The sequence below is a fragment of the Takifugu flavidus genome, chromosome 18 (assembly GCF_003711565.1).
Source record: "Takifugu flavidus isolate HTHZ2018 chromosome 18, ASM371156v2, whole genome shotgun sequence".
Taxonomy (NCBI): Eukaryota; Metazoa; Chordata; class Actinopteri; order Tetraodontiformes; family Tetraodontidae; genus Takifugu; species Takifugu flavidus.
In genome coordinates this window covers 12507686-12625528 of record NC_079537.1, presented here as the reverse complement: position 1 = coordinate 12625528, position 117843 = coordinate 12507686, and the positions used below count along the sequence as shown (strand labels likewise).

General features: G+C 54.3%; 11 protein-coding genes, 1 long non-coding RNA gene and 1 pseudogene across 14 annotated transcripts; 7 read left to right on the top strand and 6 right to left on the bottom strand.

Moving 5' to 3' along the window:
- Nucleotides 1-6015: 6015 nt before the first annotated feature.
- Nucleotides 6016-9174, top strand: LOC130515351 (cuticle collagen 1-like; the record flags this gene model as incomplete). The annotated part of the gene is made up of 5 exons (XM_057015514.1): nucleotide 6016; nucleotides 6065-6481; nucleotides 6830-6840; nucleotides 8711-8812; nucleotides 8860-9174. Coding segments are annotated over 5 exons (846 nt in total), but the record flags the coding sequence as incomplete, so codon positions are not given.
- A 1790-nt stretch (nucleotides 9175-10964) lies between these two features.
- On the top strand, nucleotides 10965-31821 carry LOC130515071 (protein shisa-6-like; annotated as a pseudogene).
- Nucleotides 31822-34783: 2962 nt separating this feature from the next.
- LOC130515436 (phosphoinositide-interacting protein-like) lies at nucleotides 34784-38775 on the top strand. Of its 2 annotated transcripts, none has more exons than XM_057015662.1 (2): nucleotides 34784-35192; nucleotides 37734-38775. In XM_057015662.1, the coding sequence occupies exon 2, from the start codon at nucleotides 37742-37744 to the stop codon at nucleotides 38147-38149; it is 408 nt and encodes a 135-aa protein (XP_056871642.1). In that variant the 5' UTR covers nucleotides 34784-35192; nucleotides 37734-37741; the 3' UTR covers nucleotides 38150-38775. The 2 variants fall into 2 exon arrangements, with proteins under 2 accessions (XP_056871642.1, XP_056871641.1); XM_057015661.1 differs by lacking the exon at nucleotides 34784-35192 and adding an exon at nucleotides 36652-37272.
- A 5928-nt stretch (nucleotides 38776-44703) lies between these two features.
- Nucleotides 44704-49855, top strand: foxk2b (forkhead box K2b). The gene is made up of 9 exons (XM_057014604.1): nucleotides 44704-45183; nucleotides 46713-46907; nucleotides 47184-47337; nucleotides 47418-47564; nucleotides 47638-47831; nucleotides 47903-48126; nucleotides 48210-48458; nucleotides 48536-48727; nucleotides 48917-49855. The coding sequence occupies exons 1-9, from the start codon at nucleotides 44891-44893 to the stop codon at nucleotides 49105-49107; spliced, it is 1839 nt and encodes a 612-aa protein (XP_056870584.1). The 5' UTR covers nucleotides 44704-44890; the 3' UTR covers nucleotides 49108-49855.
- An 8576-nt stretch (nucleotides 49856-58431) lies between these two features.
- On the bottom strand, nucleotides 58432-58879 carry LOC130514548 (uncharacterized). Its single transcript, XR_008947019.1, has 2 exons — nucleotides 58740-58879; nucleotides 58432-58635 (listed from the first exon to the last, which is right to left on the bottom strand). It is a non-coding gene; the product is annotated as an uncharacterized LOC130514548 (long non-coding RNA).
- A 101-nt stretch (nucleotides 58880-58980) lies between these two features.
- Nucleotides 58981-65937, top strand: hlfa (HLF transcription factor, PAR bZIP family member a). The gene is made up of 4 exons (XM_057014202.1): nucleotides 58981-59276; nucleotides 59879-60244; nucleotides 63323-63537; nucleotides 63617-65937. The coding sequence occupies exons 1-4, from the start codon at nucleotides 59162-59164 to the stop codon at nucleotides 63830-63832; spliced, it is 912 nt and encodes a 303-aa protein (XP_056870182.1). The 5' UTR covers nucleotides 58981-59161; the 3' UTR covers nucleotides 63833-65937.
- Nucleotides 65938-65979: 42 nt separating this feature from the next.
- On the bottom strand, nucleotides 65980-68890 carry mmd (monocyte to macrophage differentiation-associated). Its single transcript, XM_057014203.1, has 7 exons — nucleotides 68527-68890; nucleotides 67920-68001; nucleotides 67685-67845; nucleotides 67435-67509; nucleotides 67238-67339; nucleotides 67090-67159; nucleotides 65980-66956 (listed from the first exon to the last, which is right to left on the bottom strand). Exons 1-7 carry the CDS (start codon nucleotides 68547-68549, stop codon nucleotides 66753-66755), a joined length of 717 nt encoding a protein of 238 aa, XP_056870183.1. The 5' UTR covers nucleotides 68550-68890; the 3' UTR covers nucleotides 65980-66752.
- A 1918-nt stretch (nucleotides 68891-70808) lies between these two features.
- Nucleotides 70809-73957, bottom strand: LOC130514547 (small integral membrane protein 36-like). The gene has a single exon (XM_057014204.1). It carries the CDS (start codon nucleotides 72086-72088, stop codon nucleotides 71786-71788), a length of 303 nt encoding a protein of 100 aa, XP_056870184.1. The 5' UTR covers nucleotides 72089-73957; the 3' UTR covers nucleotides 70809-71785.
- A 4128-nt stretch (nucleotides 73958-78085) lies between these two features.
- Nucleotides 78086-79140, bottom strand: tmem100a (transmembrane protein 100a). Its single transcript, XM_057015315.1, is given in 2 exon segments — nucleotides 78086-79017; nucleotides 79020-79140. Coding segments are annotated over 2 exon segments (402 nt in total). The 5' UTR covers nucleotides 79066-79140; the 3' UTR covers nucleotides 78086-78661.
- Nucleotides 79141-81802: 2662 nt separating this feature from the next.
- pctp (phosphatidylcholine transfer protein) lies at nucleotides 81803-84994 on the top strand. Its single transcript, XM_057015313.1, has 6 exons — nucleotides 81803-81968; nucleotides 82511-82628; nucleotides 83093-83172; nucleotides 83240-83411; nucleotides 83574-83641; nucleotides 84533-84994. The coding sequence occupies exons 1-6, from the start codon at nucleotides 81840-81842 to the stop codon at nucleotides 84590-84592; spliced, it is 627 nt and encodes a 208-aa protein (XP_056871293.1). The 5' UTR covers nucleotides 81803-81839; the 3' UTR covers nucleotides 84593-84994.
- A 9190-nt stretch (nucleotides 84995-94184) lies between these two features.
- Nucleotides 94185-96168, top strand: nog1 (noggin 1). The gene has a single exon (XM_057015314.1). The coding sequence runs from the start codon at nucleotides 95222-95224 to the stop codon at nucleotides 95891-95893; it is 672 nt and encodes a 223-aa protein (XP_056871294.1). The 5' UTR covers nucleotides 94185-95221; the 3' UTR covers nucleotides 95894-96168.
- A 5131-nt stretch (nucleotides 96169-101299) lies between these two features.
- Nucleotides 101300-104780, bottom strand: cbx2 (chromobox homolog 2 (Drosophila Pc class)). Its single transcript, XM_057015292.1, has 5 exons — nucleotides 104632-104780; nucleotides 104502-104545; nucleotides 103656-103721; nucleotides 103446-103515; nucleotides 101300-103377 (listed from the first exon to the last, which is right to left on the bottom strand). The coding sequence occupies exons 1-5, from the start codon at nucleotides 104701-104703 to the stop codon at nucleotides 102166-102168; spliced, it is 1464 nt and encodes a 487-aa protein (XP_056871272.1). The 5' UTR covers nucleotides 104704-104780; the 3' UTR covers nucleotides 101300-102165.
- Nucleotides 104781-105350: 570 nt separating this feature from the next.
- LOC130515188 (ectonucleotide pyrophosphatase/phosphodiesterase family member 7-like) lies at nucleotides 105351-109536 on the bottom strand. 2 transcript variants are annotated; one of them, XM_057015293.1, is made up of 6 exons: nucleotides 108515-109502; nucleotides 108137-108282; nucleotides 107210-107839; nucleotides 106323-106548; nucleotides 105701-105824; nucleotides 105351-105593 (listed from the first exon to the last, which is right to left on the bottom strand). In XM_057015293.1, the coding sequence occupies exons 1-6, from the start codon at nucleotides 108741-108743 to the stop codon at nucleotides 105542-105544; spliced, it is 1407 nt and encodes a 468-aa protein (XP_056871273.1). In that variant the 5' UTR covers nucleotides 108744-109502; the 3' UTR covers nucleotides 105351-105541. The 2 variants fall into 2 exon arrangements, with proteins under 2 accessions (XP_056871273.1, XP_056871274.1); XM_057015294.1 differs by lacking the exon at nucleotides 105701-105824 and having other exon boundaries at nucleotides 108515-109536.
- Nucleotides 109537-117843: the final 8307 nt, after the last annotated feature.

Genomic DNA, 117843 nt, shown 5'->3' with positions numbered 1-117843 from the left:
GTGGTGTTTTGGCCGATGATGCTGATGGGATGCGACCAGGCCGGGATTGTTTGATACGGAGGCAGAATCACGAAACCTTTGAAATATTCATGAGCAGCAGCTCAGGACACGTTTTAATAAGCCGCCTAAAAAGCAGCTCAAATGTTGCTTTTATCAAGTGCAAAAAATGAAGCTGCGGCTCAGAAACGAGTCTCTCCTGCCAGCAGAGTGAAGGATTCTGGGAAATCCAGCAGCTACAACAGCCGCTGGAAGCTTTTCTTCTATTATTCAATCATCTTCCTTTGAACTTTGGCTCAAATTTAAATTTTCACCACGTCGATGCTTCTTTGAGCTCCTGCTGGACTGAAAACATGTGACACAACGACACGATGTGATTGGACGAAAAATTCAAGCCAGAAAAGGGAGGTTTTGTGATGTAATAAAGGAACAAAAAAACAAGATGAGCTTAAAACAAGGTAAAGATGAGCTAAAAACAAGCTGAAGATGAGCTAAAAACAAGCTAAATCAAGCTAAAGATGAGCTAAAAACGAGCTAAAGATGAGCTGAAAACAAGCTAAAGATGAGCTGAAAACAAGCTAAATCAAGCTAAAAACGAGCTGAAGATGAGCTAAAGTTCATGAAGTTCACCCATGAAACCAGGATGAAGACGGGTCTTCTGGGATGATGCGCAGGATTCATCTGGACTCTGAGCAGTTCTGATGGATTCTGCAGCGCCGCTCATCAGACGGAGCTCGTTATTCAGGTGGACCTGGACGTCCCAGCAGGAGGACCGCGAACAGCCGGACCTCCTGCTGGGCAGCAGTCACATGATCGGCCCTTCTGGCTGTTAGCCAGCTAATGCTAAGTCAATACGCCAATCACACCTTTGATGTGCCTTTGATCTGAAACTGCAGAGATCTGAATCCACTTTAATCTGGCTGTGGGCGTGGCTTATCCACAGACTCCTCCCATCTTTTGACCCGCGCCTGAACTTCTGGCACATCTGTCGTGGCCTCCAGCGACGCTCACGTGCTCCTCCTGATGGCGCTCAGACACACAGCTGACTCCAGTCAGGTGAACGTCGCCATGGCGACGTGTCTGCAGACAGCAGGAGAGCGCCGTGGTGGGTTGGGCCCGGCGGCGGGTGGGCGGGTCCGGCATCAGTTAGCATCTGTGTCCTTCAAAGGGTCCAGATGTTCAAAAGTGGATCAACAGGAAACAGCTGAAGGCTAATGGGGGCGGGGCAAACAGGAAGTGGTGACGACAGGAAATGATGTATTCACACATGAGGTCGGTAGCTTCCTGTCCTGTCTTTCCTGTCGTCACCTGTATCATCTCTGAGGCTCCGCCCACCTGTGCTGCCTCACCTGGTCCTCGTTCTCTCCTCTGAGGTTGAACCTGAAGCTGCTGGAGCACAGACCAGGACCAGGACCAGGACCCGGAGTAGGACCACAACCAGGACCCGGAGCAGGACCACGACCAGGACCCGGAACAGGACCCGGACCAGGACCCGGAACAGGACCAGGGCCAGGACCCGGAGCAGGACCATGATCATGACCAGGACCAGGACCCGGAACAGGACCAGGGCCAGTCTGTAGGATCCTCCAGTCTCCACTGGTTAGTCCAACGGGTCTTAATTGACAGGGAGTGACATTTTTCTCTGACTCACCTCTCTCACACTCACACACACACACACACACCACACACACCACACACACACACACACACACACACACACACACACACACACACACACACACACACTCACTAATTAATTCAGCTTCCTGTCCAGACAGGAAGACGTGGTGACTTTGAGGCTCAGCGTTTGTTCTTCACAGACGTGTCAGCGGAGCGTTAGCATGAACAAAGCGCCGCGCGGCTCCTATTAGCTGCGGATGGTCGACCCGGTGGGGGGGGGGGGGGGGGGGAGACTAATGAGCTGAAGGACCAGAGTGGACGTGAAGTTGGACAGAAGAATGAAAAAGGTTTTGCTGCTGAAGCACTTTTAGAAACCCAAGAGGAGAAAACTGAGGAGCGGTGGCGGCGGCGGTGGCGGCGGCGTGCTGCGTCCGGCCACCAATCACAGTGCGGCGCTGGAGTGTGTCTGACAGCAGGGGATCATGGGAGGACGCTCCGGCGCCGCCTGCAGCTGATTAACTCCAGAGGACTCATTAACATTCCTGCCGTCGCTCGTTGATGAAAATCACGACTGACACGTTTGTAATTAGAGAGCGGCTAAGCCCCGCCCCCAGGAGGCGGCCCCGCCCCCCTCCTGGAACGTGTCCGCTCGATCTGGCAACAGGTCACCTCAGGTGACATCGGTAATAGATTACTCTGTGTAATAGATTGTCTGCTCTGCTCGGCCTGAGGGGGCGCTGTTGCTACGGCTACAAACACACTGTTGCCGTGGGCAACGTTAGCACCTCCTCCTGGGGCGGCAGAGCCGTTCCCATGGCAACAGGGTCCTTCCCAGATTAACGGCTCATTTGTTCCCGTTCTCCCGTGCTGGTCCCGTTCTGGTCACATTCTGGTCCCATTTTGTCACGTTCTGGTCCTGTTCTGGTCTCGTTCTGGTCCCGTTCTGGTCCCGTTCTGGTCCCGTTCTGGACTCATGATGGTCCTGATAGCTGATCCGTAATCAGGCCGGTTCCTGAGTTAGGAGGAACCATCAAGGTTCCTCATGTTCCACAGGAGAACATGAGGAACGAAGCGTTCTCCTGTTAGCATTAGCTCATTTCTGCTGCTTTATTCAACAGTCAGCAGAACGCAGCCAAAAACACAGCGGAGACGGAAATGGACTTCCTGTTGCCAGAAAGGGGCGGAGCCTGTGGTCAGGTCAGCGGGAGATGTCAGTGTGAAGCCCCGCCCACTACATGTGACACACCCAGAGGTGACCCGTTAGCATCTTTTTATTAGCCGCCGTGCTCAGACAGGCAGCGGCAGAGCCAAAGCTTTGGTGGCTGATGTTCTAGACTGGGAACATTGGGAACGCTGGGAACACTGGGAATGTTGGGAATGCTGGGAATGTTGGGAATGGCCTCCTGCCCAGTCAGGTGACTGCTCTTCTGCCTGGAGCTGCTGGATCCAGACGTTCGTGACACCGCTAACAAGTTCTATTCTATGTCCAGGGTCAAAGTGAGCAGCGCCCCCTGTTGGTCCAGGAATACCAGGAATTCCAGGAATAAAGTCGGTTAGTTGGATTCGGATGAGAAACGAGCGTTTGGTGATTGACTGCAGCTAATTAGTTTGCTGGTGGAGCCTCGAGTGTGTGTGTGTGCGGGTGAGTGTGTGTGTGTGTGTGGGTGTGTGTGTGTGTGTGTGTGTGTGTGTGTGTTTGTGTGATGAACCCTGATCATTATTGACAGGTTGAACCGAGCACGTCCTCTCATTAAGACGGCGGCCTGCATTCGTCCGTTAGCATCGTCCATTAGCATCGTCCGTTAGCATCGCCTGCGCTGGTTATTCCGAACCTCCTCTTCCCTCCGTCTTCCCCGTTCCTCAAAACGGAGTGTTGACGCCGGCATGTTGACTCTTTGTGTAGCGGCCAGCTAGCGACAGCATTTGATGTAGCGGTTGTCAAGTGGTGTCCTGTAAATATTTAGCTAACGATTTAATACGTGATAAAAAACCATGAATGTCGTTGCTGTGAAAAACAAATCAAATGAAATCAGGACGCCGCTTTGCTAGTCATGACCGTGCAAATCCAAGTGCTAAAGGGGACCTTGCGCTAAAACGTTAGCTTAGCAGAATATTAGCGTTAGCACTGATGAAATGTTTGAGTAACAGTCAGGGGAGCAGAATCTGCCTGAGAGATTAAAGTTTAAGGACAGAAGATCCAGACGGGAGGATCAGGTGAGCGACAGCGGATCCGCAGGTGATTCCCGCTCCGCTCCGCTCCCGCTCCGCTCCTCCCGTATTTCCAGCTTTGTTTACGTTGAGGTGGGCAGGAACAATCAATCCTGCTGTTCGGGGCTCATTAAAACTTTCTGATGAACTGGCAGCAGCCGAGTCGCCTCCACCATCTTCGCTCGGAGGGATTTACGTTAATAAGATGCTTGGCGAGCTGCAATCAGCTAGCGGCGAGCCGGCGGAAGGCTAACGGCGGCGCGCTCCTGCAGCAATTACCTGCAGATTAGGAGCAACAGAGGATTTTCCTGTAGAAAAACAAATGTTTCCAATGTTTCTGCTGATGATTTTGTTGCCACCCGAGTTAATGAGCAACATCTTTGCTAGCAAGCTAACAGCAGGAGCTATCCTTTTGTGTTTCAATGCGACATGTTAGCATATGTTACTTCCTATTTACAGCTGTGAAGATTTTTATTTTTTATCTCTTCACACCAGGTGCCCCCCCCCCAGCTGCCCCCCCCCCCCCCCCGCTGACACCGCCGCCGCCGCCACCGCCGCCGCCACCGCCGCCGCCACCGCCGTCGTGTGTTTGCTCACAGAAAATCAACCATAAACTCAAAACTCATACTTGAAGGCGAGGAGGCGACCGTGGACAGAACTACGGACCGTCTCCTGCAGCGTTTTCACGCCTGTGTGAATGGATGCGGAGGGCAATGGGTCGCCGGGTAGCGGCGGCGGCGCGGCGGCGGCGCGGTGGCAGCGCGGCGGCGAGGTCCCCTCAGCAGGGAGGGAAAACATTCTCCTCCTCACACCTCCAGAGACCTTTGACCCCGACCTCCGCACTAATGCAGAAGATTGCTTTAAATCATCTTTTCAGGTATTCAGTCACGCTTCCTTTCTGGCCGCTAATGCAGGCGCGGCGGCGCGGCGGCGGCGGCCGGAGAGTCCCCGATTATTCACATTGATGCCCCGGACGTCTGCGTCAGCTCATTATTCTCACCGGTAATTGAGGGCAAGACGAGTCAGTTAATGTCCAACCCTCAACGCAGCGGCGTGAAACGGGGAGGCAAATTAAATCTGTTAGCTTAGCATACATCAATTATTGAAGCTAAAGTTAACTTAGTTTCTATCTGTTCTGCAGCCAAAGTCGATTTGTTTTTTTTCCATTTCAGCCCAAAACAGCTCAGACGTCAGAGAGGCTAGCATTGCTATTAGCATTTAGCATAGATGCGGGTTTGTTGTCCAACATTAGCGCCTCACAGTTGTTACGTCATCCAAACCTTCGACCTTCTGACTCTCCTCGTCGTGTTTCCATTCAGGAGCAGAACTTCCTGTTCGAGGTAGCAGCTGACAGGAAACGAGGCTGTTAGCATGTTAGCACCAGAGAACAGAGGCCCCGCCCCCTTTTGACAGGCTGTTTGAGGAAGCCACCCAGCAGGGTGGGTTGTCACGGTGATGGAACGTTCAGTGTTCTGGCTCTGACACTGATCTATGTGCAGGTAATTACACGATCATTCTGGTCTCAGAGCTCCGCCTCTGATCATGTGACGCCCATGTGACGATCATGTGACACCCATGTGACGCTCACCTGAGTCCAGGAGCGGAGGGTCAGAGGTCAGCCTCAGCTGTTGACACCACGGAAACAGGATTCCCACCTGACAGGTCGGCGTTCCCAGCTGACCTCCGTCGTTAGGCCAAGGTGGTGTCGGTGGCCCCAGGACGTGGCCTTCAGAGTCTGGCTGGGACCAGGGCCAGTCAGGCTGCAGGAGGCCAGCGGCGCTCCGGACCAGCCGGGACGACAGGAACATCTGAAAGTCTAATTGTTCCCATGGGGAGGAATCCTGGAGCAGCTCCCACAGAGCTGGAGGGGTGTGTGTGTGTGTGGTGTGTGTGTGTGTGTGTTGTGTGTGTGTGTGTGTGTGTGGTGTGTGTGTGTGTGGGGTGTGTGTGTGTGTGTGGGGGGGGGGGGGGGTGAGGTGTGTGTGTGGGTGTGTGTGTGTTGTGTGTGTGTGTGTGAGGTGTGTGTGTGTGTGTGGGGGGGTGAGGTGTGTGTGTGTGGGGGGGGGGGCTCCTTGGTTATAATTAAAGTTTAAATTAACGTATGAAAATATTCCTGCAGTGACACTTCAGTCTGGGTCAAAGGTCAAGAACTTTAAAGTAACGGTTCTGCTCAGACTCTCCTGGCTCTCCTGCTCCCCTGGTTCTCTCCTGGCTCTCCTGGTCTCCTGGCTCCCCTGGTTCTCCTGGCTCCCCTGGTTCTCCTGCTCTCCTGGCTCTCCTGGTTCTCCTGGCTCCCCTGGTTCTCCTGGCTCCCCTGGTTCTCCTGGCTCTCCTGGTTCTCCTGGCTCCCCTGGTTCTCCTGGCTCTCCTGGCTCCCCTGGTTCTCCTGGCTCTCCTGGTTCTCCTGGCTCTCCTGGCTCCCCTGGTTCTCCTGGCTCCCCTGGTTCTCCTGGCTCTCCTGGCTCTCCTGGTTCTCCTGGCTCTCCTGGTTCTCCTGGCTCTCCTGGCTCCCCTGGTTCTCCTGGCTCTCCTGGTTCTCCTGGCTCCCCTGGTTCTCTCTCCTGGTTCCCCTGGCTCACCTGGTTCTCCTGGCTCTCCCGGTTCCTCTGTCTCTGGAGGTTCTCCAGTCTTTTAGCTTTGATTGGAAACTTGTTGTGTTTTTAACCGTCAGAATTTGTGTGTTTACATTTCTGCCGCTTTAATAAAGCGGCGCCTCGGCTCGGCGCCACGTTCCAAAGCTGTGACATTTATCTGCAAATGCTAATAGATTCAGAGGCCGTTAGCATGCAGCAGCAGCAACGTGGCGCCGCCGCTCTCGGGGACGGAGGAGCCCGAACCGTCCCACAGACGGACGTCTGCTCGTCCACGTGTCTTTGACCCTGCAGTGGTCGGGGAGGAGGCTGAACATGCCGCTCCTGTGCTTGTTGTTGTTGTTGTTGTTGTTGTTGTTGGCTGGACGGCGTTGACGTTCACGTGGATCCGACAGCATTGATCACGTCCGCAGGTTTGGCCCTCGTGGGCCCCCGTAGCGCCGCGGGTCTGACCTTTCCTCCTCCAGATGTGCACCCGTTTCTCTCCAGATGCTAGCAGGAAGTGTGACAATGCGTCCGTGTGCTAGCCACAAAAAGCTGCCCTGGTCGTAGCGCAGTTAGCTCACAGCGAACAAATGAACACACACTTCCTGTCACGTGACCTCGCATGTGTGCTAACAGAAATGAGGGCAATCGCTAATATCAGCAGCAACGCCGGCGAACGGAAGATTTCTCCCAGGCAATCTTAGCGGAACCGGACAAATGTCGCGTTTGGCTGCTAGCGCCCTCCGATACAGCGTCATTAGCGCCGCACATGAGGCTCCACCCTCTCTGGGAGCCAGGCGACGCCCCCAGGATGGATCCACATCGAGAAGATTCAAGGTTCTGAGGGAACGTCGACGTCAGTTCGCGATGTGCTGGAAGTTCTAAGATGTGGGTTTGGGAATCCTTCCTGGTGGCTGATCCGGATCTTTGGAGCAGAACCGGGCTCTCTTCCGTCTCTTGTCCAGGTTCTTCTTCTTCTACTGTCCCTCCTGAGCTGTTTGTCTCAATCAAGCTTCCTCTGAACACGTTGCGGTCGTTTACTTCCTGATGGACTTTATTGGTCGGATGAACCTCAAAGATCTGCATCGCTAATCCTGATGAAGTCCCGCCCACCGGCCGTGTCGTTGCCGTGGAAATACCGACACACAAATCAGACGCTTTCATTTTGGGGGGAAATATGAGCTCATTATTCTCCCGCCGCCGTCGCCTGTCAGCACTTTTGGCCGATGCTAGCGCCGCGCGCACAGAGCAGCTTAACGCTAATGGACACGTCCTCCTGCCTCTGACCGACGGTGGAGTCCAGCATCAATTTACCAGCTTGTGCAGCGTCGACGTGCGGAGACATTCGTCAAACGCTCCGCGGCCTTTTCCCGCTCCGCTGGTTCTGTTGTGTGGACGTTAGCGTCGGACCGCTGCAGGGTTGATGTCAATTTACTTCTACAAGGGCTGAGAGAGCCGCTCCTGTGGCTGGTGCAAGTCTGGAGGGCAATTAAGGCCCACTTCCTGTTCCGTCTGTGGTCTGAGGAGCAGCAAACTGGGCTTCAGCCTCCTTCGACTCGTCCGTGTCGGAGTTTCAGCTCGTTTCCAGGTTCAGGCAGACAAAGTTTTACTGTCCTGGGAGACGTTACGATTAGCAGGGGCACGTTGGACTAACGCTAACTAGCACACTAACTAAGGCGCTAACTGACATGTTAACGCACTAATGTGCGAACACACTAACACTAATTAATACGCTAACTAACAAGTTAACGCACAATCATGCTAAGTAGCGCACAAACTAACGCTTTAACTAAATAGCTGTCCAGTTCACAGACAAACCCAACAGTTGCTATTCGCTAACTCTGATCTTTTCCTGTCAGGAGTTTTATAAATGGCTATAAATGGTTATAAATGGTTATAAATGGTTTATAAATGGTTATAAATGGTTTATAAATGGTTATAAATGATTATAAATGGTTTATAAATGGTTTATAAATGATTATAAATGGTTTATAAATGGTCGTTTGGTTAATTTGCTGACTCGTACCACCTATGCAGTCACTCTGCACTGCAGGACTCGTGTATCCGACCCTCTGGCCCACTAGGACCCAACTGGGCCCACTAGGACCCCTGGGCCCACGAGGACCCTCTGGGCCCGCTAGGACCCAACTGGGCCCACTAGGACCCTCTGGCCCACTAGGACCCTCGGGGCCCACGAGGACCATCTGGCCCACGAGGACCCTCTGGCCCACTAGGACCCTCTGGCCCACTAGGACCCAACTGGGCCCACTAGGACCCTCTGGCCCACTAGGACCCTCTGGGCCCGCTAGGACTCAACTGGGCCCACTAGGACCCTCTGGGCCAACGAGGACCCTCTGGCCCACGAGGACCCTCTGGCCCACGAGGACCCTCTGGCCCACGAGGACCCTCTGGCCCACTAGGACCCTCTGGGCCCGCTAGGACTCAACTGGGCCCCTAGGACCCTCTGGGCCAACGAGGACCCTCTGGCCCACGAGGACCCTCTGGCCCACGAGGACCCTCTGGCCCACTAGGACCCTCTGGGCCCACGAGGACCATCTGGCCCACGAGGAAACCTCTGGGCCCACTAGGACCCTCTGGGCCCACGAGGACCATCTGGCCCACGAGGACCCTCTGGGCCCATGAGGACCCTCTGGCCCATGAGGACTCTCTGGCCCACGAGGACCCTCTGGGCGACCTCGGTCACCTTCATCCAACCCCGGCGGCGAGCTCAGGCTGGCGACAATGGATGAGCTTCGACCCGGCTCAGAGGTGAGTCCGGCTTCCTGTCACATGACCTGACGGGACGTTTGAGTCTGGACGTTTCACCATCTGGAACCAGCAAATTACCTCATGAATACGATTAACAGGTGACATGAGGCTCCTCCCACTCCTGAAACACCAACGCCGTTTTACATTTTTCCTCCTGTGGAGAGGATAATGAAGCCCAGATGCATGATGGGAAAATAGGACGATGGTGGGATGAAGAAAGATTGATTGAATTGATTATAAAAGATTTAAACCTGTTAATATAGATGATTAATTATTATTGTGTAGGTTTATTTGGCTTTAATTTAACCTCTAAATGACCATAAAGAAGCTAAAATCAGAACAAACTACCAAAACTCCTCCGGTTTAGTCTACTTGTTCTGTCTCCCTCCCCCCCTCCTCCCTCTCTCTCCTCCCTCTCCCTCTTCTCCCTCTCTCTCCTCCTTACCTCCCTCTCTATCTTCTCCCTCCTCTCCTCCCTCCCTCTCTCCATCATTCTCTCCTCCTCCCTCCCCTCTCTCCTCCCTCCCTCTCCTCCCTCCTCTCTCCTCCCTCCCTCTCCTCCCATCACTCTCTCTCCTCCTCCCTCTACCCATCACTCTCCTCCTCCCTCTCCTCCCATCTCCTCTCCTCCCTCCCTCTCCCTCACTCTCTCTCCTCCTCCTCCTTCTCTCCTCCCTCCCTCTCCCATCACTCTCTCTCCTCCCTCCCTCTCTCTCCTCCCTCCCTCTCTCTCATCACCCTCTCTCCTCCCTCCCTCTCTCCAATCACCTCTCTCTCTCTCCCTCTTCCGTCTCTCTTCCCATCCCTCTCTCCTCCCTCTCTCCTCCCTCCCTCTCCCATCACTCTCTCTCCTCCCTCCCTCTCCCATCACTCTCTCTCTCACCTCCTCCCTCCCTCTCCCATCACTCTCTCTCCTCCTCCCTCTCCTCCCTCTCTCCCTCTCCTCATCACCCTCCTCTCCTCCCTCCCTCTCCCATCACTCTCTCTCCTCCCTCCCTCTCTCCCTCTCTCTCTCTCCTCCCTCTCCCATCACTCTCTCTCCTCCCATCCCCTCTCTCCCTCACTCTCTCTCCTCTCCTCCCTCTCTCCCTCTCTCCTCCCTCCCTCCCGTCGATCTCTCCTCCCTCCCTCTCCCTCTCCCATCACTCCCGTCTCCCTCCCTCCCTCTCTCTCTCCCTCCCTCTCCTCCCAAACTCTCTCTCAGCCTTCCTCCTCTCTCCTCCCTCCCTCTCTCTCCTCCCTCCCTCTCCCATCACTCTCTCTCCTCCCTCCTCTCTCCCATCACTCTCCTCCTCCTCCCTCTCCCCTCACTCTCCCTCTCTCTCCTCCCTCCTCTCTCCCTCCCTCCCTCCCTCTCCCCATCACATCTCTCTCCCTCTCCTCCCTCCCTCCCCTCTCCATCACTCTCCTCCTCCTCCCTCACCCTTCTCTCCTCACTCTCTCTCTCCCTCCCTCTCTCCTCCCTCCCTCTCCCATCACTCTCTCTCACTCTCCTCCCTCCTCTCTCCTCCCTCCCTCTTCCCCCTCATCTCGTCTCCTCCCTCCCTCTCCCCTCCCTCTCTCTTCCCTCCTCTCTCTCCTCCCTCCCTCTCCCATCACTCTCTCTCCTCCCTCCTCTCCTCCTCCTCCCTCCCTCTCCCCTCACTCTCTCTCCTCCTCCCTCTCCCTCCTCTCTCTCCTCCCTCCCTCTCCTCCCATCACTCTCTCCTCCTCCCTCTCTCTCTCTGCCCCCCCTCCCTCTCCCATCACTCTCTCATCCTCCCTCCCTCTCCCCTCACTCTCTCTCCCCCTCCCCCCCCTCTGTCCCATCACTCTCCTCTTTCTTCGCTTCATTCTCCGTCATTCCTCTCGCGGTAAGTCTTTCTCCTTCTCTTCCTTCTCCATTTATCAAATTAGATCCAATTAAATTCACTTTTGTCTTCGTCCTGAATCAACCTGGGGATCAAAGACGATTTGCTCTCTTTCACGCGCTTCTGTAACTTTTGCAGACTGTCTCTGTCTCTGTCTCTGTCTCTGTCTCTGTCTCTGTCTCTGTCTCTTTGGCTGTTGCTCATTGATAAAGTTGATCTTTGCTCTCCTCCCCCACAGGATCCATCTCGGACTGAGGACTCAGGTTCTGTTCGGAATGTTCTGCCGGTCCGAGGAGCGCAGAATCCTCCGCGAGGGCGCAGGAGCACCGCGATGAAGGCGCGGAGCAGTTCTCGGTGACGGAGAGGACGAGTCCGGAGCGGAACCATGGGGACCAAGCACCTGCTGCTGCTCTTCATCTACCTGGACCCCGCTCACGTTCTGGGCGCCGCCGCCAACAAGCGGAGCAAAGCGGCGCCGCCGCGCAGGAACCCGAAGCCGAAGGAGGTGAACGGCAGCAGCAGCACGCCGCGCTGCCGCTGGCCGGTGCCGCTCCGCCGCGGAGGGTGACCCAGCTGCAGGCTCCCAGCGTCCAGCACGACACCTGCCAGGGCTACTACGACGTGAGCGGCCAGTTCGACAAGGAGTTCTCCTGCAACAACACGGACCACCGGTTCTGCTGCGGCAGCTGCTTCCTGCGCTTCTGCTGCGCGGACAGAGGGAAGCGGCTGGAGCAGAAGAGCTGCACCAACTACAACACCCCGGACTGGATCAAGACCCAGCCGCCCTCCCCGGTACCGACGGGCGACACCTACGACCCGGAGCTCGACCGGACCAACACCACGGTGTACATCAGCTGCGGGGTGGTGGCGCTCATCATCGCCATCGGGATTTCTGCCAAAGTTGCCTACGACAAAGCAACTAAGCCTCCTCAGGAGATGAACGTGCACAGGTGAGTTGGAACCTGCAGAACTCGGACGGAACCAGAACAGATGAAAAAGAGACCAAAAGCTGAAGTAACGTCAGAAATCCGGGGCTGGATAAGAGACCGATTTACGTTTTCTGACGCATTCAAATCCGTTTAGTCCAAATTTACCTTTGATTTCAGGTTAGAAAAGATTGGCCCTTGGTGACGTCATTGCCCCGCCCCGTGTGTGTAAATAAAAGAGAAAAAATCATGAAGGTGTTTCTCTGCACACATTCTTATGTCGGTCCCATGAGGCCGAGCGGCTGCTGTCCAGGGATCCAGTAAATCCACCAGCGTCCAGGACCAGTGATCCACTTCACTGGGGGAAGGTTTGGGTCCTCCGGGCTCCCGTAGCCATCCGTGACAACCTCCAGGCCCAGAAATCAGAGTATAAAAAACATCCTGGGACGAAATCATGTCGCTACATCTGCGGAGAACGGCGACTTTTTTCATCATTCCGAAGAAAACATGAAAAAATTAGCATATTTTGGGTACTTAATTATTTTACAAATTGAAGCCTGGTTTGTATGTTTAGATTAACCTAAAGAGTGAGATGTTGTGTGTCGACAAAGATCTCATGAACTGAGACTCGTTTCGGTAAATCGCGATTAAGATTGCACCTAGCATGGGCTAGCACAGTTTGCTTGGCTGGCTACCTTCAGCTGCTCCTCGTTAGCTGCTCAGGCAGCGACGTGCGATGCTAAACGTGTTAAATGTTGATTGTTGCTGTGAGGAGATTCATTCGTAACCGGTCGAGATGTGGCACAGCGCTACAGAACTCGTCGGTAGTCTTGTGGCCCTGATGACTAAATGTGTCCCTCACTGTCAGTGAAGAGGCTAATGACGCACAGCGCTGCTTTTAGAATCCTAAATACAAACGTTAAAGGGGAGGAGCCAAGGCTGACTGATCAGCGCCTGCTAGCTAAGCTGGCGTGAGCAGCGGGGCCTTGGGGATTTTCCACTGATGCAGGTAACCATTCCTGGTTCCCAATCGTCTCCGTGTCATCGGAGTCGACGTCCAGCACCGATCTGGGGAGTCGAACGTAATCGAACGAGGTTTTTCTCTTGTTCAACTTTGCCGCCTGCTGTTCTGGAAATGTCAGCAGAGATTACTCAGCGTTCCCGCTCAGACGCACGTTGAGCTTAAAAACCACCCAGAATCTGGAGGAGTCCGGATCCCACCAGCTTCGCACGCGTCAGAACTCCTCGGCCAGCTTTGAACGGGCACGTTTCTGTAGGGAAGCTCATGACGCAGCAGTTTTTAACCCGAGAGATGACCAGAGGTTCTTCAGGGCAGAACCTCAACACAGCAGAAACGACCTTTGCTGCCCGTCCGCGACCTTCAGCCAAACGCCAGAGAGGCGGAGCGAGAGCTGAGCCCAGCGATGTGGAGCAGGTGTATCGATCACCACCTGCAGAGGTGCTGAGAACCGTGACAGCTTCTCTAGAACCACATCAAACACCAAGTACATCAGGAACTTTGTTCTTTTGGTAACTGCTGCTCATTATGGCCACGCATGGCGCCGACACTCTGATGGCGTCGCCATCTCCTGGTGGTCGGCAGCAGACCTGCTAAACGCCCCGGTAACGACCCGACGTGGCGATTTGAGCCTGCGAGCGTTGAGGTGAAGAGGGTGGAAGAGGCCAAAGAGCCCAAGAAAAGCTCAGAATCCCTCCGACTCGTCCCGCTGCTGTTTTAACGGATGGTGAAGATTTTCCTTTTTCTCTTGTCGTTCGTTCAGTTCGATGAATCTGAACTCGAACTTCCGTCTTTAGACATTTCTGGACATCGGACAAATGCCGTCAACCCTCAACTGTTTGTCCTCGTCTGAGATCAGACAAAGATGTTTCACATCAGAACACGTCGGTGTCTTTTCTTCGTTGTTAATAAAGCTGGGTCAGTTCCCTCCAACCGCCGTAGCTCCTGCGGCACGCCGCTCGGCGTCCCGCCGGGACGGCCAGGAATCAGGTCGCTCCTCGTCTGCAGGAACGCCTGAAGTGTCCTGATCCTTGAAGAGAGACGCTATAAATAAGCTTCCAAAGTCACACACTTTTGTTAAAGGGGACCCTTCCTGGCATCGACACACTTTCGGCTCTTTGGTCGGAGCCGCCTGTCGCCGCCATGTTCTCTGTCAGGGCGGCGCCAAAGGTCGGAGCCGCTGGTGAAATATTGCTTTCATTTGTTGGCTTTAGAGACTCAACACTTATTAAATTGGACTGGAGTCCAGCGCTCATAAGCGCTTTTGTCTCCACATTGTTCAGCACACAGTTGAGATCCCCTCGTGACTCCGGGCGTAATTAGGATTTCCTCGCCGTTGTGTTCCAGGCTGATCCAAAGTGAAGCTAAATCATTTAGGAAGACCTTTTGGGGTTTGTTGGGGGAAGAAAGAGGAAGGGCATCAGTTCCAGTCTTCACCCTCACTCGCCTGCCTTCTCTTTCAGAGCCCTGGCTGACATTCTGCGGCAGCAAGGACCCGTCCCCGTTTCCCAGTACGAGCATGAGAACATGGCGGTGATGGACGGGTCGCCCAAAGACGAAACACCCGTCAGAACCTCCAAGAACCATTACACGCCGGTCCACAGCAAAGTGTCAAACCACGGTAGGTGGATCTCTTATGATGTCGGCCTTTAAATCTGTTCTGGGAGTTTGAGTGAGCGATGAATCGGACTCGTGAACAGCAATGCGAAAGTGGGCGGGGCATGTTCCCGCCACGGCAGAACCCTCTGCCCCAAGCAGAACGCTCAGAAATTTTAAAACGCCGTTTAGTTCATCGGCCCGAGATTTCACAGCAGCGTGCCGCGCGAGGGCCACGTGCCGGAGGTTTGTGACACCTGCCACGTGGAGAAATCCACGTTTGCTTTACTCGTATCTAAAGCCGACTGCTGGTCCTTCTGCCCCCGTTTTGACTGACACCTACGAAAATAGACGCAGTGTCGTGAGCTTGTTGCCTTAATCACTCCTAAAATGGAACACATAAGGAAACATACAGCAAATTAGATGCGAGGCCCCGGCTGAGAGCTGGTCTCCCTCTCGCTCAGGTCCCATAAGCCGACTCAGCACCGGCTCAGAATTATCATCCTCGCTGACAGACAGGAGGTTTTTGTCCACAGATAATTCTGCCGTCTTTTATCCAGAGCCCTGCTCCAGGGATCAGCTCCGTCTCCGAGTGTCCCAGTATGGTGTCCCAGATTCACCAGAGTCATGTTTGACTCCTCCATCCCATCATCAGCACCCATCAGGGAGCAAATAGGCCACAGTTGTTCTAACGGCTGGATGCTGAGCAGAAGGAGCTCTTTGATAGTTTAACCTCAGCCAAGACTGATGCTCAAGGAGGAGGAGGGGGAGGAAGGGAGGGAGGAGGGGGAGGAGGAGGGGGAGGGGGAGGAAGGGAGGGAGGAGGAGGAGGAGAGAAGGGGGAGGAGGAGGGGGAGGGGGAGGAGGAGGAGGGGGAGGAGGAGGGGGAGGGGGAGGAAGGGAGGGGGAGGAGGAGGGGGAGGAGGAGGGGGAGGAGGAGGGGGAGGGGAGGAGGAGGAGAAGAGGAGGGGGAGGAGGGGGAGGAGGAAGGGAGGGGAGGAGGAGGAGGGGGAGGAGGAGGAGAGGGGGGAGTAGAAGGAGGAGGAGAACAGGTTTGATGGTCTTCACCCTCTGTGTCTGGGCTATTGTAGGTAGTGGCCACAGGAGGCGCTGTTTCCCACTTTGATATGGTGAGGAGCAAACACGCTGCAGCTAAGCTAGCTCTAGCCCGAGCTACAGCGAACTCAGCACCAAGCAGGAGAACTTCTCAATCCTCCTTCTCTCTTTGGAGGAACTCCTCCGGGTCCTGCTCCGACTTTGTTATCTCTCTGAGCACGACAGCGCCTGTCTGAAAAGAAAGAACCTCACAAACGGCCCCCAAAGGCTCGACCCTGTGTGTAGCGGCGTGGACGCAGACCTTTATCCTCGCCGCCACCAGCCTGATCTGCTAAATCTGATCAGACATTCTGCCTTTGAGTTGATTTTGTAGAGAACACCCACAGAAAAGATGTCTTTGTTGTCCAGACGGCGTCATATCGGCTTCTCTTGGTTAGCGGCGCGGCGGCGAAAGTCTTCAGAGATAAGGGTGGAGGGCGGAGGAATGATGGAGGCGCTCCAGTAAGACGTGACTCAGATTTTAGCACAAATTTGAGAAAACAAAGGACGCCGTTCTTTGAGTGGGGGGTGGGGGGGGGGTCGGCTGCCTTTTGTGGTCGTTCGCGCCGCCGCACATCAACGTGAAAACAGGGTTTTTGAGTCCATAAAGGGGCCGTAAAAACCTGACACGGACGCTGCGCAGCCCCGATGGCGGCGAACACCTCAGTGAAGGATTGAACGCTCGGCGTTCCAGAGGATGGATTGCACGTCCTCGCTGCGCTAATGGACATCGCCGCTCCACGATCGTCCCAGATACAGCCAGCTTTAGCACTTCAATCTCCCAGAGTTCTCTTCTGTTGCCTCATTTCGTCGCTCTGAAAGTGTCTGTTGCTGCGGACCGATGACGGATGTGGCGAGCAGAATCACCTCGCGGCGCCCGGAGCCATTCGGACGTTTCAAGTAGAACTCCGGCGACAGCGGAGGGTGGCGGCGGCGAGGGTGGCGGCGGCCAGAGGAACCCCAGGTCAATCCTCCACCCCTCAAAATTACAAATGAAGAATCTCGAAAGCTCAAATTCTCTTTGAAAGCTCGACCGACCTCAACGACCCAACCGCCGCTTTCCTCCCGTAAACGTTCTTAGCTCCGCTGCGGAACCTCGTCAGTCCCGCGTGTTCCCGACGGCTCCAGAAGCCTTTGAAGCGCACCCTCGGCGGAGGGGGAGGAGCTATTAAGCCTTCCGCTAACGAGCGTTTTATGAAAGGAGGCGGCGCCGTTTGGCCCCACGAGGCTCCTGTTTGTGTGCTGGTCTGTGATTGGAGGCTTCGACATGATCAAAGTTTGAATCTGGAGTGGTTTTATCGGCGGTGGTCGAGCTGCTGCAGCGCTAGCGGCGTCCGGAGATGGTTAGCGTCCACTTCCTGTCCGTCTGGCCCTCATCTGTATTCTGGAGCTGCGGCCGCTCCGTTATGGAGGCGGCTGCAGATTAAATCCACTCGCAGCACAAAAGATGGAACCCGGTGCTGAATTCTTTATGATGCCTGAATATAAAGACGCTGGAACTCGCCTCCTCGACCTCCCGGTGGACACGGACGAGGCGGAACCAACCTGATAATGGCACCGCCATTTCAGAGCCGAGTCGTTTAACGTTTAATCAACGTTTTGTTCAGGTGGCGTCTGTGAGAGCGGAAAATTCTGCCTGACCTTTGGGGACTCATTGGTCTGCAACTCTCACTTGCTTTTTCATACAGCTGTAAGCACTACGTTACCCATGAGCCTCGGCGGCAGCACCCCAGCCTCAGGCAACGTGTCTTCATCTGGGATCTTAACTTGATCCACAAGCAATTAAAGTGGATCACAACAACTGTTCCGTGTTTCTGGTTGCAGTGCGTCCTGGGAGTCGTAGTTAAGATGTATCTGAACATAGCAGCATTTATTCTTCATTTCTGTATCCTGCCAGGACATTATGGGATGGCAGGAGGCCAGGATTTGCACAACTTCATCTCCTCTGGGTTCCTGACGCTGGGACGGGGCCATTTGAAAGGTAAAATCCACCAGAGCCAGTTCATCGTCACGTCGTACGGCTCTGCCAAACGAGATGAGTCTCTTGCAGCCAAACACACACATTTGAGAAGAAATCCACACGTCCACTCACAGAGAAGCACTCTGACACTTCGGCGAGTGTGAAGGCGCCGCGTCACACGCGTAGCTTCTGCTGTCGTCCTGCTCGCCGTCACCACCGGGCCTGTGCTTGTCTTACAGCTCAGCACTCCGTCGATGACTCTGGACAGATGTCCTGGCAGGGGGACGTGGACATGCCGCTCTCCTACGGTACGTTCTCACACACACGCAGATGGAGCTGAGGATTCCTGCTTCCCATTTGGGTTTGGGAGTTCTTTGGTGGCCGTGGCGAGCGAGTCCAGTCAGTCAGGACTGTGTTTGGACTCCCGTCCATTTGTCCCCCGACCTTGACTGAATAAAGGGTTGATTGTGTCCTGGTGTGTGCGTGTGTGTGTGTGTGTGTGTGTGTGTGTGTGTGTGTGTGCGTGTGTGTGTGTGTGTGTGTGTGTGTGCGTGTGTGTGTGTGTGTGTGTGTGTGTGTGTGTCTGACCCTATGTTGTGGTTGTTTATCTCACAAACGTGTGAATTTTAACATGCGTGACGGCTGTGAGAGCTCGCCGTTTCTTGTGGTGCGTTCAGGGCTGTGGGACGTGTCAGTTGTCAGGTGGTGCGTTCACTGTCTCTGACAGTTTTATCTGCAGCGCTGCGGCGCCGGAGGTTGTTGCTGGGCCGTGGACGCTTGCTCGGCTGCGTTATGGATCCTGTTATTGGGTTTCGCGTGAATCCTCTTTGTGTTTACGTGTTTATTAAACCTTGAAGCCGTTTTATCGCCGTTTTGTTTTACCTTCACTCGCGCCAGCGTCCGTTTCAGTGGGATGAAGCCGAGACGTCCGATGTGGAATTCTGTGATCGGCTCTTGTTTTCGTGGTGATCAAACCTGGCCGCTCGCCCCTCTCTCACCTCTGCTGGCGCCGTCCGCTCATGTGCATCCTCTTTAATTACTTTTTCATGAGTCGCTCCATGTTCTGGTCCTGGGGGGACCAGATCCACTTAAGGTCACCTTGTATTTTTGGGTTGATAGATTCCTACCCAAAACACACACACACACACACACACACACACACACACACACACACACACACACCACACACACACACACATGCTCAGCTGTGGACCCTCCCTGGGGGCCAACGGAGCCGAGACATGAGCCAAACAAGGATCCGGTTCCTGGTTTTCCAACATTTGGGCCTTTGAAGCTGTTAGTGGTAACTGAAGCCTCCATAATCAATAAGCGCTGGTGTGATGTCATCAGGACGCCACTGGCAGACGTTACTGACCCCGTGAGTCTGCTGTGAGTCACCGGATCATTTCACCGCACCAGCCTGGGGGTCAAAGGTCAACATGACATCCGAGCTGAAGGGTGAAGTCATGACATTTGCTGTTAACTCTGTCCAGGACACATTTCAGGGGTCATTCCTGGCCCCGCCCCCCAGCCTGTGGGAAGGTTACCTTTGCTGTCACCTGGTCTGATGTTCACTGACTTTCAAGGGAGAAATAAGAAGGAAGCACTGATTGGCTGGAGGGGCGGTGGGCGGAGTTTAACCGTTGCTTGCTGCTGCTCACTTGGATGTATGGTTTCCATGGATACAGGGGTCAGGTTAGGTGTTGCAGTAATGTCGCGGCGTTGTTGGAGGCAGAACAGACCCGTCGGCCGGTTAAAGCGTTATCGGGCCTGCAGCTGTCCACGTCTGTGAGGGGACGTGGACCCGACGCACCGCGGCGGCGAGCGGCGAGCGGCGAGCAGCGAGCTGAGCGTGAGCCAGAGGCGGCAGCACTGTCATGGAGGGAAACCAGGAGGGTCCTGTGTGTGTCGCACCTGTTCTCCAGGTGTCCAGGTGAACCTGGAAGCACACAGGAACCTTTCTTCTCTTTTCTGTCCAGAACTTAACGAGAATTTAACGTCGGCGCTCATTGTGTTCCCGACACAAACGGACCCAAATGTGCGGAAAATAGTCTTTGACCAGGATGTGGAGGAATCTGCAGGTCGCTGCCTCCTCTCTGAGGAGACAACCTGGGCAGCTGTCCGCTTGACCCCTGACCTCCAGAGTGACCTCCAGAGTGACCTCCAGAGTGACCTCCAGAGTGACCTCATCACTTAAATCTCTCTCTACTACAGTTGTCGGCCGGTGGCTCCTCAGTGGTGCCGGTTCCGTCTCGGCCCCGCTGGTCTCCCCCGTGCTGCGAGCTTCAACCTGCCGCGGAGCTGCGATCCAATCGGATCGCTCCGTCCGCCGGGCGAGAGGATGGAAGCGAGCGGCATCGCGTTCTTCCCGCTTCTCTCCAGATCCAGACAAACAGAGCCCGGTGGACCGGCTCCCAGTGCTGCCAACTGTGAAATTAATTGGTCTTGCGATGCGCCCAGCGTCCGGCCCGAGGGGGCGAGCGTGCGTCTGCTCGTGGACCCGCCTCCTCCGTGTCTGGACGCCTCCCGGCATCCTGCCGGCCCGCGTGAGGCGCCGGGTGGCGTTGGAGAGCGACCAGCTCAGAGCAGCAGCAACGCCAACGTTCAAGGTTTGTTTCAAACTCACCCTCATCAAACACCGGACGGGTTCTGACCCGCTTCAGCCTGACAGAGACGTCCGGGTGTCCATCAGAGAGGGACGCCGGTCCAGAACCAGCATCGCTGTCGGGTCGATTCTTCACTGGCGTCAAAGTTTGAGTCAGTATTTGAGGTTCCTCCAAAGGCACCGGTCCCGACCCACATAAGATCAGATCCAGGTCACATCGCGCCGCGGCACCACCGGTGGGGGACGAGCAGCTGTTGCTCTGGTTCTGTCCGGTCGGATCTCTTCGTGGCCGCGTGTTTGCTAAAAAGGCGCTGGTATCGTTTGTGGTTGCACCCTGAGACCGAGGAGACCAGGAAACCGAACACCGTTAGAAACCGATCCGGGTCCAGACCAGCGCACCGATCTGTGGCATCAGATCCAGTTCAAGGACGCCGTCCTCGCCCTCAACGTGCCGCTAGCGTCTTTAGCGTCACGCTTGATTCCTGGCGTGGCGGCGTGAGACCATCAGCCTTATTGATCTGGAGATTAAACGGTTGTTTTTGGTTCTGGACCCGGCAGAAACTGTTTGTTTCAGCAGCATTAAAACTGAAATGGGCTGAAAGACGTAAACAGAGAGTCTGACGGCGCCGCCGGTCGGGCCGAAGCGCCACAGCAGCTAAATGTCAAGAGGGAGAAGATGAGAGCGGAGTGGAAACCCAGGATGCAGCTCTTGACCCGTTTGGTGCCGCTCGACTACTCCACCCGGATCCGATCCATGTCAGCAGGTTCTGTTCCACTGCTGGACCGGACCCACGTGATCTCCAGAACTCCAAAGAGCAGCTAAAACATGACCGAGTCAGCTGTGGTTGAAATACAGCTGCTCCCTGCGTGGTTACCATGGCAACATTCTGAAAAGCCCCGTGGCGTGTGACCGGAGGGAGGGAGGAAGGGAGAGAGAGGGAGAGAGAGGGAGAGAGAGGGAGGGAGGGAGGATGTGGAGCAGCTCCTGCTGCGGATGTTAGGGCCCGGGATCACCCTGACCAGGAGTGGGCCGGGATAAGGAGCGGGGGAGGGGAGAGGGAGGGAGGGAGAGAGAGGGAGGGAGGAGGGAGAGGAGAGGAAGGAGGAGAGAGAGGGAGAGAGGGAGGGAGGGAGGGGAGGAAGGGAGGGAGAGAGGAAGGGAGGGAGAGGGAGGGAGGGAGAGGGAGAGGGAGAGGGAGGGAGGGGGGGAGGGGGAGAGGAGGGAGGGAGAGGGAGAGAGGGAGGAGAGAGAGGGAGGAGGAAGGGAGAGAGGGAGGGAGAGGGAGAGAGAGAGAGAGGGAGGAGGGAGGGAGGGGGAGAGGAGGGAGGGAGGGAGGGAGGAGAGGGAGGGAGGGAGGGAGGCGAGGGAGGGAGGGAGGGAGGAAGGAGGGAGGGAGAGGAAGGGAGGGAGAGGAGGGAGGGAGAGGAGAGGGAGAGAGAGAGGGAGGAGAGGGAGGGAGAGGGAGGGAGAGGAGGGAGGGAGGGGGAGAGGAGGGAGGGGGGGAGGGGGAGGGAGGGGGAGAGGGAGGGGGAGAGGAGGGGGAGAGGGAGGGAGGGGGAGAGGGAGGAGGGAGGGAGAGAGGGAGGGAGGGGGGGGAGGGGGAGAGGGAGGGAGGGAGGGAGGGAGGGAGGAGGAAGGGAGAGAGGGAGGGAGAGAAGGAGGGAGGGAGGGAGGGAGGAAGGAAGGGAGGGAGGGAGAGAGGAAGGAAGGGGGAGAGAGGAAGGAGGGAGGAGAGGGAGAGAGGAGAGAGGGAAGAGAGAGAGGGAGGAAGGAAGGGAGGGAGATTAGGAGGTAGGGAGAGAGGGAGGGAGGAAGGAAGGGAGGGAGGAAGGGAGGGAGAGAGGGAGGATGGGAGGGAGATTCAGATTCAGGTCCTTTATTGTCCCACACGGGGAAATTTACAGTGCAACAACAGCAGAGAAAAATAGAAAAAGATAAAATAGAATAGAATTTGGAATATGAGAGAAGAAGAAGAGAGGAAGGAAGGAAGGAAGGAAGGAAGGAAGGAAGGAAGGAAGGAAGGAAGGAAGGAAGGAAGGAAGGAAGGAAAAGAGGAAGGGAACATCTCCACACACACACACACACACACACCTTACCCCTGGTCATGTGACTCTGACCTTCATCACATCAGAGACTCTTGGTTCTAATTAACCTCCAGGAATGTCCAACGGTCCCTGAACGCCTCATCGAACACAAACGATGCTTTTTTGATGTGTTTGTATTTTTGCCGTTTTTTTGAGTGCTGATAGATTTTACCCCCCCCCCCCCCCCCCCCGGCCCACCCCCCACCCCCCAGCCTGGGCGTGCTGGGCTGCCCCAGATAACGTGATATTTTTAAGATCCCACTAGAGCTGTGGTGCCCTTGTCTCCGTGTGAAGTTCAGCCCTTTTCCTGTAGCAGCGCCACGCCGCTACAGAAGCTCCGCCCCCAACCTCAGAACGTCCACAGTGCGATCACTCTAACGTGGACCCGTTTCAGGAGACCAGGCGGTCCATGGAGACCAGGTGGTCCAGAGAGACCAGGTGGTCCATGGAGACCAGGTGTTCCATGGAGACCAGGTGGTCCATGGAGACCAGGTGGTCCATGGAGACCAAGTGGTCCAGGAAGACCAGGTGGTGGTCCATGGAGACCAGGTGGTCCATGGAGACCAGGCGGTCCATGGAGACCAGGTGGTCCTGAGAGACCAGGTGGTCCATGGAGACCAGGTGGTCCTGAGAAACCAGGTGGTCCAGAGAGACCAGGTGGTCCTGAGAGACCAGGTGGTCCATGGAGACCAGGTGGTGCAGGGAGACCAGGTGGTCCATGGAGACCAGGTGGTCCTGAGAGACCAGGCCGTCCATGGAGACCAGGTGGTCCAGGGAGACCAGGTGGTCCATGGAGACCAGGTGGTCCTGAGAGACCAGGCAGTCCATGGAGACCAGGCAGTCCATGGAGACCAGGTGGTCCTGAGAGACCAGGTGGTCCAGGAAGACCAGGTGGTCCAGGGAGACCAGGTGGTCCAGAGAGACCAGGTGGTCCTGAGAGAAGCATCACTGAGGTTCTTCTGATGTGTCAGGTGAGGGTTCGTCCCTCCATCCTCGCTCTTCCTGAACATCCCGATGACTTTTGGGCTCTTCCGTGGCTCCACTGGCGTTCTGCCCCCCCAGGGAGCAGAACTGGACCATCTCGGCGTCTCCTGGGATCTCCCTCACAAAGGTTCTGCTCGGAATCTCATCAATAATAAATCCCTCATCAGAGTTCATTCCTCTCACATCTTCTTCAGCTTCCTGCCTTAGAACAGTACGAGCTTCAAACAGGAAACGGAGCTGCAGCAGTTTGTTTTCCAAGTTTACATCCGGAAGTTCCTCGTGCTTCCCTGCTGTTCCTTAATTAGCAGCTCGGCGCTCCAGGTAGACGAGGAACATCTGTGAACGCAGCGAGAGGGTTCAGGAATGCTGTGGGATCCATCACACAGGAGGGTTCCTGTCATTACAGGGACGGATGGAAGAACACGTGTTCTCCTGGACCCTGGAGGAGGCGGAGATGTTTGTGACCTGCTGGGTTGCTTGGATCCGCTTGGATCCACTTGGATCCACCTGGATCCGCTTGAATCCGCTTGGATCCGCTTGGATCTGCCTGGATCCGCTTGGATCCGCTTGGATCCGCTCTGGCTGTGGGACCGTGACACCTCTCACGTCTCCTCAGAGCTTTGGAGCTGAGAGCTTCGGGATGGGTCCCCTCACCCTGGGGGGTCAGGTGCAGCCCATCCTGGGCAGGAGGAGGTCCGGAACGCTGATTCCGTCTCAAAGTCACGAGCTGACGATCACGCGGACGCGGTCGGCGCCGTCGTGACATTTGGAACGTCCCGCTGAGCTCTAACGAGCTGCCGTTACCGCTCAGATCCTTCCGAGGACGGACGACATGTCAGACGACGGCGTCTAATCAGTTCAGCGCCGCCGGCCCGTCGGGCCGCCGCTGAGGTTCCGCTAACGACGAGGCTCCGTCAGGCTAATGAAGCCGCGGCGTCGCGTTCATTAGCATCATCGGCTCCACGTCTGTAGTCGTCTCCCGTGATTATTTAATTACGGCTGGATGACATTAGCAAGCCGCTAAAGCTAGCCGAGCTCCCGGGGACCAGAACCAGTCACATTTATATGGAAATGGGACAATTATCGCTTCTAATCACGTCACATTAGCGAGGAGCGGCGCGGCGGCCGGCGTTTCCTCTCCCCGCCCAAGCCGGAAGGAGAGAAACAGCTGGCGGTGGCGGCGCCGCAGCAGGCCGACACTCGGGAGCTTCCCGGAGAGTCGGAACAAACATCAGGCTGTATTTTTCCTCCTGCAACTCGTGTTTTACTGTGAAAGGTTACGGTGCTGAAGTGACTTCCTGTTCACCGCGAGACCGGAGAAAAACCGCGCTGGGTTTTCTGTCAGGAGACGCCGGCGTGGCCCCGCGGGGCCCCGAGCCGGAGAACACGGAAACATCGGCATCGTTTTGTTTCTGGGGTCTGAAAACGCGGATTTATGGGAAAACACGTCTTGTTTCCTGCTAACGTGTTTGTTGCTCATCTGTGACGTAAATGTTAAATCCTAACTCACCTCTGGCATCACCTGGGCCTCATTTATCCCTCAGATTTCCCAGAATTCCACTGGAGTTGATGGGAAACAGGGAAAAAGAGGGAATAGCGACGAAGGTGCAGCTTTGTGCCGAAGATGCTAACTGAAGCTCAAGGTGCCGTTCGGCGCAGCTGCCAAGCGTTTCAGTCGGAACTCAACCCAGAATGTGCGACAGGTCTGGGACTCCGGCCTGGTAGGCGCCCCACGACGCTCCACGCCGCTCCTCGGCGCTCCTCGGCGCCCCACGACGCTCCACGCCGCTCCTCGGCGCTCCTTGGCGCTTCACAACGCTCCTCGGCGCTCCTTGGCGCTTCACAACGCTCCTCGGCGCTCCACGCCGCTCCTCGGCGCTCCTCGGCGCTCCACGCCGCTCCACGCCGCTCCTCGGCGCTCCAAGCCGCTCCAAGGCGCTCCTCGACGCTCCTCGCCGCTCCACGACGCTCCAAGCCGCTCCACGGCGCTCCAAGGCACTCCAAGCCGCTCCAAGGCGCTCCTCGGCGCTCCTCGGCGCTCCACGGCGCTCCATGCCGCTCCAAGGCGCTCCACGCCGCTCCACGGCGAGGATAACGGCAGCTTTGTGTGATGTTACTTCTGACATATCGGAGAAGACATCAGATAAATCTGCGCTTATCCTCGTTAGTAATTCACAGACTCCAGACCCTCGTCCCTCCTTCAGGAGCCGGATGGAGGCCGGATGGTTCCGGCTCCGCCTCGCCGTGGCCCCGGGGCCCGATTCTCTCCGCCCGGCATGTGTCCACCAGCTGGGCGGGGCCGCGGGTCCCACCTGTTCCTCGTGGTCCTGATGACGCTGCGGCGCTCCGTCTGTCCATCAGAGCAGCCGTTTAAAATGGATCTGGGTCACAGTCGGATCTCCTCCGTCCACCCGCCGGACGCTGGGAGCCGGAGGAACCAGCGCGAAATCAGGAAGACATTCCAGAAATATTCCAAGAATCGAGTCCACCAGGCATCCTCGCGTCCTCACGTCTTTGTGTCCTCACGTCCTTATGTCCTCACGTCCTCATGTCCCCATGTCCTCGTGTCCCCGTGTCCTCATGTCCTTACATCCTTGTGTCCTCACGTCCTCGTGTCCTCATGTCCCCATGTCCTCACGTCCTCATGTCCTCACGTCCTCGTGTCCTCATGTCCTTACATCCTCGTGTCCTCACGTCCTCGTGTCCTCACGTCCTCGTGTCCTCATGTGCTCACGTCCTCATGTCCTCGCATCCTCATGTCCTTACATCCTCGTGTCCTCACGTCCTCATGTCCTCATGTCCCCGTGTCCTCATGTCCTTACATCCTCGTGTCCCCGTGTCCTCATGTCCCCGTGTCCTCAGGTCCCCATGTCCTCGCGTCCTCGTGTCCTCATGTCCCCATGTCCTCACGTCCTCATGTCCTCACATCCTTGTGTCCTCACGTCCCCATGTCCTCACGTCCTCATGTCCTCGCGTCCTCATGTCCTTACATCCTCGTGTCCTCACGTCCTCATGTCCCCATGTCCTCATGTCCTCGCGTCCTCATGTCCTTACATCCTCGGCCGGAGGAACCAGCGCGTCCCCAACAGGAATCAGGAGGACATTCCAGAAATATTCCAAGAATCGAGTCCACCAGGCATCCTCGCGTCCTCACGTCCTCATGTCCTCGTGTCCTCATGTCCCCGTGTCCTCAGGTCCTTACATCCTCGTGTCCTCACGTCCTTGTGTCCTCATGTCCTCTTGTCCTTGCCTCTTCGGCTGCTCGTCCAGATTAGAACGGAAGGCTCAGAATCCCGGTGCCAGTGTCCCGGTCCAGCCGCAGGAGTTCCGGGACGGAGACGCAGGTCTTCTGCAGCAGAGCGTCCCTGTCCTCTAGCGGTCCTGTAGCTGTCCTGTAGCTGTCCTCTAGCTGTCCTGTAGCTGTCCTCTAGCTGTCCTGTAGCTGTCCTCTAGCGGTCCTCTAGCTGTCCTCTAGCTGTCCTCTAGCTGTCCTGTAGCTGTCCTCTAGCTGTCCTCTAGCTGTCCTCTAGCTGTCCTGTAGCTGTCCTCTAGCTGTCCTCTAGCTGTCCGTAGCTGTCCTCTAGCTGTCCTCTAGCTGTCCTGTAGCTGTCCTGTAGCTGTCTCTAGCGGTCCTCTAGCTGTCCTAGCTGTCCTCTAGCTGTCCTCTAGCTGTCCTCTAGCTGTCCTGTAGCTGTCCTGTAGCTGTCCTCTAGCTGTCCTGTAGCTGTCCTCTAGCTGTCCTGTAGCTGTCCTCTAGCGGTCTCTAGCTGTCCTCTAGCTGTCCTCTAGCTGTCCTGTAGCTGTCCTCTAGCTGTCCTCTAGCTGTCCTCTAGCTGTCCTGTAGCTGTCCTCTAGCGGTCCTCTAGCTGTCCTCTAGCGTCCTCTAGCTGTCCTCTAGCTGTCTCTAGCGGTCCTCTAGCGGTCCTCTAGCTGTCCTCTAGCTGTCCTGTAGCTGTCCTCTAGCTGTCCTGTAGCGGTCCTGTAGCTGTCCTCTAGCTGTCCTGTAGCTTTAAGCTAGCAGAGATGCACTTTTCTATTGAGCTCCCAGGTGATAAATGAAGACATTTAAATGGAAATGAGCTCCGAGCGTCTCATCTCCAGGTGGCGTCGGCGCCGCTCCTCCGCCGTCTAATCACATCAACGCAATATTTTCCCTCCTGAAATTGTTCGGCTTTGGTCTCCGATGACGTCGTTCCAGCCTTGGAACCCTCCAGCGTCTCATAACGACGTTAAGCGCTCGCTCGCCAGCAGAGACGGATCACCGCCGGGGAGGCGGCGTCCGCGTGCGCTCCCTCACGGACGGAGATCGATCGGGTCCACGCGGCAGTGACGGCTGTCAGAACCCATCAGACGGGCCTGCTCAGTCCAGAAGGTCCTCAGTTCAATGATCCGGTTCTGGTTTTACTGGTTGGTCTCCAGCGAGAACTCCAGTCAGATGTGGGAATCTTCAGATGAAAGCCTGTTTGCTTTGAAGGTTCTTTGATTTCCTAGATTGTCCCAACAAAGGCAGAACTTGCAGGTCCAAATGAAGGGAACCCCTCCAGGACCACCCGCCTGGTTCCTGTCCGACTGGGTTCCTCTTCAACGTCCTTGAGTTTCTGCTCAGACTTCCTGTCACCCAGGCAGGAAGTGGGATGGCTCCGTATAAAATGGCGGCCGGCGGTTCCGATAAAGACGCGTCTGAGTTCTTCCTGTCACCTGACCTGAACTCCTGTTTGTTTTTACAGGAAACCATCACCATGACTACCAACACAGCCACCTGGATCTGAGCATGCTCACACCCAAACTGGGTAAGAACACTCTGACGCTAACCAAAGCTAGCTTAGCGCCCGACCGAGCGCCAGAATCTTTCAAACAGAGCAGAGAAGCTGCAACTCTCGAACGCCAACGGCGCCGTTTCCGGCGTTAATGGATCCGCGTCCACACGTCCTTCACTTCCTCTTTCCTGCTGCCGCCTTTCAACCAGGAAAATGGGTTTGGGAGGTACTTTAGCAGCTAATGGAACCCTTCAAACAGCGTTCAGGTGCTCTCGAGCCTCAACATCCCAGAGGGGGCGGGAACGCAGCACCGTCGCCAACCACCAGTTCAAGGTCGACTCTGACCAGGTGGCGTTGCGACCCGTTCCAGCCCGGGACCTTCGGCCCCGCCCACTTTACCTCCCAAACGATTTGGGGATTTTAGTCGCGTTGATCCTCAGAACACATCGGAGCGTCCAGCATCTGGAGTCCAGCTGGTCCTGGTGGACCTGCCAGAGGAAGTGAGGCGGGTCGGAGGTCTCCATGACGACGGACAGAACGTGTGTGAAAGCATCTTTGTCTGTGTCCTCAGAGAGACCTCAGAGGATCAACAACATCCTGACCTCGTCCACGGAGCCGTACGACTTGTCCCTGTCCAGGTCCTTCCAGAACCTGAGCCACCTGCCGCCGTCCTACGAGCTGGGCCTCAAGTCGGACTCATGTAGGTCCTCCTCTTTTCTTTCATCTCCATGGTAACGCACCCTCAACAGCCGCTCGGCCCCCGATGTCCAGACGCACCGCTGGAGTTGCTTTTTTTAAGCTAAGCTAGTTTGTGCTGCGTTCAAGAGGCTTCAAGGCCGTTTTGAAGCTAGCGTTAATTAGCCGCATGTTTCGGACGCCTTTAGCTTCAGCTAATTGTGAAAGTGCTGAAGAGACGAGGTCAGCTAGTTAAAGGCTGCGCTAATCAAATTAGCTGCTGGTTCTCAAGCGGCAGGCAAACTATTTCTTCCCATTTCCTCTAATTTAGGAATCTTTATTCACATCAGGCTCGTTTTTAATTAGTTTCTGTTGGGATCATGAGCTAAATTCCCAGTTTAGGGATGAATCGGGAAGACCGGGAGACACAGATGGTCGCTCACCTTCTAAAAGCCACTTTAGCATTTCAGCTAGAAAACGGGTGAGGTTGGCTGTCGTTTACCCCCCAGGAACAAACGAGGTGCTCCTTCGTTAAAGATGCAGAGAGCAGCGGACGTGCGACGGCCGGGCGACCTTCTGCCTCCTGGCGTGACAATTCCCATCATCGCGCTCCACACGAGCCACCGGAGCGTGGGATGGCGGCGAAATGGCCGATCAGCCTCCGTGTTCTGCTGTAATGAAGAAAACGACCCTGCGGACACAACATTTGCTCAGAGTCTTTCCGTGGCGGCGGAGCTAAACTGCTTCCTGTCAGAGCAATTTAACGTCGCAGCCGTCGAGGCGCCGCGGCGGCGTTCCTCTACAAGATGGCAGAAATCATTTTGGCCCGCAGGAAGTCGAATGTTGGCTCGTAAAATAGATTCAGGTGGTTTGTCGGGCGTAAATCCTGACTCAGAGGTGCTAGCGTAGCTCCAGTTGTGCTAGCGCTGTGCAGTTTTAGTTGGGAAAAGGGGAACGTTTGCTCTGACCTGCTGCGTTTCCTCCTCAGGTGACAAAGAGATGGAGGAGTATTACCCTCGGAAGCACCATCATTCCGACTTCGGTGTCCCGGGACCCACGCACGTGCTGAAGCTGAGTGCCGACCCGCAGCACCGCCAGCGTCCCCGCCGAGTCCAGAGAGCCCTGTCTCAGGACCACGTCCTGTCACCGCCCAGGACGCCGCGCCGCGGCGACTACGGCCTGTCCTCGTACGGCGCCATGGCGGCCAACGCCTACAGCAGCAGCCGCCACCTGTCGGACGAGCAGCTGCTGTCCGTGGACCGGCTGCACTCCCAGGATCCTCTGCTGTCCCCGGCGATGAGGCGCGACAAGTTTCGGGAGAAGGCGATGGCGCGGGCGATGTCTCACGCCGACATGCTGCTGCCCGTCACGCCGGTCAAGGAGCGCCACAGGACGCCCAAGATGCACTCTCAGGTCAGCGGCTTCAACGACTCGTACAACACGCTGGCGGTCAACCACCAGGCGTCCGCCTCCAAGCGGCAGGCCTTTGCCTCCCGGCGGACGCACACCGTGGACCACCTGCAGTTCGCCCCCGGCCACCATCACGCGTACCGCACTGCCAGTAAGAACGAGGTCACGGTCTAACCGCCGCCCCGGACGGCCACGCCACATTCAACAACTTCCTGCTTCCCGGCACGAGCTTCCTGTTGCAGACTTGGGCGAAGACGCTTCCTGTCTTAGATCATAAGGGCTTTGACGCTGGACGCATCCTGGTGGGAAGATTTTTTAAACTGGGAATGTGATGGGAATGGAACTATCAACTTTATAAATATATACATATATTCACGGTTTCTATCCTCCTCTGTCCTCCTAGCGTTAGCGGTGCCTCTTCAAACTGTCCCGTTTCAGCACTGAAGTGGGTTAAAAAGCACAAATATTCGGTTTCTGCGTCTTTGGCCTCTATTTTAGTTTTCTACGATAAACATATCAGCTTATTAACCAGTAGAGCAGCCGGTTCTTGCGTAGAGTAGCGGACTGTAAATAAGCCTTTAAACAAGCTAACCCTTCACACAAACTTGTTTTCTCACAACTTTTAACGGAATCGTAAATATCCGATCGCTAATTTTAGATAAGTGAAAGTTTCCTCGCTCTGTTTTCCACATTTGTCTCAACACGTTTCAAGTATTTACGTAGATTCAGCCTTTGAGGTGCTAACGGAGCGCCGCGGTTGTCACAGTTAGCTTCATTTAGCCTTGTGCGTTTGCTGGGAAGCGAGTGCTCAGCTGCCTCCAGGAGTTCGAGTTAAACTGTGAGCTGCTGGTCAACGTCAGCGCCGCCTGGAATCCTGCCTTCTGGAGGGAACGCCGCTTTTCCCAGCCGTCTTTTTCCTGTTTGACCAGCAGACGTCGACGGTGAGCTCCTCCGCAGACTTTGCTAATTTCCAGCTACAACGTTGATCCAAGAACACGAGTAAAGACACGAGTCACGAGCTAACTGACGAGTCAGCATAATTCGCTTCCAAACTGAGCGTTTAGCGCAGAGCTAACGCGGGATGTCGAGCTAAAGTTTAAGGCTCTGAGGTTTAGCGACATCATGTGGCCAGAAGTGGCACTGCGACGGATCTGATGTCGCCACAAAAATGACATTTTTCTTCTAAATCAGCATAAAAATAATTGTAAACGTCTTAAAATAGCTGAAACGAACCGTCGAAGTCTGGAAGTCCTGAAGCCTTAAACGATTTCACGGAGGAAAACGTTTCACTACCGAGGATCGCTTCTCGCGTTTCTGTCGCCACGGCAACGTGTTTGCTAACCTGCTAAAAATCCCTGTTCTTTAACGGATGATGTCAAAAGTTTGTACCTTAGCTTTGACTGTTTTGAGCATCTAAGGGGCGGCGCAGACATGGGGGCGGGGCAGACATGGGGGCGGTTACCTGAGGGGCGGAGCCTCCGTGGGGCGGAGCATCCTTTATGAGCGATGATGTCATCTCCACCTGCCAGCATGGCGACACATTGTGAGTTGTTAGATGAGTTTTATATGGCGCAGCTACGTTAGCGGCGGCGGCGGCGGCGAGGCTCACAGGTCACATGACTGTTCTGATGTATCTTCTGTTTGTTTTCATAACTATTAAAGAACCTCGTGTTCACTCCTTTACTCTCAATGCTTCTTTGATCCTGGTCCTCCTCCTGTTCTTCCTGCTTCTTCATCACAGCACTTGGCTCCTCCCACTTCACTGGTCGTTAGCGGCCATGCTAGCTTGACAGGGTATTAAACATTAGCATTAGCTTTGACCCCCGTATTGCTTATTGACTGATTATTCCTCAGTACTGAGGGGGCGTGGTGGGTGACATCAGATCACCATGGCGACCGAAACAGCTGATCTGGACCTGAAGAACCTGCCGTGATGTTTGGTGAGTTTTAGCCTGGCTGAAGGGTCAAAGGTCACGTGAAACAGGCTGTCAAACATCAGCACCATCAGGGAAAGTAGGCCAGCGGTTCTGCATGTGTGAAGGCCCGGTGGACCCAGAGGAGCTGCCGGTTCTCTTCTGGAACCAGTTCTTGACTACAGACCCACTTTGCGGAGGGAAGACCTGATTTCTCTGCTGGCCTGGACTAGTTCTCTTTGTTCCAATTCAGAGCCTCTAAAACGGACGTGGCAGCAGAAAATATCGAGGTTAAATGAGATGGGAATTTGTCTCACTTGATACAGGGACGTCATTAGCGTTAGCGTTAGCCCGCTGCTTCATTATTCATATTCAAAATGTAGCATTGAGACAAAATCCGAGGTTTTAAAAGTCCTTTAGCCTCAAAAGGGGGTTTAGCTTTAGCTAAGGATTCTTTAGCATGAGAAGCAGGAAGTAGAAAAGCTTAGCTAGCTGGAGAAGCCGTGACGTGCTTTTTTTCCCGTCTGCTGAATCCAGGCCTGTTTGTAACCATGGCAACCAGCGAGGCCTCTGCTGGTGCCGCTCACCTTCGGGGAACGTCGGGGTTTATTTTCCAGGGAAGGTTTTGTGTTCCTCCGTGTTTTGAGAAGCTGCTGACGCCCGTCTTGATGTCTGTTGTTCCACGGAGACGCTGGACACGCCGCCCACTTCCTGCGGCCACTTCCTGCGGCCACTTCCTGGTAGCGACAACGAGGCGGCGACTTTATTTGCATTTAGATGGAAAAACGGAATCAGGTTAACGTGAGCGAGGCCGGAGCAGGGACCCGGTGCCCCCAGAACCGCCCTGACCGCTCCTCCACCAACAGTCCAGAACAGTTACCGTGACAACGGCAGCTCAGACGTCAGAACACTGATGTTTCGCCAGAGGAGGACAAGCTCCGCTGGAGATCAGAGCTGATCAATAATCACCGATCAGCTCCACTTCCTGCTCTAACAACGACGTCTGTGTCGTTAGCCTGCAGCTGGAAGCTTGTTGCTAGCTAGCATAGCCGGACATTCCTCAGGTTCTCCCTGTATGTTAGCGTCGTGTGAGGTTAGCGGACGTTCCGGAGGAGGAATTTCTGGATCTGCAGACGATGTTCTGCTTTGATCCATGTTTCCCGCTTTTCTCCGGTGCTTTGAAGGCTTTCTTGTCTGTTTCCGACTCTTTTCCTTCTCCGTGTTTCTCTTTTGTGTTTGTTGGCCATAAACTTCAGTAAATGGCTGAGAACATCTCCCTCAGAAATCTGTTAGCGTAGCATCGGATGATGAATGTAAAACAATAAGGAAACTTTGCGGCGCCGACCAGCGAGCAGGAAGCAGCCTCATTATCTGCACCCAATTATTCCAGGGAAAAGTGCACGTTTGCTGTTATTTATGGCCTCCTGGAGCTGCTCCTCCAGGGAGGCCGCACACATGACGGGAGCGCCGAGCTAATAAAGTGCTCCAGCGTGTAAACACCACATTCGCCAGTGAGCAAGGCACCGGGGGTGGGGGGTCGATGCAGGCAGCTAATAGCCCATCCTCACACACGCACACACACACACACACACTCACACACACTCTCACAGTTCATTGTTGTGGAAGAGGCGGCTAGCATCGATCGCTGCGCCGCGGCGTTCCACTGCTGCCCAGTCAATGGTTCAGCTGCGTCTGACTGGAAACACTAAAAAGGGAAAACTGATCCCAGTCAGACGAAACCGGAACGTTTTTGGTCCGTTTAAACACGTCCAGCCGCAGTGATTTCACGCTAACAGCTAACAGCTAACTTTAACTGTCTTTAACGTCAAAAAAGCTGAATCATTTCATGCTACGTTGCTAAACTAAGCTTCAGTCTGTGCTAACTTTATGGTGGGTGCTAAGCTAAGCTAATGCTACACCTTAGCTTGGTTTTTTTCATAGAACATTTCTACAGTTTGCTAAAATTATCAAATAAACACATTAAATGTGTGTGTGTGTGTGTGTGTGTGTGTGTGTGTGTGTGTGTGTGTTTTCCCAGATATTTCCAGGTTCTGGATCTTCTGGTCGTTGTGTTTCCATCTCCAGGGAAATCAGAGTTTAGGGAAACAACATCTGCAACTTTATTATCCACAGTTACACACAGTCCCTCCCTCTCTCTCTCCTTCCCTCCCTCCCTCTTACCCTCCCTCCTACCCTCCTCCCTCCCTCCCTCCCCCCTCCTATCCTCCCTCCCTCCTTCCCTCCCTCCCTCCTTCCCTCCTACCCTCCCTCTCTCCTTCCCTCCCTCCTCCCTCCCTCCCTCTCTCCTTCCATCCTTCCCTCTTACCCTCCCTCCTTCCCTCCCTCCTCCTCCCTCCCTCCTTCCCTCCCTCCCCCCTCCTCCCTCCCTCCCTCCCTCCTATCCTCCCTTCCCTCCTCCCTTCCCTCCCTCCCTCCCTCCCTCCTCCCTCCTTCCCTCCCTCCCTCCCTCCCTCCTATCCTCCCTCCCTCCCTCCTATCCTCCCTCTCTCCTCCCTCCCTCTCTCTCTCCTTCCCTCCCTCCCTCCCTCCTTCCCTCCCTCCCTCCTTCCCTCCTACCCTCCCTCCCTCTCCTCCCTTCCCTCCCTCCCTCTCTCCTCCCTCCCTCCCTCCCTCCCCCCTCCTTCCATCCTTCCCTCCCTCCTACCATCCCTCTCTCCTTCTCTCCCTTCCTCCCTCCCTCCCTCTTAACCCCCCCCCCCCCCCCCCCTCCCGGTTTGGGACCCTTATCCAGAACCTCTGAAGGTTCTGCTGGACCTCCTCCAGCCGAACGTCTTTCCCTGCTGTCGTGAGTGTTAAACTGGAAACCTGCCGTCTCAGGACCTGCCGGCCTGGATGTTCTGGTTCCGGCAGGTTCTGGCAGGTTCTGACCCGCTGTGGTCCTGGCGGGCTCTCTGGAGGTGAGACGTCCCAGATTTAAATGACGCTGCGCAACCTTGATTCTGTCCTGGAGAGACAGCAGCAGAGCACTGGTTTCCTGTCCTGGACCAGAAGGAACCTGGTGGAGATCCAGACCAGCGGGTGGAGGCCAGAGGGGGCGGAGCCGGAGGCCGGAGGGGGCGTGGCCAGAAGACCTCGCTGGGCGACCCCGTTGACGAAGGTCTGAACTTCCTGAAGCTCCTGAACAAACGTGAGCTCTGATTCTTCTTTCAGGTTGAGAAACTCAGTCAGAACTTCTGGGTCAGTTTCAGGAATCTAAAATAGACCAAGAAGCTTTTTAGAAGAAAGTCCGAAATGTTCAACGATCGGAGGGAGACCAAACCCAGTCGGACCAGTCGGACCACAGCGAGGCCCTCTGGTCTGACTGGTTGATCCCTAATGAATCCACTGATCTTCTCCTATTTTAAGGGTTCTTTCCATGGTTCCCTGTTGGGAACTCTGGTCCTTGGTTAATCCTGTTTGAACCGGATCAGAACCTTCAGCTGGTCTGATGTGAGTCTCTTAGTGCTGTGACCTTCTGTAGGATCTTCTGGTGTCACAGAACTTTGAAAAGGCTGCAGAACCAGAGAAGCGCCAACAGAACGTTTGTGGGGGATGTTGTCATGGTAACGCCACCATCCCCTGCAGATGCTCCCCTTTATCAGGATGAAGCGGCCAACGATCCCACACCTCATCTTCTGCTCTGCACCACGGAAGGAACGGTGGGAGCACCATCAGACCAGAACCTTCTGGCCTCAGACCAGAACCTTCTGGTCTGAAACCAGAACCTTCTGGCCTCAGACCAGAACCTTCTGACCTCAGACCAAAACCTTCTGGCCTCAGACCAGAACCTTCTGGCCTCAGACCAAAACCTTCTGACCTTGTATTTTCTCACACTCACAACATGCTGCAGTTCCTGTTTCTGAGCCGAGAGGCTTCCAGGAGGTTCCTGGTTCCTCTGCTCTTCCTCCCTCAGGAGCTGGTCTGGAGGCTCCTTCCTGAACTCAGGATTCAGTCAGACCGGAAGCAGGTTCTGATGGGTTCAGGTGGTTAGAGTGACGCCTGCAGGACAGCTGCTGCTACTGCAGCCCCCTGTTGGACCCCAACTGTCCCATCAGAGGCTGGTTACCATGGTAACAACTGAGGATGAGGGATGGATTTCTTCCACATCCAATGCTTGATGAGCTAATGCTAGCTGAGGAACGCGTGACAGAGCTCATCCAGCCTTCACGGCCTTAAACCTGGACAAAAGTGCGGCGGCGCTGCCCCCTGCTGGCCGGAACACCTCAGCACAGGTGTCCTCAGGTGAGCTCGGCTCTGATTGGTGCCCGTTAGTGGGATCCGGCAGCAGGACCAGTGTCACCAGTCTGCACCAGCCGGTCCATCCCAGTACGGTCGGACCGGATCAATGAACACACCAGCAACAAGGACAACAACAAGCTGCTAATGGAGACGAGGGTGTCATGTTGCATCAGCCCCACCGCGCACACACACACGCACACACACACACACACACACACACACACACACGCACGCACACACACGCACGCACGCACACGCACGCACACACAAACACACAAACGCACACACACACACGCACACACGCACACACAAACCCACACACACACACACCACACACACACACACACGCACACACGCACGCACACGCACGCACGCACACGCACGCACACACACACGCACGCACACACACGCACGCACACGCACACACACACACACACACACACACACCAGAAGAGCAGATTAGAGGAATCACAACCAGGACTGAAGCTTCTTCACTGAGCTCATATTTGACACAAACCCAACGTCCAGATGATCACATGACCAGATGATCAGACGATGGCTGCAGGGCGTGTCAGGATCGATAGTGGACCAACGTGCACTGGAAAGTCAGTGCGTGTGTGTGTTTGCGGTCACTTCCTGTCCTGCTCCTCTTCCTCTCATGCGGCTATTTTCCGTCCTCAGCTGGAACGTTTTGGGTGTTTTAGACAAAGTTTCTGGGATCGTTCGGTGTTGGGGGAGGAGCCGAGGGGGGTTCTGTGGACCCCCCTCCCACCAGGATGTAACCACATCCCTGAGCGATGGTGATGACGGTAAGGATGGTGGTCACAGGGCTCTGGAGGAGGTGGAGATAGTGCAGGAGGGAGGATCTCCCGTCTTACTGGGTTCTCTGGTTGATCCGTGGACACAACTGGTTTGTCCTCAGATTTCCGGATGTTCGCTGGTTCCCACCGACCAAAAGTGACCGTTGAATCTTCAAAACTGCCTTGAAGGTAGGTGTCCACTCCTCACCCGCGTTTGTGTTTCCCAGAACAAGTTTGGAGGAACGCAGCTTTGATCTTTGAGGGGCGTCCGTCTCGGTCGGGAAACCTGCGAAGGATCTTTTCCAGGATTCGTGGACGTTTGACATCAAGCTCGGATTCGACGATTCAATAAAAGCAACAGGAGCAGAAAGGAAACGTCAGGAACACGTAAAGATGAAAGGAACTCCGATGATGTCGCGTCCTGACATCAAAGACGAGCATGAAAGAACAAATGTGCTGCCAGATTATCGGCTAGAAAAGGTTTTTCCCGGTGAAGATGCGGTCAGATGGATCTCCGGAACCTCTGCTGTCCCGTTTGTCTCCTAAAACATTAAAGCTGAAGCCGTTTGCTTTTATAGTTGGATTAAACATTTGTGGATGGAGGAAGCTCCGAGTCCTGAAGGATCGTTCCGCTTCTCTTTGTTCTCCAGGTCCGTCCATGCCGGGCAGCCCGGAGAACATCCCCCTGGGGGAGTGCCCCCTGTCCCAGTCCAAGGAGCAGCTGACCCCTCCGAGCCGGACGGAGAGCACCGTCTTCACGCTGTCCCGCAGCGAGTCGCTGTGGACCGGCGAGGCCGCGCGGGGCAGGTGCGACGTCTTCTGGCTCCCCATCCACTTCATGTCCACCGGGGGCAGCTTCCTGCTGTGCGGCTTCATCATCAGCGGCCTGTACTTCGCCGGCCACTGCCGCAAGGTGACCAACATCCTGGGACCGGCCCTGGTGTCCATCGGACTGATGGTTCTGGTGGTGGGCGTGGTCCTCATCCCCATCACCAAGGAGAACAGGCAGAGGTCCAACGTGAAGAAGCCGCTGAGCTACTACAGGCCTCCCGTGTTTAACCTCTGACCCCGGGCTGGGCCCGGAGCCAGCCGGCCCAGCTCCTCTCTCCTCACCGCATGACCATCAAAGAACAAAGGAAGACGAAGGTCTCGGCGTCCCGAAGGTGCTAAACTTTATTGATGAGGACTTCCTGCTGCTGAATCGCTGAAAGGCGCCTGTGAGGCCGCGTGTTGCCACGACAACGGCGTCCTGCAGCTCATTTCCATCACATTCAAATTACGCGTCTTCAGTTTGCTCCTCAGGTTCCTCGGAAGCGTCGTCGCGGACCTGAAGGTTCCAGCCTGTCCAGGAGACCAGGCAGCCGTGGTTTCCATGGAGACCACCAACGTCTGGTCACCTCAAAGCTCCTCTCCATGTAAGGAAACCATCCAATAATAACCAGGCTGAATTCGATTTGAGAGGTTTTAAAAGTTGCTGAACAATTAAAAAAAATGAGAAAGTTTTGGTTTTTTTACCTGGATGTGATAAAAATTCTGAATAAAAAAGCTGAATATCAGAAAAAAATACGTCTGCTTGCAGAATTATTCTGACTACTACTAACAACAACAACAATAACAACAACAACGATAACAGCAGCAACAACAATAAAAAGAACAACAGCAACAATAACAACAACAATAATACTAACAACGATAACAGCAATAACAACAATAACAACAACAACGATAACAGCAGCAACAACAACAATAAAAAGAACAACAGCAACAATAACAACAACAATAAAAACAACAATATAATACTAACAACAACAACGATAACAGCAGCAACAACAATAAAAACAGCAACAACAATAAAAACAACAGCAATAACGACAACAACAATAATAATACTAACAACAACGATAACAGCAATAACAACAACAATAACAATACTAACAACAACAACGATAACAGCAACAACAACAACAATAAAAACAACAATATAATACTAACAACAACAACAACAATTCTACCATCGGCGGGTTGCGCGTGCCCGTGTCGCCGCGGACACATTTGAAAGTCAAATCTCTGAACCTCTCCAGAGGCTCCTGGTCCAGCAGCACCCGCTGGGGGCGGGGCGTGTCTGCACAGGTGAGCCTCCGCTCAGGTGCCTCGTGCAGGAACCATGGAGCTGCTGCGGCGGCTCGGCGGCTGCGTCCCGCTCTTCCTCTTCGCGCTCGTGCTCGACGCGCTCGGCCTGATTCTCCTCTTCATCGGCATCTTCGCCAACTTGCGCCTCGACGGCCGCTTTTACGGCGACTTCTTCATCTTCACGGGCGCGCTGGTGGTCTTCCTCAGCCTCTTCTTCTGGATCTTCTGGTACGCGGGGAACGTGCCCGCGCCGGCGCGCGACGAGCTGAAGCGGAGCAGCAGCCGCCTCGCGCAGCTCGCCCGGAAACTGTCGGAGCGGCTGGGGGAGAAGCTGCGGGGGCCGCCGCGCCTCGGCCCCGCCGGGGGGGGCAGCCAGGCGGGCTCCACTCCCCCGCCCAAAGCCAGCCGGGTAACCTGGGGCAAATCCACCGTCAAGGCCTTCCACAACCAGGGCTACGAGCACTACCCGGACCCGGATCAGGGGAGGCCGGAGCCGACGGAAGGTGAGGAGAATCAGCAGATCTGAGGTCAGCTCAGATCTGCCGGAACCAGGGGGGTCCGAGGCTCCCTGCAGCCCCCCAAACCCGACAAAATGAATGTTTATGATGAACTCGGAAAATCCCAAATTAACCCCAGAAGAAATGTTTGAATTTTAAAGCAGCAGGAAAGTTGCTCGGTAGCAGGTGACCCATCATCTCAGACCTTCAGCTTCATCACAATCTGGGACACATGAGGGGCCGGAGCCACGCTGGATCCCTGATCCTGGATCCCTGATCCCCGATCCTGGATCCCTGAACCTATATCCCTGATCCTGGATCCCTGATCCCTGATCCTGGATCCCTGATTCCTGATCCTGGATCCATGATCCCTGAACCTACATCCCTGATCCTGGATCCCTGATCCTGGATCCTGGATCCCTGAACCTTGATCCCTGATCCTGGATCCTGATCCTGGATCCCTGATTCCTGATCCTGGATCCATGATCCCTGAACCTACATCCTGATCCTGGATCCTGGATTCCTGATCCTGGATCCATGATCCCTGAACCTACATCCCTGATCCTGGATCCCTGATCCCTGATCCCTGATCCTGGATCCATGATCCCTGAACCTACATCCCTGATCTGGATCCCTGATCCTGGATCCCTGATCCCTGAACCTACATCCCTGATCCTGGATCCCTGATCCTACATCCCTGATCCCTGAACCTACATCCCTGATCCTGGATCCCTGAACCTACATCCCTGATCCCTGAACCTACATCCCTGATCCTGGATCCCTGATCCCTGATCCTGGATCCCTGAACCTACATCCCTGATCCTGGATCCCTGATCCTGGATCCTGCTACTGCAGAGACTGATCGTCCACTAATATTCAACATTAATAATTTCATGTTCATCAGTTCATGTTTTGGTGACCAAAACATGAAAATATGGAAAATTTATTTTATTTATTACTCGGGAAGAGTTTTAAAACATTTCAAACATGTTTCAGGCTTAATTGAACATTTCAGGTTTTAAATGTTTCAACATTTATTTTCAGTTAAATAATCATTTCACTCGGCTTCGCTTTATTTATTGTATTTATTTCACCGTTCGCTGGTTTTACGGGTAAATAGTTGCACTTAAAGGTGTCACGTTGCGTTTGAGGCTGCGTTTGAACCTCCGGAAGCTTCCGTGATTCGTTCTAAACGCTCATTTCCAGTTTCACGTCTCTCCGAGGGTTAAACCTGCAGCCAGGTCCTGCTGGGACTGGTCGGACTGGTTCGTCTCCACGTTGGGAAAACAAACAGCAGAGAGCAAAGCATCCTGGGAGATTTGACTTGTTTTTCTGGAACAGTCGTGGATCAGGTCATTACAGCCGCTCAGGGGGCGGAGCTAACCTGTCACCTGAACCTGGTCACGGCGTCTCTCACGGAGGAGTTTCCGGAACCTGCGGTTCTTCTTTGTCAGCCTTTGTTGTCGGTGCTGAACAACAAAGGCTCAAATATTTGCAGGGCTGCACCTAGCACAAATATAGCAGCGATCCCTCCTTCGCTCACTCCCCGCGACACCCGGTTCAGCCCGGTTCAGCCGGGTCAGCTCGGAACCATCGCTGCTTCATGTGACACCAAAGATCAGTTAGCACAGGAACGCTAAAGCTAGCTGGAGAGTCTGTTTGTCCTTCTGGGCTCCTGTAGAACCACAAAATGATTGTGATTATGAAGAAACAATGTAAAATGTTCTTTTGTGTGTGATTTCACTTCTGATAATAAACTTAAACTTCAACTTTGATCTCAGAGGGTTTTATTGTGTCTTTGGTTAAAATCATCCGTCTTAGCTCTGGGCTCCTAATGCTAGCTAGCAAAAGGTTCTTGGTGGGACTAAAACCCTGATCAAAGGGACCAAAACGCCCGCGTTGGCGTCCTCGCCCCCCCCGGCGAGGATTCGTTACCGTGGATCTCAAATATAATCGGGCGGTTTGGTGTCGGGGACGTTGCCCTCGTGCAGCTGTGACATTAGCGTGTACAGTGAAAAGGGGCGTGGCCAGCAGGCCTCGCCGCCCCTCTACAGCCCCTCTACAACCATGAGGGTTTTCTCATCCGAAACACCTGAAAACCATCAGCCGGTTCTCCTGCTTTGCGGGCGTGTCGGGTCGGAGCAGCAGGAGATGCAGAACAGGTCGACCCGGCTGAAGAATGAAGATGGACCACGTTGCTAACGAGCCAGTCGGCCCGTCTGACGTGTTTGGATACCAGAGCGGTCACATGTCAGAGCCAGAGCTGCCGGGTTCTCACTCCTGCCGGGAGGTTCAGACAGAACCCAGCTGAGCGCCGGGACCATGGTGCAGAACAGCTGCACCAACGTCTTCCTGTCCATCGCCGTGATCCTGGATGTGGTCGGACTGCTGCTGCTCCTGGTTGGGATCTTCGCTCCGCTGAGCTTCTGGGACTTTTTCGTGCTGTCTGGACCTCTGCTCATCTTCCTGAGCCTCTTCCTCTGGGTCTTCTGGTACCTGGGAAGCCTGACCGTGTCCGAGGAGGAGCTGGACCTGAACAGACGTGACATCCTGTGAAGGATGGCCGGGCGGACTGGAGCCGAGGCCGTGGAGCTGGTCCTGATGAAGACCCGGGACTCTCCTCTTCCTCTCTGTCGCCGGTTGTGAGTGGACCTGGATCCGTTTGTGTGATCACACGACTGCAGGGGATCGACTGGGATCCTGAGTGCTGCTCTCCGGGCGGCCGCTCCTCTTCAGACCAGACAAACGGGCGCTGTGGGTTTGAGATCCGACCGGCCTGAGGAACGTCTCTAACGTGAAAACGAGCCAGGTCCATCTGGAGGTTCTCCTCACTTCCTGAGCCACAGCTGCCGAGGAGGTGGTGGTGAGCAACACCCGATCCTCCCCAGCGTTAATCAGCACTCAAGGAGCCATTAGCTCCCTCAGACGTTATTAATGTGTCCATTTGGTTGCTGCTCCTGCCAGAGGAAATGGGAGAGCGGCCTAATGGGCCTCTCCCGCTGATGGAAGCCCTGCTGCTCGGCCCGGCCCGGCCCGGCCCACCCTCCCGCGGGACCGGCCCGCCTCCGCTTTGGCCCTGAAGTACTCTTGATGGTAGATGTCATTACAATCCCAGTAATATAGTACGTTAGCGTTTCCCCGGAGACGCTATGAGCTCACGTGTTAATTAAAATATTGACAATAACTTAATTTGTACAGGTTTAGAATCTCAGGTAGTAAACATGTAAACAAGATTTTAAATGATGATATAAAACGATCGACCAGATTCAGGACTCGCCTGCATCTTTTCTTAACACAAACACACGTCCACTGCTCCTGGAACTTCTATCACTGTGAGGACTTTCAGCATCATAATCCATCTCCCCAGCTCCACACCCCTAAAGCCTGACCTTGACTCTGACCTTGACCCAAAGGGAACTCTAACCCAAACAAATCTGAACCCAAACACACACCTTTGAGATGCCCAGGACCGGACACATGTCCTCACTTTACTAGTGAAAAGCATATCCTGGTCCTCACACACACTTTTGATTGGTCTGTGATTGGGCCTGCAGCCATGCTAAACTAACATGCTAACTCTCGTCTACCTGTGTGTTGATAAAATAATTCAACCGATCAAACTGGCAGAAACAACACATCGATAATCAAGCGCACGTGTTCGGTAACGAGAGTTTCTTTTGCTTTTCTCCGGGTTCTAAAAGGTTCTAATTCAGAGCAGAACCCAGAATCAAATATGTCAAATATGTACAAATACGGGCGAGTTTCAACACAATCATCTCTTGTTTGGGTTCCTGCTCCAAATGTCTGGCGAGGTCGCGGCGGCGTCTGTGCAGGCTGGAGGCGGAGCGTGGCGCCCCCTGGTGGCCGGGAACCCTGCAGACTGTTGCATGTTTTTACTGAGAATGTTGAGTCTTTGTTGACTCCTGGGTTGACTTTCAAATGTACCGTGGGTTATTTTTTTAAGGCTTATCTAAAGAGCGTGACCTCGCTGTGACGTGGGAACAAAGAGCAGATTTGTTTCTTGTCTGAGGACAAAAATAGCAACTTTGAAAACGCCTGCGAGCAGAAATGTGATGATTCTTCTGGTGCTGCGAGAAGCAGGACGGGCTAGCTTGTGTTAGCCTTTTCTGGCAGCATTAAGCTAATTAGCAGCAGTGTCCCTTTCTTGTTCCTGCAATGTGAAAAGTGTTTTTTCAGCGCTCTAAAGGAACGAGCGCTGCCTGGATGCTACGTAGCGTTCTCGGTCGCACTGTCGCCGGTGGCAACGGTCCTCACAGGGGCCTTGGCTCAGGACATTAGCGCCGCGGTCCCCTCGGCACTCAGGGGCCTGACGGGGACTTCACACCTGAGCAGAGGTCACACTTGTTTACAAACAAGTGTCCTGCAGAGGTCAGAGGTCACTGACATCTGAGGTCACGAGGGAGGTGCCTCCTAAAGACCAGCGGGTTGCTGCGGACCCCGCTGCCGTAAATCAGCCGGTCATTGATCCAACAACGTGTAATCAGCAATAACAAATCGAACGACGTCGTCATGAAGATGCTGCAGAAGCCGGAGAGTCGACAAACCCGGCGCGGAGCTCGTGAGGGAGCGGAGGCGCGTGACGCCGTGATGCGGCAAGAGGATGAAATGCGGCAGGCTGGCGTTGACATGGACGCGCACGTCTGCCCGTTCCGCTGCTTCGATCGGCGCTTGAAACGAACTAACGATGCCGGAAAATGGCAGTAAATCGCGAACGTGTCTCTGCTGAGGCGATTGTGTGGAACGTGGACGGCTCCGCTCCGCTCCCGGGTCTCTGAAAGGCCACTTCCGCCTTTTACTTCCCTCCGGCAGCAAACGCGCGTAGTGCTACGCACCAACCGTCCTTGAACGCGTCCTCGGGCTCGTTCCCGACGCCCATTGGCCACGGCCGCGGAGCTGCGAGCGCTCCCTGCGCTCTGATTGGCGCAGCGCGCCGTCAGTCACGCCCCGTCCCGCTCGGGCCCGTTTGGTTGGTCCCCCCCGCTCGCCTTTCTCTCGGCGGTGGGTCGGAGCCGCTGTCCTGGCCTCGCATGTTCGCCCCGAAATTCCTGTTTTGTGTTTGGTGCCCGTCTCGCTGCTCGGCTCCAGCCTGAAGGGCCACACTCTGGCGCGGCGACACCGCTGAATCCTCTGCCCGGTATTTAGAGACAGAAAAGGCCGACATGGCTGTTGCGAGCGGCGCTTCTGGGCCGGTCGCCCGGCTCGAGGGCCGCGAGTTCGAGTACATGATGAAAAAGCGCTCGGTTACTATCGGCCGGAACTCGTCCCAGGGCTCGGTGGACGTGAGCATGGGCCACTCCAGCTTCATCTCCCGGAGGCATCTGGAGATTTTCACCGCCAGTGACGACGGCACGGGCAGCGGCGACTTCTACCTGAGGTGTCTGGGCAAGAACGGGGTGTTCGTGGATGGAGTGTTCCTGCGGCGGGGCGCCGCTCCTCTGCAGCTGCCGCGAATGTGAGTGCGTCTGCGGGCGAACATGTGGACGGCGGCGCTAGCAGCAGGCTAACGCCAAGCGTAACAACACCGGGTGAATGTGGCCCCGCCGGGTCGGAGGACACCACGTGTTTAGCCTGTTAGCACCGAGGCGGCGTCCTGCTCCTTCTGCCATTTTCTTTGTTGACATTTTTGTTAGCATGTGTGTTGCCGAGCCTGCGGCTCTGCCGAGCTGTAGCCGCACGGAGCGGCTCCTGCTGGGGGCTTCGGCTAAAGCTAGCTGGTCTCCCCCCCCCCCGGATGATCGCTGTTAACGGAGGTTAGTTTGCGTGGACATCCCGCGGGACCACGCACGGATCTGCGTGGTGGTGTAAACAGTCCTGCTCCCTGCCGTGCGGACATGTGAGCTAGCAGTTAGCTTTAGCATCGGCGGTGTTGTGAATGGAGCCGCTGTCGACCTGAAACGTAAACAAACCGTCCGTCCCGCCCTGTGGCCCCGCGGGGCGCGGCCCGGGCCCCCCAGGGCCGCCGTGGCCCCCCCACCTGTAGCACCTACGTGCACTTTGATCGCAGTTGTAGCAGAAATGCTCACTTGAGCTTAATCCCCATCCGGATTTACGGCCGCCTGTAGCCATTTTGTGCAGGTTGCTCTGAAGCGCTGCTGAAGCCACGTTTGGGGACTTGACCCCCATCTGGGGGTCCAGGGAGTGTTTTCCTGGGGGGGGGGGGGGACATGCGGGAGCAGCTCACGCAACCAGTGGCTGCAGTGAAACCTGATCCTGAATCCTGCTGATAATTGATTAACTCGGGTGGACCAGGAAGAGTCAATAACTGGTCCAGGACGCGGCTTTTGTGCTGGTTCCAGAGCTGGACTGGTGACGTTGACGTGGCGTCTTCCTGGGGGGTCGGGGGCCGCTGCCTGCTGGATCAGCGCCGGCGTTCCATCGCTGCTCTTTCTCCTCTTTTCACCACACAAATAAACTTGTTGCAGCTTGTTGAGGTTGTGTAAAGGTTCCAGCAGGACGGGAGCGCCCCCCCCCCCAGCGGTGCTGGTCCGGGTGGACCCGATGCCTCCCTCTGATCCTCCCAGGGTCCTCGGTCGACCCGCCTCAGAGCGGGGGCTGGTGGGCCGGGTTCCCGGGATTCCTCTGTGGTGATGTCAACAGACTCCAGGAGGGAGCGGCGCCCCCCTCCCTCACCCACGGACGGGCTCCTCCCCCCTCGCCATCCTCCTGTTTACATTCTCTGGTTGTGGGTCGGGGGGGGGGTTCAGTCGGGTCCATCTTGTCCTGTCGGGGGGCAGTAAACGGGACCGGCTCACTGCGGCCCCCCCCCCCAGTGGGTCCACGATGATCTCCGAGCAGATCTGGAGGGTTGGAGCCGATCCGTTTGGACTTTAACGGGTGTTCCGCTGACTCGGTTCTGACTGGGTTGTCCGAAGCTCCAGCTCCTCCTGGTGTCCCAGGAGTGGACGGGGGACCACGTCCCTCCAGGCGGTCCCCGGCCTCCTCCAGAACTGCTGGTTCTGACCCGGTGTTCTCTCCCTCCAGGTGCACCTTCAGGTTCCCCAGCACCAACATCAAGATCACCTTCACGGCTCTGACCAGCACCAAGAAGCTGAAGCGCGAAGCTCCGGAGTCTCCGGTGAAGCCGGTGCAGCCGCACATCTCGCCGCTCACCATCAACATTCCAGACAACATCGCCCACCTCATGAGCCCGCTGCCCTCGCCGACCGGAACCATCAGGTACCAGATCGCCCTCCAGAACTTCACGGACCTCAGACGTGAAATCCTTGGTTTGGTTTTTAAAGTTCTTGCATTACCGACTTAATGAGCCGAATCCGAGTCTAAAGTTCTGAACCCGGCCCATCAGAACGCCTGGTCTGACCCAGATGGTCCAGAACCGGTTCATGTCATGTTGAAGCAGAACCTCGGTCACTAGAACCACGGCAGAACTTTGACCCTGCTTGAGTTTCCCGCTCCTTCCGTCTGGACCCAACGTTGTCGTCTGTTTTCCCTCAGCGCCGCCAACTCGTGTCCCTCCAGCCCGCGCGGCGCCGGTTCCTCGGGCTTCAGGATGGGGGGGCGCATGGTCACCTCGGCGGAGCTGCAGCTCCTCAACGAGAACTCGCAGCCGGAGAACGACAAAGACGCCTCCGGAGGCGACAGTCCAAAGGTGAGCAAAGGTCGTGCGGGTCTGTGGTCAGAACCAGAACCGGCTGTTGGCTAACGGGTCCGGCTCCGTGTTCCCGGCAGGACGACTCCAAGCCTCCGTACTCGTACGCCCAGCTGATCGTCCAGGCCATCGCGCTGGCCCCCGACAAGCAGCTGACGCTCAACGGCATCTACAACCACATCACCAAGAACTACCCGTACTACCGCACCGCCGACAAAGGCTGGCAGGTGGGTTCTGAGCGCCTCCGGCCGCGCACGCCGCCTTAGAACCTCCCACATAAACCCGCTTTCTGCCCGGCAGAACTCCATTCGCCACAACCTGTCGCTGAACCGGTACTTCATCAAAGTGGCGCGGTCGCAGGAGGAGCCGGGCAAAGGTTCCTTCTGGAGGATCGACCCGTCTTCGGAGGCCAAGCTCATCGAGCAGGCCTTCAGGAAGCGGCGGCCGCGGGGCGGCCCCTGCTTCAGGACCCCGCACGGACCCCTGTCCTCCAGGTCTGGCCGGCGCACGGCCGCGGCGCCCTTTGACCTTGCTGCCTCTGACCCCTGACCTCTCGCCCCCGCAGGAGTGCCCCGGCCTCTCCCAACCACTCCGGCGTCCTGTCGGCCCACTCCAGCGGGCTGCAGACCCCCGACAGCCTGTCCCGGGAGGGCTCCCCGGTCCCGCTGGAGCTGGACACCTCCTCGGCTTCCACCCCGACCTCCGCCAACGTCTCCGGCAGCTCCGGCGCGGCGCTCCAGCCCAAACTGGCGGTGATTCAGGAAGCCCGCCTCGGCCACAACACGCCAGGTGACCCGGCGGGTCTTGCTCCGGGCGCCCCGCCCGCCCCGGCGCCCCTCCCGCTCCGGACCCTAACGCCGTCTGTGTTGCAGGTTCTCCCGTGGGCAGCCCGGTCCTCATCGCGGTGCAGCGTTCGCTACCTCAGACCATCAAGCCTGTGACCTACACCATGGCCTCGCCGGTCAGCACCAGCGCCTCGCAGCCCGCCGTGCAGACGGTCCACGTGCTGCAGCAGATCCCGGCGGGCTCCCTGAGCCCCGCCACCGCCGTCATCGCTCAGCCCGCCGCCATCATCAGCAAGGCCGAGCTGCAGGAGAACGGCGAGCGCGGAGAGGTCAAAGGTGAGTCCCACGCACCTGCGGGAGCATCGGGACCAGGTTCCAGATGTTTCCGGGTCTGAATCGTTGCTCCTCCTCAGTTAAAGTGGAGGCGGTTCCCACCATCACCTCCATAGGAGCCTCCAGTCGCATCATCCAGAGCCCGTCGGCGCCGCTGCAGACCGTGACCATCGTGCAGCAGGCGCCGCTGGGTCAGCACCAGCTTCCTGTCAAGGCCATCACACAGAACGGGACCCACGTGGCCGCCGCCCTGCAGGGCCCCTCCAGCTCCGGTGAGTTTGTCTTGATGAATCGGCGCCTGAGCGGGTCGGAACCAAAGTTCTATCAGGGACCATTTTGGCTCCGCCTGCAGGTTTTGGTCTCGGCCGCCAGGTGGCGGAATTGGCTCATTTTAAAGTGCTTTGACGTCAGCGGCTGCTTCCTGTGCTAACCCCGCCTCTTTTCTCGCCGTGGCGCTGCAGTGGCGGCGAGCCCGCTGCACCTGTTGGCGGCGCACGCCTCCGCCTCCGCCTCGCTCCCCACCAAACGGCAGAACGAGGACCAGCCGGGCGGCGCCCAGCCCGACACCAAACGCATCAAAACAGAGGCCGAGGCTGGATCCCAGCCCCCTGACTCGGACTCTGCCAACGACCCGGGAAGTCAGGTCAACTAGGCCGCTCGCCCCCGACCCCCCACACCCCCCCTACCACCCCCCTCCTCCTCCGGGTGCCAAACCTCCCTCTTAGATGATAAAAGTGCGTCGAGCTGAACCGGACCCTTCCACCTGTGAACCTGAAGCCACGCCCACAGGAAGCCTTAACAACAGCCCCCCGCCCCCCTCGGGGGGGGGTAGACACTCAGCTTGGACAGGACGCCACCTTTCTGTCGCATCTACCTCAGAGCAGATAGGACACCTCGGCAGGACGTCCTGACCTTCATCGGTGAATATTCCTGAACTCTGGCAGCTAGCCGCTCTCACCCCCCCGCCCGGCCCCCCCATTCTGACCAGCTTCATCAGGATGAATCGAACCCAAAGGAAGTTGGTTTCTGTTCCCCGTGTTGCCATGGAAACGGCTTGGTAACATATTTTAATACAGATGAGCAGCATAGCCTCCACGTGTATCTCCAGATGTTGACCCTGCATGACCCCTGACCCCCGACCCCCCCCGCACTTGGTTAAATGTTTGTGTTTTCATCTGTTTCTTTCTCTCCCACCTTCCTCCTCCTCTTCCTCCTCCTCCTCCTCCTCTGGCTGTGTTGACTTTGTGGTGTTGGCAGATCCCCCCCCCCATGATTTTACTGTTCCGCCCCCCCGGCGAGTCTGTTTCTGACCGTACACGTTCCAAACGATAGCAAAAGAAAACCATAATGTTCTGCTTCCGTGGAAAGATGCTTTTTTAAAATAAATTAATTTAAAGCCACTTTTGTCTCCTTGAGTCCTGAACTTCCTCCTCCCGCCTCTGGGGGCGCTGTGGGCGACAGGAGGGCGACGAGACCACGCCACCTTTGGCTCACGCTAATGCTAAAACCATCCGGCCCTGTGGAGCGTCGAGCGACGTCTTCGTGATCTGATGGTTTCCACGGCAACGGTGCGAACGTTGGTGCAGTGGGGAAAGCGAGTCGAGGGGACCCAGTCCGATGTTCCGGAGGGACGTTCGGGTTCAGGAGGTCCAAGCCCATTAGGATCGGACCAGGGTCTCTTATGGCGGTTTTGGATCATCCTGGTGTCTTTAAGGCTCCTTGGTGGAAGAATGAAGCTCTAACTTTCAGCTGAGATTAACAGAAAAGTCCGATTCTGAGGTGAAAACACAGAATTTGAAATATTTCTGAAGAAATTCTTCATTTTTGGGGTTAAAAACCACCAAAAACACAATTCCATAAAGAGTTGGGGGTGCAGTACCGCCACTGACCGCGTGGCGTCAGTGCTGCGTCACCAAAGGGAAATAAGAGGAAGGCGCTCTTCTTTTAGCATGCTAGCTAAATGCTAAACATCGTGTCAGCGGGGGTCCGGGAGACAAATCCAGCCAGAGGACAACAAACCACGAGGTTCTGTTCGGGATCCCGACGTTCCCAGAAACATTCCTTGTTTTTATTGGGATGAAACCTCGGCGGGCAGGTTCTCCCGCTGTCATGGCAACGTGCACACGATGCGAGATGCAAACAGCTCGACCTTGACGTGCGCTGCTTTGTTGACACTGTTTCCAGTTCAGGAACCTTCTGGTCCATCTTCTCTTGACCCCTGTGTCACCTTTAGCTTCTGTTAGCTTCTGTTAGCCGCAGGTGCACAAGCAGAAGAACAAACCCGATGGATTTAAATTTATTGGTTGTCAATAGCTTTGTAATTTGATGTTGGTCGCAGGCAGAGGCACCATGCTAATGCTAATGCTAACGAGGTCCAAGTAAAAGCGTCATTATTTCCCTGACTTTTGTGAACATAATTGTTTTCTTCCCCGAGGCCTCTGAAAGCTCCGTAATCACTCGGAGCTCCAGGATGGAGAGCCCGGTCTGGGTTCCCACGGAAACGAGCGTTTCTTAGCGCTGCAGGTGTGAGCGAGTTCGTTACCGCGGCAGCTCATGATCACCATCACGTTAGCGTAGCCGACTGGGACTGGACCAGTGTTTAGGTCCCAGTTTGCCCAGTGTGGGGGGGGGGGGGGCAGTTGGGGTAAAACGGGGATTTAATGGCGCTAGCAAACGTTTCCTTTCATCTCCTTTGGTCCCAGCTCAGACGTGTCACTGCTCTATTTTTACCAAGCGTCCCACTTTCTGGTCACCATCATCAGCCTGAAGGTCAGCAGAGCCACAGACGCACAGCAGAGCCACAGACGCGCAGCAGAGCCACAGACACGCAGCAGAGCCACAGAGGCACAGCAGAGCCACAGAGGCACAGCAGAGCCACAGACGCACAGCAGAGCCACAGACGCGCAGCAGAGCCACAGACGCACAGCAGGTCCACAGACGCGCAGCAGAGCCACAGACGCACAGCAGAGCCACAGACGCGCAGCAGAGCCACAGACGCACAGCAGGTCCACAGACGCGCAGCAGAGCCACAGACGCGCAGCAGAGCCACAGACGCGCAGCAGAGCCACAGACGCACAGCAGGTCCACAGACGCACAGCAGAGCCACAGACGCGCAGCAGGTCCACAGACGCGCAGCAGGTCCACAGACGCGCAGCAGGTCCACAGACGCGCAGCAGGTCCACAGACGCGCAGCAGGTCCACAGACGCGCAGCAGAGCCACAGACGCGCAGCAGAGCCACAGACGCGCAGCAGAGCCACAGACGCGCAGCAGGTCCACAGACGCGCAGCGGGGCCACAGACGCGCAACGGGGCCACAGACGCGCAGCAGAGCCACAGACGCGCAGCAGGTCCACAGACGCGCAGCAGGTCCACAGACGCGCAGCAGAGCCACAGACGCGCAGCAGAGCCACAGATGCGCAGCAGGGCCACAGACGCGCAGCAGGGCCACAGACACGCAGCAGGTCCACAGACGCACAGCAGAGCCACAGACGCACCACGACAACCTGCCACAGCACTGGGATGAAACCAGTCCTGCTTCGTGCTGGGCAGAACCAGCAGAACCCTGAGAGGGTGGAATGTGGACCGGGAGGACACATGTGAGGCCCAGTTCCTGAGCACTGCATTCCTGCTCCGGAGGGGCCCCATCCTGGAGGCCCCTCCGGGTTCTGCTGCTGCCGCTCTAATCACATTTGGAAGAGGAGCGAAGACCCGGAGCCGGACTCACAACCCTCCCGGAGCGGATTGGTGTCAGGCAGATCACATGCGCTGCCATGTGTGCTGCCTGCTGAGGCCACGCCCCCCCCGCCTCTAATCCCTGGACGAGCCAATGGCTGGAAGAGTCCTCCTGCGCCCGGCTCCGCCCACAGTCCCGTTCCTGTGCGCGCTCCGCTCCGGGTGTTCCGTGGAGCATGTTCCCTGCTCTGAAAGTAGGTCAGTGTTTGCTTTGTATTATTCAGCAACTGGAATGATGGTGCGTGTGCACGAGCGTGCATGAGGGGTCTTGACTGATCTTGGTGACACGCAGCCAGTCAGCGGTGCCCACAACACACCCTGGCGGCCGAGCGGGGGGGAGGGGAGCGCCGCTGTTAGCGTGCGGCGCCGATGAAAGGACGAATGAGAGGTCACGGGGTCGCGGAGCGGCGTGCACATGAAGTCAAGTGACAGGAAAACCTCCAGACGAACCGGGCTGGGGTCCAGCCCGGCCGCCCGCGGCGCTCCGATAAAATCAGGCAGCTCTGTTTGTGTGCGTGCGGCTCTGCTGCTCGTCTGCTCCCGCACATTCTCCTCCGGGGCCACGGGCCTGTGAGCCGGCCCGGATCCTACCTGGAATGCAGAGCTCGTTACGCAACCCGGACTTCACCCAACACGCAACTGATGCTCGTTGTGTCGGAGCGACGCAACACAGCAGCACAACGGAGCAGCAGCAACAGGCACAAACACAACAGCAACGCACGAGCGCTAAGGCCCCTAGCATGAGCGCTAAGGCCAGGCATGTCAGGCTAATGTCAGGCTAACAGGCTAACTCCCTGAGCTCGCTGGTGTTCAGCAGAACCAGAAACGTCCCGAGGACACTGATGGAACCAACCTAACTGGGTTCCTTCAGCAGATCCAAACTGGTCTCAAATCATCTGAGCACCAAAGCAACAGAATCCACGTTGAGGTTCTTCGGTGTGGAACCTTTTCACCAGGTTCTGTCCAGCTCAGGTTCTGTCCAGCTCAGGTTCTGTCCCGGAGGACACGAGTCCTCAGTCTTCCCTCCCTGCTGGTTTTCCCTCCTTCCCAGGTGACATTAGCGCCGCGGCTGCTTCCTCTTTAGCTGAACTGACACCGCGGGTGTCTGGAATAAAGTCCGGTCCGGCTGGTTCTGATGACCGTTTCCTTGACGACGATGTTGTTGGTCATGTGATGCCGCATTTATGTTTCCTCATTCAGGAAGTGTTAGGAAGGATTGATCGGAATCACTGCTTCACCTGGCAGGTGTGTGTGTGTGCGTGCGTGTGTGTGTGTGTGCGTGTGTGTGCGTGTGTGTGTGTGTGTGTGTGTGCGTGCGTACAGGGAACCTTCTCCTCCAGTCCTCCAGAACCACAAACTGTTGAACCAGAACAAAATGTCACCTGGAAAGAATCATGGAAAACCTGGAAGAACCAGAGGAGAATGAATGTTTCAAATTGAAGTCTGCAGCTAGCCTGCTAGCACATGAACGATCCTGGTAGCTTGTAAACGAACCTGCTAGCACATGAAATGAACTCAGCGGCCTCGTAATGAATTTCGGGGGGGTTAGCATTAGCATTAGCATTAGCGTTAGTCCCAGATCAGACTGGTTCCCCCCTGTTTCTGACACCTTTGGCAGATTTGATGCTTAATTTGGTCTCATTTTCAGGAGCTTTAGTACAAAGTGCCCTGCTGACTTAGCCATTAGCCGTTAGCTTTTAGCCGTTAGCTAGTAGCCGTTAGCCTTTAGCTTCCAGCTGATGGATAAAACAACTTTGGTTCTTGCTTTTCTGTCCTGGAGGACTTCAGCGTGAGTCACGGCTCCACAGGCCCCCTGAGGTCAAAGGGCAGGTCAGAGTTCACCAGCCGGCCTGCAGCTGCTCCTCATTAGGCGACACGCTCGTGGTGGAAGGCATCATCTGTGGTTGCCTAGCAACAGAGAACCTGCTTCTCCTGAAGTCACAGTCTGGATGTTTGTGGCCGACGTGACGCTGGTGTCCCTCACATGTCTCTGCCATGATGTCCTCCTGGTCCAGGTGACACGAGACAGGACGACCAGCGCACGAGAAACACGTGCACTCTCCAGGGTGCACGCTCCCTTTGTTAGGCTCTCAGGTGGAGGCAGCCCGTTACCACGACAGCGAGTCACACCAGCCGAGTGGTTGATCACACACACACACACACACACACACACAGAGAAACACACACACACACAGGCAGCAGAAGGATGTTGTTCAGAACACAGCAGGAAGTAAAACAAATCGAACAGTCCAGGTGCAGGTCCAGGTGCTGGTCCAGGTGCTGGTCCAAGTGCTGGTCCAGGTGCCATTCCAGGTCCTGACCTGGAGTCGGGGGAGTCGCCCATCAGAACGACCCAGATTTGGACCCAAACTCAGAAGTCCTGGATTGTGTCGCATCAGCAGGTTCTGCTGTGACCCAAACTCACACCTCTGTCAGGGTCTCTTAGCCTCAGGGCTTTAGCTAACAATGCTAATGGTGTTTCTGCAACAGTGGACAGCCAGACCGCGTTCTGGACCGGCACCAACGACCTCGGCACACCAGAGACCGGAACAGGAGCAGACGGAGGTCCGTTAATGAGGAGCTCCGCTGGCTCCGGATCCTTCGTGCTCGGTGTCCCGGAAAAAAAGGCTAAATTAAAACGCTGGATCGGCAACGATCCGAAGGTTCCGAACGTCAGCGTGAAGGAAAACACAGAGGAAGGAGCCATGTGGGTCCATGCTGGGAGCATGTGACCAGGCTGTGTGAGTGTGTGTGTGTGTGTGTGTGTGTGTGTGTGTGAGTGTGTGTGTGTGTGTGTGTGCGTGTGTTTATGAGTGAGTGTGTGTGTGTGTGAGCGTGTGTGAGTGTGTGTGTGTGTGTGTGTGTGCGTGTGTGTGTGTGTGTGTGTGAGTGTGCGTGTGTGCATGTGTTTATGAGTGAGTGTGTGTTTATGAGTGAGTGTGTGTGTGTGTGTGTGTGAGCGTGTGTGTGCGTGTGTGTGTGTGTGTGTGTGTGTGTGTGCGTTTATGTCTGCATGAGTGAGCTGGCGTCAAGAGCCCCAGCCGGTCTCTCAGAATCGTGACATGCACATGTGCACTCACACTCACACACACACACGCACGCACGCACGTGTCGTCCTGACTGATCCGTCTTGTCTCAGCAGTCCTAATGGGAGCACTGGTTCCACTGGTTCCACTGGTGTGGGCGGGGCCACCTGGCCCGTTTCCTGCTCTCGTCTCCGTGAGCTTCCTGTTTGGGTCTGACGTGCACTTTACGTCCGTTCATGTTGAATAAAGTTTGGTGGTTTCCAGCTGCTGAGCCGGTTGCCGTGGTAACGAGGCGACCTCACGGCGATGGCGACGGTTGGTCGAGCATCAAAACGCTTCGATGAGGCGACGCATCAGCTCGACCACCTGCAGACAAACAATCTGCTCGCTGGGGAAAAGGGAAAGAGGCGGGGTTTGGGAGGGGGCAGTCCTGACCCTGCCAGGGACACGCCCACACCATCTTTAGCCGCCATTTTGATTTTTTCAGCCACTTCAGGACTGAAAATTCCCCCGAAAAGTTCAAAGTCAAAGAAACGTCAGCAGCTACGTGTTGTCGTTGTTACCTGGCCAACGTTAGCATTAGCATGCTACCATCACGGTAAATATCGTGTCTGCCTCACGGACATGATACAGCTGGAAACTGGTTAGCTTAGCCCGTTAGCGTGTAGGTAAACTGTTTGTTGCAAACCTTCTGTTGGCCTCCTACACAGGAGAAGCGACTTCACAGCAGCCAGAAATACACAGAATCTGTCAGCGCCGCTTCACCTGCAGCCCTCTCGCAGTGTGTGGGCTCCTCGGCGCATGGCAGCGAGCGCGTGGACGTGAGTGTTTAATGCGGCGTGTGGGAGGCGGCGATGAGCAACTCTGCACCTCAACATCTCTCAACTGCTGGCGAGAAGAGACGGAAAAAGCTGCTTCTGCAGAGAGGCTGAAGCAGGAAAACGCTGCGGAGGCTAAAGCCTCGATGAGCTAACGCTCCTTAAACACGCACGGTGTCGGGCACGGGAGCGGCGCAGAGGGTTTCACTCCGGCTACATTTAGCCAAGATGGTTGACCTTTAGCTGTTGAAAAGGTAGCTTCAGTTCTGAGGCTAAAGCTCAACAATGAACGATGATCCTGGGCAGACCCGAACGCTAATGTTAGCATTTGAATATAAAACTCAAACATTTGGCGAAGGAGCAAAAATGGCCGCCCTCACTGTCGGTCACGTGACCCCACAACGCCTCGTCTGTTTTCAACGAACCTTTGCGGGTGTTCGAAAATAGCCCAGATGCTAGCTTTCAACTGGAGCGCTGCTAAAAAGAAGTGCAGTTGGGCGACATTCCAGTCAGCTGACCGTCAGCGCCAGGGCGGCGTCTCCGGGCGAGGAGCGACGATCTGACTGTAGCTGCAGTTACGCAACAGCAATGTTTTTGCTGCACATTCGACATCGTTTCAGCACAAAGCTGCAGCCTTAGCGTCTCAGCGCCACTGGATTATCCCGCTTAATATCACGCTTATTTGGTGGCTCCGCCCCCTTGCTGACGACGTTCTCGGAGACGTGCTGGCGTGTGACATCGTCTTGACCCAGTTAGCATCGGCTAACCTGCTGCTTTGACAGGGTTTGCCCCACGTGAGACTGACCCGTCCACTTAGCTCAAACCAGCGTTTCACCAGGAGGATTCTGGGAAGAAAACAATAAAACAGTTTTGTTTCTTCACATTACTGGAAACTTTTAATGTCTCAGCAACATGTTGCTGCTCTGCTGCCTCACACACACACACACACACACAACACACACACACACACACACACACACACACACACACACACACACACACACACACACACACTTCCTGCCAGAGGCCGTCTTTGATCCTCGTCTGTCCTCGCTGGCTGATCTGGATTCAGCTGACCGTCGACACAAAAGTCCTTTTTTGTTGCCTCTTTTGGGGTATTTTTGGCATCGACTTTATGAACTTTTGACGGATTGTGTATCAGCAGCTACGTCTCTTTAGCTTAGCCTGGTGTAAACGGGAGTCCTGACGTTAGCCACCTAGCTGTGGAATCTAAACCCTTTTAATGTTTTACAGTAAATAAACAACCGGATGTGTTTTCATGTGTCATTTATTGTCTTTAAAATTCCTTTTAAAACCATTAATTTGGTACAAATAGTTATTTTACAACAACTGCAAATGACGCCAATACTACTGAGCATAGCTAACGTCCGTATTAGCATGAATGTAATGTTTATATTCATTTTTCTGGAGTGTTTTAATACACATTTTACTGCGTATGATGCGTACGTGACGAATAAAGACCATTGAAATTTGAACGTTGTGTTATATTTGCACCAGGCTAAGCTAACGAGACGTAGCTAAGACAACACTAGCCTTCCTGTTTACCGAAGGCCCGAAGCAACTCAACATCATCCCCAAACACATGTCTCTTCTTCTCCATTTATCCCCAATCAAAGACCTTAATGTGCCCCTTTCGGATCTGGAATCTGCTTTGGGAACGGCCAGGAAGACGTGGAACCGCCTCGCTCTCCCGGCCCGTTTGAGGCTTGTTTTGTTTGGGTCGCATGAACAAGACCTTGGGCTTGGTTCTGTGGGATCCCTCAGGGCCCCGTCTTTGGGCCCAGTTCCTCTATGCTGACGACGCTCTGCTGCGTGATGAACCTGTTTCAGGAAGGTTCTTCAACCCCCCCAGACAGCAGAACCTTCTCCAGTGACAGACGCCTCAGACGTGCTGCTCACAGACGGGTGAAGGATCCGGTGGATCCCAAACCTGCTCCTATTGACCCTTTCTCTCCTTCTTCCGACAGCAGAGTGTTAAATTCTGCCTCAGACGGGCTAAACAAGCAGAACCCAAGAGGTGGGTCGAGGGTTTGAAACCGTGACTCAGCAGTTTCCATGTGCGGCGACCTGCTGGCAAACAGGGCTGAAAGTAGGTCAGCTTTAGATCCTCTCCACCCTTTCCTGTGTCACTGTGGCGGATTACAACCCGACTGCAACGACTGTAATAAACGACATTAAACTGATTAAGTAGCAAGTTAAAGAGAAAACGGGAGGAAGTGCATCTGAAGGAGTTTTAACTGAAAACAGATGTGGCGCAATAATGTCCTCCTGAGTCCGGAAGAGCTGCTATTGAGCCTTTGTTTAATCCTGGATTTCTAATTAAAGCTCGGACAGGTCTTCAAATCACAAAAGGCAGCAATAAAAAGACGCAGCAAAGCCTTTATGAGGCAGTAAATTTGAGTTTTAATGAGACAGAAGGTCGACAGGTTAACCATCGAAACAAAAATGTGACAGGAACCGGTTTCATCTGCCTGATTCCACCTGAGCGGGAACATTTCGATCCCGAGACGCGCGAGGCCTCCGGGAAGGACAGCAGCAGCTGCGTTTACGCTCAAAGAAAGAGACGATTTTCCATTATTTCAACTGAAATATAAAAAATAAAGTTTTCTTAACGCATCTTCCTAAAATCTCCAGGATCTTTAACTCCCAGCGGAAAAACGACGCGAATATCTGAACGGTGTTCCTACCCGCTGGCCGTCAGTTTTTCCGACAGTCTTTGAAGGCGCCATCGGGCAAAAGGACGCTTTCCGACGTCCCTGAACGCCACGCTGCCTTCGTTCCCGCCCTCCGGGGCGGTGACGTCAGCAGCAGCCGTCTCCGCACATGGACGGAGGAGTGTCGCGGCTCCGCCGAGGCTCCGCTCCCTCCGCCCCGCCCGCCGCCGCCGCCGCCGCCGCCGCCGCTGCGCCTCCTCCCACAGCTATTTGCCAGCCAGCCTCGACGACGGTCACACCGCCGCTGAACGTCCTGCTGCGCAGTCCTCGAACGCGGGCGTCGCGTCTTTACATTTCCCCGACTGGACTCGTGAGTTTGTTCGCGTGTGTTTTTCCGGCGGGGAACACCGAGCTCGTCTTCGCCAGCTTGGCTCTTCAGGTGCCCTTCAAGAAATATGGAGAAAATGGCCAGACCTCTTCCTGTCAACCCAACTTTCCTGCCGCCGACCCACGGGGTGCTGAAGTCCCTGCTGGAAAACCCGCTGAAGCTGCCGTTCCACCATGAGGAAGGTAGGCTGTCTCCCCGTGACCCGGCGGCCCTCTCCGGGCAGCTCTCCGGGCAGCTCTCCGGCTCCTGTCGCTCCGCGTCGGACATCAGCCTCTGACAGATGCGGAGAGTGGCTCCTCGTCTCATTTTGCGATCTTAGTTAGTGAATCAAACGCGCATTTATTGTTGGCGTGTGTGCAGAGATGATTAACGCGGTGCGACGGTTGTCTCGACCCCGACTTTTGATGAGAACTCAACCTATGGCTGATTTGAAATTTGGCTGATTTGAAATTTACATTAATGGATATTTACAGAAATTTACGTCTGCTTTTTATCGCAGCGGAGCTGTTTTTAGCGCTGCGTGACGTCTGTAACCTTTAAACCCTCGCCTTTGTATTAGTGAGACCCAGCGCTGCCGATAGAGGGCGCTGGTCCGCAGGCTGGCCAGCCCAGGGATCTGCTAGAGATCTGCTAGAGATCTGTTAGAGATCTGTTCAAGATCCTTTTAGTGAAACAGGCTAGAAGGATCTGTGAGTACAGCGGAGGGCGATGAGCTTTGGTGACCTTTGCACTGACCTGCTGACCTTGAGGAGCCCTGTTGACGCTGCTTTTAAACATGTTTCAGGATTCGGTAAAGAAAAGGACAAAGGGAAGAAGCTGGAGGATGAGAGCAGCACCGTCAGCCACCCGCAGTCGGCCTTCCTGGGCCCGACCCTCTGGGACAAGACCCTGCCGTACGATGCCGACAACTTCCAGCTGGAGTACATGGACCTGGAGGAGTTCCTGTCGGAGAACGGAATCCCCGCCAACACAGCGCAGAGCAACCAGAACCCCCAGGCGGTGCAGCCGCTGCCGCCGCCGCCACAGGCCCCAACACCCACCCCGCCCACACCGCCGACCCCGTCCGTGGTGGACCTGAGCAGCCGCGCCACCACCTCCGTGCACACGGGCATGGCGCCGCAGAACTGCCTGCACAGCCCCCCCTCAGCAGGTAGGGAGGCACCTGTGAGACACATGTGGGCTCGCACACTTGTTCCCACCTCTCACCTACACACACACACACACACACACACACACACACACGTTGACAGGTCAAGTTTGTGTGTTTTGTGCAGATTTTGGCTTTATGGTCTCAGTTGTCGCCAGTTTTACTGCCTCATCTGGACTTTGGAGTCCAGATGAGGACACAAACGGGACCCGTCTGACTTCTGATTGGCTGCCGGCGCTGACTTAGCGTTAGCGTTAGCGCCGCAGCTAGAAGTCTGTAAAGTTTATCTTGGATGCTGTGGTGTTGACGCTGGTTCCAGTTCCTGGAAGTTTCCTCCAGTTTGGATGTTGGGAGCTGCTCCGTGTGTGTGTGTGTGTGTGTGTGTGTGTGTGTGTGTGTGTGTGTCCTCCACCCCCGACCTCACAGGCGCCTCCATTTACTGGTGTTGCCAGGGCAACGCTCTGTTTTGTTCCTGCTGTTGCACCTCTGCGACGTCCTTCCTGCTGCGTCGTGTCGTTAGCTTTAAAGATGTTGGCGCAGGAAGCGGCGAGCCCCGTGACCGCCGCTCGTTATCGCGGCGTCCATCGCTATGGTGACGCAGGGACGTCCTGCCGAATCCATTTAACTCAGTTTCTGGATTTCCCAATTTTGCCAATCATCCGTTATTGGATTGGGGTCCGGGCCGGCCCGGCCCACCATCCCATGATAACCAGCAAACACCAAAGAGTTCGGCGAGCACGCCAACGTCACCCAAACGGGGGCGTTTCTCTCGTTACACAAATGCTAACGACACGTTTCGGCGTGACGGCGCCTCCTGAGGGGGAAACGTGTCGCGGAAGTTGCTCGTCCAAACTTTAGAGTCTGAAACTTCCTGTGTGTTGCTACAACAGCTAAAGCTAGAAAATGGCTAACGCAGCCAACGACGGAGGTCTGCGTGGCTCCTGAGGTCACTGTTGTCTGTCGTCATGGCGACGGCCAGGCGCTCGCGTTGGGTGCCGAAATCGAGAGAAAGGTGTCAGTGAAAAGATCCAAGTTAAAGCGGAACTCAACAACACTGGACACATGAAAGGGAGGAAGATGAAAGCAGCCAAAACGTCGCGTTCCAAAGCAAACGAGGACTTTTAGCCGCTGATTCCGGGTCAGCAGGGAGAGAGGGAAAAGTTCTGAGATCCAGAATCCCAGAATGTGTGACGGGTCGGTTTTTCCATTGCTGGAAGCAAAAAGCTCAGCAGAGCTAATCTGAGCTAACTATGCTACGCTAACGACGTCCAACAGTCGTTGCAGACACACACACGGTTGTTTCTGAGACAGAAGCTCCTGAACAGACCCCTTCATTCCAGCCTGTGTGTGTGTGTGTGTGGTGTGTGTGTGTGTGTGCGTACGTGCGTGCGTACGTGCGCTCACATTTACCTCACGTGAACGCTGCTGGTTTGTCTCAGCGTGCTGAACCATGTGACCGACACATGTTGGCACCGTGTGCAGCGCAGAGCTGCAAACAGGAGCTTGTCACGGCATGAAAACACCCCCTCCCTTCTCACACGCACGCACGCACACACACACACACACACACACAACACACACACACACACCACACACACACACACCACACACACACACACACACACCCTCTTCCTTCCCGCCCCCCCTCCCCTCCCCTGGCCGGACTCGGTGCTAACTCTCCCTGGACTCTGGAGCCAAAGCACAGGCTGTACTCTCAACACATCACATGGACTGTGGCGTGCACTGTGGCGTGCTCGGCTCACGTGCACGCCACAGTGCACTAACCAGCCTAGTGCTCCAGTACTGAACACCAGTACTTCTGATGGTCTCGCTTGAACCGGGTTTAAAAGGGTGATTAGGATAAAACGCACATCCGGAAATTAGTTTTTGGGTCGCCGCTGGCAACCACCAACAATTACCCAGAATCCCTCTGTCCTGCTGACAGACAGCACAGTAACGTCGTCACGGCCAACAAAGGAAGGAGCGTCTCCTGGAACGTCAGGAGACGGACCGCTGTGCTGTCGGCAGGGTCCAACTGGGATGGGGGGGTCCGGGGAACATCTCGTTCTCTTTCATCTCCTTTGATGAACCAAACTGGGGACTAGTTTCAGCGGATGGATACGCAACCGCACCTGAGGATGAAGGTGCAGGGGTGTGTGTGTGTGTGTGTGTGTGTCCTCACTGGCTAATTTTAGATTCAGAGGACGTTTTGAGAGTTTCTGACCAACTTAAATCTTCGCTTCTTTTAGCCGCTGATGCTAACGAGGAGCCGCGATGGTGATTAGTCGCCGGCCGGCGGGTTATTTGCGTCCTGAGCGGCGTCCTGACAGATTGTGCTGGACGGCGGCTCCGTTTTAGCCAGCAAAGCAGCTTCTGAGGTGACGCTGCCTCGGATTAGCTCTGGATTAGCATTGGTGTTTGCGTGACAGGTGGAGCAACTCTGCCAACGATTCTGTTCAAGTCTCATCTCACCTGGCGAGAACAAAGGTTGTCGTGTGACGCCGCCGTTCGTCACATTTTATGAGGTGATAATTGTTAAACGGCGTTCTTCAGGGGCATCGCTCACTTCCTGTCTCTCTCCTGATTGGTCCACTTTTGTCTCCAATTAAAACAGTTGCAGCGTTGCTAACGCACGCGGTTGCTAACGCACGCGGTTGCTAACGCACGCGGATGCTTACGCACGCGGATGCTAGTGCTCCAGATGCTAACACAGGGAATCACGGTTGAGGATTTAAAAACTTTCATTTGTTTGTTGAGTTTTGAAAATAAGGTAAAATCTCCAGAATTCCGTAAAATGTTGGATGAGGAAGTTTTATTTCACAATTTTGCAAGAAAACGTTTAAAATCGTGTTTTCCGGCGCTGCTCCCGGATCAGCTGATCACTGGTGTTGTGGCGCCCCCTGCTGGCGAGGAAACAAACAGTCACCTTCACCAATGAAAACAGGAGGTCCGGCCGCCGTTAGCTGGTGCCGTTAGCCGCGGCGGCGGCCCCAGCCGGTCCTACTGGGCTTTAACTGGACCTCCTGCGGGTGGAACCCGTTTTTGTTCCCCTCCTCACAGTGTTTCTGTCCTGTTTTGCAGGGCTGCCTTCGACTCGGGACACCCCCAGTCCCATCGACCCGGAGTCCATCCAGGTCCCCCTGAGCTACGAGCCGGACCCGGCGGACCTGGCGCTGTCCAGCGTGCCCGGACAGGAAATGTTTGACCCCAGGAAACGCAAGTTCTCTGCCGAGGAGCTGAAGCCGCAGCCCATGATCAAGAAAGCTCGCAAAATCTTCATCCCCGAGGACATGAAGGTGAGGTGCCGGTACCGGTGCCGGACCCGATCGTCCCCTTCCGTAGCCTGGTTCTGACCTGTCCCTGCTCTGGTCACAGGATGAGCGGTACTGGGCCCGGCGCCGGAAGAACAACGTGGCGGCCAAGAGGTCGCGGGACGCCCGCAGGCTGAAGGAGAACCAGATCGCCATCCGGGCCAGCTTCCTGGAGAAGGAGAACGCCGCCCTGCGCGTGGAGGTGGCGGACATGAGGAAGGAGCTGGGCCGCTGCAAAAACATTCTGGCCAAATACGAGGCGCGACACGGGCCCCTGTGAGCCCCCCGACCCCTGACCCCGACCCGGTTCACTCCCCGCCACCCTTTAAGCCACACCTTCGTCTGAAGGACAATGTTCCTCCTTGCTGGTACCTCCCCCTCTTTTCCTGACTCCTCCCACAGCCGCCTCCCCCAGGTATTTTCTTTGTTGTTACTTCCTGTCCACTCGTCCCCACTTTACTGTACTGTGTTGAGACCCCTCCCCCCTCAACAAGCCACACCCACTTTCATACAGATTTTATAGACGCCAGATCAGGACTGAGAACTGTTTCCTGTTGCCCCGCCTCCGCCCCGCCCCTCGTGAACCCCTGAAAGTGTTTGTGTCCAGCGTTCCCGAGGACAGTTAGCGCCATGCTAACCTTCATCCACACAAAAGTTTCAGCGCATTTTAATTTTCACTCTGACTAAAAAACAAACACGAGCAATAATCCCAGTCTAGAGCTCCACCCACGCCCCGCCCTCTCGTGCCCCGCCCCCCGCAGGCCCCACCCCCTCTGGTAACCAAGGTTGCACTAAAGCGTCCGTCACAATCCTGACGTTTGGTTCCACTCGTTCTAAAGTTGCTCCGCTGGTATTTATCTACCTTTTATTTCTCAGATGGAAGATTGTTGTTTTTTATATATATATATGAATATAAATATCCGTATTCTGTTGACATAATTGTTAGTATTAACACTACTTTTGACACTGTCATGGTTTAGCTGCTCTTCCCATCTTAGCATGAGTTTCTTTCACAGGACAAAAGCGCTTTTCTCTCTTTGTTTGCAGAGTTGTTAATAATCCTTCTGGCTTCTGTTGAGCTAGCATGACCAATGTTTGTGCTTTTCTTTCCGAGGAACTGGGCGTCCTGTCGCCGTAGCCGTTTGCCCTCGTTAGCGATGGCTGTATGAATGTATGACAACAAAAACGAGTTGGTGTTGTCCGATACTGTGGTTCCACCCAAAATATCCGCTTGTTTACCACAGACCAAAGTCATCAACACGGGTGATATTTGGTGAGGAGAGATGTTTATATGAACCTTTACGTTGTTCTTTTTTTGTACAGTATTTTTCCTAAAATTACTGAATTATGTATTTTAAAGGCACAGCAGATCCAGAATATTAAAGAATAGAGATATATAACAAAAACAAATGCATATTTTGGTATCGTTTCCTGTCTGCACCTCTGGGAGATCTCAGCGGTTTTAGCCATCGTTGCTACGCTCCCGCTAATGTCGCCGCCGCAGCGAGAATGTAAAGAATCCATTGGAGATGCCCCGCCCCTTCGTAGTTGGAACTTTGGGGGGTTCGTCCGGCGGCTCCAGAGTGGCGATCCGATTCTGACGGGTTTGTGATGATCGGTAGCTGTTGTGGCTCTCGTTTCTGCCGGTTGTAGCGCCCCCCGGAGGCGTGGTTTTAGTCTCAAAGGTTGCTGAGGGCGGGGCTTACACAGGCGCAGCGTTTTAACGAAACCTAGCGTGGCGGCGCTCGGCCTCCGTAGTTTTGTTTAAAATCGTAAACTTGTGCCCCAAAAACCTGCAAACGTAGGCGGAGCCCCACAGAGGCGTGGTCGACCATCCACAGGTGTTTCACAGTAGTTGTGTGTTGTTGCCAGTGGCAACAGGGTTTGTAGCCTCTTTGGCATCTTTGTACGTTCTCACCAGCCACTTTCTTAGCGTCACCTGAAGAACGCCAACCAGCCAATCACGTTGCAGAGGCTTCTGCAGGGTCACTCTGGTTAGCCAGTAACAGGAAGCTGGGGCAGCCCCCGTTACCACGGTGACGTCAGGTGTACCTGATAAAGATGGCGGCGTAAACGGGAAAAAGCCAATAATGCGATTCAGCCCCAGATGACCTCGCTCTCCAGTGACTTCACTACCTCACCGGAATCGTAACCATAATAATCCAGATTAATTCCAGTGCCTTGAGTAACGCGACTGTTCCCAATCTCTCCGAGCAAACGGACGTCGTTCCGGACCGGTGGTATCCATGGCAACACCAGCGGACGTTTGACAGGCGCGACAGGAGCTGATCTGATGGTTGTTTGTCACGATGCGTTTCAACATTTCCTGTCTTGTCCCGCCCTCGTCTGTAAGATGTAGTGACGAATAAAACAACTCCAATTCTGCTCTCTCGCGTCTCATTTGGTCTGAAAAAGCCCGAAACTGTCGGCGGGAAACGTCCAAACACTTTATTGGTCAGTGGTAAAAACGTGACGGCGTCGAATCACAAGTCGCTCAGGTTGATTCAGCACCAGAAACAGCCGACAGACAGGAAGCAGGGTCACATGACCAGCGGCACCACAGCACAGACAGGAAGCAGGGTCACGAAGGCCAGGGTCACATGACCAGCGACAGACACAGGTTACAAAAGCAGTGGTTCAAGTTCAGGAGCCACAGACACGCGAGAGCCAAGTAGAAAATTAAAAAAGCACGGTGACGACGCTGATGATCGTCACATCTGGAAACAGCTGGAAATCTTCAACATTCTTCTAGATTCAAAAGAAACTAAAACACGATTCAATTGTCTCTTCAAAACAACCCAAATGGGAACAGAAAGGTCAAAGCTGGGACTTTAACTACTGAATCGTCGCCTCTTTTGGCCCTAATGGGCTCCCGTACTCTACAGATCACTGCAAATAAATTAACTCATCACACTGTGCGCGCGCACGCGCACGGAAATGCTCCGGGAGCAGCAGCAGGGGGCGCCAGAGCACCACAGGAGGAGAAACCTGCTGGAGAAATGTGAGGCTTGGTGCGGTCACGTGACCGGTCCCAGGCCCGATGACGTCACAGAGCCCGGTTCGTTCATCTTTGGTTCGTTTTTGCGGAAAACAAACTTAACAAAAATATGTTTTGATCTCATGCTCTGATCTTTAGCTCCGCCTTCCGCTCCTGCACGCCCAAACCAAAGCGGTGGATCGTCGGCGGGGGGGGGGCGTGGTCACGACCGGCGGGGGGCGTCGCCCTTGGCCGGTGTGTACAGGTACTTCCAGATGGCGTAATAATGCACGGCGGCAGCCAGCGCCACGAAGACGTGCCAGATGGCGTGGGCGAAGGGGATGATGCCATCGCTCTTGAAGAAGAGGACGCCGAGGCAGTAAATGAGACCGCCGCACGCCAGCTCCTGGAGACCCTCGGTGTTGTTCTGCAAGAGGGCGGAAGAACCATCAAAAGGGCTCAACACTACGGCTGCGGTTCCCGGCGCAGCCCCCAGAGGGTCCGATAGGTCCGACAGAACCGATCACTCATCAATGTAACGAGGAGATCAATACTGGTACCATGGATGCCACCACTGAAGCAGGAAAGAAGCCCATGGTCAGGTAGAAGGCCAGCTCCACCACTTTATACCTGCCGCACAAGAGCCACAGTCAGCGCCACACACGAGCGACAGGCGGATCAGAACCGGGCCGCTTCAGCCAAACTCACCTCTCGTGATAGTTGAAGACGTAAAAGGTTCCAGCAGCAGCCATGAACCAGACAAACCAGCGCATGTGAGCAGCCAGAGGGCCCAGTTCACGCAGGTTCAACCTGAACACAGAGCCAGGACACGGGTCAGAACCAGGACACGGCTCAGAACCAGGACACGGGTCAGAACCAGGACACGGCTCAGAACCAGCCCTTACCAAGGCGTGTAAGAGGCAGCAATGAAGAAGTAGATGACGACTCTGTCACACACGTGGAAACAATGTTCCATAGACCTGAGCACACACACACACACACACACACACACACACACACACACACACACACACACGCACACGGGAAGATGATGGTCAGAAGTTCAGAATCAGAGCATTAAACAGAACTTTCCGTCGACTCCAACAGCTAAACAGGAAGTAGCGCGCCAAAATAAAAGCATGTGATTTTCCAGACCTCATGTGACTCTTCTTCCAGGTGATGGTGTGGAAGACGGTGGAGACCAGGAAGAGGGCGCACAGGCCCATCCCGTACACCCAGGCCGTCAGCCGCTCCCAGCTGGTGTCCGACAGCCGGTACAGCAGCGCCATGCCGATGAAGGCCGGAGCGATGAGGAGCTGAGGGAGACCACCGAGAGGAAAGTTTAGAACGACCTTGAGCCGACCTCCGCGCCGGCCAAGAGGAGGCTCACCGCGTGAGTGTAGCAGTTGGCGGCGTGCTCGTAGCAGGTGGGCTGGTAGCGACAGTTAGCCAACGCCCGTCTGTTCATGAACCTGAAACGTACAGATTGTATAGATCAGCGATTCCTTCAGAACAAACACAAACGTGCAACAATCCCACAATGCAACAGTCAAACCGCACAAACACGGAGGCAAAATCAACATTGTTGCTTTTTCACTTCATTTTCCCTAAAAATGTGTCAAATTTCCGAGCTTTAGGAGCCGTAAGCTTTGTATGAATAACCTAAAAAGGTCATTTTATCTGCAGGTGAAAAACAATATTTGTGTCCCAGATTAGCAGCAAAAGTCGCGTTAATGATTGACAAAAGCAGAGCAGGTGAGCGATAATAAGGTTAATAACACCCATATTAACGTGTAATTACACATTTGCGATGCTAAAACACGCGGACAGGAAGCAGTTTTAAAGTGTTCCGTCACTCTTATGTTCACAATAACGAAATTAAACATTTAATTGAGGGCACAAAGACAGATTTGAGCAGTTTTCGGCACCGAACCAGGAGGAATCCCCGGAGAAGGCCCCATCTCAACAGGTTTCACGCCACCCTGACCTTCACCCACCTCTGGAGACCCACGCTCGCCATCTCTGCCGACCAAGACGGGAGAAAAGATCCGAAAAAGCAGCTTTAGGAGAAAAGAATCCAACCAAAAAGGGTCCAGCAGGAGAGAGGAGGCCTAGCATTAGCGGCTAACAGGCTAACTTCTACAGCTACGAGGCACCGGCGGCTCCTACATTACAGGCACCATTTCAGCCGTTTCCTTCGAACCATTCTGGGTCACAAGGCCGGCTCGGTGCCTCGTCTGTCCGCCGGAAGCATCCATGAGTACCGGTGACCCCCCGGAGACAAACCCGAAGACCCCCCAACAAGCTCGGAACTCCGCCCGGCAAAGTCGTGCCGAGCACCCGCTGAAGAGCGCTGATTTCTGAGTGACAAGCAGGCGAACCAATCAGAAACGAGGAAGCCGGAAATGTGACCAATCACATTTGAGAGGCGGTACCTCAGATAGATAGATAGATAGATAGATAGATAGATAGATAGATAGATAGATAGATAGATAGATAGATAGATAGATAGATAGATCTGCTTATGTGGGGGGGGGGGGGCAGGTTTACGTTAGACTGATGAATAATCAGATTACTAATCTATCTGGGTATAATCTGCAGATTAGCCTGGTGGTTTTAAAACAGGAAGTAAATATTTCTGCTAACGAACGCCGTCGCTGCTGAAGTGATGTCATCAGTACGTGAGCTCGGGGGTCAGAGGTCAGCTCCGTCCCGTGAGGATCAGACGGATCCTGACCGGATCCTGATCCCAACCCCTCTGTAAACCTTCACTCCTCAGAAGAAAAAGAAGATGCCACGAGGCCGGCTGGCCCTGCCCGCCCGGAGCAAAGGTGGCGATTGTTTAACCAGAAGCGCTCCAGGACGCCACGGGCGGAAGCTCCCTCTGAAAGAAAGAGGCTTTAGAGTAATCTTAACATGTGACCCGCGTTAAACAGCTCTGTAATTGGTTTACTGCTTCCCTCGATGCTCCGACGCTCATTAACAAAACCCAAAAAGCTGTTTCATCCATCCGAGGGAGGAGAAACGCCTCCAGTTACACCAGAAAACTGGAAGAACGATAAAAGTCCAGTCAGATTAAAGCAATCAGATTATCTCAAGCTCGTAACTGTGGACCGAAGGTTGAGGTACAACCACCAAAAGTTCTGGTTTTAGCCTAAATCCACTAATGCTGTCGGACAGGTGGAACTTTAAAGCCTCCATCTCGTCTCCGCAGCACTTTTCCGTCTCCTGCGTGTCGTTAGCGGCGGTCGGTGTTTACGTGTTTACGCCCACGTGGAGCAGCGCCGGGGTCAGAGTTCAAACCCGCTGCTTGAACAGACCTGAACCTGAACCTGGACCTGAACGGTTGGGAGCAAAGGTCGGAATACTCCCACTGAGTGATGTTACCACGGTTACGTTGGTGAAGGTTCTCAGGTATCCAGGAGAACGCCCCACAGGTTCCTGTTCTGCTCCTTTAGAGGAACTTCCTCCATTTCTTCAGAACCTCTCGTATGCCAGGATCTTCAGGGAACCAGAGGGAAGTCCAGTTGACCTGTTGGAGGCTGAGGAGTTCTCAGAGTCCACGTTATGGTGCAGCCTTTCTCAGAAGGATTAGACAGACCGGCCTCCAGGTCTGCTGGTTCTATTTCTGCTGGCAGAGCTGGAACCACCGTCGGTTCAGTTCTGCAGCTTCTTCCAGGTCTGAGCTGTTATTTATACTGTCGTTTCCTGGGAAACAGCCTGATCCCAGAGGCTGAACATCTATAACAGGGATGGCTAAACCCGGTCCTCGAGGGCCGCAACCCAGCCAGGTTTCCTGGCCGACGCAGCGGCGGGTAAAAGCGTTTCCTGCCTGGTAGCTAAGAAAGCTGGCTGGATCGTGGCCCTGGGGGACCAGGATCCAAACCCGGTCCCGAGGGCCTCAGACATACGAACAAACAGCCCGATTCCTCGTCAGAGTCACTGAAGAACCAAACAATTGCTCATTTAGAGGAACCTTCACAATCCAGCTCATCTCGTTGAGGCTGTCTGATGCTAACATGCTAATGGGGCTAACCTCATGCAGCAGAGGTCAGAGGTCATGATAGAGCATATACGTGTCACCTGAAATATGTGCCTGACACAGTCATCCAGATCGGATCTGGGCTTCAGACCGTGTGACCGTTCAGCTAATCAGGCTGACTGGTCACAGATTACAGAAGTTCTGCACGCAAGAGCCCAGAAAGCTCTCGCAAGAGCCCAGAACAGCCGGTCAGGCTCTCAGACCTGAGCCGAACCGAACCGAACTCACCGGGCCACCGGTTCAGGTCCGGAACGGGCCAGATCTTTACCCAGAACTCAGGTCTTAACCGTTTGGACGAGGTGCCAGGTGACACCAGATTACAGACACCAAATATAACCAGAACCTCGCTGGTCTCACAGGGTCTAGAACCTGCTCCGCTAAAGGGAACCACCACCAACCACCAGCGGAGCAGAGTTGACCTTCTTCTGGATCATCATCCATCAGCTGATTGATTGATGGACTGATGGATCCGGTCTGGTTCCCAGAGGAGATCTTTGGAGAGCTGCTGAAGGATCAAGAGCTGCTCGTCTTCCTGCTATAAAACCAGCAGCTGTTCCTCAAACAGAACCAGAACCTCAGCAGTGATTCTGATGAGATTTGATTTGGGAATGACCTGAAACATCAAAGGGTTCCTGGAGGAACGCCTGCCTGAGTTCTAGATAGTTCTAGAGCTTCACCTCTGGTGAAGGTCTGGAAGAACCACAATAAAACTGAAATGAGGCAACTTTGTTGAGGCATAACCTCTGTAGAGGTCACCAGGAATCAGGAACCTTTGTTTCTGAGGTTAGGGTTAGGGTTAGGGCACCCTCATGGACCCACAGAACCGCGGTGAACCCGGCCGTCCAGCAGACCTCGCTCCCCTCGAGCCGAACAGCCAGTCAGACACAGGCAGCTCTGATTCCGATGGCAGTTAAAGCAGATATCTGAGTTGGAGGACAAAGTCCACCTTTGGGCCGCCGGTTCTGTTCCTGAGTTCCCTTGAGAGACACGACCCACAGAGCCGAGACCCTCCCCACCCAGGGAGACCTTCAGGCTTTGGTCCCAGATCCTCCAGATCAAGAGGGATTTCACTTACGCAGAACTTACCGTGCGAATCTGCCCCGGTGCAGGTCCAAGCCCGGCATGGTCCCGGCAGAAAGAAACAAGACCACAAGCACGAAAAAGCGAAAGTAAATCAAGTCCAGTTCGTAGAGAGGAGAGTCCAGAGTCCAGCTTCACACCATCGTGCTCTTCTTCTCACTGAAGTCCGACAGTTTGGGCTCATGGTAGGTGGTGATCATGTTGGCCGCGTCCCACCGTCCCACCGGCGCCGGAGAGCTCTGCATCACCACCAGCCTGATGGGAGACTGGGTCGGCTGCGGGTCCGGGGCGTACTCCTTAGTGGGATCTTTGCCCCGGCAGTCGTACATGATACAGGATATCAGGAAGACCAGGAGCAAGATAACGTAGCTGGCGATGAGGATGCAAAGGTTCAGGGTGACGGGATCGATCTCCTGGTAGTTCTCCAGAAAGCCCATGATCCCTCCTCATGCCGGGCTCCTCCGAGGCCGGGCAGAGACTGAGCCGGGTCCCGGACAAGCCGCTCTATCCTCTTCAATCTGCCCCCCCCCTCGCTCGGCCAACTCTCGCCTCTCGCTTTCAGACGAGTGCCGAGCTCATGTGGTAAAAATACTTTAATCCAGGTCGCTCCTCCCGTCTCTGATCGATGGCGGCCTAAGCTGCCGCAGCGCCGCGGATTCCGTTATATCATCTGCAAGTGAACATTAATTACTTGTGTTTACGATGTGTGTGTGCGTGTGGGTGTGTGTGTGGTGTAATCTTAATCTTGATTGTGAGTGGGGATTGACAGAGGAAGCCATCTGGTCACTAAGTAAATGCTAAACCTGCTAGCAAGGTTAGCTGTGCAAAACATAGCGACCAAATGAAAAATCTCCGTTTTCATCAACATGTTAACGCCAATAATCTAGATTAGAGAAACTCCTGCCTGTGTGTGTGTGTGTGCGTGTGTGTGTGTGTGTGTGTGAGGCTGCCAGGGAATCAGGGATTAGCGCTGAAACAAACCGCTGCTCTGCTTTATAATCTCACGATAACATCAAGAACATTATTCTGACTCCAGAATTTAAATGACGTGATTTGGAGACACTGATGAAAGTCTGATGAACACGTGGGATTAAAGGTTTGAAGTCGCACCGCTTTGATGCGTCTTTTGGAAACTCCTGTTAGCCAGGAGGGGGCAGCAGGGAGCCGAGGAAGCTCCGGACGCGGATCAGAGGAAGAAACTGACTCAGTTCATTTTTTTGAGCATATTTGGCATCAAATGTAGCTTCATCAGACACAGCCGTCAGCTCCCGTTAGCTCCCGTTAGCTCCCGTTAGCTCCCGTTAGCTTCTCGCTCTGCGAGTTTTAAATAGTTTTTATGTGTTTTTGGTTGTGTTCAGATTCTTCCGGCACATTCCCGTGTTTGTTAGCTCGGTGTGAAGACATTTCCCATCATCTCGCCGTCACTCAAAGTTTTGGAGCGCTAAAAATGGCGGAGGAAGAGTTTTGTGTCCCGGGGGAAGTTCCTGTTGTGGCCCACTCAGGGAACCGGCGGCTCCGTGCCAGGGAGTCCGGCGGCCCCGGCAGATGCTCCGACGGGCTGTTGATCCAGTGAGACACTGAGGCTCCTGGACCCAGCAGATATCTGACCTTTGACCCCACCCAGCAACGATTCCCAAAACAAACAAGAGGCCGGAAACAGGCGGGTGTGAAAGTGGTTGTGGAGGACTGGAAGTCGTCTCGCCTGTTTTATGAATGTAGGCGGAGCTTAGCTAGGCTAGGCTGTAGAGGACGATACACGTATTTTTACCCCTCTGGTTGTAAAATGTATTACGATATTGGAGTTATTCTGATGCTAACAGGTATTAGCATGGTCTAAAGTGGAGTTTTAGCTCCAGCTGGAGTTGGCCTGGAGGTCAAAGGTGTCGGGGGGGCAGGTGATGTGGAGAAAGTGATCCTTCCTCCCGGTTGTGTCTTCACAGATGTTTCCATGAGCTCATTTTGTTACGCAAGCGTTGGACAGCTGAAGCAACCTCCCGCTGGGCTCCGCTGGTGTCGACCTCTCAGCAACTTACACAACTCTGCTCCAACACCACCCGACTCTTCACACACCTGAGAGGCTCCAGGTTACCACGGAAACGGTGAAGGTCGTCGTGAGGAGCCGATAAAGGCCCGACGAGGAGCTCTTCCTTCCTGATCCTCGACTGTTTGTGTCTCTTCTTCTGGGTGTGGGAACGTTCTCCTCCCAGAGTTCACGGTTTCCTCTGCAGCTGCTGACGCAACCGGCAGCAGCTGGAGGAAGATGTTCCTGCTGATGTTCCTGATTAAGGTAACGATCAGCTCGATAGACCCCAGCCAACTTAAAGGTTCTGTGCTGACTCCTCTGCTAACAGGCTAACAGGCTAACGGTTTCTGTCCCATTAGGATGTTCCCCTGATGAACGACCTCAGCGTGTTGTCATGCTCCACGTTGACGCCCAGCAGGGAGCCATAAAACTGGCGCCTCGCCTTTGTCTCGCGTACGTCATCGCAGGAATGTCCACGCCTGAAAAACCCTAAATCTCATTAGGAGGCGCTTCCTCACCCCTGAGGTTAGCAGTGACGCGCGGCGTAGCAGCGGGTGGGTGAATAGCCTGATGACCACGATCAGAGCCCGCCCACAACAGAGCGGACACTCAGGATATATGTACTTATGGTTAGCATTAGCGACCCACCGCTGCTCTGATTGGTTGTTGAGGCAGCGTGCAGGAAGAGGCCGGATGTGGAACCAGCTGCTCGCCGTCCGTTATCAGCAGCAGGAGTAGCTACAAATACAAACGCTGGCTTTTATTTCACAGGAAAATCGGATTGTTGTGTCTCTTCCGGGAGGAAAATGGACGCTAACCTCCAAAACAGACAGGAATCCGACTTTTTTATGGTTGCCTGTTTGGGAGAGAGAAGCTCAGCTGTTCACATGAAACTGAAGCTTTGAAGAAGCCCCGCCCCCACACCTCAGCCCCGCCCCTTTCCGCCCTTAGCCGCTCAGCTCTTTGATGTTTCCTGACCGCCCGCGGAGGTTTAACATCAACACGATCCATCAACCTCTGAGACGTTCACATATTTAGGATGCATGATTTCGCTGTTGGGACTTTTGTGCTGTTACCACGGCAACAGTGCTTCAGCGTTAGGCCCACTTTTCAAAGGAAACGGCGACGTTGAGCCTCCTGAGGAGGTTCCTCGACGTTTCTGTTTGTGCAGCCAGAGCAGCATCAGCAGATTAGAAACAGCCGCTCCACAGTTCTGGCATCCGCCCGCGGTTCCTCCTGCTGGCTCCAATCACCACCGGGGGGGACAAACTCCAGGCGCTCTTTTGCAACACACGTGCGTCATCGCGCCGCGATACCGTTCGCAGACCTCCGCCGGGGAGGAAGAAAAGTCAACATGTGATCTCGCACATGTGGAGCCAATCAGGGAGGGCGTTGGCGCTGTTTCTGCAGCTCCGAGCATGAAGCAGAGGCGCTAGGGCGCTAAACACAAGGCTAGCATGACCAGCTTCTGCTGAACAATGCTCGCTAAAGTGCTAAATGGCTAACAAAGTTAGCAGCTTCATGCTACAGTCTTTGTAAATCTGTGGGGTTTTTGGAGGGAACGTTGGCGACCGATGTCATCAGGTTCTGACGTTGTTGCTCGAAGGACGAGAATCAGAGATCGTGTTTAGCTCGTCGGCACATCTGGTCACAGCTGGACAAACGCTGACATGAATAGGAGGCGCTAGCTGGGATGTTTTGCTGGTTTGCAGCTTCAGATGGCCTCCACCACTTCTGCTGACTCCTCGTTTTTACGAGGCTTTAATGAAGGAGCGGCTCAAGTAAAGCTAACGGGAGAGTTACAGCGAGACGCAGCGTTTCATGTGCTGCCAGCGGCTCCGCGAGTGTCTGAAGCCTCATCCGGAACACTTCCTGTTCCCACAGAATCCCGTTACGGCTGGACGATGACGTCACCGCCATCGGAACGTTCCCCTGTAAAGAAAGGCTGGAAAAGTGGTGGAGAAGGTCGGAATTAAAATGGAATTAAAGTAACAATTCACGTAGAAGATTCAAACACTGATGGCTGTCACCTGCGTCTTGTTCCCTCCCTCACCTGTGTCTCTAGTGTTTGGCTCCTCCCTCTCACAGTTGTCTCTAGTGTTTGGCTCCTCCCTCTCACGGTTGTCTCAGTTTGGCTCCTCCCTCTCACAGTTGTCTTATTTTGGCTCCTCCCTCTCACGGTTGTCTCGAGCGTTTGGCTCCTCCCTCTCACGGTTGTCTCAGTTTGGCTCCTCCCTCTCACAGTTGTCTTAGTTTGGCTCCTCCCTCTCACAGTTGTCTTATTTTGGCTCCTCCCTCTCACGGTTGTCTCTAGAGTTTGGCTCCTCCCTCTCACAGTTGTCTTATTTTGGCTCCTCCCTCTCACGGTTGTCTCTAGCGTTTGGCTCCTCCCTCTCACAGTTGTCTCAGCTTGGCTCCTCCCTCTCACGGTTATCTTAGTTTGGCTCCTCCCTCTCACGGTGTCTCAGTTTGGCTCCTCCCTCTCACGGTTGTCTCAGTTTGGCTCCTCCCTCTCACAGTTGTATCAGTTTGGCTCCTCCCTCTCACAGTTGTCTCAGCTTGGCTCCTCCCTCTCACAGTTGTATCAGTTTGGCTCCTCCCTCTCACCTTAAATCTGACATAAAGCTCAGGAATTTGAACACAGACATCAAAGAAAGTTCGAAGTTCTGTTATGGCTCAGCGCTCCTCTGATGTCACCATGTGGGAGGGGTTTAAGGATTATATTGCTGCCATCCACCAGGGGGCAGCCATGTGGTTCCTGGAGATTACTGATCAGCTGACCTGATCAGATCAAAGACCTGGTCAACACCAGGTTCAGACTTCCGTCTGATCCTCTAACAGCTGATTTGTGCTGAAGTCTGGAATTCCTGAGTGTGCGTGTTGGGTGTCGGAGGTAAAATGATCCCACAGCATGGGCCGGTCTGGAAAACATCCGGATGGAGCCGGAGATTCCAGGACCAGCCACAGGGAACCACTGCCGGCCTCGTAATCTTCGGGAACGCTTGTCTTCCTCCTGTTTCTTGGTAAACAAAGTCCGACGACCATGTGAGGGGTAGAAAATGACGCAGGCAGCCGCCACCGGAGACGTCAACAGCCTGTAAAGTGGCCGCAGACGGAGACGGGAACAGCTGCCGGACTCCATGTGGCCTCAGCAGTTTTTCCAGCCTCCAGTGATTCCATCTAACGTCCCATCAATCCCAGTAAAGGCCACCAACAACATATAGCTGCTGAGTGTGTGTGAGTGTGTGTGCGTGCGTGTGAGTGTGTGTGTGTGTGTGTGTGTGTGTGTGTGTGTGTGTGTGTGTGTGTGAGTGTGTGTGTGTGTGTGTGTGTGTGTGAGTGCGTGTGTGTGTGAGTGTGCGTGCGTGTGTGTGTGTGTGTTGTGTGTGTGTGTGTGTGTGAGTGTGTGTGTGTGTGTGAGTGTGTGTGTGTGTGTGTGTGTGTGTGAGTGTGTGTGTGTGTGTGGTGTGTGTGTGTGTGTACGTGCGTGCGTGCGTGTGTGTGTGTGTGTGTGTGTGGTGTGTGTGTGTGTGTGTGTGTGTGTGTGTACGTGCGTGCGTGCGTGCGTGAGTGTGTGTGTGTGTGTGTGTGTGTGTGTGGATCTCCCCCAGTGTGTCTGAGGTTCTCCTCTGACGCAGGGAACCCGTTTGATTGTCGTGTCTGGTGTCGCAGCAACGCAGATGCAGCCTATAAATACGCGTCCACGTCGAGGTTATTTTAAACGCCGCAGGGGTCAAACAGGAGAGGTCAACTTCCTGTGAACACCACCGCTCCAGATCCTGATCCTAACCCACCTGTGGAGGCCAGAAGACCTGAGACCATGAGGGTCTAGAACCGGGGACGCGAGTCAGAACCAGTTGAAGGAACTGTTCTGGAACTGGGCCCAGAAATTCACCGTTTTCTTTTTCAGACGTGAACTGATTCAGATTTTAGGATAAATCACCGTTAAAGATCTTAATCTAATTTAATCTAATTTGATGGTCAGATCAAAGAAGATCATCACTTCAATCACTTCACCCTTTAATCAGGTGTTAAAAAGTACAACTGCTTAAAGGCTGAAGGGATTTTTGGTTTTCAGGCTAAACAGCTAACTGAAGCGCTAACAGAACTAAACACAAACGTTTAATTTTCGCATTAAAAACTTTATTTGATTGTTGAGACATTTAAGAAACCTTAAATTTGATTCTTCGTCAGTGTTTTTAGTCTATTTTCAACATCACAGAGCAACAAAGGAAGAGCAACATTAGCTTTCAATCATCTGTTTTTAAACGTAGACATCGAAATATTCACAAAAATATTTTAGTTGCAGGTGTTTTACTACATTGTTGCTAACATCAAAAGCTAAGATGACCTTAAACTAATAAGCTACTAACATCGTTAGCCTAAAGGTAGCTAAACAATAGTCGCCATCTTTGCTACATTTGTATTAACGAGTTTATTACACTTCGTCACGTCACGGTAACAGTTCAGAAATGCAAAATACAAGATGAATAAACACAGTTGCTACATTTGGTATCGAAGGAGAGGAGGCTAACGCCACCTGTTCCAGATGCTAATAGATGCTTATACATGTGGATTATTGAGGAGCAAAGTTCTTAACGAGGAAATGAGCTAATCTAATCTGAGCAGAACTCAAAGTACCGACGATTCGTATCCGAAGATTCTTAGCCGCCATCCTGAAGACGTTCGGCAGAGACGTGTGAAAGGGGAACCAGGATCACCAGGTCCCAGTTCAGAGTGGGAAATAAAGTTTCTCTCTTTGGTAAAACCATTCGGAATACTTGACAAATTAACAACAGTTTAGCTCGTAAACGAATCCAGCTGACGCCCTCTTCAACTGCTCCATGCTAGTTAGCGCTAGCTCCCACCAGCTAGCCGCCGTTGCCTCATCTTCAGCTTCCTGCTCGCCAGATGCTCCTTTGACAAATGAGTCCTCAGAAGGTGTTTGAAGTTGGGGGTGCTGGTTCTGTCTGGACCGCCGGCCGGGTCAGGTGAAAAGGTTCCAGTGGTTGATCACCAGGGCGGTCTGGCTCTCCCGCCGCCGCTCCTTCTTCCTCTCCAGCCTCATCTTCCAGCAGACCACGCTGGAGGCCAGCAGCAGCAGGCCGGCCGACAGCAGCACCAGCCCGAAGTTGGAGATGGTGGAGCCGTGCGAGTTGAAGGTGTAGGCCACGGCGGTGACCACGACCCCGGCGATCAGGACCACCACGCCGAAGGGAATGGTGCAGCGGTAGCAGGACAGCTCAGTGCCGCCGGTCGCCGCCATCAGCTGGACCTCGTTGACCAGGGGGACGCTGACCTTCGCGGCCGCCTCGGCGTGCTGCTCGCTGATGCCGGGTTTCAGGGGGGGGCGGGCGACCTCATGGCGTCCTGGTTGACCTCCTGTGGCATGGCAGAGATGAGGGAGCCGCTCACTGTTGGCCAACCCAGGAGGTTCCTCGCTGTCCTCCTCGCTAACGGCGCCCGGCCTGCCAACAGGAAGAAAAGCTGCGTCAGACATGAGACGAACACAGAACAGATGCTTCTGCTCAAGAGCTCCTGGGAGCGTTTCCATGGAAACCATCGCCGTTTCCTGTTTTTAATCAGAATTCTGTGGGGAACCTCGATTAGACTCAGACTTTTGATCAGTTTCTCAGAGTTCCAACAACCAGCCAGCTCCCCCCCCCCCCACCCCCCCACCCCCGGCGGAGGGTGTCAGAGTGACGCAGGAGCCCCCCCCAGCACGAGCTGAGACATTCCCTGGAGAGCAGGATATGACATTACAGCCCGGCTGAAAGGCGAGCTCCCAAATCAGCCGTAGTTTGTCCCGCAAACGGCGGCGGTCGGCAACAACCAGTAAAACCAGCAAAATACACCAGAAAAACCAGCAAAATACACCAGTAAAACCAGCAAAATATACCAGAAAAAACAGAAAAATACACCAGAAAAACCAGCAAAATACACCAGAAAAACCAGCAAAATACACCAGTAAAACCAGCAAAATACACCAGAAAAACCAGCAAAATACACCAGAAAAATACACCAGAAAAAACAGCAAAATACACCAGTAAAACCAGCAAAATACACCAGTAAAACCAGCAAAATACACCAGAAAAACCAGCAAAATACACCAGAAAAATACACCAGAAAAAACAGCAAAATACACCAGTAAAACCAGCAAAATACACCAATAAACCCAGCAAAATACACCAGTAAAACCAACAAAATACACCAGTAAAACCAGCAAAATACACCAGAAAAACCAGCAAAATACACCAGAAAGACCAGCAAAATACACCAGAAAAAACAGCAAAATACACCAGAAAAAACAGCAAAATATACCCAGAAAACCAGCAAAATACACCAGAAAAAACAGAAAAAACACCAGAAAAAACAGCAAAATACACCAGAAACAGCAAAATACACCAGAAAAAACAGCAAAATACACCAGAAAAAACAGCAAAATACACCAGAAAAAACAGCAAAATACACCAGAAAAAACAGCAAAATACACCAGAAAAAACAGCAAAATACACCAGAAAAAACAGCAAAATACACCAGAAAAACCAGAAAAATAGACCAGAAAAACCAGCAAAATACACCAGAAAAAACAGAAAAATACACCAGAAAGACCAGCAAAATACACCAGAAAAACCAGCAAAATACACCAGAAAAAACAAAAAATACACCAGAAAGACCAGCAAAATACACCCAAAAAACAGTAAAATACACCAGAAAAAACAGCAAAATACACAAGAAAAAACAGTAAAATACACCAGAAAAAACAGCAAAATACACCAGCAAAATACACCAGAAAAACCAGAAAAATACACCAGAAAAAACAGCAAAATACACCAGAAAAACCAGCAAAATACACCAGATCAAAGGTTAAAGGTCACATCTGTCGGTAACTAAATTGTGAGGTTGATTCTTGTTCTGATTTTAAAGCTAAAATCAAAAACATCAGATAAAACGAAACTTTTGATTTATGAAAGGAGACTTTTATAAAATCAAAAGAATAAAGAACTGATATTGAAATGTGAAGATTTTGGGGGTAAAATTTTAAAACTGTTTAAAGATTTATGAAACAAAGCAAATTAGTTTAGTGTGATTTGTGATCTTTTTAATCTTTTTAATCTTTCATTCTTAATTAAAACATCTGTTTTATTTCGACACAATTCATTAAATTTCTTACTTCATTTATGAAATAAATCTCATGATTCTGAGAAAAAACTTTGAAGGCAGAATCGACATTTTATTTATTTTAAAGCAGAAATCTCACATTTAAATCTTTTCGCCACAAAATTACATCCATAGAAAAGATAATCCGATTCAGCTAATTCCATTAAACTGGAATGAACTCTCAGCTCGTGTTTCTGAGCAGAAAACGCAACATTTGCGCAACAAAGAAGGTTTTTTCTTTACCTCAGATCTTTGTTCCATGACGCAAAAACCGACGCGTCCCAATTTTCAGGGTTAATTTCCGAACTGATCCGATTAAAAGATGAAATCTCGTTTTGCTGCACGTGTTTGCCGCGGTCTCATTCACGGAGAGTCCGCAGATGCGGGTTCATTCACGCAACTATTTCAACTCCCGGTGAGGCTCGTGAAGTTGGACAGAACACAGGAAACACGGGGATGTCGCAGGCCTTTCAAAATAAAGCAAGCGTAGCCCCGGGGTGACATTTATTCTGAAGTGAAAACCACATTTCCGGTGTGAAATTCAAGTTTTATATAAATTCTAATTTCTCAGACAGAAGTCAGATGATGGGAAAAAAATCAGAAATTTACGATATTTGTTCTTGAACAAAACCCAACAATAAAAGACGTCATGAAAAAAAGGCAATCAAGTTATTTTCACCCCAGAACTTTGATATTTAAGAACCTTTCTAGAATTAACATTATTTGTTGCTGGAAATAACATCCCGAAAATATAGTTACTGTTAAAAGGTTAAAAATAAAAGTCCATTTAAGGTAAATTAATGCCTTCATTATCTTCTCCCTACACATCAAAAAGAGAAGAAAGTGTAACAAGACATCAGTTATTAATCGGAATATTTGGGGTTTTGTGGGATTTATGCGACGTTTCTCTGCTGCCGCCGTTCACGCAGAACGAAGGTGCTTTTATCGTGAAAGGGTCGACCGGAAGTGCAGTGTGTACACATCCGGTCGCCGCTAACGCCGTCATGTCGCTCCGCTTCAGGGAGGAAGAGTTCCAGGCGGCCTGGAAGGAGCTGGATGAGCCGCAGCTGGAGGGAGGATGGGAGCTGTTCACCGAGACCCTGGGGGTGGCCATCTACCGCCGGTACCGGCAGGTACCCGCCCGGAACCGGACTGCCCGCTCCACACCGCGGCCAAACCGCTTTGGTTTCCCAAGCAACGGCACTAAAAGTCCAGCTTTCTTCTAAATGTTCATGAGTTTAGATGATTTTAGCCGGGTTCGTTTGGTCGGAACCCCGCTGACCCAGCGGTCGGCACCGCCAGGAACCCGGAAACTAGAGGACATGAAGCGCTGGAGCGAACCGAACACTGGACCGAACCACTGGAACCAGTGTTGGCGTCCGGACCGACATTCAAATGGACCATTTTAATCAGAATGATTCGGTCTTTATGTCGGAAACAGAAACATCAAAGCAGCTCTCAAAAACATTTCAGATCAATTAAAACAACTTTCACAGATTGGTGCTGAATTTTCATATTTATATTTAACTGTTTTCAGTCTGTAACGATAAGAAAGTCTTCAAACGTTGTGTCTCGGTACACTTTAGTGTGATTCGTGTTTGCAGTTGTAGAGATTTCTTGGCTAATGTCGCCGTGTTAGCAGTGGGCGTGGCCTAACCGCTGGTTCTGTTTACAGGAAACTGGACTTTATGAGTACAAAGTTTACGGAGTTCTCAACAGCTGCGGCCCGGAGCTGTGCGCCGACGTCTATATGGACCTGACCTATCGGAAGTCTTGGGATAAATATGTTCAAGGTAGAAACCACGTGGGCGAGGTCGACTTCCTGTCACCTGTCCGGCTGGACTTCCTGCCGACTCCGAAATAACCACTTTCCATTTTTCTCCTCAGATCTTCTCATCTGGGAATAACGTTGATTAATGTGTAGTTTTTACCAGGTAACACCTTGATGTCACCTGCAGACCTAGGCTAGCCGTCTCTGTTGCTACGCTAGCCGTCTCTGTTGCTAGTTCACGTAGCTTCCCTATGAAATGTGTCGTGATTGTGACGTTTGGCGTGTAGCCCGTCTGGGGGCGGAGCCAGAAGCAGCAACAGGAAACGCGCTGACGAGTTTGAATGTTTGAATTTGTTGATTGTTGTCGTATCAGGTGAAAGAATAGCAACACTTTTGCTCATTAAAACCCAAACCAAACCCTCCTAAATCGTCTTCTCGAGGGTGTTTGTGTGACCTCACAGTTTTTATCGGCTGTTTGTGTTTCAGCGCTCTATGAGCAGGACTTCGGCGGACACACGGCGGTCTACTGGGAGGTCAAGTACCCCTTTCCCCTGTCCAACAGAGACGTATCCTTCCGCCAGAGAGTCCATGTTCAGGACAGGTGAGTTCCGGACCTTTAACCCATCCGCTCAGTACGTGTACGTGAGGGAGCGCAGAGACCTGGACGTGGGCGGGAGGAAGATCTGGGTCATCCTGGCCCGTAGCTCCCCGGAGACACCGTGTCCGGAGAAGAGCGGAGTCCTGCGGGTCACCGACTACCACCAGAGTGTGGCGCTGGAGAGCGACGGAGCCCACGGGACCAAAGGTGACGTAAGAGCGGGCTTTGTTCTCTTGCCTCAACATCAAAGACAGAAATGGCTCGTTAGAGGTGCGGCGTTTTTAACCGTGTAGAATTGTGTCCTAACGAGAGCTTACGTTGGTTCTGGTTCTGCGAGGTGGACCTGATGACCCACCGGTTCTCTTTCAGTCTTCCTGAACTACTTCGATAATCCTGGCGGGATGATTCCCACCTGGCTGGTGAACTGGGCGGCTAAAGTGAGTCCTGACATCACACCATGGCCAGCTAGCTGCCGCGTTAGCCGCTGGTCCCAGGCTAACAGAGAACGTTAGCTCCATTAGGAGAGGAGGGGAGGGGGGGAGGGGAGGAGAGGAGATGAGGAGGGTAGGGGGGAGAGGAGGGGAGGTGGGGAGGGGGGGAGGGGAGGAGGGGAGGGGGGGAGGGGAGGAGGGGGGGAGGGGAGGAGGGAGATGAGGAGGGGAGGAGGAGGGGGAGGAGAGGAGATGAGGAGGGTAGGGGGGAGAGGAGGAGGGTAGGAGAGGAGATGAGGAGGGTAGGAGAGGAGATGAGGAGGGTAGGAGAGGAGATGAGGGGGGAGAGGAGGAGGGGGAGGAGAGGAGATGAGGGTAGGAGAGGAGATGAGGAGGGGGAGATGAGGAGGGTAGGAGAGGAGATGAGGAGGGGGGAGAGGAGGAGGGTAGGAGAGGAGATGAGGGTAGGAGAGGAGATGAGGAGGGAAGGTGGGGAGGTCAGGGGGGAGAGGAGGAGGGAGAGGAGGTGAGGAGGGTAGGAGAGGAGATGAGGGTAGGAGAGGAGAGGAGAGGAGGAGGGTAGGAGAGGAGAGGAGAGGAGGAGAGGAGCGTTAACGAAAGACACATGTGGGGGTGGAGGTCAGAACTGCCTGAGACCCTGGGGGGGGGTAGAGGGGGGGGCTGTTTCCATCTGTCAGAAGCTTCAACATATTAATGTGGATTATATAAATTTGTTGTTTGAGTAAAAAGTTTTCTGTTCCTGTAGCTTTGGTGATGATGTCATCGGACTGATGTCATCAGCTGATGACATCATCACCGAGCCTCCCTGCACGTGTGGACGTGGCGTTCGCTGGCCCCTGGCCGCCGTGGGATAATCCTGTTTTGTGTGTTGCTCAGAGCGGAGTTCCTGGTTTCCTGAAAGACATGCAGAAGGCCTGCAGCAACTACAGCAACTAGCAACTGTGGCAACGCCGGCCCCCAGGAGAGATGACGGACGCCTGTTTGGCCTGATTGGACCAATCAGAAGGTTCCTAAAGGGCTGCCGGGCCCAGTGGGTCAGAACCAGCCTGGAGGAGAAAGTCTGACCTTAATGTGGAATTATTGTGATCAGAAAAATCACAAAATGCACAAATCAATCCGAATTATTGATCGATGTTATTGATCGATGTGCTGATGTTATTGATGTTATTGATCGATGTGCTGATGTTATTGATGTTATTGATCGATGTGCTGATTGGATTTGTTTACAGAAGAAACGTCAACCACCGTTTTATGATTAATAAATCAGATAATCTGTTTAATCAGGTCGGGGTGAGATTATTACTGTGGAAGGAAAATCAATAAACTTTCAAAGACTCATTCATTCATTCATTTTTGTTCAAATATAATAAAGTTTGAGTTTTTTTTCCTTCAGCATTTAAAAAAACCTTAAAGTTTCATGTTGTGAAATCAAGGAACCACCAGCAGGTCCTTCAGGTCAGGCAGGTGTAGGGCAGCCCCTCAGCCCCCGAGGACCCCTCAGAGGTCCTGAAGCTGCTGGCAGACTGATAAACCTGATGTCCTTTAGCATTTAGCATGCTGGCTAACAGGAGCCACGTCCTGAGGAGCTCGTTGGTTTATCAGGTGAGTGACAGAAATGGGACCTTTCTTCTGGCGGCCATCTTGGATTTCAGACCTGTTTTAGGAATTCTGACGCTGATGCCGGGATCCAGAAGGATCTGCTGGAACGTGGACTTTAATCGCAACACTTTTTGTTTTTACTAGAAAAAATGTGCTGAACTTTACGAAACGCATCAGAACTTTAATCAAAGTTTCAGGTGTGGCTCCGCCCACCTTCTAAACCCAGAAAGGTTCGGCCTTTATTTTATCTTTATAAACCCTGTGATCATATTTGCTAACGAGGGATCTTTGGTCTGATTACTGATCCTTTAATCTGATCAGATCACAGATTGGGTCAGTCCAGGACAGCGACCTTTGACCTCGGTGACCCCGCCCCCCAGCGCTCCCGCCACTTCGCGCTGCCGGTGACGTCACGTGTTGAGCCAGCTGTTTCCTGGAGGAAGAAGATGCTGCTGGTTTCCTGTGAGCTCACGTGCAGGTCGGTCTCTCTTTACCTTTACGGAATCTTTTCACCAATCAGAGAAGATCTGATCTCATTCTGGGACAGAAGTTTGGTTTGAACCCGCGTCCGGTTTCGCCTTTTCTTTTTCTTTTTCTTCTTCTCTCAGCTCTCGGATCTTTGGTGTTTGCCGCCCTCTGCTGGCGAAGGCCAGGTACTTCCGCCTGCCTCGGGATTCTCCTCTTTCTTTAATAAACCTCGTTTCAAAGAAGCTACAAAAATCACACAAGCACCTATAAATATTTAACTTTTTCTGAATTTTGAGACATTTCTGCATAATCTTTTCATGATGAAAATACTAGTTTTAATAGGAAAATGACGGAGATTAATGGAAACTTTGGTAGAGCTCCTGCGCCATCTAGTGGAGTGGAAATCATCCCAGTCCATCTCATTACTTAACATTTAGCACAGCTAACATTTACCATTGTTTTAGATATTTATGACAGGCATTAGCTAGTAAATGCATGTTAGCTGTATCTTGCTTTAGCTAACACTGCACCTAGCAGCAACTAAACCGTAAACACTGACTGTAAAAACTTGTCTTTAGCAGCGTCGTTCATGTCATTTTTCAATTTGGTTGACATAAACTGGGGAATTGTGATGTTTTTAATTGTTAGCATTGACAGAAGTCAGTTGCTCAGAACAGCCTTTGGTGCTAGCGTGTAATCCCTGGAATGTTCTGGGTCAACGATGGCCGCTCGAAGACAAATATGTTTCTTGGCTTGGCAGCGAGGCTCCTCTGATTCGTCAAACAGGGAGCTAATTAGCTTAAGAAAGCGATATAGTTTCTACCCGCTAATGTGGGCTCAGATTTCCCAGGTGCCTCTCTGTCTGCCAGAGGTAACAAAATAACGGCTCTGCCAGGAAACCGATTTTTCAGCGTGTTTTTCTGTGATTTTTAATAGATCACTATTAGAGATAGATTAGCGATCTCGGGGGATTGGTTGACCCTGGAAACTCCTGAAATGTGTTCATTAGCTCCTCTGTGCTAATCAGGTACATGTTGATGGAGGCCTCTAGATTCCAGTGGCGTTTATGGAGACGGAAAACTGGAGGCAGCAGTCCCAGAATTTTATTCTCCTCACACAAATAGCGCTGCTGTTTCCTGAAAGGGAAAGACTTAGCTTAGCCGATAAAGCTAACGGTTTTTCCATTTAATTTGGAGGAAGCATCTTTAATTTGTTTAAGAGGCTGTTTTATAAAAGTCACCCTAATTGCTTTGTTGATGCTAGCTTGCAGTGCTCCGAGTTAGCTTGTCTACGATGTAACCATGGATACGAAGGCTCTGTCACGTGATGTGCTTTCATCTGAATCCTTTGATTCAGCGCTCGGATTCCTCGGCGTAAAGAACGCTAACACCAGCCAGCCTCTTATCATCATTTGCTCCTTTTTCAACTTTAATTGCTGAGTTTGGCTCAGAAAAGTCAAAGCAATTAAAGGATCAAAGGTGGGAGGAGAACCGCTGGACCCACATCAGTCGGCCCGGTGACCTCCAGCGGCGGCGACCTTCAAGCCGCTGCGTCTGTGGTTCTGTCTGTTTTGCTGTCCTGGTTCTCAGACCTTCTGCGTGATGAGTCGGGCGCCGCCGTCAGGGGTTGGACCGGAGCTGCCGCCTGTTGACAGTACACAGCTGTACGTGCACGCCGCCGCCGGCTGCCTGTCGCTGCAGGCGCGAGGCCGTTGTGTAACGCTGGCGAGCGGCTGGGTAACGTGGGTTGTGGGTGTTTGGGGTGATTAAAGCTAATTGTGGCTGGGAGGGGCACCCCTGGCTGGCACCTCCTCCCACCTCCTCCTGGTACAGACTGGAGGCTCCTCTCCTTTTCTTCTCTTCTTCTGTGGTTTCTGGCCGCCGGCCCAGATTCCTGCAGGTCTCTGGAGAGTCTGAGGAGACCTGACGGTTAGCATGTTAGCTGCTAATGTAGAGTAGCGGCAGTAGATTGTCGTCGTTTCCCATGAAAAAAAGGAATCAGAAAAGTCTCGCTTTGTTTTGTTAGCAAACGACGTGATAATTCAGAAGCTAAACGAGCTCATTTGTCTTCCGATCATCGAAACATTTCCAAGTTTACAGACAGGAAATCATTTTCTTTTGTTATTCTAATTATTGGCCGTTTGGGGCCTGAATTAGTTTAATGAGCGGCCATTTTGATTCCAGATGAGGCCGATACGTTTGAAGTCCTCCGCTGGTTTACCTGCAGCCCTGCAGAGCCGGAGCTGTGGCCCCCGGGGCCCCCGGGGCCCCCTGGAGGGGGTTTGTTTAGTCTTTCTTCGGCTCTCTAAGCCCACAGAGACGCCGGCCGGAGCCAAACATCCCCGTCAGAGGAAAATCTCGTTAAATCCCTCAGATTAACGCAGATCTGGACCTCCAGAACGTCCCGGCCGACGTTGCTCCTCGGATCTTCTCAGTTCACGTCTGTCGACCTTTCGGCTCGTCGCAGCGACTAATTATCGCAGCAACGTTTTACGGAGACCGGAGAGACGGCGCGTCGCTCTCGCCGTCTCGGATATCCGAGCGTTTTCATACTTCACCGTCTGGGAAGTCGAGCTGGAGCCGTAAACGCTCCTTCAGGCGGAACGCAAAAAACAGACGGACCCGTTATGGAGACGCGCCGGTTGGACCTTTTCCATCCGTCCTCCACAGAACATCCAAGATTTAATCTGAACCTTCTCAGCAGACTGGTGGGACAGATGTTCCGGTGATGCAGAAGAAGGAGAACATCTGAAAAGTCCATTTGGACCCTGCTGTGGTGCGGCTGTGCCCTTCCAGGAGTCCGTGTGATGAAGACGACTATAAAACACACTGAACTGAAGTGACCTCCTGGAGGACAAAGAACCTCCGAGGAGGACTCACCGAAGAGCCGAGGTGATGTCTTCTGGACCGGCACCTCCATCAAAGGGCCTTAAAGACAGTTCTGATTGGACAGGCTGGATCTGGTGACCCCCCCCCCCCCCCCCCTCACAGATGGGTTTATTGATGATGGTTCCTCTGCTGGGATCAGCCCTCCTGCTGCTGCAGACCATTAGGATCCCTGCTCTGGACCCAGTGGACCCCGGCATACATCACCCTGCCCCCCCCCCCCCCAGCCCTCCTCCCCTCTGTTCGTGAAGAGGACGAAGCTGGAGCAGCTCTGGTTCCAGGACGGAGTCAGAGTTCATCCAGCGGGGGGCCGTGATGGAGGGATGAAGGAGGGCCGGGGTCAAGTGTCCTGCTGACCTCCGACGCTCCCTTTGATCTGCCGCTCGGTGGCGGCGGCCGTTCCAGAGACCAGCGCGTCTCCACGCTGGAGACCATCCATCACTCTGGAGGTCCCTCTCACACAACAGGGACCATCCTGGAACGCCAGGAACGCCGTTCAGAGGTTCTGAGAGCTCCTTGGGATCAACTCTCCTGCTGAAACGGGGAGAAACGGATCTGGAACCTTCGCTCGTCTCCCGTCGGCCTGGTGTTCCTCAGGGTTCCGCTCTTGGTCCCACTCTCGTCCCCAACGGGTCCATCACGTAATACCGCGAACGACCACCGGAGGAAACAGGACAAAAGCCGCGTGTTCTTTTCCCATCATGCTTCAGGTGTAAACGTTTCGTTAATCGGTTCCCAAAAAGTTCCAGATCAACTTTTCCCATCATAAAAATTCCGCTTTGTTAAAACCTCGATCTTTGTTAGCATCTTTTCAAAGTTGTTGTCGAGCTTTCCTTTGTTTCAGCCTCGGGTGGGGGGGCGCCCCCCCCCTGACCGGGGCCTAGGAAGCCTGCGCACGGCCCTGCGTGCACGTATAAATCAAACAGATAAGACGTCTCACGTTTACGTTGACAAAAGCAGAAGCAGAGTGGAAGCGTCAACAGGAGTTAGCCTGGGGGGGGCCGGCGTCTGCCACTGGAGCGCCACCTCTTAAAGAAAGTGGATTACGTTACACACAAACATGTCATTTGTGGGTCTCTGGGGGGGGGCGTCTCCTCGGGGAGCAATCAGACCGACTCCAGAGTTTTAAAGTCTCCTCTGTGCTGGAATTACTCTCCTGTTTACCCAACAGCCCGATTTCAACGATTAGAAATCAATTAACATTTTTCCGCCGTGCGTCATTTAACGGCCGCGAGCTCGTCGGAGCGCTAACATCCCAGAATTTATTGTCCTGGAAACAGGAAACGCTTTCTGGTAAACTCAAGTCATGCTAATGGTTCAAAGGTTTTGAGAATAAATCGCAGTTGTACGAGTGTTTGTTCGTGGGACCTTTAATGGACCGTTTTCACATTTTCTGTGATCGGAGCATCACGACGCCGCGAGCTAAACAGGAAGTGGTGTCCCCGGGCTAGCTTTTCACGACGCTACCCTGAGTCACCTGTTCTGGCTGCTGCTTTAGCTAACCTTGTTGTTCCACCCTCTTTTGTCACGCGTCGGATTCTTTTATGATCGGAGAGGAAACTTTAGCGACCTAGAAGAGCCGGACCGGATCAGCCGGACCTGGAGGTGGCCTGGATCAGGTCTGACGGTAAAGTCCCGCTAGCGTTGCCTTGGTTAGCAACACGTTTCTGTCGCGTGTTTCCTCGCTTCGTCAACGGTGCGAAATATTGCTGCCGCTGGCCGAAAGTGACGCGTTGACGACGTTTGTCCGTCCCAAACGTTCACGTTCTTCAAATCATCCCAAGGAAAAACACTAAATATTCCGTCTGCTCCGTCTTTACGGCTGTCGGGGGAAATAAAAACATTTGGCGCCATAAATCCTCTCGGGTGACTCGACGGATCGAGCAAACGTAAATCAGACGTAAATCTGGTCCCGGCAACCCAAATCCTCCCAACGTCTCACCGTCGGATTCTGGAGCTGATCCTGATGGGACGGAGCGCCACTGTCCCCCCCCCCGGAGTCTCGCCCTCTCACCGTCCCTGAGGTGAAGCGTCTGGGTGGTTGTGGGCGGGGCCTCCCGGCTGGCGCCTGTAATTTTACCTTCCCATTCATCAGCCACAGATATTAATAAAAACGGCACATCTGGATCCACTTTTGTCTGCCGTTAACTCTTCCAGCGCCGCCGCCGCCGCCGCTTCAGATTCCCACTTTTTTTGCTCTTGCTGCCATCTCATATTTTCCATCCTTCCTGTCCAGTTTTTTTCAAAAAGAAGGTGCAGATGATCAAAGACATCAAAGCTGAAAGACCTCGATGGATTCTGGGTCTCGCTCAGTCCTGCAGGAAGTTACCAGAAGTCGATGTTCCCTGAAAATTCCGATAACTTCTGGTGTGATATTCCGACCCCGTCAACAGATGCAGAGATGGTAAATCGCCATGGCGATACATCCTGGTGCGGTTTTCTGGAAAAACAAGTCTGCTCACACACGGAATCCCCTCCAACCCGAAACGCACGGATCATCGTGCGAACCTCCACACGGAACTCCAGGTTATTCCAAGTTTAGCTACGTTACCACGAGAACGTTGTGTCCCTGTTGTTCCGATACGGAACATTCCAGAGGAGCAGCCTCGTTTTTATCGCCCAACCTTGTTGGTTTATGTGTCTTTGATGCTAAGCTAAAGCTACGCGTTGTGGCCACAGCCTGTAGGGGGCGCTGTAAAGCGAGTGTTGTAACCCTTCTTTCCTCTTCGTGGCTCCCGCTCAATCCTTACCCCTCCTTCTGTAAAGCCATGGATGGCAGCTCCAGAGTGGGCGTGGCCTGCGGTTGTAGCCCGTGGATCTCCGTGGTTACGACGTCCTGTCACGTGTCGGATCGACTCCTTGTACGAATCATCCTGAATGAAGTTAATTTAAACGGATAAATGCTAACAGGAGCATTAGGCCACGCCTCCACGGAACCTGTGACACCTCAGCCCATTGGTCCGATGGCGCCCCCCCCCCCCCCAGGCACCTGAGCGTAAATCACCCCCGCCAAGCTGTCTGTAGGTGGAGCCGGGGCCCCCCGCTACTGGGCCAGCACGCTTGGCCTGGCGCCCGGGGGCCCCCGGTGGTGGCAACAGGTGACAGAGGTCTGCTGTGTCCATACCTGACAGCCCCCCCCCCCCCCCCCCCAACTGGGAACACTTGCTTCATTAGTGCCCCCCCACCGTAGAGACGGGCAGACGTAGCGGTTTACGCGTGTTTGTGAGGCTAAAGGCTGCGCGTGCATCACTCATCTGCTCGTGAGTCAACACGCATGATGTCACACGCCGCCGCGCTCTGGATAAAAGGTCTTCTTTATTAAAAGAAGGGGCGAGTCGGCACTTTTTCCATGCGGCGACGGAGCGCTACCTCCCAGAGAGCCCGACCGTCGGGCCACAAACAACCTGCTAAAAACACTTAGCGTATTTCTCCCAAACAGAAATAAACACGGGCCAATTAGCCGTCTTATTTTTGGAACTGCTGCCGCTGCCAGAGGATTGAGGATAATGACCCAGCAGACGCGGCCCGGCGGCCAGCGCCGGCGCTGCCAGGGCTATCGGGGCGGCGCGGCGCGGCGGCCGCGGGACCCACGTTGCAGCCCTGAAATGGATCCCGACGCCGGAACAATAGCGCCAGTATTATCGGGCTCGGAGAGACACGAAGCCGCACCGGGACGGGTCGTCCTGATTTATGAAGTGTGAACGCGGAGCTGAGCGCTTCAGAGCCGGGCGGGGTCAGGAGGGCTGCGTGGCACAAACACACGTCTGTGCTGTCGGCTGGAGACGCCGCGACCTCCCATCATCCCCTGCTGCCCCCCCCCACAGCCTCCACCGCTGGCGCTCTGACCGGATCGCCGCCTGTGGATCCCGTCGGCTTCTGTTGTCGTGGGGATGAAACCTGCTAATTTAGTGGACATTGAAAAGTCACGTGACCGTCCACACATTGTTAGCGTCTTACACCAGATATTCCCAAACGAGCTTCTAGGATTTTTCCTCGGCGTCAACATGTTGTTTGTGACAAACGGATGATCCCACCAGGATCAGGAACTTCCTGACACGGATCCTCCAGCCGTTCCGGGATGCTAACATGAGCGCTGCTACATCACGACTCCGATCCAACAAGTTGTCTCTGTGTGGGAGGAGAAACCTGAAGCTCTTTTCAGCCATGCTAACAGTCAATGCTAAATCTTTGGCAGAAGTCATTTGACTCTCCAGTAGGTGGCGACGAACCTCAGCGAGCTTTAGCTTATTACAGGTTATTGAGCAGCAAATTTGGGGTTTTTTTATGTATCGTTTCCTTCGTTTAGATCATTTTTCACATGTTTTAAACACTTTAACGTTTATTGTGACTTTACGAGTTCTGCGTGAAGAATCGTCGGTCCGACACCGAGAAATGATGAAGAATTTGGAATAACGTAAACATTTTAATTTAAAGTGATACTTGTTTTATCACTTTGTTGCAAAGAAACAAAGCGCTGCTAAAACAGCAGAAATTGGGAAGAGCTGCGATTTTTCCCTGCGAGTCGGAGACGAAAGGCTAAAACTGTTAGAAGTTTAAATCCTCCAGCAAACAAACGGCCAGAACGAGCCTCCGTCTGTGGTCAGCAGAGTGAAACGGTGATTAATTTTAATTAAGCGCCCAGCAGGAGTGATTATTGCGATTGTGTGCTCTCGGATCGCAGAGGAATGAGGAAAAAAAGAAAAGTGCTAAACAAACTAGCAAATTGCTCCCCTCTGGAGTGCCAGAGTCAACAGAGCGGCACCGCCTCCGTCTGAGTGTGTATTCAGCTTTCCAACGTGGCCTCAATTAGCACGAGGTGTGAAGCGGCGTCCTCACGCACGCAGATCAAACCGCCCAAGGGAGAGCGCTCATCATTCTTAGCTTCACGTTCCCTACGTACACTTATGCTCATACATGCTAGCGTGTTCTTAAACATCCTTTTTATCGTGAGGGCTTGATAAACGTTAGCGTGAAACAGCTTCATCTTTGCTGCGACATCCTGAGACTTTCACGAAAGAAAACTGCTCCCAAACGTCACGTTTGTAAAAGAATTTCAGAATTGTCGAGGTTTCTCTTCCTTTTCCGAGCGATCGTTGAGCTGTTTGCTTTCACACGATTCTTCGTAGCCCTGAAGTTGAGAATCGTGGCGGTGAGAAATCGGATCAATCTTCAACAGAAACTGCGTTTTGTTTTTGGTTTTTGCGTTGAAATGTTGTGCGACCTGCATCAGTTCTGGTGGACCGCAGGTCACCTCCTGACGGGCCACGTGGGGCCCGTGGGCCGCAGCTTTCGCCCATAAACGCAGAGGCTTTATTGGCTGCTTAATCGCCGTGAATGAAGCGGAATTCACTCCGATGCTGTTGTGGAGAAACTGTGGGAAGGGAAAAAGATAAAGGAGCGCGTTTAAAAGACGACCGTCGCTACCAGAACCATCATCCAACTGGACTCGCTCACCTTTTCCCACGGATCTTCAGGATCGTCTGCAGGAACGAGGGGACCGATGGCAGCAGCTCCGTGGTAGCGTAGCGGTGGCGCTAACGTCTGCTGGTGGCGCTAACGTCTGCTGGTGGCGCTAACGTCTGCTGGTGGTGACATCACCGCTGACCTCCAGCATGGCCACATCTGTCTGGTTCTGCTTCTGGTCTGATGAAGAATCCAGAGCCACATTTTCCACATGAGCGTAAACTAAACGCGTCGCGTGCGTGAATTAGCTCATTCAAGCGTGGAAACAGAGATGCTTTTATCTTTAGCGGGATGGTTTCCGGCTGATGCAGCTGCTGGCAACGTTCTTCCATCAGATAATTTTCCAGTGATTGAGTTTCAGACGGGATCGTTTCCACCGCCGCCGCCGCTCAGCAGGATGTTTGTTTGGGGGCTAAATTGTCCGTCTGAAATCCAAAAACCAGTCGGAACCAGGCTGTAAATGTCTTTTATTGGTTTTTGTTTATCTGCTGACACAAATGACGACAGAAAATCTGGATTTAAGAGCAGCGGAGGAAAAGGTCCCGCAGGTCCAGATCTTCAGGTTTGGCTCTGACTGCAGCTTCAGTCGTTGGTTCTGGACCCGGTCAGTCTGCCCCGTCCTCTGTTGGGAGCCTTCCTCCCTCCCTCAGCGCTCACGAGGATCTTCAATCAGCAAAAACTACAAATTCTTAGATTTCAAAACATGAGTTGAATGAATGTTAACAGCAGCTTCATTCCTTCTTCACCACCTCCAACAATCGTCCTCACTGTGACGCAGCTCCGGTCTGGAGAGCCGACAGGGGCGTCCCCCCCCCCCTCCCTGTTGGGGATCTCCTAGACAACAAACCCACATTCACGGAGGGGGCAACACGCATGACGTCACGCCCAGAGCTACGCATATAACAGGAGGCGGCGGCTCGCGCCGGGCGCTTTTCTCCGGAGGAGGCTGGTGGACCATCATGACGAGGGCGCGCGCGTGGAGCCCGAGGACGTACCTGAGCTCTGCGGTGCACCTGGTCACGAACTGACGCCGATGCTGCAGACCGTCGCGGATTTGGTCCCAACATGGGAAACTGAGCTTTGAGCGAGACGCACGTTTGGAGACGGTTGGTGCGTAATTACGCAGCAGACAGAGCCTCATCAGCGCGTCATGGATCCGCCGCGGCTGCGCGTCGCCACGTATCTGCTGCTGCTGTCCGCCGGACTGCTGCTGCACGGGGGCGCGTGCCAGCCCTACTACCTGCTGCGCCCCATCCCGAGTGACAGCCTGCCCATTGTGGAATTAAAGGAGGACCCGGACCCGGTGTTCGACCCCAAGGAGCGGGACCTGAACGAGACCGAGCTGAAAAGCGTCCTGGGGGACTTTGATAGCCGCTTTTTGTCCGTTTTGCCGCCCGCGGAGGACGGACACGCGGGCAACGACGAGCTGGACGACTTCGACGCGCAGAGGTGGGGCGGCGCGCTGCCCAAGGAGATCCGCGCGGTGGACTTCGACGCGCCGCAGCTCGGCAAGAAGCACAAGCCGAGCAAGAAGCTGAAGCGGCGGCTGCAGCAGTGGCTGTGGGCCTACTCCTTCTGCCCGCTCGCGCACGCCTGGACCGACCTGGGCAGCCGCTTCTGGCCGCGCTTCGTGCGCGCCGGCAGCTGCCTCAGCAAGAGGTCGTGCTCGGTGCCGGAGGGGATGACGTGCAAGCCCGCGACCTCGACCCACCTGACCATCCTGAGGTGGAGGTGCGTGCAGAGGAAGGTGGGACTCAAGTGCGCGTGGATACCGATGCAGTATCCGGTCATCACAGACTGCAAATGCTCCTGCTCGGGTTGACAGTGAATAAATGAGAAGCTCCTGATTGGTGATTCCTTTGTGTCACGTGCACGAGCGAATGTATGTGTATATCGGTGCCGTGCGGCTCCACATGTCTCACTGTCAGTCAGTATTATTCTTTATTCCTGGAGATTGTTGCTTCTCTCTTCTGTATTTATGGAGGCGCATTGAGCCACGTCGTGACGTCAGAGTGGATTCTTGTTTTATCCAGTAAATTATGGAAAATGCGCTATTTATTCTTTATACTGTCCCAATAAAACCACACTGAACTCATGCGAGCGGCTTCTTCTTTGTTGGATCAGATGTCGGATCACGTGACGGAGGTGTCAGACTCATCACGGGGTGATAAAAGAGGCCGCAGCTGCTGACGGACTCCTCCTCTTCCTCCTCTTCCTCCTCTTCATCTCCGCAGGAGAGCTGAGAACCTGATGAGGAGGATCTAAAATCCCGGGAATGGGAGAAAAGTGGGATTTGGGGGTGTTTTGGGGTCCTGGAGCTTCTGCTGACTCAGCGTTCCTGCTGACGTTCAGGCCGCCGGTGGCCTCGGCGCCGCTCCCCCGCTCCTCGCTAATCAGGCTTTGGAGATTCTCCAGATCAAAGCAAACTCCTCTTTGTTCTTCCCACTGAAGTCGCTCAAACACTTTTAATAACCGGCTCCTTTACGGGCCGAATCAGAACCAACATCTGGGTCACAGAAACACTCCCAGGGTTAAAAAGGTCGAACCCAGGTCCAACCAGCGTTTCCACCTGGGAGGACAGAATTCCTGTCCGGAGGACGTCCCTGGTGAGGACAGACCCGTCTTGGACCGGAACCGCAGGTCTGTGTCCGTCTGTCAGGGCGTCCAGACGTGCAGCTGCCTGCTGGTTCTGCTGTTCCACGGTGAGCCCAGAACCAGGACCAGTCCGGCTCGCTACCGGAGCTAATCAGCTAATCTTCTGATCCATGTTCGGGACGAATTCATCAAAGCCACAAATCAGTTTTCAAAGAAAACAAGACAATAAAAAACAGGAAATGACATCATTATGATGAACCCAACTGCTCCACACAGGAAGAGGTTCAGCTCCCGACGGAACCGGATCTGTAGCGTAGCTGCTAACCTCCAGTTAGCTTAGCGGAAGCTCTTGGTGGAGGCTTCGTTCTGGCCGTCGAGGCCTCAGTGGAGGTTCTCCTGGAGAGCAGAACCGGTCGGATCAGGTCCATTCAGAGGTCTTTGCTGGCGCTGAAGGTCGTGCTCGGCCTCCTCCTGGTGCGCTCCCACTCATCGGATAATTGGAGGTTTGTGAAACATTCCGGCTGCGTCCCGTTCCCGGTCAGGCTGCTTGGACTCGGACGCTGGTTCCGCTTCTGCTGTAAATCCTGGGAGCTGTCGGGTCGACCCGTGGGTGGAGACGCTGCCTTTGATGTGCAGAGCTCGTTACTCCAAACCTCATCTGGTGCTCAAGGTCGGAGCGAGAAGACCCGGAATGTGTGGAACTCCCGTGTCTATCGTAGCGGCCCGAAGCGCCGCGGTACCGCAGGAAACGTAAACAGCACATTAGCATCGCTAACCTGTCGCTAACCTGCCGCTAACCTTTGTTTAAGACATCGGAACCTTCGTTTGGACCTGCCAGAAAAGGTTCTCTGACATAAAGAGCAGCACCAGATCCAGGTGAAGGTGGTCCCGGACCTTTGGTCCATCTTGCCGCGATGTTCCAGGCACCATCGAACTCCAGGAGCTGCTGAACTGATGAGGTTCTCCAGATGTTCTGCAGAACTTCAGACGGGCCTGGACTCCAACTACTGTGCCTGAACCAGGACCCTGATGGTGCCACTGGGAGTCCGAACCACTGGTGTGGACCGGATTCTGGAGGTTCTGCACAACCACGTCCAGGAGCCCCCAACTTCTGCTCAGATTGGATCAGTTCTGCCAGAATCCGGGTCCAGAGGAGAAAACACCGACGGTCCAGAACTTCAGGGTCTGATGGAGCCGCCTCACAGCAGGAGGTCGTTTCTGAACCATCAGAGCTGCTTTTGGACCCGAAACCACAAATTTATGACCAATTCAAACCAGTTGGTTCTGATTCAGGGACCAGTAGAAGCTGAACATGTGTCGCTGAGGCTCAAACGGAACCGCAGGTGAATCTTCTGGGCTCTGACACCAGCGTATCCCACCTGTCCGACACACTCGGACCCGTGGCCCTCCGGAATGTTCTGAAACCAGAGTAACGGCTGCTTGGGTCCAGTTCCAGAGGAGATCTGCCCTCTAGTGGCCCCGAGGAGAACACCAACGGCGAGCACCAGGTTCTGTAAACGGATCAAACTGACCCGGTTTTCTCTTCTGGGCTTCTTCATGTGCTAACTGTTAGCGTGGGACGAGCTAAGGCCCGTCGTCGTTACGCAACCAGAGCCCCCGTTTCCCGGCGACCCCTGACCTCCCGCCTGCGGCGAAGCGGACTAGCTTTAGCGCTCCTCTCCGCTAACTGCTAAGATAAACAAATAAAAGTTTTGTCGGCAGAAACAAACCCTGGAATTTCGTCTCCTGCGGAATGAAACGACGTGGAGGGAAGCGAGCGCGCCGCCAGAAGAGTCTCGCCACCATCGGACCCCGCTGAGCGCTCGCGGCGGCGGCCAAAAGTCAAACAGAGCCTGTTTTGTATCCCTGGAGGGCAGCGGCACGAGCAGGCGGCAATAAAACCAGGCAGACCAGGTCGGTCCTGTAAACGTAATCTGCAGAGTGTTAATTACCAGCTGGCGCCTCTGTGGGAGCTGTGTGCTGGAAGGCAGCGCCGCCACCAGCGCCGCCGCCGCGCCGCCACCAGCGCCGCCGCCAGCGCCGCCACCAGCGCCGAGCGGTGGGAAACCAGGTTTTCTCCCCCGACCCTGGTCCCGTCTCAATGGGCCGCTTTAAACAAACTGAGAGGCGGCGGCGGGGGTCCGCGTTGTTTACCGTCGCTGGCGTGAAGGGCCGAGTGTTTGTGTGTTTACCACACACGAGCGCTCGCGCGACACCCCCTGAACTGATGCATTGTGGGCCGCAGAGTAAAGAGGGAGGTTCAGGTAACTGGATCCATCACAGAATCTTCTGGGACAACCGTTGCTGCCTGACAATGTTAGCATTGCTAATGTTAGCATTGAGCCCGGGCTATCGCTGCATATAGCTTGTTGAGTGTGCTGGCTAATGTTTTAGCTTCCACCGTCCCACAAAGTGTCACTTTAAACGGAGTCATGACACGCACAAGCTAACATGCTAACAGACGCTGAGCCTCTTGAGTAATAGTCATCCAGTCGGTGCGCCAGGGGGCGTGGTTAGAAATGGAAGGGGCGGAGTCTGGTGGTTGTTGGCGCGGCTGAGGGTCTCAGCAGCCTTTTCATCAATAATAATAAAGTAAAAATAAAGTGATTTTAGTTTTAAACACGTTTGTTGTTCACGTGAAACCTCTGCCCCCCCAGGGCCCCCCGGGGCCCCCCGGGGCCCCCGAGCGCTCCCCTCTTCCACGTTTGGTTGTTCTTTGATGGCCACGGCGGGTCGAGTGACACCTCCCCGAGGACCGAGGCCTGTCTGGACCTTAATCTATGAGACAGACACGCTTGTTTAGCTAGCATGAAGCTGCTAATGCTGTCGTCTCTGGGGGGGGGGGGGGGGTCTGTGGAGACGCTGGAGCCGAAGTAACGACCTGTGGACTCGCCAGTGGACCCGGGTCCACCAGCACCGGCTGACTAATATAAACGGGTTTGGACCGCAGCGATTAAAGCTTAATTAGGGGAAGTTTTTAAGTTTTCAGTCCTTTTGTTTGCAGAACAACGTTAAAGTGTCGGTTGTGTTTGAGTTCTGGGCTCTAAATAGTGACCCTGAGATTAGGAGCAGAACCGGTCCCACCGCCGAGGGCTGCCTTTACCAGGGAGAACCCTCAGGCAGGACCAGGGAACACAGAACCGGACACAGAACCGCAGACTTTAAAGGTGTCCGTTCGTTTTAACGAAATGTTGCTACTGTTAGCACCTACGAACCTCCTACATGTAGATGCTAGCTAGCGGTAACAGGCCATAACTTTTAAAATATCCGTATTGAACCTTAAATATGAACCGGCTATAAAGGAGAACGGCCATTTTTGTTCATTAGCAGCTAATTAGCAGCGTTGGCCCGGCGGCGTGTCGCGGGCGTCTCGGCGGCGTGTTTATGGAGCCGGAATGACATCAGATAGCGCGACTGATCGATAGCTTCTCTCCGGTCGGCCTTCAGGTGTCCGCGGCGACTCGCGGGAGGCGGAGCCGCTGTCAGCGAGTGGAACTGGGAGGAAAGTGTGACGGATGTGGAGGCCGGTGCCAGCCAGGAAAGCGAGAGCGGGACTGTCAGACATGTCGACTCCGGCGCCGTGATGGATGGAGAGTGAGGTAAGACGGATGACATCGTCTGTCTGAGGCCGTGTTGTCATAGCGGCGGATCGCCGCTCGTCTCGGCCTCAGTATCGGAGTTTGTTTACTCTGCCCCGGCGGAGTGATTTAGCATGAGGGACGAGGGTGTAGAGGTTCTGCTCGCCGGAGGCCCGGATCGGGTTTCCAAACATTCCCTTTGAAACTGAGCAGCAGCCAACGAGGGCGTCGAACCCGCAGCTCCCATCTCAGAATCACGTTAAACACAAACGTGAAAGTTTGGACTGAAGGATCGAAAAATCGCAAATAAGGAAACTGCTTTGTTGGTCTGAGAAACACGCTAGCGCGAAATGCTACGTAAATAAAGCGCTAACTGGGGGAAAGCTGATCTGGACCCTGTCGGGACACGTTAGCGCGCTCGTTGCTAATGTTTATTAACCAAAGCCAACGGATGTTTGATTTATGGCGTCTTCCACGTTAAAACCTCCAAAGAATAAACCACGTCCACGTGCACGTGCCCGCGCACGCGTGGCTGGATTCCACCATCCCACCAGCCTCAGTGGGAGCGTTCACTGGTTCATCCCGTAGGATGCTGGTGACGATGTGGTGGTGGGGGGGGGTTCTGCACACTGGTCCTACCTCTGAGCAGGTCCAGGGTCAGATCCAGGATCAGATCCAGGTCCAGGTCCAGGTCCAGGTCCAGGACCAGGTCTGGGTCAACGGCTGAAGGGAAAAGTGTGTTTGTTGCCGTGGAGGCGCGAGATTCCAGCTTTACTGTGAGTGAATCAGGAATTTGACTGGGATCGTCCTGGCTCGCGCCTCCAGCTGGAGCAGCGGCGCCATCTAGCGGCGCCCGCGGGAATTTTACTGTTTGACTTGGACCCGAAGTCTGGAACCAGTTTTGTTAGCTTGGCTGTTGCTTCTGTTAGCTCAATCTGAGATTCCTGTCACTAAAATCAACACAAACCCAGTCGTATGCTTTAGCTTAGCTTTATTTATAACACATTTATTAGCCTGATGTAGCTCAAATATAAAATCAAAGTTGGAAACAGGAAGAAGTTCAGACATTCGTTTATTTGCATGTGACACAAAGATCGGCGACACGTTTCTACCCTGATTTCAAATAAATAGACGGTACAGAGACGTTAGTAACGCTAGCGGAGGAGAACGGGCCAAACCGGTCCGGTTTGCTGGTTAAACCTGTGAAAACGGCTCAGAACTAAACAGAACCCAGAACCCAGAACCTTCTTTAGAGGTCCAGCCAGATTCGAGTGGTTTCCTCGGGGGAGGGGGCTTCGTGGTTCTGAGTTCTGCTGGACTCTGGGGAAGACCCGGTTACGTAAAAAAGGTAAAAAAAAAGGGTTTTTCTCAACCGCGAGGCTAAAAAGGGGGCGGAGCCGGAATAAAATCCAGTGTCTTTCCCGAAGAAGCCGCCGTGATCCAGGACGAACCTGCGACTGACGGAGGACGTGATGGACGCGCGGAGGCGCCGGAGGACGAGGAGGTAGCTAACTTATCCGAGTGTAGAAAAATAAACGCTACTATGCTACGAGTAAAAAACGCTTCGCATTCGCTAACGAACGAGACACCACGAGCTAAAAGTCTGCTGCTAAACAAACACGCGGCTCGTGTCCACGTGACCTCTGACCCGGACGGTGTCCGGCGTGGTGGGCGGAGTCCTGCGGCGGGAGCGAGCCGGGCTCCAACGGAAGCGCCCAGAAGTGCTGCCCGGTTCTGAGACCTGGGGGGTCACAGACCGACTCCTGTCCCGGTCTGGACACGAGCGAATAAATAATCACAACAAAGTAAATCGTCTCTTCTGAGGACAGGACCACCAGCGTGGTCGTCCAGGGCGGCGGCGGCCACAAGCCCCGCCCCCTCCGGCGGCGGCGGCGGCCACAAGCCCCGCCCCCCCGGCTCCTCAGTAGTTGCGGAGGCTGAAGAAGCCGACGCTGGTCGGCGACTCCTTGACGGTGACGGTGACGAGGTTGGCGGTGACGTCTGTGACGAAGACGTGCTCGATCAGACTCCTCATGGGCTTCCAGTCCTGGTTCTGGACCGCGACCGAGGCGTTCTGGTCCTGGTCCGACTCGGAGCTGCTCTCGTCTTCGCCGGCGCTCAACTCGTTCTTCTTCTTGCCGTCTTTGGGAGCGGACCGGTCCTGCTGGACCTCCGCAGGTTTCTGGATGCTGCTCTTGTCCAGCCGGGTCTGGACTTTGGGGTTCTGGATCTCGGTGTTCTCCGGGACCTTGTCCTGAAGGTTCTTCCTGGACTGCAGCCTCCCAGGAGGACTGTACTCCCGGGTCGGCGCCACCAGGGACTTCTTTGCTGCAGCGTTCCGAACTGGGCCGGTGCCGTTTCCAGTAGCATCTCGAGCTGGGACCAGTTTACTCTGGAGGTTGAGCGGCTGAAGACCAGAACCAGAGGAGGTTCTGGAGGGTAGCGAGGGTGCTGCTCTGCTGGTGGGAACCCGCTGCAGCAGTGCCGGTCCCGGAGGTCTCTTCGGTCCACTGGGAGAACCGGGAGTCTGCTGGACGGTTCCGGGACTGGAGATTCTTGCCGAGTTGGAATTCTGAGCTTCCTTCCCTTTAGCAGCGTCGGCTTTGAGAGCAAGAGCGGCGCCGCTGCCCGGACCGGACCCGGATGTCTTCCCCTCGTCCGTGCTCCTGCTCGGACCCGACCTGCCGACGCTCTGGGCCCCCGCAGAGCTCGCGGGCGTCAGCGGGCTCCTGGTCTGGACCCCCGCCGGATCCCTGGAGCCACGATGGAAGCCCATGAAGGTGAAACTGGCCGGGTGGACGGGCTTCTTGATGGTTCCGGGGAGACTGGACTCTTGGTAGGTCTTCAGGACCCTGCGAGGACCCTTATTCTGAGGGAAGTCCTTCACGTCGGGGGGCAGCGGCTTCCTGCTGCGCTTGAGGGGCGGTTCCTGTTTGGCCATCACGATCTGGGCCTTCTTCTGGGGGACCGGGGGGTCGCGGGTCCGGATGCTGGGGTTCATCTGGCCGCCGTCCTCGTCCTCGTCCTCGTCCTCTGACGAGGAGGACGAGGAGCAGGAGGACGAAGAGTCGGAGGAGGACGAGGACGATCCCGACGAAGAGCTGCTGGACTTCTCTGGTTCCGGCAGATTTTCCTGGATTTGAAAGCACACGTGAGACGGCGGCCGCCGCTCGTGTCCGTCGCGGTTCCGCCGGTACTCACCAGAATTTTCCGGGGTCGTCCCCGCGGCCGCTTTCCTTTCTTACGCATCAGAAGCTCCTTTTCATGTTCCCTGGAATTCCAACAACACGGAGAAGTTACTTTCACCACTTCCTGGTCGGTGGACGCTAACGATGCTACATCGATACCTCCCCGCTATATTTTAGCGCTGATTAGCGTAGCCGGGGATGGGGGGGGGGGGGGGGCACTCACTTCTTGTTGAAGGCTGCCAACAGTCTCGGGTCCAGGATGTTTTCCTGCGGCTCCCAGCTGTTGTGTCTGAAACGGAACAACGGGAATGCTGAGACGCGCGGGGAGTCACAACAAAGCCGCCAGGCTAACGGCGCGCTAGCCCTGGCAGCTTCCCTGACGTTAGCTCAGCGCTACGACCGTTAGACAAGCGCGCTGGATCAGGTCGGATGGAAGATGACAAGTCTGAGTGATCCACAGCAGAGCCACCAAACGCTTATTACACCCTTATTACACCCTTATTACACTGTTACTACACAAGGGTCAGGAGAAGGATGAGGGAGAAACCTGCTCCAGAACCAGGGTCAGAACACATGAAGCTCTTTATCACCATCACTTGTTGAGCGGCTGACACGCGCGCACACGCACGCACGCACGCACAAAGGAGCATCGTGAGCGTTGATGGTGAAAAACGAGAAGAAACCTGAATTAAACCCTTGAGATGATCGATCTGACCGCTCAATCCCCCCGAATAGTTTCGAACTGCGGAGAAGAATTTGGGTTTTCTGGATCCTGGTCCGGGAATCGCGAGCCAAGATCATCGAAATCGGAGGTCGGTTGAATAAAATCATCACAAACGCGAAGAAAAGACCAAAGGAGACAGTTTAAAAGTGTTCCTGCTGGTCTCGGCTCGCAAAAGCGAACAAAAGAAAGCGGATCCTCGGGGGGTTTCCCCAGAAGGTTCGAGACCCGGCGGCCGGCGGCCGGAACCGGCGGCGTCGTTCCCGAGATTAAAGCCGATGTTCGGTAGTTTTGGCGGAGTTGGAGCCGCGAACCCGCCGCGGCCGCGGCTTCATTGTCTCCACTTACTTGGCGGACCATCCCCTCCACTTCACCAGGAACTCCAACTTTCCCTGCAACACAACACCAAAGAGTCACAAAGTTGCTGGCGGGGCCGCCGAACCGCCCCCGAACCGAACCGGGCCGCCGGCGCGCCCACCTTGCGGAGCCGTTTGTTGAGGATGCACTCGGCGTCGAAGACCTGCTCCCCCACCGCGCTCAGCTCCTCCATGTCTGCCCGCACGACAACAGCCCGCACGCAGGAAGACCGCGGGCGCGCGCAGCCAATCAGCGCGCGCCTCGCGCAGAGGCGGAGCGCCACTTCCGGTCTCCAAAATAAAGGTCGCCGTGGCGTTCGTGAAGAAAATAAATAACGGATCCCACGTGGGTCGAGTTAAACAAAACAAACACCCAACAAACGACTTTAAGCCGCGCGTTTGTTTGTTTGTTTGTTTGTTTGCTAAAAATAACGCAACAACTTGCTTTCAAAACGTTTTCTCCATCCGTTATTGTAAGCTTTCTGTTGCTAAATCATGATTATTAAATCATTATTCTTTACCAAACTAAGTAAGTTTAGACGGTCTAACTCTATAAAGTAAAATGACTAAAATAAAACTGCATATTATTTCTTCACCTGACGTGTCTAACATCGTTACTTTAGTTACTTTATGAGTCAAAGGCGGTCATATTTTACAAAGGGCTCAAAACTGCGCGTGCACAAATGCACCCGGAAGTGTGCTGTGTTCTTCCGTAGCTTGACCCTGCCGTGGCGGGTAATCAGGAGCGCGTGGCTGCTTTCAATTGTCTCGCGACTGAAAAGCTGAAAAGTAATATTGATTCATTTCTGACCTAAAGCGTCAATAAATAAAGACGAGAAGCTAAAATGTGCTTAAATTTATTCACAGTCCTTCAACAATTGAACTTTGACCACATAATTAAATAGCGTCGCTCTTTATTTACAAATGAAATCGCTTTTATATCAACAGATGAAACATTTCTTTGGTTTTTTTTGAGGATTCGCTCGTTTTAAAGGCCGATCCGACGATGCTGAGGTGGTTTTGAAGGTCGTGTTACAATCGTGACTGTTTCTCAGGTTCTGAAAAATCTTTTGAGCTTTTCAACCTGAAACAGAGGAAAAAATCATCAAAAACGGGTCACAGTTGATCAGATTTGGATCAAATGGAGATCATGATTTCAGTTTATCGTAGTTGACGTCAGTCCGATTTTACATTTTACTGTCGTCTTTTTTCCTGAAGATGCGCTGAGCGATGAGGACAACAAAAACTACTAGCAGGAACCCAGCGACGGCGCTCAGTCCCACAACGGCATTATGTCGGTAATTTGTTGTTTTACCTGAGACAAAACACAGCAAAACACACCTGAACTCTGCGTGAGCATAAATGCAGCGTTTGTGGTTTCGGTTGATTATCTCCAGCGAGCTAGCATCTGCTCCAGCACCCTAATGTCTCCAACACGTGCCAATGCTAGCATAATTTGGCATAAATAACATCTGCCACTGTATGCTAATGTTTTGGCAGAGCTAGCTAATGTCTGAAATTAATAGCCAACCTCTGCCACAGCTAGCTAACATCTGCTCCAGCCCTGCCAGTGTGAGAGTGTTAGCTCACATCAGGAAAGCTGTCTGGCACATGCAAATACCAGTTAATCTGAGGTTCTGCTGCTGCTAGCCACATTAGCAACACCTGGCTAATGTGTCTCCTGAGGTTAAAGCTGCAGCATCCACATTTTAACTCCTGAGAAGTTTCATTCCGTAACTCACAGGAGCAACTTTGACCAGGCTACACGTCCGCCGTGTCCAATGGTCAGCTGCTGCGGTCCGAAGGAACTCACCGGTGCTGCTGACCAGCATGTGTTTGGTGGCGTTCAGGTGCCCGTCGTTGACCTCCGGCCGGATGCCCAGGATGTGGCACATCAGCGGGTAGATGTTGACCGTCTCGAAGGGCCCCACCTCCAGGTTCTTGTGAAAGACCGGACCCACGGCCCTGAAGAAAGGCTTCATGTCCATCTCCTGGTTGTCGAAGCCGTGTTCCCCCTTGTTGATCTGAACTGGGAAATACTGTTGAGCAGGCAGGAAACACTGGTTAGCGCCACTCGGCCAGCAGGGGGCGCCATCGGCCAAGTCAAGCAGGAATCCGCAGCCTTTTAAAGCCCAATCAAAGAGGCCAAGTCCACAAATTCATCCCTCATAAAATATATCAAACGCACCAAAAATAATCGTTCCTGCTTATCGATGAAGCTGTTTGGATGGCGTCATGTGACTTCAGAGGGGCCATAAAGAGATAAAATCCTAAACTGTCAGCAGATGATCAGAAGATTATGATGCGAGTGTGAAAACAGCTTAATGGAGAGATAACTGGTCGGTGTGGCGGCCTTGGACAGACTAACGGAACCTTTTCTGCTCCAGGAACCATCACCTGAAGGTTCTTCATTTCTCAGACAACGTTCAGCAACTTTGGCCCGTTGAGGTCAACCTGCTGGTCCGTTGCTGTGGCAACCGGCAGCTTTGGTGCCGGTACCAGGGGGGCCTTTGTTTTACCACAGTCCCCCACCATCAGCTGTAGGCAGCTTGGTGTTGCCGTGGTGACCAGGGAGCTGTTTTGGTTGGTGTAAATCGGTGGTTATTGTGGTTGAATTTGTGGTTTGCAGGAGTTCGGTTGTACGGTCAAAGGGACCAACGTGTGTTTGTGTTCGGATCCTGGAGCTGCGCGTCCACTCACCCCGTTGATCAGGTACCCGGGGTCGGCGTAGAGGACGATGGGGAGGATCCGGGGGTTTTTAGAGAAGCGCAGGCGCTCCGGCATCTCCTCCTTCTTGTAGACGTGGAGGTGTGGATGAGCCCCCTTCAGAGCGTTGTAAACCGTCTCCAGCTTTCCCGGCTTGGGCAGCAGCATTCCGGAGGGGCCGTAGTCGACCAGGTGGAAGGAGACGTCTTTGAAGGAGAACCCCGGGATCTTGGACAGGGTGATCTCCTCCACCGTCCCCTTGCGGTGGACGGTGGACATGCCGTGGTCCGCCGTGATGATGATGTTCAGGAGGTGGGTCAGCCCGTGCCGGTCCACTGACTGACGGATGTAGCCCACCGCTCGGTCCACCTGCTCCACCATTTCCCGGCACTGCGGCGAGTCGGGGCCGTAGAGGTGACCGGTGCTGTCCGGCTCACCGAAGTACAGGGACACAAAGTCCAGGTCCTCGTCGCGGAACCAGCCCATCACCTTGTCCGTTTTCTCCCGCCAGATGGTCTCGTTCTTGTAGTTGTGCAGCGGCGGCTCCTGTTCCTGCTTGAGTGGAACTTCTCCCTGGTACCGGGCCGCTGTGCCGGGAAAATGCAGCGAACCGGCTTTGAGTCCCTGGAAAGAACCGGGACAGGTTACAAGGGTGAGCGTTAGCTAAATGTTGAAGGTCTCGACATCAAAATCTACCGTAGAGTCGCCCACGAGGGCCGAGGGAGGAGCCCCGACTGACCCCGAACCTTCGTGGGCTCTTAGCTAACTGGCTAACTTGGTTAGCAGTTCCTGGTTCACACAGTCGTGACACAACGGAACCACCGGTGGTTCCTTTTCAACCTCTTGATTGACACCCAGAGAACCGTAACCATGGTGACCCATCTGAGATTATTCAGTGGGCTTTTGTGGTGGTGCACCGACCTGCCTCTGCGCCGTTATCCAGATGGGCAGGGTCCCGTTGTCCCACCACTCCTCCTCGTGGAGCGTCTGGTAGTACGGCTTCTTCTGGCCCGAGGTGGTGTTGAACCACATGTTGTGGACGACGCCGTGGTTCTCCACGTAGCGGCCTGCGGGAGGAAAACGCCATTAGCGTGAGCTGAAGCGGCGAGGCGGCCCCGTGGCTCCTGGACCGGGTCTTACTGCCGACTTTGGAGATTAGAGGAGTTTAATTTCAGGGAAGGTAAATTTCTTGAGGGTCAGCCGAGGCAGAGGGCGGGCGGCGGCGGCGCCGTCCGACCCGACTGGACTTCTCCCGCCCTCGTCTCTCCCCACAAACTGGGTCTGATGCAGGACACTCACCTGTCAGGAGCGTGAAGTGCGCCGGGCTGGTGATGGTGATGTACGGCGGCGTGACGTACTCGGCCTTGACCCCGTCCCGGGCCATCTGGTCCAGGTTCGGCGTGTCCACGTCGCGGTCGTAATCCCACCTGAATCCGTCGAAGGAGATGAGCAGCAGCTTGGGCCGGGCCCTGTTCAGCGGCGCGGCGAGGGCGCCGGCGGCCCAGAGGAGGCAGAGGCTCCACAGCATGGCGAGGCGGCGCAGCAATGGAGGCCGACCCCGCTCCGGCGGCTTTAAGGGCCCCGCCCCTCGCCGGCCAAAGGTTCTGCCACTTATCTTATCTGGCAGATTGTCCAGACTTTATCTGCCCCCCGTTACGACCCGTGTTCACGCCTCGCGTTCCTGCACTTGAACCGGCAGTAAAGCAGATTAATCCCGGCCGCCGCTTGTTCCCGGCAAACCCGCGTGTCGACGCCCCGGTTCTGTTTGTCTGGCGGCGCGTCCACGCGCCCGCAGCGCCGCGTGAATCACACGGCGACGGCGGAATGACATTTTGATGGGTTTCACCTTGAGCCGAGATGGCGCATGATTGATCTGACACGGGGAAAATGAAGAGGAAAATGAGAGCGCGGATCTGTCGGCGGCGCCGGCGCAGGCGCTGGCGGGAAGATCCAACTGGACTGACGTCTAACGTGGGAACGCGCTCCAGGATGTTGTCAAAGGTCCGGCTTGCTGCCGGACCAACTGGGCCGGCCGTCCCGCAGGTGGATCGCCGCGCTGTGACGTAACCTTATCGGCCAGATTAGCTATCTCCGTACGTCCGCTCTTTATTGTGCGTGTCCTTGGCACAAGTTCAACTGTCCAATCTCCATGCAGATAAGGGATAACGCCGCTCCGCTTCTTCCCGGCTCATCCATATTCAGGAGGCGCCTCCGTGGTCGCTCCATCCACCGTCAGCAGGTTTGGGAGGACGGTTCCGGACTGCTGAGACCGGATCAAGTCTCAGATCTTTACCATGAGAACTTCATCAAACGGCAAACTTTGTCTGACCTGCTCAGACCCTCTGCGGGGGTTCTGGAGGAGGAGGAGTTCTGGGAGGCAGCGCCCCCCTCTGGCGGGAGCAGCTACTGAGGCAAACGGAGATGTTTCCAGGACTTCCTGTCCAGATCTGAACTGTAGAACCAGAATTTAATGTTTAGTTCTTATCCTGCAATATGACGAATGTAAGGACGGCTAACTAACGTGTTAGCGCCCCCTGGAGGGGGCCCGTGTAGGTGTCTTACAGGCCGTGTGTGAAGGGTTTATTATAATTAAGTAATAATCAGTTAAACATTTTTAAAAGCAAGAAAACTCGGCTCAGGACCTCAAACGGAACCTTTTGAAAACAGAATTTCCTCCTAAACGGAGCTGCTGCGTCTAAATGTGAGACGCATGAACACACTCGTGCATCCGCTTCTTCTTCTCCTCCTGCTGTGACAGGAAGTCGACCGTGAGCTTCACGCCAGCGTGCTGAGCTCGGCGCCAACAGCAGTCAGCAAACTTAACGGCTGACTGGCTTTTATCAGGTTACAAACTGGTAAACCTGCAGGTTCCCCACCTGGTTCCTCACGTCGTTAACCAAGCCGAGAGCTACCAGCTAACGATATTAGTGAAGCTAACGTTTATGGACTCCTCATTCTGGTTTAGATCCTTTTTAACCCGACCAGTCTCCAGGCTTGCTAGCTTCATGTAGCAGTAGCTAGCTTCATGTAGCAGTAGCTAGCTTCATGTAGCAGTAGCTAGGGCTAGCTGCCTGTTAGCTACCGTCAGCAGTTTTTTAAAAAAGGATTTCAAATCATTGAAATCCTCCATCGCAACATCGTCGGCCCTTCAAAGGCGTCATTTTATCACAGCCAAAAGGTGGCGCCGAAGAGCACAAAGGGCTCGGTTTAATTTCTTTTATGTTTTCTAATCACTGGCTGTTGCCGCCTGTTTCCGGCTGCTGCTGCGAGCGGATGTGGAGTTGTTGAACTGTAGTCAGATGGAGGACGCCGCAACACCCGGCGGAATGCGATGATACGCTAGCGGAGCCGCTCCGGCTTTATGAGAATATCTGCTGTCACATTCCCGCTGTTCAATTTTTAATACAGTTTGTTACGGACGCGGCGGCGTTGGGGCGGAACTGACTGCCACCCACTCTAAATGTTAATCTCGTTGTTATCAAATCAGCGGCGGCGAGCACATGTCGGGTCTCCCCGACAATGCAGACGGGAGCTCAAGGTCAGAGCGTCAATTCGGCGACACGGACTCACCAAAGCTGCTCAGGTCCCGGCGACACGGCGGATCGTGGCTGGACGAGGTCACATGATCGGTGACCCAGACAGGTTGACCTGCTGACCTCTGACCTCAGAGACACGCGTGGCGCGACAATAACATGCAAATGTTCTAGCTCGCGGCGTACAGCGTTCTGATTGTGGACTCGAACCTTTGATGTTAAAAATCCACCTTTTGGACTCTCAGCTTTGATCTGACCTCAGAGTTCCTTTGATCTCAGCTTAAGTATTGGACAGTGGCCCCGCCCACTCCAGAAGATCCATTAGCAAGTTTAGCATTTAGCCTCAGGGTTGCTGTGTCTGAACAGCCCAGAAATAAAAGAAATTGGTTCTGACCCAGTGGGATCAGGGTCAGGATCAGGATCGGACTCTTTCCTGCTCAGTTCCACCTCGTGACAGAACCATCAGTGTTTTGTTCCGGCTGATCGGATCATTAATTAGCCGGCAGGTGACCCAGAACCGTGCGTGAGTTTCGGGCTGAGCCGTCTGGGCCGTCGGCACCATCAGGTTGAGGTGATACAGCGTTCGGTTCCGGCGCTGACTCGGCAGTACTTGATTTCCTTAATGTGCTGTGAGAGGACGTGTTGTCAGCGAGCAGGCGGCCATTTCTCCGGCCTTAATTAAACGAGGGTCTTCAGGTGCTGATCTGATCTCAGACGCCTCGTTAACGTTTTCCTTTCCTTTATGTTTCTCACAAAGCTTCCGAAGTGGCTCCTCGCTGACATTTCGCTCTGCGTTCGTTCTCTTATTGAGGTGCGTTAAACTCGGATAAAAGCGGCCGAACGTTCGCTTGGAATCACAGTAAAAGCAGATTCCTGAAACAAGGTGACGGCGCTGATCCGACGGGAATTCTGGCTGGGACCGTCGCTGGTGGCTGCTGGCTCTTCAGGAGAGGAACGGGCCGCTCTTCCTGCCGCCCACCATACGTCAACATTCCAGAACCATCCAGCCCGGTTGGACCGGAGCGAGACGGATGGGGCAGCTGAAGCAGCGGGGGGGCGGTGGGGGCGCCAAGCCTGTTTCTCTCTGCAGTTTTAGCCGCCATAGCAGCAAAGCTAATGTCAGCCATTTACCTTCCGTCTCGACTCAAAGGGCAGAACCATTTTTTGGGCCGGTGGCCTTTAGCGCTGACATAACGGACGGGGTTCCGTCGGGGTTCTAGCTGCATTCACTTCCGGGTTCCTGCTCTTTTGAAAACAGCCTCCCAGTCGGGATATTTCCCAAGGTTTACGTCGGCTAATGGTGGGAGCTTCTGCTGCCGGCGTTCCGAACACGTTCCGGTGGACGGAGAGGTTCTCCGCGGAACAAAACGGTTCCGGTGCTGGAAGCGCAGCAGGCCTCTCCCAGCAGCTGCGTTCCGTAATTATGTTTTATGTTCTACAAGCGTATGGAGCCGGTATCGGCAGCTGGGCCGTGATGGATGCGGTCGCGGCTCCTCGCCGGCTGCATTTTAATGACTGTTCCTGACACAATCTAATCTTTATTTAGTGTGTGTTTCCTGGACGCGAGCGGCCGCCGCCACAGGTGTGTTTTATGGACGTGACGGCAGCATCGATTACATCCCGACACGTCCTGAAATATTAATTTGTGTTAACGTGATAAATGGAAGCGGGCGGGAATTTCAGGCCGTGGCGATAAAAACACGCCCAAGTGTTCCGGTGACCTCGGCTCTACAACCGCCCCCCCCCCCTTCGTCGGGCTGTGTAAAGGAAGGTTCTGGTCCGGGCTGAAGAGCCGTTAACGGATCCCTCCGAACGCAGCGGAGCCGGAGTCGCTCCGACAAAGTAGCCGAGCCATTATGTGTTTATTTCCGTTTGAAAGCAATTAGGCGAGAGGTCCTTCCCGGCAGAACGCTGGGAATGACTCCGGATAATTGCTGTGAAATGAACAGAGCAGCACCAGAACCTCACGGGTTCCCTCTCCATGGAAACGGCCTCTGCCTCTGTCGGCGCGCAGGAAATGAAGCGATAACGGCGCCTGAACGAGGGACGTTCACGCCATCACGGGGGGGGGGGGGGGCGTTTCCCACCTCGAGGGACGGTAAACGTGGCGGCGCACCTGCGGCCCGCGGGCCGGACGTAACGAAGCACCCCCGACCCGGACGCTCGTCGCTGCTGCCTTGCTCGGAGGCAGCGCTGCCTCGGCGCCGTCCGTGCCTCCGTTAATTATGTCAGGTGGGGAGAAACGTGATGGTTATCGTCATTCCTCTCGTTAGTAATTAAGCAGCTATTGACTCCTCGGCTCCGCTCCGCGGCGCTGATGAGGTCCGGGGCCGCGGGTATGGATCGAGCCCTCGGGAGAGGGAACCATCGTCCTCGCCGGCGCCCCGCCGGGCCTCACGCACGCCGGACGAGTCGACTTGAAAACGTGTCGACTTGGAGCCTCGAAACACGAAACTGGAGCCTTTGGAAGTTCAAACATGGAGAACGCCGACGCTTGGAGCGGGAGGAGATCCACGACCCCCCGGGATGAGACGCTTCCAAAGCCTTTATTCACATCAATATTTCATGACAAATCTGTTAAAAACATAAATAATGAAAGTCAAAAAGCGAGTCGGGAGCCTCCATCCCGGATTCTCCTCACAAGTTTCACCTGCTGCTCCGATTATCTTTCATTTACACATTTATTCTTTCAGCTTTGTTCCACCGTTCAGCTAAAAGATGCTAACGGTTTCCTGCGGCGTGTTGTTGCTCCTCTGACCCGTCGGACGGTTCTGATTTGGCCCGAACGTCTTCGCGGCGGCTCGGTTCAGCGTTTAGAACCGGTTCAACTAACGTTTTAAGGTTCTTAGAGCAGTTTGAGTCCGGGTTCCTGAACGTATCACAGCTGCCATTTTAGCATTTAGCTCTGGGCGGCTAATGCTGCTAGCAGCTGTGAGCCCAGTTAGCTGCAGCAGGCAGGTTTTGTGCTGCTGTGTTGGTGCAGACGGGTCACGGCGGCTCTGACTGGTATCGGTTCTGGTTCAGCTCGTCGTGATACCGCGTGTCCTCGTCCTCACAGCATTTGGGATGCGGGGGTTGGGATTTCACGCACGGTTCGGCCGCACTGATCCCGTTTGCCCGCATGAGACAGAAACACAAAGCAGATGTGCAAACATCACCACGACAACCATCAATCACGGGACCAGTAAAACCACGATGGACCAAACCAGTGGGGCCCGACTGCTGAAGAGCAGTTAGCATCTCTGCTATCAGGGGCTAATTTTGATGGCTCATGTAAACGTTTGGATGGATTCAGCTGCAGTGACCCAGGCTCACCACAGGTGGCGCCAGATTCAAAGAAATGAGGCCGCGGCTGACCCCCCCCCCCCCCCCCCAAGTTCACTCATCATTCCACGCTGACAAGAACCCGAAGCGGCTCCTGCCTGAGCGCTAATCCCCGCTCTTCGAGGTGGGAGTGGGACACTCGGGGTGCGATAAGCCTGGAGGTTAATGCGTGGGCGCCGCTCCGCGGTGACGCCCCTGACAGGCGGGGCCCAGCAGCACGCCGTGTTTATGCTAATGCCGGTGGCCCGGGCCGGCCCCCGTGCAGAGCGGTCCCGATAAAGACGTCAGAGGCTCGTCAGGGTGAAGCTGGCAGCCAGTGGGAGGGGCTAATGGGGAAGAGACCCCCCCGGGGTGAGGGAGACGGATGCGCCGGGACCCCTCCCACCTCATCATGGCTCCTCTTCATCTGCACAGTGGAGTCGGACCGTCAGTGACATTCCAGAGTGGAGGAGAGGAGTCGGATTTAAATAATTCACCTCTGAAATGTGCATTTTTATTTTGACGGGGTCACTTCCTGACAGTTACAGTCAGGCGCCTCCACGCACGGCTGCTTCCTGCGCACGAGCAAACACGCAGGGGAGCTTCCTGTGAGCGCTCCGAAACCCTCCACCAGGCTAAAGTCTGGAAATACGGAGCCGCGCCCACGTCTCCCAGCTTCCATTACGACGAGTTATTATATCACCTGGAAACAGGAAGTGAGCCGCACGCTGGAGACGTACATCCTGTTCTTGACCAGCGGTCGCTACCGTGAACAAGGTGATGGAAAAACAGGCGGACGCCTGATTCACTGTGATGGGATGTAAGGAAAAGCAGCTCCGATCATAATGAGCTGCGATGGCTCCTCTCACGGATCATCGATTTCCAATAGCTGGAATCACAGAGAGGCGGCGGCTGGTTACGGCGCGCTAGCAGAGCGGATAGCATCACCCCAGGTCGGAATGGAGGGCCGCCCCCCCCCGGACCCCCATCCTGGTCCCCCCCCCCCCGGACCCCCATCCTGGTCCCCCACCCTGGACCGCCCCCCCTCTGGACCCCCCCCTCTGGACCCCCCCCCCACCCTGGACCCCCATCCTGGTCCCCCCCACCCTGACATCACAGTGACAAATCCAGGAGGCGAGCAGCGACCACAGCAACATTCCGTGTTGTCCTTCAGGAAGTCGTTTCCTGCTGCTTGTGTTTGCGCCCCCCCCCCCCCCGGACCCCCATCCTGGTCCCCCACCCTGGACCGCCCCCCCTCTGGACCCCCCCCTCTGGACCCCCCCCCCACCCTGGACCCCCATCCTGGTCCCCCCCACCCTGACATCACAGTGACAAATCCAGGAGGCGAGCAGCGACCACAGCAACATTCCGTGTTGTCCTTCAGGAAGTCGTTTCCTGCTGCTTGTGTTTGCGCCCCCCCCCCCCCCCCCCCGATAACCACGACACTTGTTTTGTCCTCTTAACGGCGCCTTTGTCTCGGTGGCGCTCGCCAATTCCGCCCTCATTAGAGGTGGCGGTATCTCCATCAGAGTCTAATCCAGGGTTCAGGGCCCCCAGGAGCAGGCGGAGGTGACCCCCCCGGGATGTTTCAGGCCTCCCTCCCTCCCGCGACCTTCCGCAGGACGCCTTCCGTGTCGGGAGGAGCAGGAAGTGCGTCTGATCGGGCCTTTATTGCGGTGACCTTGTTGTTGTCGGCTCTCGTGAGGGAGATGAGAGGATCACAGGTGAGATCCGATCGAAGAGGCCAAATGGGGCGACGGACGCCGGAACGCTGCCGGAACGCCGCCGGAACGCCGCCGCCGCCGCTCCCTGTTTATTTGTTTTTTACAGTTTTCTCTGGGATCATGTGATTAAACCTGACTTCTGCGTCTTCACGCATTCTCCCCCCCGCCGGCGCCCGTGAAGGCCCGCCCCCCCACTGCCGGCGGCCGTGAAGGCCCGCCCCCCCACGGCGAGCGTTTCTATTTAACTGCTAATTATAATCCCAAAGCTAATTCGCCTTTTTGCCACAAATAAACAGGAAATGGGGTGACCTTTACGAGGAATCCTGGGCCGCTGTTTACGGTTCGTTCCCGATCCCGATAAATATGAGTGAAATTAGCATTCAGCGGGAGCCGTTCCGGAAATACCAAACCACAACTCGTTATTGTCGTAAATAGACGTAAAAGTCAAACCTCGATTTTTCTTCCACGTGCAGAAACTCCTGATGATGTCGGTCGTTTCTACGGAAACACCAACAACTGCTGCTTCCCACCCGGCACATTTTCATGCTAGCTTGATGAGCTAGCGGGCGCTATCTGCTGAAGTAGTTGGAGGTTCCGACCCAGATTCCGTCTTTGGGTCAACGATACTCGCTGAGGTCAGGAGGGATGATCGGCTCGTCGCCGCCCAGACGCCGCAGCAACCACGGAAAATCCCGACTTGCAGGCCGACGGGGAGTCAGTAGATGATGACGTCATCGCCCCCGTGACGTCATCCTGGCGATGACGTCATCGTCCTGGCGATGACGTCATCACGACGCGCGTCGTTCAGCCTCCCGCCGACGTTTCCTCGGGGTTTTCCTCAGAATTCCGACTTCCTCCTGAACTAAAAGTTGCGTTTTCTCACATCGTTGTTTCTCCTGACCGCCATGACGTGGTCGGTCACCTGATCAAATTTCCTTCCTGTTGCCCCACTGAAGCGTCCCCCCCCGCAGCAGCTCATTCAACCTTGGGGTTTCCTCCAGGTCCCCATGGCGGCCTGAGCGTGCACGTGCACGTGCACGTGCACGTGCACGTGCGTGCGACCAGCTAAATGATTTCTTTCTGCGCCGCCACCATTTCATTTCGGACCTCATAACGGGGGGGTCACGGCTGATCCTCTGATATGGTCTCTGCTCTCTCAGCCCTTTTCCAAAGGTGCCAATCACAATCACCCCCCCCCCCCCCCAAACCCCCAGTTTTCCCAGAATTCCATCCCTCTGAACATACGTTGTGTTAATAAATGTGTAATTACACACTGCTTTCTAACGGGAGATTAAACCCCCACGGATGGGGGGGGGGGCAGCTTAGTTTTAGAAGGGTTTCCTTTCTGGACCCTTGACCCCCCACAGGCCACCGTCCGGCCCCGGGGGGTCACCTGGATCCTGGATAAGGTTAGCCGGAGGTCGGAGGTCAGAAGTGGACTGGGATCAGTGGACTGGGATCGGTGGACTGGGATCAGCAGGACTGGGATCAGCAGGACTGGGATCAGTGGACTGGGATCAGCGGGGACTGGGATCAGTGGACTGGGATCAGCGGACTGGGATCAGTGGACTGGGATCGGTGGACTGGGATCAGTGGACTGGGATCATGCAGGACTGGGATCAGTGGACTGGGATCAGCAGGACTGGGATCGGTGGACTGGGATCGGTGGACTGGCTGGGATCAGCAGGACTGGATCAGTGGACTGGGATCAGTGGACTGGGATCAGTGGACTGGGATCAGCAGGACTGGGATCAGTGGACTGGGATCAGTGGACTGGGATCAGCGGACTGGGATCAGTGGACTGGGATCAGCAGGACTGGGATCAGTGGACTGGGATCAGTGGACTGGGATCAGCAGGACTGGGATCAGTGGACTGGGATCAGTGGACTGGGATCAGTGGACTGGGATCAGCAGGACTGGGATCAGCAGGACTGGGATCAGTGGACTGGATCAGCAGGACTGGGATCAGCAGGACTGGGATCAGTGGACTGGGATCAGTGGACTGGGATCACAGGACTGGGATCAGCAGGACTGGGATCAGCAGGACTGGGATCAGTGGACTGGGATC

What these genes read in the sequence shown, in the direction of transcription:
- LOC130515436 (XM_057015662.1), top strand. Translation starts at nt 37,742, where the DNA reads ATGCCGGGCAGCCCGGAGAACATCCCCCTGGGGGAGTGCCCCCTGTCC.
- foxk2b (XM_057014604.1), top strand. Translation starts at nt 44,891, where the DNA reads ATGGCTGTTGCGAGCGGCGCTTCTGGGCCGGTCGCCCGGCTCGAGGGC. An exon ending in TCGCCGACCGGAACCATCAG is followed by an intron (nt 46,908 to 47,183) that starts GTACCAGATCGC and finishes GTTTTCCCTCAG; the next exon opens with CGCCGCCAACTCGTGTCCCT. An exon ending in GCAGGGCCCCTCCAGCTCCG is followed by an intron (nt 48,728 to 48,916) that starts GTGAGTTTGTCT and finishes GTGGCGCTGCAG; the next exon opens with TGGCGGCGAGCCCGCTGCAC.
- hlfa (XM_057014202.1), top strand. Translation starts at nt 59,162, where the DNA reads ATGGAGAAAATGGCCAGACCTCTTCCTGTCAACCCAACTTTCCTGCCG. An exon ending in GCACAGCCCCCCCTCAGCAG is followed by an intron (nt 60,245 to 63,322) that starts GTAGGGAGGCAC and finishes CCTGTTTTGCAG; the next exon opens with GGCTGCCTTCGACTCGGGAC. An exon ending in TCATCCCCGAGGACATGAAG is followed by an intron (nt 63,538 to 63,616) that starts GTGAGGTGCCGG and finishes CTCTGGTCACAG; the next exon opens with GATGAGCGGTACTGGGCCCG.
- mmd (XM_057014203.1), bottom strand. Translation starts at nt 68,549, where the DNA reads ATGGCGAGCGTGGGTCTCCAGAG. An exon ending in GCGAGCGTGGGTCTCCAGAG is followed by an intron (nt 68,002 to 68,526) that starts GTGGGTGAAGGT and finishes TGTACGTTTCAG; the next exon opens with GTTCATGAACAGACGGGCGT. An exon ending in TGGAAGAAGAGTCACATGAG is followed by an intron (nt 67,510 to 67,684) that starts GTCTGGAAAATC and finishes GTGTGTGCTCAG; the next exon opens with GTCTATGGAACATTGTTTCC.
- LOC130514547 (XM_057014204.1), bottom strand. Translation starts at nt 72,088, where the DNA reads ATGGGCTTTCTGGAGAACTACCAGGAGATCGATCCCGTCACCCTGAAC.
- pctp (XM_057015313.1), top strand. Translation starts at nt 81,840, where the DNA reads ATGTCGCTCCGCTTCAGGGAGGAAGAGTTCCAGGCGGCCTGGAAGGAG. An exon ending in TTGGGATAAATATGTTCAAG is followed by an intron (nt 82,629 to 83,092) that starts GTAGAAACCACG and finishes TTTGTGTTTCAG; the next exon opens with CGCTCTATGAGCAGGACTTC. An exon ending in CGGAGCCCACGGGACCAAAG is followed by an intron (nt 83,412 to 83,573) that starts GTGACGTAAGAG and finishes GTTCTCTTTCAG; the next exon opens with TCTTCCTGAACTACTTCGAT.
- nog1 (XM_057015314.1), top strand. Translation starts at nt 95,222, where the DNA reads ATGGATCCGCCGCGGCTGCGCGTCGCCACGTATCTGCTGCTGCTGTCC.
- cbx2 (XM_057015292.1), bottom strand. Translation starts at nt 104,703, where the DNA reads ATGGAGGAGCTGAGCGCGGTGGGGGAGCAGGTCTTCGACGCCGAGTGC. An exon ending in TGGAGGGGATGGTCCGCCAA is followed by an intron (nt 103,722 to 104,501) that starts GTAAGTGGAGAC and finishes GTTCCGTTTCAG; the next exon opens with ACACAACAGCTGGGAGCCGC. An exon ending in TTGGCAGCCTTCAACAAGAA is followed by an intron (nt 103,516 to 103,655) that starts GTGAGTGCCCCC and finishes TTGGAATTCCAG; the next exon opens with GGAACATGAAAAGGAGCTTC.
- LOC130515188 (XM_057015293.1), bottom strand. Translation starts at nt 108,743, where the DNA reads ATGCTGTGGAGCCTCTGCCTCCTCTGGGCCGCCGGCGCCCTCGCCGCG. An exon ending in GCACTTCACGCTCCTGACAG is followed by an intron (nt 108,283 to 108,514) that starts GTGAGTGTCCTG and finishes TTCCTCCCGCAG; the next exon opens with GCCGCTACGTGGAGAACCAC. An exon ending in CATGCTGGTCAGCAGCACCG is followed by an intron (nt 105,825 to 106,322) that starts GTGAGTTCCTTC and finishes GTTTTGTCTCAG; the next exon opens with GTAAAACAACAAATTACCGA.